Raw genomic sequence first — 144179 nt, 5'->3', positions numbered from 1 at the left:
TGGAGTCAGGTTGGGTACATCTATCTCAGCTATTGTGTCCACTGACCAGCATCAGATCCAGGGGTGGAGGAAGGGGTGTGTGGTGGATGCAGGCCACTCCGGGTGTCACCATTGAGGGCGGGTGACAAAATGCCAGGTGGCACTCTCTGCGGGGCCTGCAGCATGCAGGGAGAGATGTGGTGGCTTGGGCGCGTGCAGGCTCCACACTGCAGAAACGGTCTGCCCGCTGCTTCCCCCAGCTGTAGGGCAGCTGAGTGGGAGGAGGCAGGTAGACTCCAGAGGCCCCATGTTGCTCCTCACCCCTATGGGCGGCTCGCCCTGCCCTCGCCCGACCCCTCGCCCAACCCCTCGCCCGACACTGCCCCAGGCACCCGAGCAGCTTCCTCTGCCGCTGATCAGATCTCCAGAGTTTCAGGCAGGAGTCTCCTCTAGCATTACCTGGAGATATCAAGGACTGAACCTAGAAACTTTGGGATACAACGTGTGTGCTCTGCTATTGAGCTATGGACCTTCCCTAAAGCGGCCAATCAGGCTGCAGCTGGTTACTGAGCAACAGGTGTAGTTGAGGTACTTAAACAGAGATAGAAAGAGAGACCCAGACAGCTGAGCTCATGGAAGAGGCTGCACGAATCTCCTGTGTGCATATCAGGTTTAGTGCATAAATCTCGCACTTCATTTCTATCATGCAACTCCTTAGGCTAAGTTCCTTGACAGCATGCAAAATGGCTCAGGTTTTCAGTTTCACAGAGGAGAACTCAGCTGTCTTTCAGGAGGCAACTTCGGATTTGTCTCTTTGTTGAAGCGTAAGGCTGCAGAAAGATGAGCTTGCCTATAGGACCCATTTGGCAGAGTAATAGCAACCCTGAACCTAGTATTGCACAAGGCAGGAAAGAGGCAGAATCTTTGACCTTCAGCTGTCCAGAAGCAGGGAGAATCCTGTAGGAAACAGAAAGGGGAGCAGAAATTGTCGATGCTCACTTATTTCTCCCATGTCCAGAACGGAAATCAATCCAGCAAAACAATTGGTATTCACTGTTGTTGTAGCTTTTAGTCCACAAATGCAATTTGCGTGGCTATTCCCTCCCCCTCCCACAAATGGAGTAAATAAAGACACAGGACACCAGAATTTAGGTTAATGGGCGAAAAATGGCCACAACTTTATTGATTACAGGAAAGAGCGGTATTGGCTTAGGCATTGGCCCTAACAGACTATCCGGTTCTAACCGGGAAGGGTTAAACACCAGCAGGGGGAGCCCCCGAGATGCACATCCCTAGGCGCTCCCCGAGGGGTTACCGCTCGGGAGCGCGCTTTAGGCCCTAGCCTCCGTAGGTTTTGGACGAGGCGACGCCCCTCGGAGTCCTTTAACGAACTACCCTTCAAGAAGTGGGGGAGGTGATGGCGTTCCTCCCCCCCGATCTCATTTGCATAACAATACCCCGGCCAATGCCTAACCGCCAAGACCAAGAAGTTGTGACGTTTGCTACGAGGTAGGCGAAAAAACCAAGTGGCTTCAAAATTCCAGCCAATTAGCCAAATGGAAAAACTCCTACCAGGCCCCTTGCGGCGACCAGCCAAAGCCCATAGCAAAGTCTGAATGCTAACCTAAAGGGCGGGTGGGTGGGAAAACACAGCTGCTGCGAAGGAGGAAAAGGGGCGAGCCAAGGGCTGCCCCGACCTTAAGTGCCCCTAGGTCGGCCCGCCCCTGCTGCCAGCCGATTGGCTGAGGCTGCAGGAGATGAATAATAAGAGGGAATCCCTGGTTCCCGCGGGGCTGACACCAGCCCCGCGAGAGTGCATGTGGGCGGGGTCATGAGCCCGCAACACCCCCCCCCTCCTAAATTCGGGAGTGGCTTTATTTTGACACACACACCCTTTGCATTGCATTTCCTTTGCAATGAAAGAAATGGAGTAGAATAATGTAATGACAATGTAAGTTATAGAATTTCACTGCAGCGGACAGTGGGACAAATAATATAGTTTTTGGCAGAAGGCAAACTGCAGTGGAACAGAAACAGCACTGCATGCAATAAATACAGGGCAGACCCATTGGTCCATCTAGCTCACTATTGTCTACACTGACTGGCAGCAGTTCTCCTGGAGATGCCAAGGAATGAATTAGGGACTTTCTTCACGCAAAGCAGATGTTCTACCGCTGAGCTATGGCCCTTCCCCATTTGAAATAATCCTCAAATACCTCAAAAACAATCCTTCCTTTCCCTCCCACTGTCTTCACTTTAATCTTTGCTTCTTATAATCTTCTGCAAAAAAACAGTGTATTTTATTTCTTTTATTATTCTCTCTCCTAAAGGAAGTCCCGTGTCCTTCTCACCCCTGTCCTGCATGCAATATCGCATGCCTTTATTTACCTCGACCCCACCCCAAACAAAACTCAGATAATTTCTCCCAAATGAAAACCGGCATCTCGTCAGAGTCACAAAGATGAAAGGAAGGATTAAGTCTACTTTCAATATTACGGAATGGTTCGGAAATAGATATCAGGGTTTAAGAGTCCAGATGGTAATTCAACAGCCTCCTTGCTATAAAAATGATTTGATTTATGGGAGTCACTAATGGTATCACAGTTTAGATCTGGGCCGCTTGGCTTCCTCTCCTCTGCAAGCTTTTGAATTCATTGCCCCCCCCTTCCTCTTTCACTCCTACCATCAATCCTTCACTACAAAGAGATACTATTATCAAGAATTTGGGAGTTCTTTAAACGCCAGCAATTGATAAATGTTAACAATCCTAATCCATGCAAATTACTGCCAGTCTCATTTATAACACAAAGTGGCTGTGCTTATCCAACGCATTCTAAACAAACTTTGACAAGCTCCAGCTCATTCAGCGATATCTCCTTCTGGCTGGAAGCAGCATCCAGCCTTCTTTCCTCCAGGAGCTTTCTATTTTCATGCAAGTTTTGTTGGAATCATGGATTTTGGGTGAAATCAAAAACCCCTTTGCACCCAGTGTGTATGGAGGGGGGGCTGTTGTCAACTGAACATAGCAGTCATTCCACCTGAACAGGTCTGAACATTTTGCATACCCTCCAACATTTCTCCTATGAAAACAGGGACATCCCATTCCATAATTATAATTTTACTATTTATACCTCACACATATTACTGGGTTGCCCCAGCCACTCTGGGCAGCTTACATATGCTTCAGGTTACAGACTCCACTAACCCAGAAATAGTACCTCGGGTTAAGAATTTTGCTTCAGGATGAGAACAGAAATTGTGCTCTGGTGGCACGGCAGCAGGAGGCCCTATTAGCTAAAGTGGTGCTTCAGGTTAAGAACAGTTTCAGGTTAAGAACGGACCTCTGGAATGAATTAAGTACTTAACCCGAGGTACCACTATATATATGTGTGTGTGTGTGTGTGTGTGTGTGTATAAAGCAAAACATTAAATGAAAATAGGGACGTCCTAAGGAAAAGTGGGACACTCCAGGATCAAATCAGAAACCAGGACTGTTTCTCTGAATCAGGGACATCCCTGGAAAATAGGGACACTTGGAGGGTCTGATATTGCACCAGTTCTGGCCCTAATGCACTAGCTGTCGATTGTTTTCTGGGCTCAATTCAAAGTGCTGTTTTGACCTCTAAAACCATGCACAGTTCATTACCACAATGCCTCTACTGCTACCTCTCCCCATATGAGCCATCCCAGGCCCTGTATTCTTCATCAGAGGCCCTTCTTCATGCACCCCACCCAAGTGAGGTGAAGACAGTACACACAAAAGAACAGGCCTTTTCAGTGGTGGGCCCTGTCTGCAGAATGCCCTTGTCTGAAGTAAGACACACCTGGTGCCATCCTTGTCAGTCTTTAGTTACTGGGCTAAGACTTTTTTGTTACTGCTTTGGCAGCTAGGTGCCTCCATCTTTAAATGTGGTGGGTAGGTCTGGTCCTTATTAATATGTTACTAGATGAGCAATTCATGTATTCTGAACTATTCATTGTTTTACAGTTTGTCAGCTTTTAATTTGCTTTTATTTGTTGTGTTTTATCTTGTCAAGTTGCTTTGAGGCCTTTTCTTTTGTATAAAGTGACTGATGGATGCAATTAAGCTGGCACAGTGACCTGGCTGTCCTTCCACCTTCTGCCTCCCCACGCACAGTGTTAAGCCCACTGGTCATCAGCCAGGGTTAAAATCACACTTGAAATGGCATGAAACTGCAGTTATATTGAACAATAAATCAGGGTTGTGGTCCCAATTCTGTGGAAATCAGACCTCCCCTCTCCCATTGAATTTAATGAAGATCTTTCAGCTGGCATGCTCATCATCATCATCATCATCATCATCATCATCAAATACTTGCCTTTCATCCTAAGTGTCCCAGGGCAGGTTACAACAATGTTAAAAACAAAGAGGTTTGGCATTCAATACCTCTTCACAGGAAACTGGGAATTGTAGCTCTGAGGGTGGAATATGGGTCTCCTAGCAACTCTCAGCATCCTTGACATACTACAGCTCCCATGATCCTTTTGGTGAAGCCAAGACTGTTATAAGTGGTTACATGGGTACATGGCGTCAATGTGGCCTGAGTGATTCCAGCTAATCAGGGCTAATGTACTACATGTCATCCAGTGTTGGAGACAATTACGGAAAATGAAGTCTATTAGCATTTGGGTGAGGCTTTGTCTGCTGGTCACATGAGAGTTCCTAGCCAATCAGGGATCTCTCAAAGAATACCAGCCCTTTCATCATGAGCTCTGGAGATTGCTGTAAGTGGGAGGGCTCAGCATTAATTATTTGCTTTGTAAAATACATTGCAATTTTTTATCTCCAGAGGCAAAATGAACACCATCGTTATCACTTTCAGGTTGTGTGTTTTTAAAGCATCAGCACTGGAAATGAAAATGAATCTATATCAGGAAAGCATGAAAGAGTAGTACAGAATTCAAAAGCAATTCTGTGGTTTCTTCTTATCATCATTGTTTCAATTCAACATAAGTTATAGCTGATATGAATAGGCCCTGATTGCTTACCATATGATGCAAGCATTAATACTGGCATCCGCTGGAATGCAAAGGCAGAAACCCTCCTCCCCCAGCTCTTTTCTAAAGGAAGCAGTACTTGAAATGGGCAGACATGTTGGGCACTACCAGACATTTCTGTGAATGGCATTATTGCCACTATGTATGGAAACAGTATACCCACGGCTAAGAGTGAACTCCACTCTTCATTCTATAGGGTTGCTTATCGAGTACCAGTGCAATGCAGTGACAAGAGGGTCTGATGCAGAGTGGGAAGACCTAGGTTCAGATCCCCACCCTGACATTAAATTTACTAGGTAACCTTGGGATAGTTGTGGGATGTGATCCCTGAGAGGCAGTCAAGTACAACATTCCTTGTAATGCTAGAGAAGACATGCGAGGGAATGTTTGGTCCAGCCAGTCAAAACTTCCTGTTTCTCCTGGCTGGAGCATCCTTCCTTTTGCATGTGATAGAAGGTGGGCGTGAACCTAACCTGTCCAGGTAAGAAAAGGACAAATCACGCAGCACACCTCCCTCTTTTTTCACTTCCTTCTTCGTTTGACCAGCTTTTTAGTTAGGACTGCTCTGCTAGCTCTCAGCTAGCAGAAGCACTCGGATTATTCCCCCATATGGGGTAGATCCACATGTACATATTTGTAACTAAGTCTGCCTTCAGGGATCCAACTGTGAACTGATGTAAGTAAACTTCTTTTATTAATTTTGAATAAGATTGTGGTGTTTTTATTCTTTTAAGAGGGATTCAAGGGAACTTACCAGGAACATACAATTCAATCTGAGACAGACTGAATTGTGTAGTAGTGAGAATAGAATAGACTTTATTTGCATAGCCAACAGGCCATTGCATCGAAAGACAGACAGAAACAAAAATACATTACGGAAATAGTTATCATAAAATAATCTCAGTACTTAAAACTTGGCAGAGGTAATGATAATAATAAGATCCTAGGCGACAACACTGATGTCATTCAGACAGCAGCTCTCAGTCTCATTGCTCTCTCGACAAGCTCACATGGGCCTGCAACCAGCTATCTGCTGTGCATGTAAAAGGGGAATGTAAACTCTGCTAAGTAAAGAAACTTGCTAGCACAAGTTAGGAAGGATATCAATAAACAATATATCCTTTCCTGCTACCCTGAACATTCCCATACTAGTCACCATCTCTCAGCCTGCTCTACATCATAGGGTCGCTGTGTGGATAGAATGGGAGGGGAATACCTGACAGTGACGTTACAAAGTCACTTCACACTGTCTCGCTGATCACCCCCTATCGCAGACAACAGGGGGGATGGCCTGTCCTTGAACATGGCCTTCCACACCAGCTGAGACCTAGGACCAACCGGGTAAATGCCAGATGGCCCAAAATACCTCAAACAAACACCTATATGACTACATATAGGAAACTCCCTACAACTTACCCCCTACTCTTTAACCCAAATCTCACTCTAATCCCACTAGCCCCCCACCCACCACACCCTAGGTCAGCGCAACCCCACTGGTTCTTTAAACAACACGAAGAGAGAGACACAAGACAACCCGAACGGGTTGGCAGGGAATCGCCCCACATAATAGATAAGCAAGATGGCTAACCTAAAAACAATCACATTAAATGTGAGGGGGCTGGGAAACCCCATCAAAAGAAAACGCATCACCTCATACATAAACACCATGAAACCACACATCACCTTCCTACAAGAAATACACAACCCACCCAAAGGCAGCAAACTCCTGAGCGACCCCCGCTTCAGTCAACAGTGGGTCGCACAAGGCTCAGGGAAAGCTCGTGGTGTAGCCATAATACTCAGTAGAGACCTGAACTTCACTGCCACAACAGTCCTCAAGGACAAAAAAGGCAGATTCATTTTCGCTAAAGGGACACTAGATGGCAAAATCAAACTGACAATCGGCTCCATATATGCCCCAAACACGAAACAATTAGAATTCTTCCAGAAGACACTAAACAAATTCCTCTCCTTCTCTGAAGGGGAAGCAATCCTAGGAGGGGACCTCAATCTAAATATGAAAGGTTTATCCCTGAAAGATATCCACCCCACAACTCCATGGGCAACCTTCCTCCGAAGGAAACCCCCAACAACTAGGAACTCTTACAAGTTACTAAAAATGCTAAAAAACAGGGGTCTCTACGACATTTGGGGTGAGCAAAACCCGGGAGACATCAGCCATACATTCCAATCGGGACGCCATGATACAGTGTCCAGACTGGACAGCATTCTACTCACACAGGTTCTGATCCCCTCAGTAGAATCAACAAACATAGGTAACATTAAAATCACAGATCACGCCCCAGTAGAAGTCATTGTTAAAATAGGAGAAGGAACACAAACCACCCCATCATGGTCCTTCAGTCCCATCCTAACTACAAACAAACAAATTAGAGAGAGTCTCACAAAAACCCTTCAAAACTACTTCAAGGAAAACGATGTAAACAATATAACAACCCCCCTCCTATGGGACGCAATGAAAGTGGTCACCAGAGGAGCTTGCATAAAAGAGAAAACATTCCTTAAAAAACAAACCTCCTCAAAAATTAGCAAAATAGAACAAGACATCACAGCCCTCTCATCACGCTACAAACAAACAGGATCTAAAAAACTCCTCAAACTTATAGAACAAAAAAGGTGGGACTAGACTCCCTAGAAATTAACAAAACAATGATCAACATTCTATACTCTAAACAACGTTTCTACGAATATGGAGGGAAAAACTCCAGATTACTAGCAAATAGATGTAGGAAAAAAGCACTCAAAACAAGAATACACTGCATCACCAAAATAGACGGCAACATAACATTCTTCCCCGAAGAAATAACCTCAGAATTTGCAGAATTCTACTCCAAACTATACACCTCCCATAAACCACCAGAGAAGGAAATCAGAACATTTCTAGCAGGACTGACCATGCCTACCCTAACTGATGAGGAACAGGAATTCATGGACAGCCCTATCACCCCAGAGGAAATAGATGCAGTCCTCAAAACCTGAAACCACACAAAGCCCCAGGTCCAGATGGCTTCACAGCAGAATTCTATAGGAAATTCAAAGAACCCTTGATGCCCTACATGACCCACCTATTCAACGACATCATAAAAGGGGGCCCCATCCCCAAAACCTGGACCCACTCCAAAATAGTCTCCATCCCAAAACCACTAAAAGATAGCCTCAAAGTAGAATCATACCGCCGAATCTCATTAATAAACCAAGACTACAAGATATTCACATCAATCTTGGCCAACCACCTAAAAATCTTCCTACACAAGTTAATAGCCCCAGACCAGACTGGCTTTGTCCCTGGCCGCAATATAACAGACCCCATCAGGAAACTACTGAACCTGATTGAACACAGCAAGGCAACCAAACTCCCATTGACAATTATGTCCCTAGACATCCTCAAAGCCTTTGATTGCTTGGAGTGGAAATACATATTAGCAGTACTAACTAACATGAAATTTGGCGAACCAAAGGCTTATATCGCCTAATAGACTTTTATAAAAATAACAAACCCTTGTCAACACAAGAAATACAAGACAAACTAGAAGACACCCAAATGACCTGGTTAACACAACACCAACTACATGCCCTCTTAAACAACCCAACAGTAAAATCAGCAGCAACTAGGCCCCTGACAACCTTCGAAACCCTCCTCCTAACAACAAAGGGAAACGGTAAAGGGACGGTATCCGCAATATACAAAATACTACTCCAAAACCCCGCAAATCCCCTAGACGCAATCAAAAAACAATGGGAGAATGACATAGGCTATGAGATTAACCCCACTCAATGGACCAGAATGTGGTCTAAACCCCCCTTTAAATCCATATCAACGAAAAGAAAAGAACTCACACTGAAACTCACCTATAGGTGGTACCTAACACCAAGGAAACTAGCGCTAATACACCCAGGAACCTCACCAAAATGCTGGATAGGGTGCACCTCCACAGGCACATACCTCCACATGTGGTGGGAGTGTCCCAAAATTCAACTATTCTGGACAACAGCCATACAAGAAATATGTAAAATAACTAAGCAAGTAATAGACATCACCCCAGAATTGGCCCTACTAAACATCTTCCAAGACAACAATGCCCATTTACACCACAAAGAACTCATAACCCACCTGCTCTCAGCAGCCAGAAACACCATAACCAGACACTGGAGAGACCTGTCAGGAGTAAGCATGGACCAATGGTACCAAATAGTATGGGAAACAGCCCTACTAGAAAAATTAACTAATAAACTGAAACTGACACGGGGACAAACAGAAGAAGACGCCTTCACCCCGGCATGGCTCCCTTTTATCACATACACAGCCCAACAGGACAATGACAATAATCCACCAACAGCATACAAATCAATATGGCTAACCTGATCCAAAACACACACACACCTCACTCACACACGAAAACAAAGATCACCACAGCCAATCACAAGCAAACAATCACACCCTAGGCCAACCCCAACCTCTCTCACCACCAAAGGAAGACTAGTGAACAACACAAGCAACGCTGACACCAAACTCTACATACATTAAACATAATAGAAACACCGCCACCCGACCCCAACCCCATCCATCTTCCCTCTCTCCACCCCTCCTTTCTTTTTTCTTTCTTTTTTCTCCCCCCCCCAATGCCTCAACAAATGAAACGGATTTGTAAAAATGTTACATGGAAGAAGAAGAAAAATACGAGGCACTACACTTCTGTAAAACAAGAAAATCCTTAATAAAAAATATTTTAAAAAAAAAGAATGGGAGGGGAATGATCCCTGTATGCCATCTTGAGTTCAGGGTGTAATTTGAATTCATTATTAATATGGATCTCCTAATGATTTCTGTGAACACATGGATGGCTCCTGGTGACCACATCTCACAGCCACACCTTCTGGCAGCTGCATATTTGCAGTGACAAAGAGGGTTCAAAATGCATATGATTACATATAGTCTTTCTCGCAAGCAAGACCAGAATCCAGCTCTTCCTAAATCCCAGGCTGGACCTAGAACCATTTATAGTAGGGTTGGGACAGCTGTGACTATCCAGATGTGGCACAGTCAGCGGTCAGAGACAGGAGCGGTGTGTCTCGCTTTGCCCTGTCACTGCTGTGACACCACCAGCACTGGTGGAAAAGCAGCAATGGCACCGGCATTGAGTTCTGGTGAGATCTACCAAGATTTTGCACACTGTGAAATTTCATGAAATTTCAGCAAGAAGTGGCGGAGGCAGTGGGGTGGATGGGGTGCCTGAGGGGCACCACCACAGGGGTTTCTGCTGCCTGAGGCAGCTGCTTCACCCTGCCTTATGGGTGGGCTGGGCCTAGTCAGGGATGATGGGAGTCATAGCCCAACGACATCTGCATAGCCACAGTTTCCTTGTCCCTGATTTATAGCATAGGTCTATAAAGTGCTATCTGCATTCAGCCCAAGCATGGTTGCTGCGGGCATGGTCAGTCAGGAGGCATGCTCCTGCTCTCGCTTTTTGATGTTGTCAGAGGCTCAGGAGCAGAAGAGCAGGGGAGAGAGCAAATAGAGAGCGGAGGAGAGGAATCAGAGGGGAGCGTAGGGGAATATGACAGTGGCCCGAGAGATTCCATGAGCTTCTCCAGCGAATCAGAAGATTCCCAGGAGGGGGCGCCTATGGTAAGGGCGAGGGGAGTCCCAGGGGGGACGCTCCATAAACAAGGAACCAGAGGGGACTCCCAAGGGAGTAGCGGAGGATCAGGACCAGTTCCCCCACCAGAGCACAGTGGGGGGGAAGAGTCACATGAGTCAGGACCAGCTTCTCCTCCAGCGGGGAGAGAAGATGAGTCAGGGGTAACCACGCCCCCATCGGGAAGTGGGGAAACGGAGGGAAGGCCAGGTCCAGCTAGCCTCCCTGAAAGAGGGAGCAGTGACACAAGTGTAACGGTCAGAAGGAAAGTGGGAGGCTGCGCGTGCGCGCCAAGTTCAAATGTGGAGGAGCGCGGGACAGCAGAAAACCCGGATTGGGAGCCAGGTCCTAAAGCCCGAAGGAGGGGGGGAGAAGAGTCAGGGGACTCAGCGTCAGAGGAATCTAGGAGGGCTGAAACTCCGACTAGCAGGAGGACCCAGAGAAAGAAGGAACAGAGGAAGAGGTGGAGTAAGGCTAGAATCTTAAGCTGGTGTCAGGGGGGAGGAGATTCAGATGAGACTTCTACGGTCTAAGGTATAGACGTAGCGTTGCGCGCTGCGCGTCTGGAAATGAAACTGAACTTCAATAAAGACTTTTTTACTTGAGGAAGAAGCAGCGTTGGTCTCGTGTGAGCTGGGACCTTGGGCAGTGCTGACAGATGTATTCATTGAATACATGGGGGCGTTCATAGGAACACCCCTTGCATTGGTGGGGGACACCTGTCACAACAAGAGGTGCATTGCTACCTGCCAGCACTGGGCAGAGCCAAAGGAAAAAAATGTGGGGATTAACAAATCCTAATTTCCTCTTTGTACTCAGCGGTGGAGCAAGCCGATCATGTGCCTGGGGAGGCACGCATGCCCTGAGCCTGGGGGCGGGGCCAACCACCCACGTGGGCAGGGCGGGCTGGGGCAGGACGCTTCGCAGGGCCTCCGCGGAGTCTACCTGCCTCCTTCCACTCAGCCACCCTACAGCTGAGGGGGAGGCGGTGGGCAGACTGTTTGGGGCAGTGCAGAGCCTGTGGGCACCCAAGCCACTGTGTCACTCCCAGGAGAGACACATGACTTGGGCGCACTGCAGGCCCCACAGTGAGTGCCACCCGCCATTTTGTCACCCCCTCAGTAGTGACACCTGGGGCAGACCGCCCACACTCCACCCCCTTCCTCCGCCCCTGCTTGTAGTGTAGGTTAGCTTCTAGACACCCTCTCAAACCTCCATCAAGAGGTGTTATTATTCAAGCCTGCAAAAACATCCAAGGAGGTTATGAAGCCAAGTTGGTAATGGTGTGTGTGTTGCTTGGGTAGAATCCTGGGGAGCAGGTAGAGAAACAGCTAGGCTTTCCCCTGGCCCCTGCTTCTGGGGTTGCCCACCTCTGGTCTCCTGCTTAACCAGGCGGCTGGCATTCTCTGTTCCGTCCTTGCTTTTGCTTCTCACCCTGGTGCAATTTCCATCCTAACTCAATTATATTATTATTACAGCGTGTCACTTTGAGTCGCTTTCCCCCTTACTGGCATATGGCTCTTTTCAGTTTCATTGCTAATTCTTTTCCAGTGGACTTGTTTAAAACATACTCATTTTCTCCTTAGACTCGGCGCTGTTCACGCATCACATTTCAGTGATGCCTCGCTAGCTTCCTTGGGAGGAGGAGGAGGAGGGAGGGAGCCAGGGAATCGCCTGGTGCGGCGTTGCATTTGCTCGGGTTTAGATGCCAGATTGTCAAAATACAAACTAGATGGCAGGGAAAGGTGAGCTGTGCCCCCCATCTGTCAAGAATTTAGCATAGGAGGCGGGTCCCAGCTGAACCTCGTCCAAGGCTGTGGGCAGAAGCGGAGAGAAGGAGCTCGGCAATGCGCCGAAAACAGCCATCTATTAATAACTTCCTCGGTGTTTAAATGTCTTCCTTTTGACAGTGCGTGGTCCTTTTTAGCATTTGCTTTCTGGATGGAAGCTAAGAGGCTTCTGGCAAGATGGGTCTCTCTCCCCCCCCCGCTTCATTCTTTTCCTCATCCCAAGACTTCTCAGGCACCGAACATTTGGCGGCGATAGGTAGGGGTGTCTTACCCGTAGAGGCTAGTGGCGTGGGGCGCCAGGGCGCCAAGTTCTGGAGGGCGCCAGGGAAGAGGCGGAGGCTGGATGTGGAGCCTTGCCGCCCTCGCCCTCCTCCGCCATGCCCCGCAGAAGCAGCGCCACGCCCGGAGCCTCCATCTGCTGTGGCCACAATGGCATGAAGCGGTCAGCTGAGCCTGGAGGCGCCACAGTCAGCGTCCGCCTCTTCCCCTCTGGAGGAACCACCCTCCAGCTGCTGCCCGCCTCCTCCAGCCCCACCGGGCTCTGGGAAACAGGAGGGAGCTTTGCAACATGGTTGCAAGACAGCCCTGGGGATAGGAGGGTGCTCTGCATCATGGAGATGTGCTAGATTCAAGCTCTTTGGGGGCAAGACAGCTTCGGAGATTGCTCAGGGCTTGGAATCCAGATTTGATTGATTTTAGGGTCGGGAAGGAATGCAGGAAACTTCCTTTTACTCAGAGCATTGCTCCGTCTACCTTCTACCGTCTACTCAGTTTAACTAACTGACTTGCAGCAGCTTCTCTTTGCTGGAGACTAGACCAATAAGGCAAATTGAGCACTATCCCAGCCGGCCTTCAACCATCCCCCGCCTGGCTGCTTTCTTACCTAACAACCAGTCCAGAAAGTGGCCCTGCCTGTCAGCTTTCTCCTGCTCAGTCTCAGTGTTACCCTTGTAGGATTCAGCAGGGAGGAGGAAGGGGGCAGGACTAGAGTTAGTTGTCTCTGTCTCTCATTGGCTCTGGAGCCCCCTACTGTTGGCTTCCTTGACTTCTGCCATACTTGCCCCAATGCACATCGGTCAGCATTGCATCTCCAGGGGTTTCAGACAGTCTTTCCCAGTCCCACCAGAAGGGGGCTGGGATCTAACCTTCTGAGTGCTAAGCAGATGTTCTAATGCTGAGAGTTGGCCTTCCCCCTGAAGCTCCCATAGATTGAGTTGGACTAGGACTGAACCGGCCATGAGACAAGGTGAGGCAGCTGCCTCAGGCAAGTTGAGAGGGGCAGCAGGCTCATCCATTATGTATCGCTGCCGTCCACTCCCCTACAGAAAGAGGGCGATGCAGTGGCGGGAGAGGTGACTGAAGGGAAAAGGTTTCAACCCGTCAACTGCATCTCCCTATTCCCTGAGAGATGGAGACTCAGCTTCTGTGAACCAAGCAACCCTCACTGAAGAGGTTGGTTCATAGATGGTGTGTTTTTCCGATGCTGGTCCTCACTCCCACCATGACCTCCAATATTCCTCAAATGAAGATCAGTATTGGGAAGAAGGGAGGCATGATGATCATCGCTGGGATGGTGGAGGCATGAGGAACCTCAAGTGTACATTAAAAAGCACCCTTAACAAACTACAATTGGGGAGGCACCAATTTCTGATTCATTTCAGATGCCAAAATGTCTGTGGCTGGCCCAGTGTTGACCATTTAGTTCAGTATTTTGTACTAGCAGCAGCTCTCTGAACTTTCAATCAGGGGTCTCTCCTAGGAGATTGTGGGGATTGAACCTGTGACCTTCTGCATACAAAGCAGGTGCTCTACCATTGAACTACAGCCTTTCTTCCCTGCCTGATTGCTCTCCTTTCCCTGCAGTATGCAGTATGTCTAACTTGCTTGGCACACTTTCTTTTATTTTATTTTAGTGCCGCCGTCTCTTTCTCTCTCTGGCTCATGGTCGTCTGGATAGTGTGCACTGATCTCTGGAAAGCTAGATGAATGGTGCTCACCCATAACTGTCACTCTGCCACAATTCTGTGCCAAAAGCTGTCTTCTGATTTCTCAGTGTTTTGTTGTTGTTGTTTTTGTCCTCTGCAAAAAAAGGCTTCCCTTTCTCTGCTTCATTCTCTGGGCACTTTAGAATTTCAATGTGTGTGGGGTTTTGAGCTTAGCTTATCATTGTGAAATGGCTGAGTGTGTGTAAATGTGGTTCCCTCCCCTTTCTTTCCAGCAACCCTTCTTTAGCAACCTGCAGCCTCCCTGGCTGCTCACACTTGCTATTCTTTAGAAGCCCCATGAGAGGAATTAACTTCATGATGTCTTATGCAATGGGTGGGTAAAGTGGAAGATTTGGGACAGGTAAAATAAAGGGCTTCTTCATGCAGCACATGAACTCGCTCTCACAAGAAGAAGTGATGGTCACCTGGGCGGCTCCCAACAGAACATGAAAAACACAATAAAACATCAAACATTAAAAACCTCCCTAAACAGGGTTGCCTTCAGATGTCTTCTAAAAGTCAGATAGCTGTTTATTTCCTTGACACATGATGGGAGGGCGTTCCACAGGGCGGGCACCACTACTGAGAAGGCCCTCTGCCTGGTTCCCTGTAACCTCACTTCTCACAGGGAGGGAACCGCCAGAAGGCCCTCAGAGTTGGACTGAATGATGGGGGTGGAGACGCCCTTTCAGGTATATTTAGGGCTTTAAAGGTCAGCACCAACACTTTGAATTGTACTCAGAAATGCAGTGGGAGCCAATGTAGGTCTTTCAGAACAGGTGTTATGTGGTCTCGGCAGCCACTACTATTTTTGAAAGCAATTACCCCACCACCCTTCATCAGCTGACGGAGCATGTTTGCAGAATGAAAAATTTTCAGCACGTCATTAACTTAGCATCATGATGCATCCAGGGCCATGACTCCTGTACAAACTCTTAATTCCTCCTTTGCTGTGCCCTTTGATATCCATATGAGAAAAATGTTGATCTGCACTTAAAACCAAGATAAGCTTCCCTGTTTTTCCTGTCCTTTTTGCAGTGGTAATCTGGATGGAAAAGGACAGGAAGAGGAGCTTGGCGTGTGGGGATGGCACTGGGAGGGTAGGTGTAAAGCAAGAGTTATGGGGAAAGGGGGGTGTCACATTCCTAAGGACATAGATGAGATGATGTCAGGGAAATTACATTGGTCATGAATTATCAAAAAGAAGGGGGCATTTATTTATTACTATTTTTTTTTCAAACTCTGAAGTTTCACAGCTGTGTAAAACTATGAAAAGGAACAACAGCTAATATCCTGAATAGCTCAGGGGGGAAAGCCCCCTGGAAAAAAAAAATTGGCAAATAAACACTTCCTATAGCCCAGTCATTACTGGCACAGGAAGATCTTGTGAGCCACTTTTTTTTAAAAAAAGACAACCTTTGTCCTTTTGAAACATCATTATTTGGCACAATTTATTTTTATTTTATTTTTTTGACAAAAAAGATATTTGGGTAAAGAATCAGCATTTCAAACAAGAGAGATTGGGAGTGAGACAGAAGCATTTATGAATAATGGAACATTTCAAATCCATCTGGTTTCCGAGACACTTTCTTTTTTTAATTTTTGTTGTTGTTGCAGCCAATTATATCGCATGCTTGAGTGATAAGTGGTTGCATCCTCAGGCTTATTCCTCGGGCTTAATTTCTACAGCGATAGTTGTTTCCAACCTGAGAGGTTAGTGGCCATATGGAAGCCCAATATGGCAGTTAATATTACACTTGTAATACAGTGGGAAGTTGATTCCAGAAATCATAAATCCATAATGTACTAGACTAGACACTGAAACCTGGGGGGGGGTGGACAAGAGGGAGGTCGATTGTTTCAAGAAATTTCCCAGCGAAGGCTGATCCTTCTTCTTTTTTGTAGTTTTGAGGATATTCCAAAATAAAAATTAACTAAGAGGATTTTTTTTTTGACAGCTTTCCATTTTGAAGATGTACTCTGAAGTTCTTCAGCTATAAAAAGTCCCCCAGAGCAGATTACAAATCATTAAACTAAAACCTAGTCTTTGATCTCAGGATTGCAATAATCAAAAACACGACATAAAAGGAAAATTCCTGGGAGGGAGGAGGAAATAAGTAGGCTCAGGTTCACATGCTTAATTACAAGTTGTTGTAATGATCAGCTAGGATGAAAAATTTCAAGGAAGGGAGGCAGCAAATGTTGCTGGGCTCTCAGTGCACCATTGCAATTGCCCTGCCTCTCTTACTACAGCCTGATGTAACCACATAAAAATTGCTTTGGGGGGGCAATGTTTGGAAAATGCCCTCATGTCCAGAAATAATCTTAATGATAGCAATATAGAAATGGAGGTTTTCTAACATGGTGTTATTCTGGAAACATTGTCAGACCACTAACGAGTCCAAAATCTGGGGGGAAACACTGCAAAACCCTGGTGACTTTCTTAGTGGGAATAAAATTTGGAATATGACAATAATACATCTCTTGCATTAAACACAAAATAAGTTTTGTGAGTGAAAACACAGCATTGGGGTGGGCTATAGCATTTCAGGTTACAAGTGACTGGCTGCAGATTCAATGCCCCATACCCCAATATAAGAAACCCACTCTTTGATGTGGGGGGGGGGATGTGTATATTAGGATATAATATTCAATTCAAGGCATGTATTTTTGCAAACCTACAGTCTTGTTTTGTGCATCGCCAGCAATATCAATGTAGCGTAAAGCACTTATTTTATGGTGTACTGGCTATGCTGGAAAGTTGCATGAATCTAATAATTCCAGGCCAGTAAAACAGTTTAAAAGCTTCCGTGATCAACCTGAAGTTGACCTCTTAACTCTTGAACAAAATGTGCTTTTATCAACATGAGCTGCCACACAAATTTTGAAAGGAGGAAAAAAAATAACAAAAAGGAAAGCAAATAAAATGTGCCCATACCTTGAGAGGTAAAAAAAAAAAAAAGAGTTAGAGGAGAAAAATGATACATTAGATGGCATGCCTTAGGCAAAATCCAGAGTCAGGAGGGATATATATATATGGTACATACAACATGTGTACAATTTTTGTATCTGAGTATACAAATAGTTGATCTGTACACTCATACTGTCACCCATATGTAACCTCCAATAAGTGTGAACCTGTGTATACAATAACTGAGCTGTACGAATCAACAAGGGCACACAGTACTGCTTGCCCAGAGATGATTTGTACCTGTGTTCAGAGTAACGTGTGAACAAATCTAGGGCAACAAATTAATCAGTTGTGGGCTGAGAATGAAGATACATAAATGAGGTTGTGACCAACTCTAGAAGTTTGTTCCATCAAAATTCTTTGGATTGCCCTTGAAAATCTTCAGACATTTTGTCTCTGAAGGAACTTCCAAACCCATGTCAAATTTTACTTTAACACGAACGTACGAAGCTGCCTTTTACTGAGTTTGAGCTCACTGGTCATAATTTTTTGGGAGTGCAATCTGTGCTCTGGTCCATGGGGTCATGAAGAGTTGGACACAACTAAACAACAACAACAACCTGTGTACAAGAATAGTTGGCCAGTACAATCATTCCCACATGATGTTCAATAAGTGTACAGTCGACATACCCGAGAACACAATAATTGAGCTGTGTACACTGTTTTACACAAACAGTTGCACACATGTAGAGACAGCTTCTACTTGTGTTCAGTTGAACATGTGAGCAACCCTACTGAGTTCTGGCAGCAACATGAGGTGAACACAAGTCCACTTCAGAGGGGAACTTATTTGATTATGTACTTCTGGTTGTGGACATTAGATCTCCTTTTCTGGATCAGAGGGTTCACCATCAACCACACAAAATGGACTTTGGGTGCTAGTCAACTCATGTGTTTCCACTTGTGCAACAGGCCTTTCCCTTTCTTCTTTCCCCATGCATGCCTCACACCTTCACCAAATGTTTCCCGGAGGGTTGGAGGAACCCATAGAACAGATTTAGGGAGCATGTCGGGGAGGAGAGAGAAGTCTCATTGCACAAATCCTTGAACTGACTCAAGATGTGTTACTCAGCACTAGTTTGGATACAAACCATTGTGGCTATTGAAAAAACAAAACTGAACCTAAAAACTCCTCTGGGGAATTCTCTGAAGCAAGAACAGCCTGAAGTTCACATTGACCCTTGTCCAACCCTTGAGAGGGGTCATGGCCAAAATTGCGTGTGACCACTCAGCACTCTGCCAACCCCAGAACTGTGCCTCCTTTAACATTTATTTCTATTTCTCCTCCTCCTCCTCCTCCTCCTCCTCCTCCTCCTCCTCCTCCTCCTTCTTCATTGAATTTATATTACATCCTATACCCACAGGTCTCAGGGTGGTTATTTGGCATCACCAAAACTGGTGGGATCTTGGGCAGGGTGCAGAAAAATATGTGCAGAGGGGAGACTATGGAGCCTCTGAACGGAGGATTGAGTCAGTTCTTCATTGAATTTATATTACATCCTATACCCACAGGTCTCAGGGTGGTTATTTGGCATCACCAAAACTGGTGGGATCTTGGGCAGGGTGCAGAAAAATATGTGCAGAGGGGAGACTATGGAGCCTCTGAACGGAGGATTGAGTCAGTTCAGGGAACCATTGCTCTGTGAAAAGGAAAGTGCTACATTTTGGGACATGGTACAGTGAGAGGGAAAACTGTTGCCTTCTCTATGCCTGACCTCCTTGACTGGGATCCCCCTAGGAGCATGATAGGCAACTTATTTTAATATAGAATTTTAAAATCGTTCTAACCTGTCATGGTGGATAAGAAATTGGGGAATGACCATTGCTGAGTGGTAGAACACCTGCTTTGCATGCAGAAGGCTGCAGGTTCAATCTGTGGCAAGGGCGAACAAAGACTCCCTGTTTGAAACCTTGGAGAGCTGCTTCCAGACAGTGTGGACAAGACTGAGCCAGAGAGACTCAGTGTAAGGCAGATTCCTATGTTCCTATGCTGTCATTTTGCTAAAAGATAATTGATATTAGTCCTCTTTTAAGCTGGCATTCCCCGAATGTTGGATCCTCTTGCCCTTTAGTCCATGAACCGAAGATCTCAAACCAGCCTTTTAATTTAACGTTTGGCAGACTTTCAGTTGCTGAATAGGAGGGGGGGAAAGGGAGGAGGGAGGGAGTTTGCAACTACAAGGAAGGTGGGAGAAGGAAAACGGGGGGGGGGGGAGAGAGAATGGCATTCTTCGGGGGGGGGGAGGGAAAGGACAACCCTGTCAAAAAGCGACGAGTGATCCGCTGCCGGCTTTATGCTATTCATAGAAAATGCCAGATTCTTCAAATAGTAACCACATGTACGATGTGTTTGCAGTCTCAGTGTTCTCCTCCAAAACAAAACAAAACAAAAAACCAAACCCAAGACATTCTTCATCTTAACATGCCATCAAAAGCAGGGAAAATATCATCCAAGCCTTCTAGGCTTAACCCTCCGTCCCTTGATTGTTAAAAGTTTAATTCAACGATTGTGGTGGTGGTGGGGTCGGAATGGGAGGAGATGGAGAAAGAGGTAATAATACTCCGTTTTGCTTCTCAGGCTTTGCTAATGGAGCTGCCTAATGTTTGCCAATCATACATCCAGTCAATTAACGGATCTGTTTCCACGCCATTTTTATTCATAGCCGTGAAATCTTGAAAGCAGCAAGATGACAGCTGACATTTCTGATCTCATTTGCCTTGAGAGAGGGAGACAGGAGTGCACAACTCTGGGATGACTCAGGCATTGCTAAAGCAGGAATCGCTGGAATGTCTGCATTCAGGAGAATATGGGCTTTATTATCTGTGCATTGGTTTGGCTCTTGAGCTGAAAGCTGAATTCATTCTAAAGATTTTGCTCCTGTTCCCGTCTCTTCACTAACTTCCCACGTAGAGGCGTGAGAGGCCATTTCACACCATATGTTTAAAGCACTGTGCTACCACTTTAAACAGCCATGGCATTTCTCCAAAGGATCCCAGGAGCTGTAGTTGATTAAGTGTGCTGGGAGTTGTTAGGAAACCAATATTCACCTCTCTGAGCTACAATTCCCAGAGTTCCCCGAGAAGAGGTACTGATTGTTAAGCCACTGTGGTTATGTCTTCATTCCAGAGGGGGGCAATATCTGCCCCAGGCACCAAAATAGAAGGCTATTTTGGCATTAAGTAGTATATAAATATTGTCATAGATTTGAGGGGTCAGTCTGAATGATAACTGTGGGTCCCTTTCAGGCCTGTGGTTCTGTATCAAGGAGGCTTGGAATCTAGAAGAAGCTGCATAACCAGACAGACAAGTTGCTTTGGGAGATAATGGCCTTTGCTAGCCAGTTAAGTACTTCCATTTACATGTCCAAAGAAGTTGCCCAGTTGCCATGGAGACAAATGGCTGGGCCTTCTCCCACCTCACCTGGCTGGATGTGATGTCATCCCTGGAGGGAGAACAATAGGCTAAGGGGAGTTGTGTGGGAGGTTTTAGTTGATGCTGGAAGTTGGAGAAACAGAGGCTTGTGTTGCTGGACTGAAGGCTGTGGTCTGGGAATCTACCTAGGACAGCCAAGATCTGTAGAGTGTTACTGCTGTGAGACCTCCATCCTATGCTTAGGTTGTATATATGTGTGAGACTAAAACCATAGATCCTAAAGACACCACAGTCTCCACTGACCTTCATTCCAAGGAAACTGAGCCCTGGGTAAGCACTGGAACACCTGGAATTTCTAGCCACTTGGAAATTGGGGTACATGCAACAAAACAACAATAGTCTGACAGCTGAATGAAATGCCATTTGGGGCCCAGTTCTCACACTTTTTGAAACATCTCCTGCTCTTTTCAGGCATCAGAAATAGAGAAAAAGAGAGAGAGATAAAAGCATTGCCATCAAAATAAGCTACAAACCTCACCTTTGTTCAGTTTTGCTCAACCTTCCAGGGCCTGGGTTTTTGTTTTTTTTAATGAATATAGGGGAAGGTCTCTCATATACACAGGAAAGAACAAAATGAAGATGTTGCTTTCACTCAGAAGACCCCAGAGATCTGCCAGTGGTAGAGAGGTTTGGCAAGGCTTAGCCATGAGAGGGCCCAGACCCCCGCAGCCTGGCTTTCCTGCGATGAAAAGAGATTTACTGTAGCTGTTGTAAAGGCGATTTGTTTTAGAGGAAGAAAATGAAACAAGGGCTCTTATTCAGAGCTGGTGGCCACTGAGTTTCTGGAAGGATTCCTTGGCTGCCTCTCAGCCTCCGAAAGCTCCAACTGGGTTTTGCAGTGTGAGTCCAGCTCAAGACAAAAGCAGCAGGAGCTTTTCCCATCCCATAGACAGTATGGAATAAGTGCTCTTTTTAAAGACTGCTGAAAGGAAATATTGGCTGGACACCCACTCTGGAAAAGAAAGAATGAAAAGACAATCATTTTGTGAGGGTGTTGAAAGCAGAAAAGGCAACGGCTGTGAATGGGAAAGAAAGTCCAAAGGAAAACGAGTGTGTGTGAGAGAGATTTGAGGGCTGTGTGGTAGAAAACCTGACCTGCAACCAAGACTTAAAACCTTCTGACATTTACATATTTGGGGTTAACTCATGGAAAGCTTCTGATTGTGGTTAGGACTGGCACTCATCTGTTGCTGCCTAGTGGAAGGTCCAGGACAGACAAAAGGAAGGTCTTATCCTGTTGAACATGCAATAAACAAGCAGCATTCACTGCTGCACGGTGTCATAAGAGGTTCTGGCTTAGATGGATCTGAAGAAGGACCAGACAAATGCATGGAGGAGAGGTTTATTGGCGACTACTAGCCAGAAGAGTTGGACTGATGCTCTTTGAGAACCTAAGAGCCCTGTTGAATCAGGCCAATGGCAAATCTAGTTCAGAATCCTGTTCTCACAGTGGTCTCCTCAATGCCTATGAGAAACCCTCAAGCAGGATGTGAGCTCAAGAACACTCTCCCCTCCTGTGGTCTCCAGAAATTAGTATTCGGAAACTTTACCCTCTCGAATTCTGGAGGCAGAGCATAGCCATTGTAGCTAGTAGCCATCAACAGCCTTCTCCTCCATGAATTTGTTCAATCCTGTTTTAAATCCACCCAAGTTGGTGGCCATCACCACTTTGTGTGGGACAGAGTTCCATAGTTCAACTATACATACCATCATACATTCCAAGGTTGTTGCCGGAAGTTATGAAAGTGAACCTAGAGGCTCCTCCCTAGGAAAACAAAACAAAACAGGAAGCTTTCCCTAATCCAGTGCTCAGTTGTTTTGGACTACAACTTTCATCAACCAGAGGCAACAGCTGTGATCTTGAAGGAAGCCAAAACTCTTCCTATGAAGGAAAAATCTCACAGGGTACCTTGGTAGCATATCCCTACCCTCTTTGACAAAACCGAGCAATGGGACATTAAATGGGTGCATCAAAGACCTGGCATATCTTTTTATGAACCAATTACAGATCTGCTTCACTTCCTACAAACTGAAGAAGCATAAGAAGAAGCGCAAAAAGAACTTGCTGGATCTGACCCATGTCCCCTTTAGCCCAGCATCCTATTCTCACTGCAACTGGTATTCAGAAGCATCACTGCCTCTGGGAGCAGAGGGATAGCATAGCCATCATGGCTAGTAACCATTGATCACATTATCATCCATGAATTTGTCCAATCCTCTTTTAAATCCATGCACAGTGGTGACTGCCTCGCGTACAAGCAAGTTCTATAGTTTAACTAAGCACGCCTGTCTTTGTGACAGACAGACTGGACTTGAATCCAGAGAACCTTCATTTCCAGCATTCTAGTTTGCTGACATTGACCAACTCTGCTGCTTGATCAAATCCACTTCAGCCCAACTTCAGAAAAAAAAGATGCTAACTGGGTCTCGAGGAGGCTGATGTTGTTGCCAGGATTCTGCTCTACAGCAGTGGGTACAAACTATGGACAACTTCCCACTCCTCTGCAGATGGCAGGCACACTCTCTAAATCACAAGAAGACCTTGAACTTTTCACCCTAACTTGGCATGTCCCTGAACTTCCGTTCTTCCCCCCACAGCCCCCACCACCCCACCATCTATCCTGGAGCCATGGGGGGAAGAAGCAAAATTTATACTCACATGCCCTTAAATTGCTGACATTCCATGTTTACAGAAATTGTTTACACAGAAAATTAATCAGTTACGGTTTTAAATTTTAATTAAAGAATGCTTTCTGGGGTTATTGCAAAACAGACAAAAGCCCATAAAATGTATAGGCTGTGTTGTTCTTGGACCAGGGAACAGGCTGCTGATCAATCATCCATGAGATGGGTGTGTGTGTGCATCTCTCTCCCCCTCCACCTTTTCCGTTTAACATAACACTCTCCACTACAGCAGCATTATTTCAAGGGCCCCTTTCAGAATAAAAGCAAGAGTGACTAATATTTACCGACAGCGGGCCATAAAATGTGTATTTGACTGCCCAGGTTTATTGTCTTTAAATGGGAGAACGAGCAGGGAATCAATCATGTATAAGAACACCCCCCCTTAGAATATTTTCGTGTTTAATGTAACGCTTTCTACTTGAATGATGCTCACCATCCCCACCCCACCCCTCAAATGGGGGGGGGGATGTTGACAAATTTCACTTGAGCCGAGGCTTAGGGGTGAGTTGTGGGAGCTGATTAAAGCCAGGATCAAAGAAAGTCTAGCTTTGACAAACCTCCAGATTCTTCTCCGAATCAGATTTTGATCTGAGCTGGAGCAGAATATCTTCCTTGTCCCTGACATTCCACCACACCTCCCAAAGCTCTCACAAAACACTGGAAAGATTCACACCATACATCATACCTTTAAAGTACTATGATACCACAACAGTCATGGCTTTCCCCAAAAGAATTATGGGAGCTGTAGTTCATTAAGGGCTCTGAGATATGATTTCTAAACAACTTAGTAAGTAATTAAATTAGTCCAGCAAGTCCTAAATTTCCACTATATTCCGCTAGTGATGCAAAAGCTCAAATATAAATGTGGAAAATAACAGGGAAATGTCAGGGAAACAAGAAACTGTTATGCCCATTAGCTTCAATGGGTCTGCTATGAGGATAACTTGGTTGGATACAGCCCTTTATGTCCCCACCCCCGTGATGTGGGCGATTAACTTATTTGCAAAGCCCTCATAGCCCAGGCCAGATTTAAGGAGGTGAATTAGAGGATGACCTTCTGTCAACCATTTTCTTAACCTTCAGTTATTTTTTCCAGCCTCACATCAGTGAGTTGTTGAAGTTGTATCAGACTATTTCAGGAGGACACACACACATGCACAACTTCACCTGCTGAAGTGCTCCCGGTCGTCTTGCACATTAGCGCCGAATCACCGGGGGAGGGTGCTCTTAAAGTGGCCACTTTGCCCTGAGCAATTATGTACTTAATGATTCAACCATCAGGCAATAAACGGCAAAATCGTTCTCTGACCTGATGTTTAGAGAAGTCACCTTTCAGAATCGGGGACACCCAGGTTAACTTTCCTTAAAAACTTTTATTACGACGGTCCTGACTGTCAATTAATACCTGAAATATTGTCTGTTTCTTTTCTGAAATGACTTCTGTGATGGCTCGTGGGCACATAAAACCTCGCTATTATTTTGAGGAGTGTTCACAATGGAAACGGAGCTTCCCTGGCTGAGCACAATTTTGGTGCTAATTAAATATTCTGAATTTCTGTGAAGATTATTGTCACCTATGTAATGGTTCATTGAGTTTATGAGCCACATAGCTTCTTTTTATATATATATTCCCATCAGAATAGTTAATAGGCACTATTCCTTGATGCAGAACTGGGAAGAGGTTTTTTTGGTGCTATGGCCACATCTGCACCACACATTTAAAGCACTCTTATACCACTTTAAGAGTCATGGCTTCCCCCAAAGAATCCCACGAACTGTAATTTGTGAAGGGTGCTGAGAGTTCTTAGGAGGCCCATATTCTCCCCACAGAGCTACAATTTCTAGAGTCATTTAGCAGTCAATCCTTCCCCTCAAGTACTTTGAGAAGTACTTTTAAAATCCATGGATTCGTGCTCTAAAATGCCTCACATTGGAAGATTTATCAAGTACACAAAGTACTTGTAAGTGTGTAGGAAGAGGTTTTTAGTTCCTCTCTCATAATGCTAGAATTTGGAGACACACAATGAAGCTGAATGTTGGAAGAACCAGGACAGACAAAAGGAGGTACATCTCACAGCTAATTTTGGAATTCGCTCCCACAAGAATCAGCGATGACTGACCACTTGGATGGCTTTGAGAGAGAATCAGACAAATTCATGGAGGATAGGGCTGTGTTCTATCTCCACTGTCAGACAGAGCTCCAGTTCCTGGGAAAGAAAAGCGAGAAGAATGTTGTTGCACTCTGTTCCCACTTGCGGACTCCTATTGTCATCTGGTTGGCCCCTGTGTAAACAGAATGCTGGACTAAGGCCTTTCAGTCTGATCCAGCAAGTCTCTACTTATGCTAAAAGTGTCTAAGTTTGGTAGGACCATTGCTAACAATTTTCTGCCCTCTTGGGGTTGCCATATGTCCTCTATTTCCAGGACATGTCCTCTTTTTCTTTCTATTTTAAAGAGAGTCGTCACAGCAATCCATAGTTAAAAGAAGAAGTCTGCAAATGTGTCCTCTTTTTTGCTCTTCAAAATATGGCAACCCTACAAAATCTGCCACAGGAGGTGAGCTCCCTAATAATAATGCTGGATCTAGAGGGAGAAAGTTACATTTGTATTATGGGGACACCCAGTGATTTAGAACCTTTGCAACTTGTTTTCATTGCCTTTTAAAGAGATCTAAGGTCTGGGGGACATAGTGATTGCACGCTCGTTCTAATGTATCATTTGGATGGCTCAGTAGATAAATGAGATCTTTCCTTTTAGTGATGGTGTACAAGGGTGACACAAGTTTCTCGAATGTTTTGAAAAGGGCAGGCAGTACAGCAGTTATATCTGACATCAAGTAGATACTGTGAAGAATGGAAGATCATTGTCCATTACATGGGGAGTCACCCATTCATGAGAAACCGTAGTTGAAAGGCCAGGCAAAAGTGAGGAATCCCAAGCAAACTCTGCTGTGATAGCTAAATGATAAAACACATCTACCTTCACCACCTTGATTATCACCTCTGAGATTTAGAGAAGAACGGGAGAATTGATCTCCTGTTGTTATTCCTGGACCTCAGGAGTCAACAACAAAGCAAGGGAAAGGGAATGAATATTCCATTTCTTCAGTGCATTAAGATGTTCCTTAGCTTGGCTTTCTGCTTTTGTACACTGCTTCACCATTTATGTGTCACAAATGTTTTCTTCCCCTAAAAGAAAGGAAATCGTCCATGCCTACGAGCCATGGTGGCTGCATCCACAGCCAGAGATGGAAAATACTTCTGAATAACGTTTGCTGGAAGCCATAGGAGGGGCAAGTGCTATTATTCTTGGGTCCTGCTTGTGAGCTTCACAGAGGTATCTGGTTGACCTCTGTGAAAAGAAGATGCTGAACTTGATGAGCCATTGGCCAGATCCCGCAGGGTCTTCTCATGCTCTCATTTTTCTGCCTTCTTGCTCAAGGCACTTCAGAATTTCTCTAGAAATCCTTTATAATTTCTGTAGGTGCCAGGTTTCAAACTACAGTGGTACCTTGGGTTAAATACTTAATTCGTTCTGGAGGTCCGTTCTTAACCTGAAATTGTTCTTAACCTGAAGCACCACTTTAGCTAATGGGGCCTCCCACTGCTGCTGCGCCGCCACCACACAATTTCTGTTCTCATCCTGAAGCAAAGTTCTTAACCTGAAGAACTATTTCTGGGTTAGCAGAGTCTGTAACCTTAAGCGAGGTACCACTGTATTTCTTGTGAATTGGCCAAGGGTAGTGCATGTGCTCTTTTCCCCCCAGGACTTGGCAGCCTCCCAGCTGCCTTCACTTCCTGATCTGAAAAAGCTTTGTAGGAGGAGTTCCTTCTTCCCCTGAGCATTGACTGAAGAGAACTGGGAAGGCTGCAGAGTGTGGACCACCAGAGAGGTGATTTGCAGCTGGAAAGAAAGGACACAAGCAACCCTTGGCCACCACATAAGTAAGGTCACTACATCAAAAAGCACGCACCCCACCCATGGTAACTCACTGCAGTCTCAAGAAGGGATGGGGAGAAATTCAGTTCAATTTTACATGTTAATTTGCCCACCTACCTCATTTGCATTTCCTGGAACAATATGTAAAGTGAACACGGCTGCCCTTCAAAATGTGCATTTCTCCTGATTTTGCGATTCAGTTCTCCAACAACAAAACTGTACCAAAATGTGTAAATTAGTAAAAGTGTCCATAAAATTGCATATATTAATGAAAATAACAGGCAAATGTACATTATACTATGAGAAGTCACATACAAAAATGTGTATGTTATGAGAAATTGTCACTTAAATGCTGACCTATGTACTTGAGGAATTTTTTTTTTAATTGCACTGATGAAGAACTGTGATGAATGGAGTTTAAGACTGAGGAAAAGAGAAAAACTGGGGGGAACTGAAATTGACTGATTTGTCCACTAGTCTCAAGCAAGGATTGAGCTTCAAAAATGAATAAACCTGAGATGGTAGGAATTGAACCTGAGGCATTCACATACAAGGCGTCTGCTGTGCCAGGGTGCTATCGCCATTCCCCATACTTGGTCAGTAGTCACTGGGTAGATTGGAGAGGTCTTTTTAGATTATTTTTGCCTTGTGGCTGTCTGGCAAATCCCAGTGTTTATTCATGGATGCGTCTCACTCGTGCAGTTGTCTCGACGCAATTTGCATCCCATAAGAAGACGGTGACAGCAAGAGGCTCAACAAAGAAAGAATCTCAGCACAACAACACCGGCATTCTCGAAAGCTGTAAGAGCAACAAATAGACTGGGTTTTGTTCTCTTTCTCGGGGATTTTCTATGCATATTTTACTGTCAGCTTCATGACATTTTTGTCAGCTCGGATTCAGAGGCCAGAGGTGCCCCTGGCAGGTCCACAACATTTTTTTTTTATTCTCCACTGTATTTTCAGAGGAATAAATAAAAACAGAGCAAGAGAGACAGAGAGAGAGAGAAACAATACAGACATGGGCAGAAGTTGAGAGGTTATTGGGAGAGCTTATAAGCAGCCTGTGTGTATATCTGTTGAAAAATATCCACCGAGTGCAAAACATCCCATCAAAGAGAACATATTGGTGTGCTAAATGTATTTGCTCAAGAAATTTCATAAAATTTAAATTTAAACACACACAGGCATAAACATAAAAGGAGGTTTTGACCAAGAGCAATTGCCTTTCCCCCCAATTATATGATGCATTTACCACATACGTTTGCATAAGATTTCTCTTTCACACTTGGAAGCGAATCAGTGCCGAGTAAAATTGTGGAATTAAAATGTTAGTTTGAGGAGTGAGTATAGAGGGATGCTATTGAAAGTTTTTCTCATTCTGTGCTATTAGCTTTGTTTTAATTATGAGTGTGTGAGAGAATACACACACACACATTTGATTGATTGATTGATTGATTGATTGATTATTAATACATTGCAAAATGAGAAGGGCCCTGCTAGTTCACGCCAATGGTCCATCTAGTCCAGCATCCCATTCTCTCAGTGGCCCATCAGATGCCTCTGGGAAGCAAACAAACAGGACCTAAGGGCAAGAGCACTCTCCCATCCTGCAATTCTCAGAAACTGGTATTCAGTGATAGTAGAAGAACTAGCACTGATCTTTAAACAACCACCACCACCACATTTGGTGGGGCAGGGTAGTGCCCCTTGGCTCCATCATTGGTTCTGCTGGTGCACCCATGCAGCCTCAATCTCACTTCTGGTCTGCTGCACCCCAGCTCTGTCTCACTAACCTGCAGTGGTGTGTGTGTCAGGAAGACATATCCATAGTGGTACCCCATCCTATGAGATACTACTGAATCTCCCCTCACTCATTCCTCGTTTCTAAAATAAGTTTACGGTTTAAATTCTTCATTTCAGGTGAAATGTGTATAGGGTGTCTCTCTCACTCATCTCAGCACCTCAAATGAGTCGAAACTGGATAAGCATGTCAATGATTAAGTCAATATTAAAACAGAACAGAACAAAAACCCACCTCATTTGAAGTCTAAGTATTGCATCCCGTGCTTGAAACAGAGAGATTTTTGTAGCTTCCCATTAAGCTACCCTCATGAACTTGGAATGAGACATTATAGGAAGAAAAGAAAGACGTTTCTGTCTGGAGTTTTAGAAACCTCTCAAAAACACAGTGTGGGAGGTTCAACTTTTCTGTTGACCTCAAAGCTGCTTTGAAACGAGCGTTTTGTGTATGAAAGAGTGGGATTCCTTACAACAACCTCTGAACTTGTTGCTAATTTATAGATGGGTAGAGAGTAAAGCTGTGATCCTTCAACACATATGGGATGAAACCCTACTGGATCTAACAGGGCTTACATCTAAGGAGGTATGCATACAATTGTGATGCATGTTATGAAAATGGCTAACATTTAGAAATGTACTCAGTGACAGTAATATTGATTGCCTGATAACATTCAATTAATTTATGTTGCATAAAACTGTATTCAGCCTCCCAAGTCTAAATTTATTTTTATGAAAACAATCAACATGGTGTTAATACTTCTGAAGAATATACATGCCTTGCTTAGAGACTCAGTGTTGTTGCTCCTGTACCTTGCTTTAAGGACAGAATTTGCAATTGGGCTGGTTCCTTCATTGATTACTTTCACCTGCTCAGGTTGTAATCATAGTGAGATGACGAACAGACATTAGGATTCCTTACTGGTGAGTAGAAGCAGTAGCTGCTCTGATGTCACAGAAGGTTTGTGATGCTTTCGCAAGTAGGCTGGAATGCAAAAGAGGTTAGCTGCCAATTTGATGGGGTCAGGGAATTCTGACATAAATGGAATCGGGAGCAGAAATTACCAAAGTTCACTTATTTGTCCCAAGTCTAGAATGAAAATCAGTGTCCTGAATATGACCAGTATTCACTGTTGTTGCTGCTTTCAGTCCAGAAATGATACATAATTGAGTTCAGTTCTCTTCCTATGTGCATTGTATTTCCTTTACATTGAAATGAATGGGGTGGGATAATGTACCAACAACATAATCTATGTAAATAATTGCATAGATGTAATTTCACCACAGCAGACAGTGAGATGAGTAACGTAGCTGTTGGCGAAGAACGGACTGCAGCAGAACAGAAACAATACTGCATGTGACAAATACAGGGCAGAATTGAAAACAATGTTTTCTATACCCCTAGTCAGAATCGTATTGTCTAAGGCAGGAGAGAGTGCCATTCTACAGCAGCAGTGGAAGTGCCATGTCCAGATCAAAAGAAATAATAGTTCAAATTCTATTATGAACTGGTTAGGCCAGGCCTGGAGTGCCAGGCTCAGATCAGGGTGCCACATTTTAAGGACTTTTCAAAAATCTAGAGCATGACCAGAAGAGAATAACAGGGATAATGAGGTTTTGGAAACCAAGCTCTATGAGAAATGGTTGAAAGTACTAGGCATGTTTAGCTTGGAGAAGATTAAAGGAGGGAGATGGCACCTGCCTTCAAATATCTGAAGGGCTGTCATGCAGAAGATGGACTATAACCTATAGGTGGAAATTGCAAGGAAGCAGAGTTTGGCTAAACGTTCAGAGCAGGAGCAGCTAGCATCTTCGGAGGAGATGGAGTGCATTGTGCAGGAGGGCGATCACTGCAATATTTCATATCTGCACTGAACAACGTCATAAAAGTGTGTGTGGATGAAAACACTAAACCAGTTGCAAGGCCGTAATTCATGTTTGTGTTTTTTTATGACATTGGCTGTTTCAGATATGCTGGAGCTCTTGAAGCAAGAACGCAGCCCCGGATTCTACCAAGGGTCCACTCTGGCTTTACAATGGCATACAAAAAGAAAGGCTTCTTCATTTTTTTCCCCTTCTTCTTTTGCCAGAGTCCAATAACTTTGCTGTCTACATCTGTGAGAACTACAGCTATCTGGGAAAGTAATGATGGTCAGGGGCTGATGCCCTGAGGACCGATGTCTCTTCACAGCCATGTCTTGTGTGTGTGATTTCAGACTGTTCTGGAAATTTCTTGTGGGGGGAAACAGAGAGAGAAAAAGAGAGCTCCTTCTTTGGAGAGAAGAATAATTTCTTATAGGTAGGACTAGTGTTGGAAAGAAATGAAGATTAAAGATGTTTACCTGTAACATTAATTTCCAAAATGGAGAAGGAGGGGAGTTTTAGAAATCTTACATTATATATATATATATATATATATATATATATATATATATATATATAATTTACAGAAACGCCAAACTTAGGTCCATTAATTTCATTGGGGCTACTCTGAGTATAACGTGCTCATACTCAGAGTAGACTCAGTGAAACTAACAGACTTGATTAACGTAAGTTCATTGATTTAAATAGTTTTTCTTCAGGGGTGGGGAATATTTTCAACTCAAAGGCCACATTCCCTTTTGTGCAAGCTTTCAGGGGCCAGAAGTGGATGGAGCCAGAGACAAATATGGGTGAAGCAATGAATTAAACTAAAAGCATGCTCTGCCAGGGTATATCATCTTGTCTGGCTTTCTGACAAGTTGGGCAAACTTTGGCTGTTATCAATAGAAAGAATACAAGTTCCAGGATGATCCTTATGACATCTTTCCCCATGGACTGCTTATTCTTTCCGACTACTTTATCGTTCATCATCATAGGATTTCAACACTGGTGACATGTATTGAAGGGTTTTCAATGGTTTATGGTGGGGTACCAGCAAGTTCTATTGCTACTAGATTATCTGTAAATTTCTCATTTTTTTTGAACTTAAAATTCATTTCTCCACATATCTACATCAGTTTGCTGCTTTGACTATTATTGCAATTAAAAAGCTCCCATTAAAATTAATCAGCATTATTGTGTGAGTCATTCCTCCTGCGTACATTTATGCGAGCAATTCCCACATTTTTGTATGTGATTTTCACTAGTGCATGCATTTTTATGCACACTTTCTCATGAAATAGACATTTTTCAACATCTTACTTGGGTGGATAGTGGGGTGTATGGTGTGTTAGGGAAGTGGTAGTATGTTTGGTGGGGAAACATCATGTTCCTTCTGGGGTATTTGTTCACCTTTGGTCCCCACTCTGCACTCAGCTCTCACCTGTGGCTCCTAGAAGCTGTTAGCATGCGACAGTGACCACACCCCAGGAATGGCTTCAACTAGCCAGCTAAACCAGGTGAGGATAGGCAATGAGCCTCAACCCCTTCAGTGGGTTAGATACAGGCTCTGGTGGATAGAGGGGATATGAACAATAGTGGGTCTAACAGTCAAGAAGGTGGTTTCTGCACATGATGTAGAGGGAAGTGAGGAGCAGATGGGACATGTCAACATGGGAAGGTGGCCCATCTAGGAGAAGGAAAACTCTGATCCTAAACCTCTGCTGCCCTGTGGGAGACGAAAAGGCTAAGGAGTAAATCCTACACAAATCTGGAGTGGAGTCCCTAAGATGGTTGGAAGGGACAACTCCTGGTGGCAACTTCTGCAGTCAAGCTACTGCCAAACATATCTCTGCTTTCCTTTGGACAACATCAGTGAGGTGGGCAGTCATCTGAGCAGTGCAGGACCTCCATACGCACACTGCCCAGGCTTGCGCCCCAGAGAGGTCACAATGGCGCTCTTAATGCAGCCATTTGACTTCACCCCCAGAGGCACACTCCATTGTCTCTCGAGACAAATGAATGTCAACAAAAATTTGGATGGAGATGCGCACCGCAAAATTCAGAGACATGTGAATTGCAACAGGTAATTGTGTTTGGGTTGGTAATTGTTTCAGGAAGCCCCAACTAAGGAGTTTGGTACTAAAATGCAACCTGGACCAAATCTCTCTCCCCTCTCTGGTTGCTACTGAACCCCAAGTCATTTGCCTCTATGGAGGCAACTGGAAGTCAAGCACTATCATGTGTGTGTGTGTGTTTTTTTTAAATAAAAATTAAGAGGTCCTCCATTGTAAACTGTCAGTTTGTAGCGGAAGCTACAGGGGAGGAAATTTAAACTTCTATGTGGAAAGTGGTTCACTGGAATTAGCAAACAACATGAGTGAAACACCATGTTGAATGAGCTTTTGATGATAACGATCTTCCGTTTATATCAAACATTGTTTAGCCAGATGGACGCCAAACTGCTTCAATGTGCTTTGCTGCCAGTGCAAAGCACCTCTAAAAAGCCACTTTTCTCCTGATGAAGTGCAGCTGTCTTGTGGAGGGGGGAGCAAGGCACCATGGGATGGCTGTGAGCAATTCTGGCCCCAGCACCTGGCAGCCTCAGGCAGCTGCTGGGGCCCACCAGTGCCCCAGTGGGACCCACCAGCCCCAACATTTGCTCCAGGTCCTCCAGATCAGGAAACTGGGTCTGTGTGCATCCCTATTAATTCTCTGAATTCCATGCCATGACACCATGTCAGGCACTCTGGGGTATCATAGGAAATTGTAATGGCAGCTCCCAGCCCCCTTGGAGTGGTGCTTACCCTGACAGGCTATATCCGAGGGCCACCACCAATCCTTACAATTAACCTGCAGGCAGGTTCTTCCACGGTCCATATATTCATGGGCAAAGGCTCAAGAGCAGCTTTCAGAAAAGCAGTATTGCCCCTGCCCTTAGGCTTGCGATCTGAAAAGACATGGCACACAAGGAAAAGGGAATGGGAGGAAGGAGGAAAAAGCCAAGCTCAAGCACAGGTTACAGTTCTTCTAACACAGTTAAGAACAACAACTCCATATTTCCACATCATTTTGCTTTAAAAAAAAAAATCATGGGATTTAAATACAAATTTATCCCATTGTATCCATTTTTGTATACAATTTCACCTAGCATATATATTTTTCCACAGCATTTTTTTGTATGTTGTTTTTACTAATATATTCATTTGCACCCATACTCTACCCTAGCATATACACTTTTTGTGCACATTACCTGACTGGGAAACTCCCTTACGAAATTCTAAGAAGTGAAAATTTCAAGAGATGGCTGTGTTTTGGTTCCTGCAATGTTTCGGAAAGTATTTTGGTAGGTTCGCCTTTAAAATGCATACAGAATCGAATTTCTCTCCCATCTCTAGGGAGAACTCATTCTTCTTGTGCATGTGATCACCTGTGATGGCTGGGATGCCACCTAATTGCAATGAGCATCTGATTTGTCTGCAAACATTTGCAGTACATTTGAAAGATTGCCTTCCCACCAAGAGTGAATCCAGTCAGTGCTCATAACTGAGAAGCTTCTGAAAACTTTGTTTCACTTCTGACTTCACAGGGAGAATTCCCCCTGCTTCCCCCTCTTCACTCTTACGTTCTGCTTCTTGGGCTTCCATTGTTCTATCCGCATCCTGACCCTCCCTGACCCTGCCTTGTGACTGGTCCTGATGGGAGCCCAGCTAGAAGCTGTTACAGCTTCATCGACTGCATGTTTCAGGACAAATCACACGCCAGCCCTGACAATCTTGGCAGACAACCCCATGCTGACATGGTGAGCTAAGAGCAGTGCAACATGCAAAGGGAGTTTTCTGTCCACTGACCACGCTCCGTCTTGTACATTTGCTTTCACTTGCATTAGCCGAAAATGGACTTTGATAGCTCCCGATAAGGCAATGTATACATGCAGCGCTAGATGCAGTTCTTTGCTCTGTTGCTTTCATTGCTTTTCCCATGCTCCCCCCCCGCCCCAAAAAACCCAAGCAGAAGCAGCATCAGACATTATGTTTTTGGTGTATGATTGTGTTACCTTCAGAAATATGTAGACTAGGTGGGGGAGTAAAACTCAGGAAGGTGGTGCCCCTCTACACACGCAATGAGAAAGAGAAAGAATATATGAAGCCACTGCTATCAATATATCTGCTCTCAATTACCATATTTCTCTGTGTATAAGACGATGTTTTTGGGGGTCTTCTTATACACAGATGGTGAATGCACAGGGGTTCGGGTTCAGGCTCTGGTCTGGGAGGTCTGGGCTCGGGTTTGGGCTCTGGCACGGGCAACCAGGGTTGAGGTTCAAACTCTGGCTCTAGCCCGATTTCTTAACCTTGGGTTCAAAAAAATAGGGGTCATCTTATACATTGGGGTGTCTAATACACAGAAAAATACAGTATATAGCCAATTGATTACTGTGTTCTGCAGGAGATTGCCCCCCACGGACACAATGTTATCAGGAGGTCTATTCCATACAATAGACCATGGTTTCCCAAACTTTGGTCTTCAGCTGTTTTGGGACTACAACTCCCACCATCCCTAGCTGGCACGACCAGTGGTTAGGGATGATGGGAATTGTAGTCCAAAAACAGCTGGAAACCCAAGTTTGGAAAACCCTGTGATAGATGGATCAGACCTTAAGTGTGGTGACTGATCCTCTGGATATTGCTGAACTACAGGCCCCATCAATCCCAACAAGAATGGCCAATGGCCAGGGATGATGGGAGTTGTAGTCCAGCAATACCTGGAAGGAAGGCCTAGGGTTCCCCACACCTGATTACAATGCAAACATTTTGTGAATTCTTTAAAAAAAAACCTTTACAAAATGAACCTATTATTGAGTGCCAAAAACCCTTAAATGTGGCAGTATTAGGCTGCTCAGTTCATCTGTCCTGCCGGAGCAATGGATTCTGAATAATTCCATGCCCTAGAAGAACACAAACTGTCTTTTTCCTTCCTCCAAAGCCTTTATTATATTATAAACTCAATATAATAGTATCACATGTAATATTTCTTCTACCCTGAAGCACTTGGCATAGCACAGACTAATTTCTGAAAGCCAACAGCAACCCAAAATTCACAATTGCAAATCCTCCAGTGGTTAATATCATGCAGAAGTGGAAATGTTTCTCTCCATTTAGGAACATTCCCATGTAACATTTGGCAAAGGTTTCTGCATCGTTAGTGAGAACTGGGTGGTATTTATAGGATACGAGGGTGGTCCCAACATAGCCAGTGGACCAGCAAAATATTTTATGCTTTTGTGTGCTCTTGTCTCTCCCTCCTGTCTTGCCACAGAAACACACACACACATTTAACTAAATTTGCTAGGCCAATGAGGAAGCCAGCCCACTTGACTGGACAGGAGGAATGACACACGGGTGTTGAATATACAGGTCACAAAAATATGGTTTAATATATTACTTCCAGTCTCTCTTCCTGTGCAATTGGGAAATTTGTGTAGCCTATGCAGAGGTCTCTCTTTTAACGCTGTACTGTTTTTAACACTGATTGGGAGCCGCCCAGAGTGGCTGGGGAAACTCAGCCAGATGGGCGGGGTATAAATAATAAATTATTATTATTATTATTATTATTATTATTATTATTATTATTATTATTATTATTATTATTATTATTGGAGAAAGCATTGTAGATTTGTATGGTGTCTTTAAAAAACATACAAAAATGGTTCTTTTACTAGCTGTGATGGCTATGCTCTGTCTCCATGGTTAGAGGCAGTATACTATAATTCTTGCATTGCACAGAGTTAGACTAGATGACCCTTAAGGTCTCTTACAACTCTACAATTCATTCATTCATTCATTCACTTGCTACCCACAATTCACCCTAAGGTGATTTGATGAATCTATGAATACCAATTGCTGGGAATTGCAGAGCACTTGTGTCTGGCATGTAGACTTCCCGTGGGCATTTGGTTGGCCACTGAGAGAACAGGATGGTGGACTACATGGGCCATTGGCTTGATCCAGCCAGCTCTTCTTATGTACTTATGCTTTGCAAGTCACTCCCATCATCATCACTGCCCAACAATGACATGGTCCGAATCAAATGATTTATTTTAATCACTGCTACTCTTTTAGTGATGCCAAGATAGGGACTTGAACTCAAGATTCTCCACTGCAAAGGAAATACTCTAGGTTCAACATCACATCAGTGGTATATACAGCAAATGTCATGAATAAATGAATGACAGAATGATAGAATTGTAGAGTTGGAAAACACCCAGAGTGTCAACAAGTCCAACCCACTAAATGAAATAAATCAGTTTTGTTTGCATTTGAATGAGAAACTGTCTAATATAAACCTTTATCTAATATGCACAGCTAGCCTTTAAAATCTGCACTTCTCCAAATCTTGCAATGCAGTTCTCCAATCAACATATATGCAGATTTAAGTTAGAATTATCAGATTGGGTTACTGCAAAAAAAGTGAACCGAATTGTTCAGGAAAAGACAACCAAAATGACAAAGGGGGTGGAGCAACTCCCCTATGAAGAGCAGTTGCAGCATTTGGGACTTTTTAGTTGTTGAAAAGATGACCAAGAGGTGATATGGTGGAACTTGATAGAATTATGCATGGCACGTAGAAACTGGATAGTTAAAAGCTTTTTTCTCCCTCTCTCATAACACTAGAACTTTTTTGGGGGGGGCATCCCTTGACAGTGAACATTTGAAGATTCAGGACAAATAAAAGGAAGCGCTTCTTCATCACAGTACATAGTTAAACTATGGAACTCATTTCCACAGGAGGCAGTGATGGCCACCAACCTGGGTGAATCTGAAAGAGAGCTAAGACAAATTCATGGAGCAGAGGGCTATTGAAGGCTACTAGCCATGATGGCTATGTTCTGCCTCCACAACTGAGAGAAGCAATGTTTCTGAATATCAGCTGCTTGAAATCACAGGAGGGGAGAGTGCTCTTGTGCCCAAATCCTGCATCTGGATGGCATCTTGAGAGCAGAATGCTGGGCTAGCTGGACCCATGCATTCCTTCCCCTGCCCTCATTTTCCTAGAGAATACCAAAAGCTGCCATTCCCACCTTGAAAAGCCTCCCACTTCTTCGTTTTCCTTCCAGAGCCCGGAGCCTTCAAGGTACAATGAAACGGGCTTGAAATGGTTAACGGCAATGATATATTTGGACTGGTGAGCCTTGTCTCAGTCTGCTTTCTTAGCCTTATGACCTGTAGGCATACACCTGGCATAGGGGGTCAGGTAACAGCCCAGTTCGTTGATCTGCGGGTCAGGACCTGGCGGGCAATAAGAGACCCCCTAACCCTCCCTTGGTACGAGTGATCACTTAAGGAAACAAGAGAACTTTAGAGGATATTAAATGTCAGTCAGTCTTTCTTTCAGACTTTATTTCCCTCCTTTAATTATCACGTAAGGTAAACATGAAACAGCCCCAAGAGTCACGAGCCAGGGATAAGCAGGAGCTGTGTTCAGGAACACGCTCACTAAGCCTCAGCGCAGATTCATGGCTCGTGGAGAGGGGTGGAGGGAAATTAGACGTTTGTAACCTGCCCTATTAAACTTCACTGAGCTGCTGTTAATTATAATCCTGGCTCGAAATTGCATTGCTCTGGATTATACATCTGGGCACATTGCTACTGCAAGCTCATTTGCAAAACTGTAAAGAAATGTCAGCGCCTGAGAACCATCTGTTTTCCAAATGGAGACACCCAGAAAGAACAGGGAGAGGCTGTGCGTTACGATCCTTTTTGCCACTTCTGACATGCCTGCCTTTCTTCCTTTTGGAGCATCTCTTATTATGGGAAAGGGAACGTCAAAAGGAGGAACAGGAGGGACACCCACAGAACTGAATCAGCATCGCTCATTAGGGCCAGTTAAGATGGGAGGACAGCAGCGCAGGTAAACAAAAGCTGAAACAACATTTCTCCAGATTTATCTCACAGTCTATTTAATTTATTTATTTCATAAAAATTATATACCACTTGACTGCAAACCTTAATGTGGAGTTACAACAAGGATGGAAAAAAAACACACAATAAATTAAAGCAATTGTTATCATTGCTTTAAAAATTTATCAATTAAAGCCACTGTTCGAAGCATTCAAAAAATAATTAAAACCAATGATAAACAAGAATAAAATACATTAAAACTGTCGGAGATTCTCTACCTCTGCTTGAAAAATGCAGAACCACTATACAGTAGTACCTTGGGTTAAGTACTTAATTCATTCCAGAGGTCCATACTTAACATGAAACTGTTCTTAACCTGAAGCACCACTTTAGCTAATGGGGCCTCCTGCTGCTGCCGCGCCACCGCAGCACGATTTCTGTTTTCATCCCGAAGCAAAGTTCTTAACCTGAAGCACTATTTCTGGGTTAGTGGAGTCTGTAACCTGAAGCGTATGTAACCTGAAGCATATGTAACCCGAGGTACCACTGTACAGACCTGGCTGTTTCTTCTTTTCAATGGGACCTCTTTCACATGCCCCACACCTCGAACTGGACTGCTAACCAGAGATGTGGTGGAGGACAATATCCCATTAGTGAAATAAGATGTCAGACCAACTGGCTTCTGTACATGAAATGATGAAGACACAATCTTGTCCTTTGTCTCAGGTAGCAAAAGTTCTTAAGCTGCTCTTGCATATAGCTACAGAAATTCAAGCTGACATTTTCAAACTTCTCCAGCTTAAACCTAAAATTGCCCTATCACATAGAAATGATGTGTGTAGGGGGAATCCATTCTTCTTTCAGTGGGGGAAAGTATGCACAGGTGAAAGGTGGAGACTACTTCCAATGGCTTGTGCACATCCTCTGGTGTTTTTACAAATGAAAATCGGGAAATATTTTGGGACATATAAATATTTCAGAACATAGCTTACCACTCCATCCTCGCAGTGACCAACACACCACCCGGGCACCATGTTCTCTGGTGGGCAGCCATCCAGGAGTCACAGCAATGGGAGGCAGGAGCAGAGGCTAAAAAAGAAGGTGGACCATAGGACCTAGTGGGCAGAGGAACATTCCAGCCATACAAAAGTCAGAGTGTTTCATGCATCTCCATCCAGGTAAGAATAGCATAAGAAAAGCCTTGATGGATCAGACCAACGTCACATCAAGTCCAGCACCCTGTTCTCACAGTGGTCAACCAGGTACCCTTAAGACGTCCAGAAGCGGGATCTGAACACCACAGATCTCTCCCCACCTGCAATTCCCAACAAATAGTATTCAGGGACATCCAACCTGAACCTCCTATTAACCCTGCCTCTTCTGAGAAGGTGCCTGTTCTTCTAAAGAACCATTGCCCTATTCTCTTACAGCTTGACGGCGGTGAGGGATGGATTGGAAGGGTGGTCCTCTGAGCTGGAGGAAGCGGGAGGGACAATGACACCCCAGGTTTATGCCTTCTGAGTCTGCCTCTGTGCCAGACATAGGATGGTGATCAGAGTACGTGTCAGAGGGTGCCTCAAGTGATACAACCAAATAATAGTTTCACCATGTAATCTGGGCAGAAAAGCTCTGTTGTGGCAAGTTCATGGTGAAGGGCAGTTATCCAATAGTACTCCATCTGTTTTGCATGAGGAAGATCCCAGGTTTGACCTGCCATCATCTTGTTTTCTCTTGCTCCAGAGGGTAGAACCTGGACTAGTGGATTCAAGTTACAAGAAAGGAGATTCTGACTAAACATCAGGAAGAACTTTCTGAGTTAAGAGCTTTTCTAAAGTGGAACAGATTCCCTTGGAAAATGGAACCTTCCTTGGAGGTTCCTGTTTTTAAGCAGAAGTTGGATGACCATCTGTCATGGATGCTTTAGTCGGGATTCCTGCAAAGCAGGGGGTTGGACTAGATGACCCTTGTGATTCCTTCCAAATTCTCAATTCTATGAAGTAGGGCTGGGAATGTCTCCTACCTGAAGATCTTGGAGATCTGCTGCCAGTGTGTGTTGACAGTCCTGGGTAAGGTAGGCCTGACTCAATGACATAGCCATTGATTGTGTTTATTCTTTTCAACCTGTGTAGTGACTAAGTTTTTTGCCTAGAGAGGCATTTTAAGGACTCTACACTGAAACAGAAACTGTGATCTCGGGTGCAAGAGAACGACAAGGAAGCATAAAATACCGGAAACAAAAACACAGTTAACAACTGAGAGAATAAAGCTAATATAACCAACTGCCAAATGACTTGGAAAATGAACAAGATTTTCAAGGATGTGGGCTACAGAAATTAATGCAATCAAACCAAATATGCCTGCATCGTCAAGGTTAATGCGACTTTAAATCCTTCCGAGCCCTTTATATAGTACCTTCTAGAGTTTCACAAAACAGGTTCTTTCCATTAAAACTATAAACTTCATTGGCGTAATTAAAACTGATTTAAAGTAAAATTAAGCTTGACATGCATTGGGAGAAGTTACACCATTAATTTTCCTTTTGCTCTGGATCTGGCTGAGTTAGGTGGGAGATGAATGGGGAAATGATCAGCTAGTAGTCATTCCCCCCCCACACACACACTTCTATACTGCCTTGAAATGTAGTCACGACCAAAATCTCACCACAGGTATCATTCCATCTGGAGGCAAGACGGGAGAAATTTTGAGGGCAGTCTTCAATAAGGTGACCAGGTTGTCTCATGGGCAACACCCCAAGGTTCTCACTAGGGCTTGGCAGTAGTAGGGGATGGTGGCGCCTTTTCATCCCCTATAGTTGGTGCCCCTATACTAGTCCCAATGGGTTTGTGCCATTTCCGAATCAGTTTGCATTTTTAAAAATCCTGCATGAAACATGCACACATTTCTCCTAATGTATGCCTTGTTTTATACGTAATTTTGCTTAATATACCTGTTTTAGCAACTTCCCCTAATACAATGCAAATATGTATGTTCTTTTCATTATTATATACATTTTGTTGTATCCTTTTTGGTTGGAATACAGCATCGCAAAAAAAATGGAGAAGTGTTGATTTTGAGGGATGACTGCGTTTCGTTTCACAAAGTATAAATTAGGTAGGTTTGCATTAAGATGTGAAGCACACATATCTCCCCCATCCAGTGTATGGATTGGAACTAAGCTATGTGCCATATTTTGCATGGCTGCAAATGTTGTGACACCATTCTCAGCAGCTAAGCATATAAAAATAAACATTTTAATATGCACTTTGACAGAAAATACACATTTTTATTTTATTTTAAAGTCAGATTAATGCTTCAGTGGAATGGCATCATGGGTAAAACATGCAAAAGTGTTGCGGATCAGAAACAGGCAGAGCCATTGCTAAAGTGTGACATTTTCACCATTCCACTCTTTTCTGTGGGCCATTTCCCCCCCCCAGTACACCTGCCCCTTTAATACACACCTTGAAACAGTAAAGCCTGTCCTCCTTGAAGAACCATTGCAGCTATCATTCTAAATTTTTGCAGGATTCACCCGCTCAGAAGTCATAGTAGTGAGTGCATTTTTTTTTTATCCAGTTGTGGCAGAAAATGCTTTAAAAAGTTCTAAACTTTTATTTAAAAACACAAGTTTCAAAGGTGGCCTTCATGGAACTCTTCACATACCTGCAAAATAAAAATGGAAGGCTTAGTCCACTTTAGAAGGGCTCATGTGCTGTCAGTTCCAGCCACTTTGGCCCAAAGGGGGGAAAGTTGAAAGTGCTTTCAGACTCCCCATTATAGTGAATGGGAAAGCCAGAGCTTTGTATTCTGCAGAGCAGTTTGGAATATGGAACACAGGTCAAAACAGAGAGAGCACAAAGTGATCCAGAAGCAGACTTGAATTTATTTATTTTTAATTGTACAGCCACAGATACTGGGTGGGTCTTGGGCCCCATACACACACTGACAACTTGGATTTGTATGAGTGGGGGTAACTGTATGCCCGCAGCTAAAACATTCAGTTACAAGTTGTGGCTGTGCAGGACCGTTCCTCTGCCATTCTCCCATTGAATTTTGCTAATCGTTGTACAGAAATTTACAAAGATTGGGCTCTTCAGGCATGCAGTCACATAAAGTGGAAGCTGCTGGAACCTAGTGGAACCAGAAGCCAGGATGCCTTAGGAACATGAAGACCATACACCAAACCACAAATCAGATGGTGCTTGCAGGAGAATGGGTGAGCAGGCAACAGTTGCATGGAACATCCCTCTGAGGTGAAAAAGTTCTGCAAAGAACAGCCAGGCTAGCTTCAAAGAAATGTATGTGTGTATGTGTGTGCTTATGTATGTATTTCTAGAATTGACCTCACTCAGGCTCTTTTCTCCTGTTATGGTGAGGGGGAAGGCATAAAAATGTGCAGCCACGGCCGGGCAAAACCTTGCCATCTTTAAAAGTTTGAATGCTAATCGCGAACATATTCATTTTGCCTTGCTTATTAATCACAGCCACGTCTCCACCTGAAAGTGAAGTAAGAACCCAATTAGAATAAAGGATTGCAAGCACTCTCTCCCTGTGTGTGTGTGTTTTAAAGGCTGCGGAACAATGGAACCAGATGTTCCCCAGTGCTTATAAGAAGCCTCGTGAAGCAGCTGGGAGAGATTTTGTTTCCATCAGCCGCTGGTAAAAAGCAAGGCATTAGCGGCACGCAAGCTCGCTTCCATTTTTAATACTCATATAAAAGCTGTACTCCTTTAACCCAAGGAATATTAGCCTTAAAAAGGTGCATGTGTGTAGGAACACCACCGAAAGGTCCATTGAATTTGTTGGCAGAAGGAGGAGGGCACACATTTTGTAAAGGAGGAGGAGGAGGTGGTGAAAGAAGAAGCTTTTCTCTTTTGCCTATCAAATTTCCAATTTGCCCTAAGAGTTTGTGGCTTGGGGTGGGTACTGAGAATTGGAAGAGGGAAATTGTTTATAGCCGGAAGAGAGAAGAACCTAACTTGCTTCTATTTTCAGCTCTGGAGAGATTCTAGGACAAAGGAGCATAAATGGAAATTAAAGCAGATTTAAATCAGACATCTGGAAATCCCCCCTTTCCCACACACTGAAGGTAATAAAAGAGTGGGGCACAGCCTATCCTGCAAAGTTGTAAAAGGCAAATTTCCTTGGATCGTTCACATGCCAGTTGTTGTCACTACTGATGGTAAATGGGCATTTACTGTTCCTAGAGATGATTAAGGAATTGTATATAGATTCCTATATGCAATTAACTGATCTACAACTCTCGCTCTAATGTGGAGATCGGACCTTAGCTATTGATTGGATTTCACAGTCCTCCCAATATGCTGGTGCAGTTTTCAGTAGGTGAAATGTACCAAGATGCACTTTTAGATGCACATTTTGAGCGAAATCAAAAATTTAAACACACACACGTGATTTAAATATGAATATTGAGAGGGGTTTTTTTAAAGGCAGGATAATGTGGAAATTCATAACTAGAATATAGATAAAAACATGGGAAATGATATTAGCCAGAAGTAGATTTGTCCATCCACAATCCTACTTCATCAAAGGTGCAGAGGTAGGAGAGAATTTTGATTCGCTTTGCCTTTCAATGCAAACATAATGCATACTTTCCAAAACATAGAGTATTGTTTCCACATCTCAAAATCTTGTGGTGAGGTTCTTCAACCCAAAATATGTTATATTATGAAAAGATAAAAATACATATATTAGTGACCAAAACATACAAGCATGCATTATTTTAGGGGAAACCTACTTGCAAAAACTGTATATTAGGAGCAATGTACAATAAAATGTTCATGAGATTTTTAAAAATATCAAATGGATGCTGAAATATGGAAAACTGAACCTAAAATTGGAAAACAAATAGGAAACTGAGAGAAACTGAAATAGACAGACCTGAAATTGCAACCTACATGCAACTTAAATGGCAATTTGGTGGCATCTGATCCTTCAACTGTACCTCCAGGTTGTTTAATTGATGAGAAGAATTTGTTCACAAGATCAGTTGATGTCAAACATTAGAAGCAACATGCTTTAGCAGGTGGGTTGAGTTGTAAGAGTTTGGAAGGAGTCAATCCCTTAGCTTAGGGGAATAATTTCTGAAGGTGAAACCCAGTTTGTTGGTTTCCATGATTTACTCATTCCACTTGCATTCACCACTTAAGGTAAGGCCAGAGATCTTGCATAAAGCTGGTGGCACCTTAATGAATATTGCAATTGTGGAATCGGTGACAGCTCAATTGATTCCCACTGGAATCCAATGTAGCTTTAGAATTTGTAAAGTAAAGCAGTCAATGAAAAAGAGAGAGGGGGTCAAAGAACAGCCTTATAGGGAGTGGGATGGGGGAGAGATCCCCTGGGAGTTCAGTTTTTTCCCATTGACTAGTCAGAAATCAATTGATACGGATTTCAGATCATGGCAGTAGATTATCTAGTATTGAGCTCAAACAAAGAGGCATGGCTAGGTCTTGAATAAATGGTGACAACTAAATTAGCAAGTGGGAAATTAACACAAGACGAGGCTGGCTGGATCAGGTCCATAGTCCATTGAGCCCAACACCTTGTCTTTGAGAGCATCCAATCAGATATTTCTGGGGAGATCACAAGCATGCCATGACGGCAAGTGCTCTCTTCCTGTTTGTTTCTGGCATCTGGTACTGAAAGGCATACTCTCTCTACAACTGGACGTTCTATTTAGCTGTTGTGGCCAATAGCCACTGATGAACATATATGCCTCTATGTGTTTGTGTGACCTCTTCCTAAGGCAGTAGGCATCACCCACACCTTCTGCCAGAAAACTCCAAGCTGGCCCCTTCACTTCAACCTCCTGCTTCAAGCCCTGGGGGTGCCAACTATAGAGAGCAGAAGCGTCTTCAGCCCCCTCAATATTTCTAGGCAGGGGGCTGTGGCCTCCCAATATTGAGGGAACTGCCATCCCCCTGCTGGACTGCTAGGTGAGGGCAGGAGACACCGATGGTGATTTTCCCTCTCCAAGCCCCCCGCCTCCGATGGGCGAGCACTGGCCTGACAGCTGAGGGCATGGAGGGTGGTTTTTGTCACAACTGCCAGAGCACCTCTGGGAATCCTCAAAGGGACGTTTGTGCGTCCTGGCAGGCCTGGGGGAGGGGCATTGTGCATGTGATGTCATGCATGCATGGCACCCCCCCAAAAATTGGGCCCAACTCAGCACCCCTGCCAAGCCCTGAAGACCCCTGCCAGCCCAGCCCAGTATCTTCCAGTCTTCTCCCTAACACTCCCACAAAGATCAGTGTTAACCTGTTGGAACACTTTGCATGCTCAGTCCTCACTGGGCCATTTGGGGATTCTCCCCCATCTAGGGTCTTTCCTCCTTAAGCTTTTTTGTATTCCTGCAAATCTTGGAGTTCCCCAGGCATATTTATCCCTCTCTGTTGTCTGTGGAAGGCAGCAGAAACAGCAGCAGTGTTACGGCGTAAGCAACGACACTCGCGCTTGAACATCAGAAATAGAAGGAGTGATGGAATCTCAAAGATGACATTCAAATGACTCAACATGTGAGTTCATATCGAGTCCATTGCCATCTCAGGTTTTATGCCTCAGATAGATCTCAGCGCCATCGAAAGTATACTTTTAGTTTAATATTTCTGTTACCACAGAAGGAGAAGTTAGATGAATGACTTCCTGCCAAGTGCATTTTATTGAGGAACATGAGAGGCTATTATAGTACAAAGTCATTTTCTCCTCTGTGTATCTGTCCCACTGAGTGGAAGTCCCTTTTTATCATCAGGGAGAAAAGAGGTATTACTTAGTGTGTAGAGGAATGCAAAATAAGAAGCAGTTGGCAGTTCCCTGCCTAGAGAGGCAGCAATGGGGGAAGCTTTGCTAGTTGAATTTTGGTGTGCCTTGTAATCCTTAAAGGAACACAAGCCCCATTTCCACCAGAAAAAGTAGAAATCTGAACTTCACGGCATATCAGTTCTGCACAATCTATATTAGAGAGAAGAAAATTCCCCCTTGTGTGTGTTGAGATATAAGCAAATGCTGTTTTTACAAAAAACACTTTTTGCTCTGGAAGCAGCTAACTACCCAACCAACCCCTAACTAGCCCAAATCGGCTAAAATCTAAATCCATTTCAGTCTTGTTCCAGGCCTTGGTGGATGACTTACAGCGGGTATTGGGCAGGGGGAGTGTGTCCCTATTGGTTGTGTTGGACCCTTCAGCCTCTTTCAATACCATCAACTATGGTACCCCTCTGGGCCACCTTGCTGGGATGGTACTTGGAAGTCATGTTTTATCGTGGCTCTGTTCCTTCCTAGAGAGGCAAACCCAGAAGTTGGTTCTGGGATACTCCTTTTGGATGCCTTGGCCATTGACCTGTGGGGTCCCTCAGGGTTCTGTCCTGTCCCCAATGCTATCTGGCATTTCCATGAAACCACTGCTTTTAAAATAAAATAAAATAAAAAATAAACACCAGATTTTATTTATTTTTTAAACCAGTTGACTTGTAGGCTGCAAACGCCTTAGCCTGCACATAATGGTCCCCTCTCAAGGAATTTTGGACAGTTCTTGATTCAACAGTGGCACACTTTTATTAAAGTGCAAATGACTTTGTCTTCTGTGAGCAACAACAACACAAGGTCTGATTTAAAGTGCTTCCATTCCACCAACTTCTGAGGAGTCTCCTATTTAAGTGTGAGTACTACAGATAGGTGCAGATGCTATCTAAATTCACTGCTGGGTTCTTTCCAATAGGCTTTGCCTTCCACGTGGCTGTAAATGAATACAAATCCCATTGATAGGTTCAGGAGCTCGGCATGTACCCTGTTGATGATGCAGTCCGGGCATCCAGCTACCTGGGTCCTTACCACTGCTGAGGTAGTCAAAATGCACTGACTTCACTGCTGCTGTTCCTGGGTGACATGGACGAACCTGGCATACATTGAGATCTCTTCTTGAAAGCTCAAAGAGAAATGTAGAAATGGAATGGAAATCAGGGAGGAGAGTTTGGGATTGTGACTGACTGGAGACACATTTGCGGGGCGGGGGGGGGGGGCTGCCAAAAGACGCCAGTCTAAAATCATGGATAAATGCTGCCAGTCTGTGTAGACAGAAGTGGGTAGCCTCCCACAGGTCTAATTAAGCACCTACCAGGCCTCCTCCTTTGATCTGCAACATGGTTTGACCCAAGCCACACCCACCCACTCTTCATCACTTGACATAATATGTTATCAGATGTGGAACAGGTAAGCCTGCAAGCTCAAATTGAAAAGAAAGACTCAGGAATGCACCCTCCATTCTTCCTTTCCATCCACTGGTTGAATTCAGCAGTTTTTGAACTTTGTTCCCAGGAAGGACAAATTAGGAAGATTCACCTTAAAGTGCAAATGGAACCAAAATTCTTAGTACCTAGCAGATCCATTTCAAATATTCATTTGCCTTAACGAAGAGAGCTTCATTAAGGGTCATGTGCAATCTAGTGTGGAAGGAGGAAAGATGGCCTTGAGCAATTGCTTCTTATTTATTCCTCATCAGAGTTATACTTCACCATGGCCCTCAGAGGAATAAAGTGATATTTCTCTCTCGATCATTGAGAGAATGGATGGTAGTAATCTGCTGTCTAGAAAGAGCCGGAACCCAAGAGTGTTATTTGCAATATGCCTCATTAAATAAATATTTATAATACTTCAGTTACTGCCCTTCTAAGTTCACTGGACTGAAGTGACCCAGTGGGTGATCCCTGATCATTCCAAAGGGTTACTGAAGATTAATCCATGGAATCTATACTGCTGTGCTAAAAATGGCCTGGACCATTCCCAGTTGCCAAGTCTATCTCCTGCCAGCCTTGGGAATGCAAGCTGTGGTGTTCTCCCTCCCGGCTTAAGCATAAAATCCCTTCAATGTAGCAACAATACCGGTCCAATGTTTTGCAGTCAGCTACAGTCTCATTTGTACTATACATTTAAAGCTGTATCATACCACTTAAAACAGTCCCTCAAAGGATCCTGGGAATTGTAGTTTAAGTGTGCTGAGAGTTGTTAGGAGACCACCAATTCCCCTCGAAGATACAAGAGAGTGGTTTAATAATCAATCCCTCTTTCTGCTCTGGAAATTGTAGCTCTGTGAGAGGAAATGGGAGCACCTGACAGCTCTCAACAATTGGTGTAGACCAGGGAAAGTGCCATCACCCTCCAAAAATCTGACATATGTGGTGTGGTGTGGTTTGGATGGGCTGCTACAATTCCAGTCGAAAAAACATTGGAACAAATAGCAGCTATAGGGCTACAAAAAGTATGTCCGCAAGGGCCCTACAGGGAATGTTTGAAACACCTAGGCATTCTTTTCCTAGAGAAAATGGGGCTGATTGGTTTTCCGCTTGCCCTATAAGTTCTAGGTACAGGTCTAAGTGTCAAGGCGCTGGGCTGTGCAGAGAAGTCTAAACCTCTCTGCTTACCCCAGTGCTGTGTGTACTTGTGTTTTCTATTTGTCTCCACTGGCAAAATTGCTGGGATCTTTGGGGTGGCAGAAACAAAATTGCTTTGTCAGAGAGGGATTAGGCTCCCCTCGACTGAAGCTTAACCCCCACAACTTTATAGGAAGCAGAATATTTGTGGTATATAGCCTTAATTAGAGAGGGGTGAAACTCTTGGTTTTGGTTTTCCCAATCTTAAATTCAGTTCCTCACATAAAGTTTGTTTGTTCTTTTTCTTAAAAAAATTCCCCAGCAAAATTTTCCTAATATATGCATGGTTGAATGCAAATTTGTGTAATATAGACTTTTTTTTTTGCAAAGTGATTTTGCAAAGTAATGCAATGCATTTGTGCATGTTATTTTCACTAATATATGCAGTTTGTGCACACTTTACACCAGCATGTGCAATTTTGTACACATTACTCGGCTAGCGAACTACTTTGCAAAATTCAGAGATGTGCAAATTGCAAAGGATGGTTGTGTTTCGGACTGCAGTTTGTTTCAGGAAATGTACATTTGATAGGTATGTTCATCTCTAAATGTGAACTGAATTGAATTCCTCTTAAATGAACATTTGATTGGAATCATTCCTCTACTGTCTTCTGCCCTGTTTCCTTCTAAAAATCTTCAGCTGATTGAGATGGTATGGAGAGAGAAACAGAGTAAGCCCCAACTGGGGGTACAGGTGAAAGAAACTTTCACCTGTAGGAGGGAGCTCTCATCCTGTTGTTCTGTGGTTAGAAAACTTGCTCACATGTTATCCTGAAACAGAGATACAAGCTATATCTATACATGTAGAGCTCAGCTATTGCGTACACAGGTGCATAAACAGTAAACTTGCTCAACATTACATGTTAATATCTTTATGAGTGTACAGCTGAAATACGGTGTACACAGATTTGCACCCTTGTTAAATGCAATGTGGGAACAATCCTATTCGTAGGCACCAGCTCCATAGGGCTGAGGTATCTTCAGGCCCTCAAAATCTGTTGGAATGGGGCTGAGCCCCCCCAATCTTGAAGGGCCAGGCCTTGGGGCAGTAGCATGCCTCACAGGGCTTCACTGCAGCAGCAGGCCTCCCTGGGCCTTGCCACAACGGCAGGGGCCTCCCTGGGCCTTGCGACAGCACTGGACCTTGCCAGGCCTCACCAAAGTTCTCCAGGCTTCATCCACAACAATCATGATGTCACACATCTATGTTGCATGTGTGATGTCACATGCTCATGATGAAGCCCCCCAATTTGAGCAGAACTTGGTACCTCTAACCCAATTTTGTTAATGCATACATCTTAGCTGTGACCCTTCAGGTGTGAGAAGCCGACCCTTGGGTCTTACAGATTTGATTTGGGGCGAAGGCAGATGCAACTCTGTCACAATTCAAATTTCTCGTGCACATATATGTAGCTCCTTGTGCAAGGGCATCAAGGCACTCTCTAGTGCAATTGCCTTGCTGCTTGGGGCATGTCAAGGAGAAACACAAGAAGCTGCCTTGTTGCAAGTTAGGCCATAGGCCCATCTAGCTGAATGCACTGACTGGCAGCTGCTGTTGGGGGTATTTCAGACAAAGTTCTCTCCCAGCCCTACCTGGAGATGCCAAGGCATGAAACTGTGTGTTTCTTAATGCAAAGCAAATACTCTGCCATGGAGCACACCTATTCCTATCTTAACCAGTTTAAAACTCAGAAGCTATACAGTGGATGAGGTTGTAGAGACACTGCAAAGAAGCAGCTTTCCTCCCACCCCACCCCCCAACAAAAACAAAATAGGGGAGAAGCATCAGCTGAAACCCTCCTTCAGCCAGATCAACAGCAGGGGGAGCACCTTCCTTGCACAAAACCATCCCCAGTTCAAGGCATTTGCTTGGAGCTCTCAATTTGCACAGCTGACAGCAACCCTGATTTTTATCAGTTCGACTCGATTTGAGAATCATATACCATTACTGATTCTTTTCTCCCTCTCTCCCTCTCTCTCTCATTCTCTTGTCATGCCGAAAGTCACGCTGGTTTGCGTGGCGGATTCTGTGTGTGTACGCCTGGGCAGGCGCTGAAACCGTCACTCCAGCATTTCAAGGAAACAATTCCTTTTAATAAACAGAAACATTCCAGTGCCCAGACTTACAGCAGCTGCTAATCTAATTATAAGCATGCAAACATGATGGATTTATCAAGGCGATCAAGTGAAGCCTTGTTCTCTTGGCACCTAGAGGGAGTAAAAGAGTGAGGCAGGATCTGTATTTTTCTAAACAGGTAGCCCTGATATATATATTTTTATCTCCTTCACATAAATATATTAATCATGCACATAAATATCTCTCTTTCTAACACACACATGGAGAGAATTGTTATTTATTTATTTTGCATTTTTGCAACTAACTGGCTGATAGTCAACTCTCTCTCTCTCGCTCCTCTTCTTTTCTCTCTCCCTCTCCCTTCTGTTCCCAGGAAGAGAAGCACAGCCAGCTGTCAAAGACAGTCCAATGCTATTGATAAGTCTTTTGTGTCAACTGAAGCCCCCTTCATGGGCGAATCCAAACACAACATCGCTAAATCTGCATATCGGCAGGAAAACATGTTGGGCTGCCCATGGAACAAAGCAGGGGGAAAGTGAACAAAACAATCACAACTGACTGTGCAATCCAGCACAGAAAAAAACCTCCGGAGAGTTGAAGATTCAGTGCTTACTGCAACATTCCTTGACCAACCCACCCCCCTCATCTTTCTCTATACATTTAAGTGGGGCTAAGGTGAAAGGATGGGCATTTTCTGAACCATTTCTCTGCCTTCCCTCCCCACAAAATCCCAGTACAAAATGCTGCCCCCCCTTTCCCCAATCTTTTGGAGTTTTGTTATGGGAGACACAGCAGAGAGAAGACATGTCCCAATATTGTACAATCAAGTGATGTCATCCCCCCAACGGGCACACCTGGCAGGCAGGTGAGGTGGAAGCATCTTATTTGGGTGGCCTCCTGCAAGGTTGTGACTTTAGAGAAGGGCTGAGGTAGTAAAGCACCTGCTTTGCATGCAGAAGGTCCAAGGTTCAATCCCTAGCATCTCCATGCAGGGCTGGAGAAACCTCCCTGCCTGCAGCCCTAGAGAGCTGCTGTCAGTCTGCACTGGCAATACAGAGCTCGATGGACTAATGACTCAGGCTGGATCTACACTGGGCTGTAAGAACATTATTAAACATAACGTCATATAACTCTCAATGCAGTTCTCCAGCTCGCTGCTCTACAGCACCCTCTAGTGTCACATTTTAATTACCCATTTTTAACATTATAAATGACCAGTGTAGATCCGTCCTCAGTATACGTCTGCTTCCTACGTTGTTGCTTTTTTGTTGTTCTTCCTGGTAACAGCAACAGTGTTGTGACACCATTACGTAGCCAAATCTGACTAGCTGCATAACAACATCATTGTTACTAAGAAAGACTGTACTACAATTAAAAGATGGCTATTCCTTGGGTAAGGGATCCTGTTTTCACTTAGGAGCGGGAAATCCCAACAACATGAGAAGGTGCCTTATTCCATGTTGGAACCATGTTCCTTATTGCTCAGTACTGTCTACAGGGACAAGATGAACATAAGAACATATGAATAGCCCCGCTGAATCAGACCAGTGGTCCATCTAATCCAGCTTTTTGTTCTCACAGTGAAACACATAAGCAGCACCTGAGCTCAAGAGCACTCTTCCCTTCAGCAGGCAACTGGTATTCAGAGGCATTATTGCCTCTGACTGGATTCAGAGGCATTATTGCCTCTGACTGGATTCAGAGGCATTATTGCCTCTGACCATTGAGGCATGGCAAAGCCATGATGGCTAGTAGCCACTGCTAGCCTTATTCTCTATGAAAAGCATCTTCATCCTGTACACTTCAGGATTTCAGACAGTAGCCCCTCCTACTCCTGTCTCACAATGCTCCGTTACAAAGGCCTGGCTGACTTCAACTAAAAGTTGGGTATTTGGTGTCACTAGTCCCATGCTATGGAACACTCTCCCAACAGAGATTCAGAAGGCACCCTCACTACTGACTTTCAGGCATCTGTTGAGGACCTTCTTACACTGACAGGCCCATGCAGCTGCTTACAGACCCTCAATTAGCCCGTCATTATAACGATTCTGTCAGGTGTTAAGAGCAACGGAGGGGCTCTTCTTGGTTGTTCCACCTCTCAGAAGTTTCGGGAGGGAGGTGGTGGCCCAGTAGAGGGCAGCCCATAAGTTGTAGAATTCCCTCCCCACAAAGCTACGTCTGGCATCTTCACTACAGACTTTCATCGCACCTTTTTACCCTGACCTTCGACACCTGAGATGTGTGTTTTCAGGGCCCACTGTATTCCCATGACTGTAATTTGCTTTAACTGCTTTTAATTCTGAACATTAAATTGTTGCAACTTTTTATGGGACCCGCTAGTGAAGGGTGACTAATAAATTCAACAACAACAATTTCCTTTTTATGGTGTTTGATGTTTTAATAGCATATACTGCCCAATATTTTATATGAGTTGGCAGTGTACAAATATTTTTATAAATAAAACTAAACCAAGGCCAGGGATTGAACCTTGTCTTTGGCACGGGTTTAGCACCAATCTCTGGCCCTTCCCTGTGGATCCCTGTGGCCTGCTTACTGCTTATATATCTAGAATGATTTGTGGTAATATGCACTACTTACACAAGGGGGGCAGGAAGCAACAAAAGGTTATATGAGCTAATAACAGCGAGACGGATAAGGAAACTGAAAGGCACTTACTGAAATGCATCTCCCTCTGTCTCAGTGCTTCGAGGCCAGGGGCTTAGCTCGGTGTTATGTTTGAGGTGTGATGTAACAGAAAGGTAGCAAAAGTTGAGGATGGAATGTCAGCCTTTACTTTAAACATCCTTTTATTTGTGGGGCTGTATAACATAACACTAATGTTACTTACACATTGTGTTGGGCGTGTTACATTATATGCCTCCACATAAAAGGAGGTAACAGAGTAGCATTCAATCAGCCAGCCGAACAAAGGCGACATTCTTACGTCCCCTGAAAGAGCTTTGGGAGAGATCTTTGTTGCACAACAGTAGGCAGGTCTCAGGATTGTGCTACCTGTATTAATTAATTCCGAGCTCCGCGACCTTTGTGCGGCCCGTCCGATTGGGTTGCCGATAAGTGGCCCGGCCTTCCAAAGCTTGCCCTCTTCCCAGCCATTCCCTCTGAACCCTCCCCAAAGTTATGAACCCAAGAAAGTCTCTGCTTAATAACATTTACAAAACAAAGACTCCCTTGAATCCTAACAAGAAATAAGGCGGCGGGGGGGGGGGCTCCCATCAGCTTGTTGCTCTTGTTGCTAATTTACATAATGGCAAAGTCCGCTTGAGTTCCACGAGGGTTATCTCTTGTGGACAGGTGCTGAAGCAACATTTCCAAATGGGGGGAAATGGTGTGTGTAGTTGATAATATATTCTGCAGCCACAGCCCAACATTGTCTTGAGGAGGTCTCTGATTCAGAGGAAGAGCCCTGCTGAACCAGACCTCAAGATATATTCATCACATTTTGCACGATGACTCCAGTGATCAAAGAGCAGGTTTTCATCTATGTTGGGTAACAATTGTATGCCATTTTGAATCAAGATGGTGGATTGAACCTTTCAAATTGCCCCAATTTTCCCCAAAACTGCATTGTTTGGGTTCTTCCGAGTGGTATTTTTCTAGAAAAAGAAGTGCTGGAACTCACCTCCCTCAGTCACTTAGAATGGCAATGGCGCCCACCTGAGAGGTGCCAGAACTGAGTTCTGGCAAGTTCCACATGAAAAATAAAACCCTGATTGTTCCACAGAATTCCTGAGCAATGCTGGGTATGATTCACTTTGTGTGTGTATGTACACACACTCAGCTATATCACTTTAAAATCCCATCCATTCCAGCTTGTTTTTTCCTTGGTGGTTTTATGAAGCTTCCGTTGAAAATATCTTAAATCTTTTAAAGCTGAGCTATAACTATATTATTCTATCTGCCATCAATTTGTTGGGTTTAAAATGGTTGTCTTGATTTGTTTTTTTCTGTTTTTGCTTGTTGTTTATTTACTGTAAGCTGTCTTGGGAAACTTGGGAACCTGCTTACCCCGAAAGACCCACTTTACATACTTTAATAAATAAATAAAAATCACATAATGAAAAATAAGCTCCTTAAAAATCTCCCCCCCAAAAAAAAAATATAGTTTCCTGAATGCAGAGTGGCTGACTCACTCAGGCAGAGGAATCCAAAGGGTTTGTATTTAAAAAGGATTGAAGGTTATATAGGAACATGTGGTGTGTAATGATCATAGTCATGCTTTTCAAGTGTTGACTGAACCGACAGTGGACCAAATTATGTAATGTTTTGTAAGTATTCCTCTTAAATTTAATGGACCTTCTTAATGAGCAATTTCTCGTTCTCCCTTTAGAATATGCTCAGACTCCTGCCAAGATTTACACTTTTTTTTTTTTACAAATGTATTCATGAAGTTACATGGGACTGTTAATATTGAGTTAATGCTTATTTTAAAATGTAGCATATCTTCTATTTGCTTGACAATGTATTCATTGATCTGGCTCTCTTCCTGAAATGTCTGCTTTGACTGTACCTCTTCAACCTGCTGTTAGAGGGTTGCCATATTTCAAAAAGTAAACACGAGGACACCCCAAAATTGTTCAGCCCCAAAACACGATTTTTCTATTGACTTGCCTGAGCTAAGATCCAGGACGAAGCACCGCCTTTCAGATATTCCCCCTGGACCTCAATTCCACCTTTGAAATCCAGGTAATGTATGGCAATCCTATGCATGTCGACTCAGAAGTAAGTTCTACTTACTGCAAGTGGGAATTGCTGCAAGGTGGGATTGCAGCCTAAATATCAAGGAGAATTATTTTCCCTTTCTAGCTTTCCCCTGATATGCTAGATTTCTGTATTCAGGGGGGAAACTGAACAGAGGACTATTCACTCATGTCAGTCTCCACCTGAAACAGAAGCTGTGGCCTGATCTTCTTCATTAGGCCTTTGGTAAATAAATTATGGGTTACACCCCACCAGCCAATTTTGGTGGGGGCAAGGGCAGGGGGAAAGCCCCACTGCACAAGTGAGAGTCCTTGTGCAGGGTTTCCATAGATGGGGCTTGGTAGGTGAATAATGTGTTAATTCCTGTGCGTTATTTCATAGAAGACAAGTTTTACTGGAGGAGGAAGGAAATGGACCTTTAGTGATTTCTCAGTGACTCTGACTGCAGCCATGTGTTCCAGGCTCCTTGTTTACTTGTTTTCCAGACTGTCCTTTACTGGAATTTTTTCTCTTTGTTTTGGGGGTGTGTTCTTTTTCTTAAAGACAAACTAGAACAGCTGGAAGTGTTCTAAAACTTGGCCACCCTGCCGAAATGGAATTCATTTTCCATTTGCTTGATATATTTCGTTTCCTGAAAAGGTCAAAATTAATTGGCAATACATTGTTTGTAGAAGCCCTGGGACTGATAAATGTGGAGAAAAGATTCACACAGTAGTTCTGTTTTGCTGCTAAAAGAAATGTGAAGGCTTTTGGATCCTTCCCCACCTACTTCTACTGATCGCCCACATTGAATTTGTCTGGTTTGCAAAGAATTATCCATGAAATGCACACATAGTCTTAAGCTTTCCAGTCCTCTCAGCCTCCTGAGCAGGTAGAAGATACAGAAGATAGAACATTGACACTATCAGTGTCCAAAAGTACCCTCAAAAAGTTTTGATTGCCCAATCCAAACATCTTTTTGGTTTCCAGGTTTGTTATCCCAAGTTGTTATGTGTGTGGGGGAGTGCTACTGGCTAGGTTTTTATACTTTCTCTTCTTCGGAATTGGTCCCTGCCTGAAAATACCTAGCTTTGTCCATATTTCCTTCAGTCCTTTCCCTTGTTCTTGCTGTCACCACTATGGTCAAGACCAATGGTTCTCAACCTTTTTTTGAATCATAGAATCATAGAATCATAGAGTTGGAAGAGACCACAAGGGCCATCGAGTCCAACCCCCTGCCAAGCAGGAAACACCATCAGAGCACTCCTGACATATGGTTGTCAAGCCTCTGCTTAAAGACCTCCAAAGAAGGAGACTCCACCACACTCCTTGGCAGCAAATTCCACTGTCGAACAGCTCTTACTGTCAGGACGTTCTTCCTAATGTTTAGGTGGAATCTTCTTTCTTGTAGTTTGGAACCATTGCTCTGTGTCCGCTTCTCTGGAGCAGCAGAAAACAACCTTTCTCCCTCCTCTATGTGACATCCTTTTATATATTTGAACATGGCTATCATATCACCCCTTAACCTCCTCTTCTCCAGGCTAAACATGCCCAGCTCCCTTAGCCGTTCCTCATAAGGCATCGTTTCCAGGCCTTTGACCATTTCGATTGCCCTCCTCTGGACACGTTCCAGTTTGTCAGTGTCCTTCTTGAACTGTGGTGCCCAGAACTGGACACAGTACTCCAGGTGAGGTCTGACCAGAGCAGAATACAGTGGCACTATTACTTCCCTTGATCTAGATGCTATACTCCTATTGATGCAGCCCAGAATTGCATTGGCTTTTTTAGCTGCCGCGTCACACTGTTGGCTCATGTCAAGTTTGTGGTCGACCAAGACTCCTAGATCCTTTTCACATGTACTGCTCTCAAGCCAGGTGTCACCCATCTTGTATTTGTGCCTCTCATTTTTTTTGCCCAAGTGCAATACTTTACATTTCTCCCTGTTAAAATTCATCTTGTTTGTTTTGGCCCAGTTCTCTAATCTGTCAAGGTCGTTTTGAAGTGTGATCCTGTCCTCTGGGGTGTTAGCCACCCCTCCCAGTTTGGTGTCATCTGCAAATTTGATCAGGATGCCCTTGAGTCCATAAAGATGTTGAATAAGACCGGGCCCAAGACAGAACCCTGTGGCACCCCACTAGTCACTCTTCTCCAGGATGAAGAGGAACCATTGATGAGCACCCTTTGGGTTCGGTCAGTCAGCCAGTTACAAATCCACTGAGTGGTAGCATAGTCAAGACCGCATTTTACCAGCTTCTTTACAAGAATATCATGGGGCACCTTGTCAAATGCCTAGCTGAAATCAAGGTAGGCTACATCCACTGCGTTCCCTTCATCTACCAGGCTTGTAATTCTGTCAAAAAACGAGATCAGGTTAATCTGACATGACTTATTTTTCAGGAATCCATGCTGACTATTGGTGATCACAGCATTCCTTTCTAGGTGCTCACGGACTGTTTGCTTAATGATCTGCTCCAGAATCTTCCCTGGTATTGATGTCAGACTGACTGGGCGGTAATTATTTGGGTCCTCTCTTTTCCCCTTTTTGAAAATAGGGACAACATTTGCCCTCCTCCAGTCTGCCGGGACTTTGCCTGTTCTCCAGGAATTCTCAAAGATGACTGCCAGTGGTTCTGAAATCACATCTGCCAGTTCTTTTAATACTCTTGGATGCAGTTCATCTGGCCCTGGAGACTTGAATACATCTAAACTAGCCAAGTATTCTTGTACTATCTCCTTAGTTATTCTGGGCTGTGTTTCCTCTGCTGAATCATTTGCTCCTAATTCTTCAGGTTGGGCATTGTTTTCTTTATCGGAGAAGACTGAGGCAAAGAAGGCATTGAGGAGTTCAGCCCTTTCTGTGTCCCCTGTTTGCATTTCACCATCTTCTCCTCTGAGTGACCCCACTGTTTCTTTGTTCTTCCTTTTGCTACGAACATACCCATAAAAGCCTTTTTTGTTGCTTTTAACCTCTCTAGCAAGCCTGAGTTCATTCTGTGCTTTAGCTTTTCTGACTTTGTGTCTACACGTGCTGGCTATTTGTTTGAATTCCTCTTTGGTGGTTTCCCCCCTTTTCCATTTTTTGTACACATCCTTTTTTAATCTTAACTCAGTTAAAAGTTCTTTAGATAGGCACCCTGGCTTCTTTAGGCACCTTCCATGTTTCCGTCTCATTGGTATTGCCTGAAGTTGTGCTTTTACTATCTCCCTCTTAACAAACTCCCAGCCATCATGAACTCCCTTTCCTTTTAGTATTACTGTCCATGGGATCTCGCCCAGCACTTCCCTAAGTTTTATGAAGTCGGCTTTCTTAAAGTCAAGAAATTGAGTCCTAGTATGCTTGGCTGCTCCTTTCCGCTGTATGGTAAACTTCAGAAGAGCATGATCACTCGCGCCTAATGATCCTTCCACTTCTACCCCACTAACCAGGTCATCAACATTGGTTAGGACCAGATCTAAAATGGCTGTTCCTCTTGTTGCTTCTCCCACTTTCTGGACAATGAAGTTGTCTGCAAGGCCAGTGAGGAATCTGTTTGACCTTATGCTCTTGTCTGAGTTTGACATCCAACAAATATCCGGGTAATTGAAGTCCCCCATTATTACTATCTCCCTTCCTTTTGCATGCTTGGCCATCTGTTCCAGGAAGGCATCATCTATGTCCTCCGTTTGGCTTGGGGATCTATAGTAAACTCCCACAATGAGGTCACTGTTATTCTTCTCTCCCTTAATTTTGACCCAAATGCTCTCACTTTGGCTTTGAGGTTCTAAATCTTGGATCTCTTCACAGGTATACACATCCCTGACATATAACGCCACTCCTCCTCCTTTCTTGTCTGGTCTGTTTCTCTGAAATAGATTGTATCCCTCCATTATTACATTCCAATCGTGGGTCTTATCCCACCAGGTTTCAGTGATGCCTATTATGTCATATTTAGTTTGCTGTACCAAGAGCTCAAGCTCATCTTGTTTATTTCCCATGCTGTATGCATTAGTGTATTTCCCATGCTTTGCGCATTTGGCCATGCCCCACCTAAGCACCTCTAAAATCCTGATGCCCCCCCATGCCATATAATTCTTATTATTCAAAAAGTGAACTCCTATTCACATGGAGGAAGCCTAAAAGGTCTAAACAAGCTTCCAAATTGCCCCCCTTAAAAATCAAATTGCCCCCCATGGGGTGTGTACCCCACACTGGGAACCATGGGTCTAGACTCTAGAGGGTGGATTAATTCCTCTGCCTTAATTGTGGTCTTCATCCTTTGTCATTATTTCTAGTTATGCTCATCCAGTGCTTTGCGTCTTAAATATTCATCAGCCGTTCCTTATCTTTTCTCTCATTTAAAGTGGTCTTTACTTCCTAAATTGCTACAGGTTGCAGCCCATGTTAGTCATACTCAAGAGTGGACCCACTGAAATGAATGGACATGACTAACTTAGATCTAGTAATTTCAGCCGGTCTAGTCTGATTAGAACGTGGAATGGAATGGAATGTATCCAATCAAGTTCTACTTAGAGTAGACACACTGAGACTAATATACATGATTAGCTGGGGTACATCAATTTCAATGGGTCTACTCTGAGTAAATCTTATTTGGCTACAGCCTAATGTTTTCAATAGAAGTAACAGCTCAAATTTCTCATTTAACCCTTCCTAGGTTGCAGTCTCATGAGATTTAATTTCAGTAGCTAGGAACTCTTCACACTTAATTTATACATAATTGTTCATTATCAGATGTATTCACACTTCTTAGAGTGTCTTGATTCCCTGCTTTGAGTTGCTTTTAGCATTTCCTGTTATCTTTTCCTAAATGGTGAGGGTACGTGTTCTAAAATTATTTTAAGATTGTAATGCCTTGCTGTGGTACTCCCGCACTTAAAGCAGTTGCTAGGTCAATGTGCCAGGCACCTTGGCATTTTTTGGATAATGTAACAAGAATCATACTTTCAGAGTTTCGTCCTAAGTGGAGTTTTCATGAACAGAGTGGTACACAACATTGTCAGTGTCTAGGCTGAACGATGGGGATGGAGACCCTCCTTCAGGTATACAGGGCTGAGGCTGTTTAGGGCTTTAAAGGTCAGCACCAGCACTTTGAATTTTGCTCAGAAATGTACTTACCGGGAGCCAGTGTACATCCTTTAGGACCAGTGTTATATGGTCTCTTCGGCCACTCCCAGTCTAGCTGCCTCATTCTGGATTAGCTGTAGTTTCCAAGTCACCTTCAAATGTAGCCTCACGAAGAGCACAAAGGATGAGAAGACTCAGTGGCTAAAAAAGTTCCTCTTTCATGTTGATTGGGCAGCTCTAGGATGCTGGAGGCAGGGACCCTTCAGGGGCCTTGATGTAGAACGAAGAATGGGTTTTGGACTCCCTGCAACCCCAGACCACTACATTACCATTGCTGGGCACCACATGCAAAAATGGCTTAATTGCACAGAGGAAGTATGCATCAATTCATATTTGAGTCATTGGGAACATGTGCAACTGGTTTATTCTGTAAAGCCCCCCCCCCATCAACCAATCAGCTTCTGGTCCAGGAACATATTCAGCGTGAAGCTGAAGAATCACTGCTATTTGCACCGTGTCTGGGTTACAACGATGCAGAGAGCCCTGGAAAATACACCGCGATGCATAATTACAAGTATCTCCCTTTGACTATAAAGACATCTGACTGCAGCGACAGCTCCCATCATGTGCTTACAGGGCTTTGCCATTTGCATGTCTACACCCAGCTGTGCATTAGGAGCTGTGTCATCATGGGGGTGGGGGTGGGGAGTCAGCTTCAAGAATAAAGCAGAAATGTTTTGTACATGTCACCCAAACCAAAGATGAAAGTATAGTCTTAATAAATAAGCATACTTCTTTGAGGTGTTTATTGTATTTTTCATGATGCGACAATGTAAACAGAGGCCCACAAACACCCACCGCCGTGTCAATGGGAACATTTGTCTGCGGCAATTTCCCTAATTTGCTTTCAGAAGGTGTTTGTATTAGTATTTGTTTGATGTTTTGCAAATCTCTCGATCTGTTCTGCTGATGAAATATTAAATCTGGCTTCTTTTTGAAGGCTTTTTTTCCTCTTTTAACAGCAGGCTGGTGCCTCTGACATATCTCTCCTGAACATTTTGCAATGTGGAGCTTGTTGGCACCGACTGACTGCCAGAACTGATGAGCTTCTGAGGCTCATAGCAAGGCAGGGGAGGGGTGAGTTAGGATATGTCAGTGTTAGCATAACATACGGCAAGCACTTTGCTGGGATCAATTCCCAGACCCTGTTAAGGCTCAGCTCCACCGCAGATTTTTGATCTGGTGACCAGAGGGATGTCAGACAAGGAGTCAACCTATGAGCCAGTGGTCCACTCTGGTCAAAGGACAAAACTGCATGTAGACTAGCAAAATCACAGCTGACCAGGTTATCAAAGTTTCTAGAAATGTTATGTGCTTTCTATACTGATATTCCTCAGGATTCTATAAAAAAAGATGCTGAATAAGGTTGTCTAAGGCTCTCAGCTTGCTTTTCTTGGTGTAGTGGTTAAGAGGGGTGGACTCGTAATCTGGTCAACCGGGTTTGCTTACTCGCTCCTCCACATGCAGCTGCTGGGTGACCTTGGGCTGAAGTCTCTCAGCCTCACTCAACTCACAGAGTGTTTGTTGTGGGGGAGGAAGGGAAAGGAGATTGTTAGCCGCTTTGAGACTCTTTAAAGGTAAAGGTAATGAGACGCCTGACAATTAGGTCCAGTCATGGCCGACTCTGGGGTTGCAGCGCTCATCTCGCTTTATTGGCTGAGGGAGCCAGCGTTTATCCTCAGACAGCTTCCGGGTCATGTGGCCGGCATGACTAAGCTGCTTCTAGTGAACCAGAGCAGCGCACGGAAATGCCATTTACCTTACCATCGGAGCGGTACCTATTTATCTACTTGCACTTTGACATGCTTTCAAACTGCTAGGTTGGCAGGAGCAGGGACCGAGCACCGGGAGCTCACCCCATTGTGGGGATTCGAACCACCAACCTTCTGATCGGCAAGTCCTAGGCACTGTGGTTTAACCCACAGCACCACCCTCGTCCCTTTTTTGAGACTCCTTAGGGTAGTGATAAAGCAGGATATCAAATCCAAACTCTTCCTTCCTTCCTTCTTTCTTTCTTTCTTTCTTTCTTTCTTTCTTTCTTTCTTTTTAAAACAAGCAATATTCTAGTCCATATGGATGGGGGGGGGAGTACTTTGAAGTATGTAGGACAGACTCATAATGACTGTTGAAATCTCAAGAAGCCCAGAAGGTGGCTGGTTCAGATTTCCAATTGGGTGGATGTGTAGTGGTCAACATTCCCTCTTACTCCTTACCTGTTCCTTGTTATTAGCAGGAGAGCATAGTATTATTGAAAAAAGCATGTGTACAAAATATGAGAAGCCACACACGTTTGCTTAGCATGCCATGGTTGAGGAATTAAACTATCCTCGATAAATGGTTTTGGCTACATTGTTGCATCATTTTGATTTTAGGTATTTAGGTATGGCGTGCCTGCTCCAGAGCTTGGTGAAGCTGGGAATTTGCCAGGGTCTCAAGGCCAGCAGAGTGTCCCCTCACCCCCCCAGCAGTGCTACCAGTTCCAGTTTGCACACAGCACCCCTCAAGATCAGATGAAGCCCAAGAGAATTCTCCATTTGCCTCACCTGTCGGAGGTAGGTTAGGGCACCTACTGTGCCTGCCATGCCCAAGTGCCCCCCAAATCTTGGAGCCAGCACTTAATGCAGGCATGTAATGGTTTAGCACAGAGTGGGTGGCGCTGTGGGTTAAACCACAGAGGCTAGGACTTGCCGATCAGAAGGTCGGCGGTTCGAATCCCCGCGACGGGCTGAGCTCCCGTTGTTCGGTCCCTGCTCCTGCCAACCTAGCAGTTCAAAAGCATGTCAAAGTGCAAGTAGATAAATAGGTACCGCTCCGGCGGGAAGGTAAACAGCGTTTCCGTGCGCTGCTCTGGTTCGCCAGAACCAGAAGCTGCACGCCGGCTCCCTCGGCCAATAAAGTGAGATGAGCGCCGCAACCCCAGAGTCGGCCACGACTGAACCTAATGGTCAGGGGTCCCGTTACCTTTACCTGTGCCCTGCCTATGTATAGAGGCCTCCATCTTCCTCATCAAAACACCTCTCATTTTATTACCCCTCTGGTGGATCGATGTCCTGGTCCTTGTCTGTGGCCACCTTTTATCACACAAACTTAAATATCGACAAAGAATGGATTGCCTTTCTATCACCCTTGGTACCTTCCTCTCTTCCCCATGCTCAAGCTCTTAGCCATAATGGAATTATCCCAGGACCTGTCCAGCCTAGGGGTGGGCAGGGCATGTTATTCCTCATTCATGTCCGTTTCACATGTGCCAATTTCCCATTCACAGGATAGCTGAAACAATTGGGAGGATGAAACCATTCTATCCCATTTCTTCCTTAATCTGTTTTTTTTATGAGATGGAAATGCATACTGAAATATTAGCACATAAATGTTTTTAAATTGAATTTTTACCTCAGTGTACACTTTTATAAATGTATTTTATCCTAAAGCAGGCAACCTGTTATGCAGCTTTGATACTTAAAAAAAAACCAACCCAAAAACCACCAATAACTTCATCACAAAATTTGGAGAAGTGTGAAATCTGAAAGATAATTGCATTCTGCTCTGAATGCTAGTCCAAGAGGTGCAAATTAGCTCAGTTCGTTTAGTAAAACAGACCCAATGAAATCCTCCGCCATCCCTAGATTCCAGTCTTAAAGCCTTCTCAGTGTCTCTTTCACATAGTCTATTTCTCTTCCCTTCTCTCATAGTCCACCTGGGGCTCCTGTTCTTGGGAGATCAGCTCCCATTTCCTCCAGACTCCTTGCCCCATGATTGCACCTGTCCCACTGGTGTGGCACTGGGGGTGGAGAACTGTCAGCCTTCTGGTCTTTAGATGAAGGGCTGTGGCTCAGTGGTAGAGAAAATGCTTTGCATGCAGAAGGTCCCAGGTTCAACCTATGGCATCCCTAAATGGGGCCAAGAATGTCCCCCATCTGAAACCATAGAGAACCACTGTCAGTCAGTGTAAATAGTATTGAGCTGGATGCTTGGCATGCAGAAGGTCCAGGGTCAATCCCCAGCATCTATAGGGATGTTTTGAAAAGACACTGCCAACCAGTGTAGGTGGCTCTTGTGTTTCTGTTCTATGAGGAAGGCCCATTGCATGCCAAAGGTCTCAGGTTTAATTCCTGGCATCTCCAAGTTGGGCTGGGAAAGTTTTTCATCCGAAACAGTGGAGAGTTGCTGCCAGTCAGTGCTGACAATATTAAGCTAGTTTGATCAATGGACCAGTGTTATGATGTTGGTCAGGTCAGACTTCTTCCTCCACTCTCACTGCCAGTTCTTCCTTGCTAGGAAGCTCCACTATGTTCAATTCCCTCAAGCTGCCCCTAGACCCTCCCTCCTAAAAGCCATGCTCAGTGAGATTGGTAGACAGGGTCCTGCTCTGGTTTCCAGTGAGGTACTTCCTAGCATTAACGCCAGGCATGCATTCAGCCATTCCAGAATCATCCAGAGGACAACCCAAAGCACACTCAAAGGCTCCTAATGCAATTTTCAGACACACTGGATACCATATACCATGGATAATCTTATACTCTGGCAAGTTGCTTGAGACACACCAACGTGTAATTTTGAGTGTGCTGAATATTCTGTTAATGATTCATGGTGATTACAATGTTTGGTTGTTTTTGTCAAGAACTTACTAAAAGGGAATAAATTCTGCCACATATTCCTTGCGATGAAATTTCACTCCCCACAGGATTTTGTACAAACTAGGCGAAGAGCTTGTTTGAAAGAAACAAAAAAAAAAGCATAACTACAGAAGTGTGAAATAATGCTTTCCGTGAAACTTTGTCAATCCTGTCAGAATTTGTTCAACTTATCTGTATTCCCCCAGGCTTTCCTTTGACGTTTCCTCTTTTGGCTTCGGATGAACCTCGGGATCCACTTTGAATTTTGCTCCAGGTGCAAATTATAGTGACAAACTAAGACAAATCCAGGCGTTCATCCCCCTCGTTTGATGAGAATCACAAGAGGGTGAGCAGGGATGCATTTCTGAGCCAAACCACCTCCATTATCTTTCCATGCACAGCCATGCCATTCCTCATGCGCGGTACGGAGGGAGGGGCATTGAACATCCACAGCTGGGGCCTTTATGCACCCTGTGCAATTTAGAACGCTGCACAATCAGGACTCTAAACCTTGTCAGGAGTTTCCAGGAGGATAGCAGGCTCCCCACTGCAGATGTTCATCCAATAGTGCATGGAAGGTAGTGAATGCAAACACAGGGGGTGATGGTAGGGGCAGCCAGCTCATCTTCACTCGTGTGAGTCTAATCATATGGGGGAACTGAGGGCCCAAACAGGCCTCTAGTGTTGTACGAATACCCGCTCTGGGAATTGTAACCAGTCTTATCGAAACCCTTTGGGCTGCCCTTGCAATTCCTCCGAGGTGGGGTTTTTTTTTCCTTCCACCCAAGGGGAAATAATCTACACATCGCTGTGATTTTCACTTGAGATGAAATGTCTTTGGCAGCTCTTAAGCGCAATGCTCTCTTCTGTCAAGTAGCAAGTGATCCTGATGACTTCTCTATAGGGATCTCTCCTTCTTAAGTGAGCACACTTGTTTTCTTCGGCTTGTTTTTTAATTGTTGTTCCTCCTTCTTGCCTGAGAGCTGCAGTATCTCCCTGTTTATTGTTACCGCTTTGCTCAAACCCGGTCCAAAATTGACTCTGTTCCTTGTGCAGCTGCCTTATAGACCAGCTGCTCCTAAAGTGTAAAAGGGGAGGGGGAGAGGTTACAAAACAAACTATGCATGTATGTATGTATGTATGTATAGATATAGATATAGATATTCCTCATCCAGTAAAATACTTAATCGTGCAGCACATTTTGAGTTTGAGATCCTAAGTGCACTGACTATGCATATATATAATGTCCATAGCTGCAAGATTATTTAGGAAGCAAAAGTGTTGGTGGAACCAGTTCTTTTCTAAAGGAAAAGAACAACTCAAAATACATTTTATAGACTTCCTTACCTCTCTCTCTGCATCTTCTTTGCATTAAGGAATCATCAAGCAACTTTCCAGAAAGTTTACTGGGGATGCTATTCACATTTCAGGGGAACAATTTAATATTCCAGTATAGGGAGGGATTAAAAATGTTCATTTCTTGTAATATTAAAAATTAACTTGCAGAAAATAGCAAAGCAAAAAACAAACATTTGTTGATTGCTTTAAACAACAGGTAAACTTTTACACACCTATAGCCAAGTTATCAACAAGTTTCTGACTTACCTGTTTCAAAGCAGTGTGTTCTGTGCATTTAACACCATACGGTACACAAACCCATTCAACTGTTTTAAATCAGTGGTTCGCAAACTTCCCCTGCCTCCCATGGACCACTGGAAAACTGCTGAAGGTCTTGGCAGACCACTTTTTCTGCCTGTGTTGTAGCAATTCTAATGCACTGTACTAGTATGGTTTATAACTGTATTTTTACAGACATGCTGAAGACCACATGAATGAACTCTGTGGATGTGTGGGAAATAACAATCACACATATATAGAACCACTGCACTATCAAGTGATTTTAAGTAGTGGAAAACAACTGAATGCTGGGACAGTGCCCCAAAGTCCATCACACGAAAAGTGGTAGCATGTTTATGAAAATTACAATCCCAAACTTAAGCCATCTTCTGATTTAATGGAAATTGATTGCAAATGGGTTTTTTTGTTTTTGTTTTCTGGAATAAATTAACCCAGAAATGATCTCTAAACTTTCATTAGATTCCATTAGATTTTCAAAAAGTGGCATTTTTGCATCATGTGAAAGATGTCATGAAACATGAAAATTGTCAGGTAAGGAAACATCGAGGAAAGGGAATAAAGTGCTGTCTGAATGCAGCTGAAGCATTTCCACTAGCGCAATTCTTGCATTGGAGAATTTATTGAGGAGAAGGCTTTCAATGGCTTCTAGCCATGATGGCTTTGCTCTGCCTCCATAGCCAGATGCAGGAATGCTTCTGAATGCCAATTGCTGGAAAATACAAGAGGGGACAGTGCTCAGATTCTGCTTGTGGGCTTCCCATAGTCAGTGGTGGAGCAAGCCAATCAGGGAGGCGTGTGTGCCCTGCACCCAGGGGCAGGGCCAGCCAGGGCAGGATGCTCTGCAGGGCCTCCATGGAGTCTGCTTGCCTCCTCCCACTCAGCCTCCCTACAGCTGAGGGGGAAGCAGTGGGCAGACCATTTGGGGCAGCATGGAGCCTGCGGGCGCCCAAGCCACCATGTCACTACCAGGAGAGATGCATGGCTCGGGTGCGCTGCAGGCCCCATGGTGATTTTGTTACCTCCCCTCAGTGGTGACACCCGGGTCAACCCGCCCCCACCACACTCCCCCTTCCTCTGCCCCTGCCCATAGTCCTCTGACCTTAAACCCTGGAAAGCTGGTGCCAGTCAGATCACATTAGGTTGAGCTAGACTGACCAACCTCTTGACTCGGTATAAGGAACCTTCTTGTGGCAAGAAGTTATTCTATAACAAAAATGTAACACATTTTATTCATAGTTTCCCCTGTCTTTATTTTCATATACCTTCCTTTTAAAAAAAGTATATTCATAGGCCTTTGAACCTTCCATGCAGAAGCAGGAATGTGAGGGTTAAATGAAGTTTTGAGAAAACAAACCATTTAGAAGTGATTTTCCGTAACCCCTGGGCAGTTGGGACATAAATTCATTATGGTTACTTCCAGTGATTCCCTCCCCCCCTTCTCCCTCTCCACATGGAATGATTACTGGAATTTTACAGTATTTTTTTAAAACTGTAAAAACAGAGTGGGGAATACAGCTGGTTCATCTCAGAGTTGCTTTTCATGAAGGTTTATTAAGATGTAGCTATTTGACACCTGAAGCACACAGCATTATTAAGGGGGGGGAGAGAAGCAGGGAAAGAGAGAAACTGAAAAGTCAATAAAACCCAATACTTGAGCTGATCAGTCTCATGTTACATTGTTTTCAACTCAAATTAACTGTAGCCATCAATAAAACTACAGGAAGAGGGGAAATTGCTGTTATAAATTAATGATTATTTGCTGTGAGCCTGGACATAACGTGTGGGCCGCATTTTTACTGTGATGTTTTATTCCTATTTGGGACAACAGTAATTGGGTCTTAAACATGATAAAGGCATCTTAAAGGCCGTCTCTGTCACAGGAGCTGTCTGCAGTAGGTTTTTAAAGTCTACTTTAAAAGAGGTTAATCAAAGCTAATGAATCTATTTTATCCATTGCCAGAAGTGTGTGTCTGTGTATGTGTGTGTACACACATGCACGAGAGCATTTGTAAAAACGGACCACCAGGCGAAACAGCATAAAATGTGCAGGGCAGAGCTGTGATGGTTGTCTATGCTGTGGCTAGACCGGAAACAAGGCACATTTATTTATTTATGACATCTATATGCTGCGCCATAAACTTCAAGCACTTGGGGTTGTTTATAATATGTAAGTGAAAAAGAAAGGAGTGGTATACATTTCTAATCTTAGTCTGAGTAGACCCATTGAAGTTAATGAACATGAACAACTTAGGTTCACTGATTAACATGGGTCTACTCTGAGTAGATGTAGGCAACCATATATTCACCATATATTTAAAGCACTGTGATAGCACTTTAAACAATCAGGGATTTGCCCAAAGAGTTTCAGGAAGCGTAGCTTGATGAGAGTTGTTAGCAAATCACTGTTTCCCTTAAAGAACTACAGTACCCAGAATTCCTCTTGAAGAGGATTTACAATTCAGCTGCTCTGGGACTGAGACAGGGAACAGGGGGTCTCCTAACAACTCTCAGCACCTTTTACAAACTACACTTCCCACAAACCTTTAGGGGAAGCCATGGCTGTTTAAAGTGATATCCTAGTAAATGCATGGTGTGAATGTGGTCTTAAAGGTAAAGGGATCCCTGACCATTAAGTCCAGGTGTGGACGACTCTGGGGTTGCGGCGTTCATCTCGCTTTACTGGCCGAGGGAGCCGGCATTTGTCCGCAGACAGCTTCCAGTCATGTGGCCAGCATGACTAAGCCGCTTCTGGCGAACCAGAGCAGTGCACGGAAATGCCATTTACCTTCCCACCGGAGAGGTACCTATTTATCTACTTGCACTTTGGCATGCTTTCGAACTGCTAGGTTGGCAAGAGCAGGGACCAAGCAATGGGAGTTCACTCCGTCGCAGGGATTCGAACTGCTGACCTTCTGATCGGCAAGTCCAAGGCTCTGTGGTTTAGACCACAGTGCCACCCATGTACCGAATGTGGTCTTAGTTTGTGACAAATCCCTCAAAAACCAGAATACAGCATAAAACACATTGTCATGAAAAATTAAAAAATCAAACTGCATTAATACATTCAAAAGAGAATGTGCTGCACCTCCAAATCTGAAATCAGTTTTCCTAAGCTGTTTACAAGGCCTGGATGAACAGAAAGGTTTTTACCCGGCACCTCAAAAAGTGAAGAAGAGGGTGCTGGGCGTGCCTTCCTGAGATGGCCATAAGATCTCCCCCTCCTTGACCTTTCAGCCTATGTGGATGCTGCTGTAAATTCCCAAGCCAGCAGAGCTGGAAGAGAGAGTCTTCCCACCCCCCAGTTCCCCTACTCCAGGTTCACAGATACAAACTGGGCAACACAAAATATTGCAGTGTGGAGTCCATCTATTTGGGGTTCCAGCAAACCAGCCCTGCACTCCCCCAGGATATTCCATTCCATTAGGAACATAGGAAGCCTGCCAAAGGGCTGTCAGGAATGCAGGTTCATCCACAGGTCAGGAAGAGGACTCAAGATGCAAAGGGCAACCAGCTTTTATTCACAAGAGTAAAAACACAACAGCGTTTATCTAGGCTTATCTGCCCTAGTTGAAGACATTGCTGGGACTGGCGTCTGGCCCCTCCTTCCCTCTCCTTCCCTCTCCCTAAGGACTCCTCCCAAGCAGCTGTAAACTATGGTGAGGGGGAGAGATCCCCTCTGGGCCTGTCTGGCCCATTGCTCAGCAACATGCAAGGCCCTTCATGATCTGGGTGTCAGCAGAGGAGGAGAGCTAGCTGAAGAGGTACTGTCCAGCTTCTGAGCAACTGAAGCAGCATCTGGCTCCTCTCTGTCAGTGTCTGCGCTCACAATGAGACCCCCGGCTCCCAGCCCTGTCCTTGAATGGCTTTCTTCTTCTGACCTCCTGTGTTCATTCAAACCTCCTGCTTGTACCACATCCCAGCTTGTCCCTTCCACAGACTGGTCCTCAGTATCCCACCACCACTGTCCTGGGTCTAAGTCTTCTTCCTCCGTGTCATCCCTGCAGGGTTCTTCCTGGGGGCTGGCATCTCCCACCACTCTTCACCATCCAGCCAGTCCTTGACACTGCCTTATATGAAGTCAGACCGGTAGTCCATCCACATCCAGATTGTCTGCATGGATTGGAAGAGGCTCTTGGGGGTTTCAGGTGTGGGGCATTTCCAGCCCTACTTGGAGATGCGGCAGATTGATGCCTGGGAGCTTCTGCATGCAAAGCAGCTGCCCTTCTGCCACATTATGCTCCTTCAGTTCACCCTCCAGTTTTTCATACTTTCCCCATTGCTTTTTATGACATTTTACTGCATTTGGTGGAGAGTCAAAATATAAAGTGAATGGCTATGTAAAGATCCATGCCATCATGATTTAAAATCTACATGCCCTGTTCTTCATTATCAAAGCAGCTCCCAATAAAATACTCTGAAAGTTAAATATGGGGTGGAATCCGAAGGTGCCCTTTATGGAACAGTAAACTTGGGCACAAATAAAGATGCCTTATACCAGGTCAGACCATTGATCCACCTAACTCAGCACTGTCTTCACACTGACTAGCAGCAGCTCTCCAGGATTTTAGATTGGTTTCTCTTCCAGCCCTAACTGGAGATGCCAAAGATTAAATCTGGGGCCTCATGTATGCCAGTGTGGTGTAGTGGTTAAGAGTGGTAGACTCGTAATCTGCAGAACCGGGTTCGTGTCTCCGCTCCTCCACATGCAGCTGCTGGGTGACCTTGGGCTAGTCACACTTCTTTGAAGTCTCTCAGCCCCACTCACCTCACAGAGTGTTTGTTGTGGGGGAGGAAGGGAAAGGAGATTGTTAGCCGCTTTGAGACTCCTCCGGGTAGTGATAATGCGGGATATCAAGTCCAAATTCCTCCTCCTCCTCCTCCTCCTCCTCCTCCTCCTCCTCCTCCTCCTCCTCCTCCTCCTCCTCTTCTTCTTCTTCTTCTTCTTCTTCTTCTTCAGAGCAAATGCTTTACCACTGAGCTGTGGTCCTTCCTCAACAGTTTCCCAATAGAGTAGAAAAGTGCTACATGTGTTAAGTCTTTGCAGAAACTCTTTCTTAATACATTTTTGTCAATGGCCTAAGAAAGTTTGTATGCTACATATTTTGCATTTTTCTTCTGCTGTTATACAACTATGGATGCATAAACTATTCTGTTTGGCAATATTTTCTTGCAAACTTACCTAATTTGCAATTCCTGAAACGATATGTGAACCAAGATGCAGCTATTCTTTGAAATTTGCAGTTCTACGAATGTTGCACTGCAATTCTCCAACTAAATGTGTACAAAAATGTGTGCGCTGGGGGAAAGTGAACATTAAAATGTATGTTTCAGTGAAAATTGTGCACAAAAATGCATTCTTTAAGGAGAAATTCCCTGCAAGAATATGTATAGTAGGAGATATACACCATCAATTGCTGATGGATTTTGTATGTGAGAGAAATCTCAACTTATGTGTAAATATGGCAAACTGAGCTTAAGACTGAAGAAATGAGAAACTGAAAGGAACCAAAACTGTCAGATTCAACCACACCTAAATGAGATTCCTACGACAGTGTAGTAAGTCTTTCCAATGCACGGAGCAGCAACAATGCATCTTTTTCTCCTTTGGCTCATGGTTCTAAGGATCTAAGCTGTATTATTTTGCATGGAAATCTTTATCTTGTTACTGACAAAAGTTCTGTACACTTTCAGGTTAATACCCAAGTAGATCTCTAGTTGAAACAGAAGCCAGAAAGAATGGAGCACAGGAGAGAGCAATCTTGCAGGGCAATGAAGGCATGGACTAGGAAATCCTCCTGCCCACTGCCTGGTGATTTCTGCCTGTCATGCAGCTTGAAAAGACATGAAGCTTCTATCTGTTAAAAGGGGGGGGGGAGGCAGATCTATTCACAACAGTGACCTGAATAATTATTTTGCAGGAACACACAGAGCATCTCAGTAGTGACACAATAGGAAATTAGGAACACCTGATGCAGCATACTAAATGCGAAGAGGCATTTCCATTTCCACTGTTTTACGGGCAAGGTTGCCATGCAGTAAAGGACTCGCAGAAGGTTCATTGCAGCAGCCAAGATGAGCACTTTGAAACAGGAAGGGTGATTGGCATGGAAGCAAGCTTTGGCATGGTAATTGCCCTGGATTGCATCTAGAACAGAAAGCGAGGGCCAGCCAATCTAAACACCAACCTCTAGCGCAAGGCTCATACACCACACCAATGCTGTGCCAAAATCTGCCATCCAATTTCTCAGATGACTCCCTCACCTGGAAAAGAGGTCTCCATGCTTCTGCCTCCTTTTCAAGGCAACTGAGGATTTATTTAGCATTTTGGCATTTAGAGTTCTGAGTTTACCTTATTGTTGAAAGTTGGCTAAGGGTGGTGGATAGTTTCCTCCATATTTTTTTATTCAATTATTTCTCCAGCACTCTGCAGCCTTCCCAGACTTCTTGATCTGAAAAGGAGACACCTCATGGTGTCTTTCCTCGTGGTGTCTTTAATTGGAACAATGGCATCTGGGAAGGCTGCAGAATGCAGTCCTGGGAGATTATTTGTAGAACAAAAATTATCCACAAACACCCCCTTGGCCACTTTAAAAGCAAAGTATGCATGCCTAAAATCTTGCATTCCACATGAGACTTTCCCTAAAGCTTTCTCTCTTCCCATGCTGTTTATTTTCTCATCAATTGATGGAGTATGATCCAAACAACAACAACAACAAAAAACCTATGGGATAATTTTCTGCCCAGCAGGACTACACCACACACATTGCCAGCAAAGAGATGGTCCTCACTGGGAGCACCAACCACTTTAGTTGTTTATTGGTTTTCTGAGAGTGTGTTTTTGCAGTGTAGGGTGTCACCTGATTCAAACCAAGCCCTCAACAGATGACCTGTGCTAACAGTCAGCATCATCTCCCTGTGGGAGCATTCACACAACTAGGTGTTCTACACAAGGGATATTAATGCATATTGGATATATTGAACACTGGATATATATATCAGCTAGATCCCATGGAAAAAGAGATGGGATATAAAGTTGTAAATTGAGTGCAGTGTTGGATGGCAGGCTGAGAGGAGTTCCCTACCAGGACAGACTTTGCTTGTGTTCTCAAGACATTGATTCTATAAAACATATTTTGCTGCACTGCACGAAATATGAGCAAGCCAGGGCTGAACTAATATTACCCTTGCTGGTACCTTTCCTGGGAAAATCAGATGGCTCACTATGTCAGGTTCCTATTGGAAGACCGGACAAATGCTAGAACATAAGCAGTGGTGGAGTTTTTATCAGTGGTTGCAAGAACCAGTGATCCCTATCTTTAAGTCTGAACAAAATGCTTGTTTAACCTGGAGGTAGGCTGTCTGAATTGTGCATTGCTTTGTAATGATTTGTTGGGTCTCTGGACCGTAATAAAGATTGATTAAGAATTGATTAATTAAAGGAAGGGGTTGTTACATCCATTTTCTATGACATATTCTGCATTAGAAGAACCAGCATCTAGTCCAGCATCCTGTTCTCACAAGAGCCACCCAGAAAATGGTGGGGAACTTGTAAGCAGGACCCAAACACAAGAGCATTCTCCTCTCCTGTGGCTCCTAGCAACTGGCATTCAGAAGAATTACCGCCTCTGACTGCTTGGACAGAGCATTGCCAACATGCCTAGTAGCCATTCATAGCCTTAACCTCCATGAATTTGTCCACTCTCTTTAAAAGCCATCTTAAGTTGGTGGCCGTCACTGCCTCCTGTTTGAGTGAGTTTCATAGTTTAACTGTGTGCTGTGTGAAGAATTGCTTCCTCTTATCTGTCCTAAATCACCCGACATTCAGCTTCATGTTTTTAGTATTATATGAGAGAGGGAGGAAAACTTTTCTCTTTCCGCTCTTTCCATGCACTTCTATCCTGTCACTGCCTCCTTGCCTTAGCTCCAAACTAGAGGTTCCAAATGCTGCAACCTTTCCACACAGGAGAGTTTACCTGTGGGTAGTTCTTAAACAGGAAAAAGACAAGCCTCTTATAAAGAACAGGCTGATATATTAAGCATTAATCGTTCATGAGGGAAATCTGAAGCCATGAAGAGAGGAAAAAAAAAACCCCCACTAAAGGCCACAATTCCATCCGCAATCCATCGGGATTTGGAGTATGAGTTTCACAGAAGATTTGGCCCCAAATTTCCAAAACCTTCTTGAGGTTTTTCACTCCAGATATTTGAGGTGGGTTTTTTTTTCTCCCTTTCCTTTCCTTCTTAGGCCTCAGCTAATTAGAAAAAATGAACGTCTCTCTCTCTCTCTCTCTCTCTCTCTCTCTCTCTCTCTCACACACACACACACACACACATTTGCTCTCAACCCCCTTTTCTTTCTTTAGCACCTTTTCTCTCAAACATTTTCGTCTCAGGAGGGGTAGTCAGCCTCTTGGCTCGGCTGTTTTGAAAACACGCTTTTGAATGCTGCTCCCTAATTCATCTCTTTTGTTTTTGGGCCTTTGTGTTTGCCAGTTTGAGCATATAACGTTCTACATCTGGTGTATAGTTTGTTGGGGGCTTTTCTCTCCTGCTCCCTCTCTCCCTCTCCCCCCTTACCAAAGCATCCTATGCATTCCCTAAAGGAACCTCTCTGGGTTTCAATTTGAAGCCACAGTGCGACATAAAGAAGGTAAAGTGAGGCTGAGTAGCTGGAGAGAAGGAGGGAGAAGAGAGCCCCACATAAAGAGCAGGGTGGTGGTGGTCGAGGAGCGTTGAAAAGAATTCTTTCCCACTTTTCTTTTGCTTCTGCCCCCCCCTCCCCAGCTCCATTTCCCGCACTTTACACTGGACTCTGCATCAGGCCCCGACAGCTCTCTGTGGGAAAATGACACAAGGAGAGAATAGATCACTCATTTGGATTCCGGCAACATATTCGTAAATAAAACAAAAGCGTTGAAAGAGAGAGGGGTGGGTGGCTTGGCAGGGCAGGGCAGGGAAGAGAAGAGAAGAGAAGAGGAGTTTTCAGAGAGGCTGATGGGGAGAAAGAAGAGCAAGGAGGTGAAGAGAGCCACACACGAGAGGAATCGCCAGGGATCTGCAATCCTAAGGCTGGATCTTGAAGGCACTTACAATGTCAGTGGCTTGGCCTGGCCTGCGTTCAGATGGCTTACAGCTAGGAACGGAGGAGAGATTTGATTTTGTTTGCATTCTATTTATTTCTAGAAGTATTTCTATATAGTTCCGTATCATAAAATAGCAGGCCAGCATTCAACCATAAAACACCATTAAAACAATACAAATAATCGTTAAAGCGACCAGCTAATTAAACAGCTGCAAGGCCCATCAGCAAAGAAAGGTCTTCAAGAGACACTTGAAAGTCAAAAGCAAGGATGCCTGTTGAATCTCTGGTGGAAGTGTGTTCCACAGAATAGGAGCCGTGATACCAAGTGCTTGAAACCATCTTTAGAAGAAACTACCCCATCTGAACTTCTCAAACCCATACACAAACAGAAACACAGCTCGCTTTTGAAATTTGCGCTTTCCTGAATTTTGTAATGGTGTAAGAATATCATTTATTACGGCCATAGGCCCATACAGGTAAAAACAACACATAAATAACAGCTTGTGCCGTAAGGAGAAAAAAAACAATCGCTAAAACACCACTATAACAATAAAATACTATAAAATGGAAAGGCATGCTACGCCTTAATTAGCTTGTAGAGCTCCTTGGCGTCGCTTTTGGGAAAGGACAGCAACTAGGAACCTAGCCACCTTCAGGGTCGTGTGGGTATCCTTGTCCTGCAAGATTTGGGCAAGGTGGAATTTTGGTGGGGTACCCTCTAGTTTCTGTATGATTGATCCCAACAAATTTGCCCGTGGCACATTAAACAAGGGGCAAGTGAACATAATGTGCTGGAGCGACTCCGGCGTCACCTTATCACATTCGCACACGGCGGGGGCTTGGCCCTTTGAGAACCTATGTCTCAGGACATTAGAGGGAAAAACGTTAAACCTCGCTTTGGTGAAGGCCAGTCTATGTGCAACAGTCGAAAGGGAGGAGAGGTATGATGGAACGCAGTAAGTTAAAGTGATACCAATGTTCTGGGGCGAACAAACACCTCCCCCCAGCGTATAATTTCGCTGTAAATCGATGTCATCCAGTCTTTGGCGGATCAGTCACTGAGCAGTGATTTGGTCTAGTTTTAGGGAATCTGAGGGAGAGATTCCAAAACTCAGGAGTTTGGCATGAATTCTACTAGTCCAAAGGCTAGAGAATTCATCTCGCCATAAGCATTGGGCAAGGTAATGGTTTGGTAATCTATGCCACAATGATAACCAGTAATTGAAGACTTGCTTCCACAGGCAAGTTTCTAAGGATGCGACCTTCAATTCTAGTCGCATGGCTGCGTTGCTTACGCACAGGGGGAGCATTAGGAGCCGACGTAGGAATTGGCTTTGCAGAGTCTCAAGGGGAGCAAGATCTGTCATCACGGCCCAGAGCGGGGCAGCATAAGCAACCACGGCAACCACTTTTGCCTTGAACACCTTTAGGGCCGAGGGAACATGCAAAGCTCCGTCCGAAAAGAAGAATCGGAGGAGCGCATATGACAAGGTTTTGGCCTTATTAAGTAGGTGTTGAATGTGAGCTTTCCACCCCAAATTGTGTTGAAAAATAACTCCTAGGTATTGAAATTTTAGGACTTGCTCTATTTTTGCCCCACCAAGCTTCCATTTGTATAATCTCCGGCTTCTGGAGAAGATCAGGATCTTGGACTTGGCATGGTTGATGGTTAATTGATTGAGTTGACAATACGTGGCAAAGATCTTCAGAGCTCTGTTTAGTCCAACACGTGTATAAGATAGAATTACCGTGTCGTCCGCATATAAAAGGAGTGGGCAGCGGTAATCCGCTAGTCTAGGCGCGTGTGTACTTGGAGATGAGTTGACTAGGGGTGCTCGCATGTCACTGATGAATAGGTTGAATAGGCAGGGAGCCAATATACATCCTTGGTGCACTCCCTTGTTTATTGGTATCGAATTTGTAAGGTCGCCCGCTGGAGTGAATCTCACTCTGGCAAGGGTACCTTCGTGGAGCTGGCTTATGAGCCATAAGAGTCTTCTATCAATGCCCTGTTTCGCAAGTTTCTCCCAAAGAATATTTCTAGGAACGCTGTCAAAGGCTGCCTTTAGATCTAAGAAGGCAGCACAGAGGTAGCCCCGGGGGGGGGAGGAGTACTTCCGAGCCAGATGATAAAGAACTATCGCATGATCGGTTGTAGAGCGTTTAGTTCTGAACCCTGCTTGTTCATGGCCAATCTGGTTAGTCTCATCTACCCATCGCAATAATTTAGTCATCAAAAAGCTGGCATAAATTTTCCCTATGATCGAAAGGAGGCTGATGTTACGGTAGTTTTCCGGCTCCGTTGGAGAACCTTTTTTATGAATTGGTACAATAATGGCCTCCTTCCATGTTTTGGGGATGAGACCGGAAGCGTTGATTGCATCGAAGGTTTTGGCCAAGATGCCGGCCCACCATTGTGGGTGTAGTTTGATGGCTTCAGCAGGGATCAGGTCGGGCCCAGGGGCTTTGCCCGGTTTCAGCTGAGCTATTAACTTGGCTATTTCGTCAGGATCGGTGGGAGGCCGAATTTTGTAATGGTGTCCTCCAACCATACAATGTGTACAGAGACGTGTATTTTTAGGGTTAATTGTACATACTTGTGCACAGCTTCCCAAGAAAACATAGAAAAAATTCTTACATTAAAGAAAATTGCTTTCAAAATACATTTACTAGGAGAAATTTTCACTAAAACGTTGACCAATTTTCATGAAGATCTTTTCTTTTTTAGAAAAAAAAATCATAAATTTCTGCAGAAATGTGAAGAACAGAATTTAAGATTCAAAGATAAGAAAAGAAACCAAATTTGATCTCAATCATAGAACTTCTTCATTGGTATGGGAAGACTTGCTCAATTTTTGATACCAGAGGCACGAGTTCGTCATTGATATCTCCAGAACAAACAGACATAGGCTTAGTTTTGTTCAATTTATACACTTCCCACTAAAATTTGCAACTAAAGTTTTGCAAGCATGGCACGTCTGCAAACATAACTTGAAGGCTGGCAACATCACCCCTGCAAAGCAGATGTCTTAGGATGATCTATCTTTGGCGTAGTGGGGAAAAGTTCCATTAAAATCACTTCCCTGCAAGCTGGTCTTTCTTTTGACTAGCAATAGGACCAGGATTTCTGGGCAAGGGTGACACTCAGATTCCCTTGTGTAGTTCAGGCCTGTGTCAAGGAATCTCAGCACATTCTTACTCCACCCCTTGAGATAATGCTGCTCTCCTTATATTGGACATGAGAGGCAGGATTAGGTTGAACACCTCCCAACTCCAAGAGGCAGAGAAAGGCAATGGCACCCTCAACTTAAGTGTCATTTCATAAGTTGCAGTTCAGTGTCTCCTGTGCTGGAGATGACTGAAAAAAGTCTGTCTACATGCCCAAAGGCATGGACTCCTTTACATTTCCTAGTGGAAGAAGAAATTTCAGCAAAGACAGCTTTTCTCATCTCTGCATGATGAGCTTCTGCTCTGCATGACGAGCTTCCATCCTGTTTTGAATCTGCTCACCCTAACCACCAGGGCTGCCGACATTTTCTGGCAGGGTTCCTATCTAAATTCCCTAAATTCCCCTGTCTAAATTTCTACTTTGAATTGCAGCATCCTTCTGCTGCTCAACCATTAAAAGCACAGGAGCACTCTTGAAATAAAAAGTGGCAGCTGGCAAGGTCTGAAAACAGAAGGAGGAAAAACATATGGGGAACATGAGATATTGTGTCATATTGGGCAGTGGGTAGGATTGCCAGCTGATCAGGAGTCAACATACTGGCCTGCTCCTGTGCTTTTAACACCAACTTGATCTTGGGTAGCTTGGGGAGAGAATCAACTCATCATAGCAAGTGAGAAGATCAGCATGATGAGTTGCTTCTGTCCACAGATCAAGCTGCAGCTAAAAGGCCCAGGAGTGCTGGGAATGTATAGAGACTTCCATGGGCCTTATGCATTAGGTCTTGTATTTCCCGTGTATTCAGAAACCTATAGGCAAAGGCCCAATACATCCAAAACTTCTCCTGTTCTCCACCTTAGATCCTGAGCTTGGAACAACAGCAAAAATAGGAAGGTCCCTGAAGGGAAATTAAACAACACCAGCCCCACAACCCTCTAGAATCACTGACTCACAAACTCCATTGCCTTTGGAGTTTTGCTGCTCTCTCGGGTCCTAATAGCAGGTGAGAACACAGCAATGCCTGTGGAAAAATAACATTTTGCCAGTCGAACGACACCTTTAAATTTCAGCTATTAACAAGTCTTTTACAGAAACAGGAACTGCCAATAAGAAATTTGGTTCCTACAGTACCCTTGGTAATAATAACCCACTAATTTGACCAGGTCCCAGTTGGTTGAGCATAACTTTTATTGCTTAAAGGGTCCTTTTCTTCTTCTCTTTCTCTTCACACTCTCTGTCACCTCTCTGCCCCCCCCCCCGTACCAGTCTTTGTTTTGGTTGATTTTGCAGCTGGGAACTCTTATCTCATTTGGGGGAAAGAGAGGTTGGAGGAGGGAGAGCAGTGCAGGGGGACAGAGAATATATGCAGAGATCTGCTGCCAGCTAAGAATTCCTTTTTGGGATAAAGATGTTAGATGTGGCATGAGGGTGATGATTGTCTTATGTGGGCCTTTGACATGACTCAGGCTTTTCAGAGCTGAGCTGAAGGATTAGATTGTTAACCTGCCATCTCCCTCAGAAGAAGAGAAAAGCAGAGAGGACGGAGTTAATTAAGACATAGACCAATAATAGCACAGAGTGATTCCTCACCGTTTGCTATTCCCACCACTATCTCAAGTGGTACCAGTTCCACGATGGGTGTTATGCACATTTAATGGTGAAGGAAATCAAAATGTCTACAACAGCACCTATTGATGGAATCTGTAGGGGAATACATATCGGGATGCACAGAATTTTTTTCCAGGGTTGCCAAATGAGTTGAAGAAAATGAAATGGCCGGGCCACAGATATCTTTCTGAGCAAATGTACTGAGTCATGTTTAGTAACGGGGTAAAAGGAAAAAGAGGTTCCAGTGAGATTTCTCAAAGGGAGGAGGGAATCCACTAAGCCTGTCAACTTTTTCACTGACCCCTCTTGAGCATTCAGCCACAAACCCACCTGTGTGTAGTAGACTGAGCAGCTACTCTGATTTTGTGCTGATACTGAAATACACTAAAAGCTGAAATATAAAGTGGTTTTGCCTCAGGTGATGCAATTTGCAGTTTGCAAACCTTTCTTTCTTTCTTTCTTTCTTTCTTTCTTTCTTTCTTTCTTCCTTTCCCTATTCAAGGTCTTATACAACCACATGCCAAATGAGATGATTTCCACTCCTTTTTCTGTAAAGAAAATTATTCCCAGTTTATACAAGGGTATCTAAGGCCTCCTGCTTCTCATAAAAGTGGCATCCATGCGGCCTTTGAAATTTGTAACTGCTGCATGTTTTGCTTGGAGGTAGATTTAACACTTTATAGCAGTTTTCATGGCAAGTGATTTGCTTTCTAAATTTCTTCCTCTTCTTCTTTTTGGCCTGAAGCCCAATCTCAATGTATGATCACTAGTGCTATAGTTAAACATCTGAGTTGTTTTGAAGTGTCCTCAGCAGTACAGGGATAAGACACTTGATTCCCCAAGCAGCTGCATCAAGGAGGGCAGTTTTCCTGCCCCCTAGTGGGGAAGATGGGAGGCTAGAAGTGTGTGCGTGTGTACACGCACGCACACACACACACACACACACCATGTGGTTGGGTATGCGTGGATATTTATCAATTGCTAATTTTAAAAACAGTTGAGATTTGCTGGCGTAGTATGTCTAGTAATTAGCCAAATTAATTGCATATTGCCAAATTCACTGCAGAAACCAACAATGACGTATCTAGGGTTGCCAACTGATCAGAGCATAATCCACAATAGTCCGCTCTTGTGCCTTTCATGGGGTCTGCTTGGATAAAAGTTTTAAAACTCAGCTGTTTTAGCAAAGTGTCAGCTACGGTGAGAGACTTCTTCTGAATTTTGTAACTGAAAGTAAAGGTAAAGGTAAAGGGACCCCTAACCATTAGGTCCAGTTGTGACTGACTCTGGGGTTGCGGCACTCATCTGGCTTTATTGGCCGAGGGAGCCGGCGTACAGCTTCCGGGTCATGTGGCCAGCATGACTAAGCCACTTCTGGCGAACCAGAGCAGTGCACGGAAACGCCGTTTACCTTCCCGCCAGAGCGGTACCTATCTATCGACTTGCACTTCATGCTTTCGAACTGCTAGGTTGGCAGGAGCAGGGAACGAGCAATGGGAGCTCACCCCGTCGCAGGGATTCAAACCGCCGACCTTCTGATCGGCAAGTCCTAGGCTCTGTGTTTTAACCCACAGCGCCACCCAAACTGCTGGAGAAATCTCCCAATTCTGGGTTTCTCTTAGTTTCTCATTTTTCCAGCCTAGTTCAATTCTCCACATTTCCACATATATTTGTGTGTCTGTGTGTGTTTGTGTGTGTGCAATTCTGTGTGCATTTCTCATAACATTTATCCAGAATTCTGGAGTTAAGTCACTTTTCTCAGGTGCAATTTTCATCCAACGTTATGGACACAAATATTATCTTGAGTCTACATTATATCCCCTTCCCCAAACAATGGAAATCTCATTGGGATAGATAAACACACCCTAACTATTAATGTCTTTTCAGGAAAAAAAACCTCAAGGTGATGTACAAAACAACTTTTTTAAAAATACAGAAACAAGAATAAATGCAGTTTGCATGCAGTTTTGACGTGTTCGTGGCTGTATGCCTTTTGCAAGCAACTTCCCTCTATTAGTTTTCATTTTGTATGTTGATTTTCACTTATTAATGCACTTTTGTTTTGTTTTATTGGTTGAGAAATTGCATCGCAGAATTTGGAGAAGTGTGAATTTCTAAGGAAAGCTGTGTTTCAGTCCGTGCACCAGTTTGGCAAGCGCAAATTCAATGGGCCCAATGCGAATCAAATGAATTTATCCCGTATCCTCAATGGTATTGAGTGCATTCTTGGGAGACCCAGCAGACCTGAAGATATTGATCCACCAGCTGCTTCCCCTTGCCCACAATCTTCAGCATCAGGGAGAGATTCTTCAGCAGATATGTTGATGCAGAAACAGTTCCCTGAAGGTGGAGCAACAACACTCTGCCTTAAAAAGTGGGAGAGATCCCACTTGAGAGAAGCGGATGACAATAAATGCAAGGGGCGGCTGGCTTGTGTTGACAGGTGTCAATCTGTTTCTCTGCCACTATTGTGTTGCTGATGTCGGAATGTGGCCAGAGATGGTCTCCCCTTTAAGGAAGGAGCCATGTAAATTCCAACTGTCAACATGGACAAGGGATAAAAGGGCAAAGTTTTTCCATATTAAATTTGTAGGTTTTAGCTACTCATTCACTGCATCCCCTTTTGTTTTGGAAGGTGTGGGCACTGGGCTGGGGGGGGGATAGAAATAACTTTCTATCTCTCCCTTAGCAAGCTGTGAAACTAACCAGGAATAAATGATACAAGTTATTTTCGTCTGCCTCTGGTCCCCCACCCATTTAAATTCCAGCCCCAAAGGAAACTGCTAGTAACAAAATATCTCTGTTTTATTTTATTTCATTTTATATTTTTGCAAAGGAGGTTCCCCCCCCATCAAATAGATTGAATTAGAATAGAGCTGACATCCACAATGTGCCCAATGAACAACCATTGGGGGAAATTAATTCACAGGCTGTTATAAATGAAATTTCCTTGACTGCCTTTCTTTATATGCTGCATGTGTCAGCTCTATTGCGATAAAACCTTTTAAAAAGGAAAACTCATTTAGGAGGTGGGTGGGATACACCATATGTACATTTCCCCAGCAAATACTTGCATTTAAAAGGACATATAGGGCCCCTGGCCACCCACCCCACCCCACTTGGTTTATCTGTACATCGAATATATGAACCCATCTTATACTCTGTGACCATTGGTCCTTCTGCATAGAAAGTTGTCAGGCCACTCACCCATCTCACTCAGTATTGTCAACACTGACTGGCAGCAGCTCCACAGTATTTCAGGGAGGAATTATTCCTGGCCCTTAACTGGACAAGTCAGAGTTTGAACCTGTGATCTTTTACATGCAAAGAGTAGTTTCTGCCATTGAGCTGGAGTCCTTCCCTGAGATTTCCAGGCTGCTTATGTCTACTCTCACTGAAAGTTAGTCTCCAAGGATTTAGACAGTCCTTCCTCCACTGATCTGAGATCCGTGAAGTCTAAATCTCAGGGACAATCGGTGCACATATTCACATTTGCACCATGCATTTAAAGCACTTAAACCATGGGTAGGCAAACTAAGGCCCAGGGGCCAGATCTGGCCCAATCACCTTCTAAATCTGGCCCGTGGATGGTCTGGGAATCAGCGTGTTTTTACATGAGTAGAATGTGTCCTTTTATTTAAAATGCATCTCTGGGTTATTTGTGGGGCATAGGAATTCGTTCATTTCTTTTTTCCCCAAAATATAGTCCAGCCCCCCACAAGGTCTGAAGGACAGTGGACCAGCCCCCTGCTGAAAAAGTTTGCTGACCCCTGACTTAAACAGTCATGGCTCCCCCCAAAAAAAATAATAATTCTGGGATCTGTAATTTGTTTAGGGCACTGAGAGTTGTTAGAAGGCCCACCTATCCCCCTCACAAAGTTACAATACCCAGAGTTCCTCAGGGAGATGGATTGACTGTTAAACCCCTCAGAGAATTATAACTACAACTCTTGAAGCAGTTTCACAGTCAATCCCACTTGCCAGGAAACTCTGGGAAGTGCATTTCTGTGAAGGAATTAGGTGGTCTCCTGACATCTCTCTCCCTTTAACAAACTACAGTTCCCAGAATACCTTGGGGAAAGCCTGTTTAAAGTCATATGATACTACTTTAAATGAAGATGGGACCTAAGTCTGCAAATCCCTGCTAGGCTGCCACCAGATTTCAATCCGGGATTGTCTGTTGTGTGCATATGTTCCCAGGGTCATGAATGGGAAAATCTGCTTCCATCCCTTTGGGTCACTTACTTTCAACCAAAGCCTGATATTTTGGAACCCCCAAAAGAGGGGGGCAAAAAGAGTTGGGTGCTGTGTGTTTATATATATATCTCAATTTGTCCCCTATGGAAGACGGGTTGCAGAAAGCACCTTTTCAAGCCAGGAGAATACTCCAGCCAGCCAGGGTGTTATAAATTAAGGGTTGTCAGTATTACAATGTATATTAATAGTCACACCTCTTTTTAATGAGTTTGGCATTGGCAGCTGAGAGGAAATACAAGTCATCTCAGCTCTGCTCATGCACACCCCGACAAAGGAATCCGTAATAAATCTTCCTCGAACAGCACTCACCATAAATATGTATCACATAAGGCGTCTGTTTTACATTCTGCATATAAATCAGCCCAGCGCTGAATAGCAATGAATCAGCTTTCAATGCCTGATTTGATAACAAATCGACTCGGATCTGAGGAGAGAGAATTTACAGCCCTCACCCTCAAGACAGATCGTCAATACTTAAGGCGGGTGCCAAGTTAACTTTCCTTTGCCCAGCGAGTTTACACAATGAGACATTTTGGATTAAGGAAACACAGGGGGGGGGGGGACGACTGCAAGCAAGAACTAAGCCACTTGCCAAAGGTTTTATTTTTATTCTCGCCTCAAAGGACGCCTCAAGTTGCCTCAGTGCCTTTTCTCCATGCTACCTGCAGTCACAGGCAAAGTTTTTGACACAAGTGAAAATTGAATCATATGGGATGTATCCAAGACTAGTCCTAGGGTGAATATTGCATTAGCTTCCGTGATTATGATGATGGTGTTTCTGTCACGGTTTCTAACATTCCTTTCACAATGCAGTACCTGTTGCATTATGGAACTTCCGTTGCCACTAATGTCCCACCAACATGTCACTCTAAATTTCCTCCACACCAGTGGGTGTGGTATGGCACAACAACAAACCACACTGGATAATGTTGCTACTCAACAACCCTTTCCAAACATTGCTTATGTTCCCCCATGATTCGCCCATGAAAATGGGGGGGGGGCTGTATGCCAGTATACTGCCTGAAATTTCCTCATTTTACTCCCATGATTTTCTAGGTTAATGGGATTGCAAATGGATTCCCCCCCCCCCCGCCAGAAGCAGTTAACATGGAAATGAGAGCTAAACTTTCACTGTATTCTGCTAGATTTCCAGAATTGGCCTTTACATCACGTGGAAACTCAAATATGATGTGGAAATTAACGGTTAGGGAAACTGAGTAAACGGTTGTGTGATTGCAACCCTACTTGGAGTAGGCCCATTGAAATTAATGGATCTAAGTTAATCATAGCCATTAACTTCAATGGGTCTGTTCTGATTAGGACTGGCATTGGATCCAACCCTCTTCATGTGTGGGTGCAAATGTCTCTTCAGGTGATACATCTGAGGAATTTTGAGGGAAGGCAAAAGTTGGTGCTGTGTTCTTGTGATGTGTGAAACATAATGGCTCTACCCATCCCCGCTGGACCGCCATCAGATTTTGTCCCCTGGTATTTCAGATCTGAAGTTGTTATTCCTCAAGATGGCCTATATTCTGTCATTCAGAAGCATCATTGCCCGACTGAGGAGGCACAGCATAGCATCATGGCTAGTAGCCATTGATAGCTTTATCCTTCATGAACTTCGAGAGCCAGTGTGGTGTAGTGGTTAAGAGCAATGGACTCGTAATCTGGTGAACCGGGTTCGCATCTCCGCTCCTCCACATGCAGCTGTTGGGTGACCTTGGGCTAGTCACACTTCTTTGAAGTCTCTCAGCCCCACTCACCTCACAGAGTGTTTGTTGTGGGGGAGGAAGGGAAAGGAGAATGTTAGCCGTTTTGAGACTCCTTTGGGTAGTGATAAAGCGGGATATCAAATCCAAACTCCTCCTCCTCCTCCTCCTCCTCCTCCTCCTCCTCCTCCTCCTCCTCCTCCTCCTCTTCTTCTTCTTCTTCTTCTTCTTCTTCTTCAATCCTCTCTGAAAATCATCCAAGTGGGTGTCCGTCACTGCCACCTTTGGGAGCAACTTCCATAGTCCAACTATGTATTGTGTGAAGAAATACTTTTTTTATATGTGTCTTTAATCTTCCAAACATTCAGCTGAACTGGATGTGCACAAGTTCTAATTTTATGAAAGAGGGGTAAAAACTTTTCCCCATCCACTTGAAATCTAAGTCTTATTTTGTGGGGACAGAGGCGAAACATATATTCCCATTGGTTTTTTTATTATTTATTTATTCCATTCCATTCCATTTATGAACCACTTTCCAAGAAATGTCCCCAAACGATTTAACAATAAAGGCATCCGCAATTACAACTGATAAGCAATATCTGCAGAAATCAAGGGTCCACGTTGTCACAAAAATCGCCGCTTCCTGCTCTTTGTGGTTGAGGGAGTCCTTCAAAATCCTAATTGGGTTTGTTTGTTTTTTTGTTTCTTTTCTAAGGGCCAGGGGGAGAATGCACGGGAATGAAAGTAGACAAATATAGCATTATTTAGCTTTAAGTCGGTATTTCTTTTTTCTTTTTTTTAAGAAAAAGAATGAAAACAGCAAGGGCAATAATAATAATGGTCAATCATATGCTGATATAGTGACAGCCGTCCTTCCCTTTTCACTGCTGCACAGGATATCCTGTCTAGCAGCAGGAACAAAATGTGGAAATGAATCAGTTAGTAGCAGACTCTCTCCCACTAAAGCTGCTGGCAGCTCGCATCCCTGCAACGGAAGTTGCACACACACACAATCCGAGGAGGCATTTACTCCTGGCATGGGACAAAACTTTCATCTTTTCTCCCATCCTCTCCATAATTTGTATATTTATCTGGCCATATCCACACCATGCATTTAAGTAGGGTTACCATATTTCAAAAAGTGAAAATCCATACACAAAAGTTATTGAGCTGCTCCTTCTCCTTCTCCTTCTTTGCCCAAGTCGTTCAGCTTTTATTTATTTTTTTTGGCAAAATCTCCTCCAAAAAGAGAGAACTTAAAAATCTATTTTTTAAAGAAATTCGCCAAAAAATCAACACTTCCGATATGGGCTGCCATATTGCCTGGGTTTTCCTGGACATTTTAACTGATTTTTAAAATTCCGGATGCTATTTTCAACGGGTGAATTCTGGCTATGTCCAGGAAATTCCAGACGTATGGCAGCCCTAATTTAAAATTCCATGATACTACTTTAAACAATCATGTCTTTCCCTTAAGAATTCTGAGCTGCAGTTTGTTCAGGGTGCTAAGTTGTTAGCAGACCCATAATCCCCTCCCAGAGCTACAATACTCAGTGTTTAACTCCAGTCCCTCTTCCCAAGCGATTCTGGGAATTGCTGATCAGGAAGGGGGAACAGGGGTCTCTTCACAACTCTTAGCACCCTGAACAAACTACAGCTCCCGGAATTCTTTGAGAGAAGCCACGACTGTTTAAAATGGTGTCACAGTGCTTTATACAAATGAATGTGAATGTGGCCTCCCTCGTTCTTTCACATGTGCTGTTGTATGTGCACCACAGCTGCTCATAAAGAGCATAAAAGAGCCATTCTGGATCAGGCCAAAGGCCTATCCAGTGCAACACCCTGTTTTCACAGCGGCCAAACAGGTGACCACTGAAAGCCCACTAGCAGAAATTGAGTGCAATAGAAACTTGTGTTCCCCAGCAACTTATTTCTAGTGTTATTCAAGAGCTGGGTGACTGACTAAGGAAATTTCATAGAATTGTAGAGTTGGAAGGTTCACCTAGTCCAACCCCCTGCAGTGCAGAAATCTTTTTCCCAGCGTGGGACTTGAACCAATAGGCAAGGTTAAAATGAGCTGCAACTTAACTGTTGCTGAATCCTACTCCGCTGCCCTCGAGTATTTGCTGCTTGAGGCAGCTTGCTTGAAGCACACATGGTAGGACATGGGAGAGGGCCTTCTTGGTGGCTACTCCCAGACTTTAGAGCACCCTTCCTAGAGAAATTAGCCTGGCATCCTTCTTCTTGTCCTCCTGCTGGTAGGTGATTGTTTTCTTCTTCCAACAGGCTTTTGGGAACCGGCTGTTTTTAAGAAAAGCTGCTGGTGTTGTGATGTTTTTATTGCATTGTTCTGTATGTTTTCATAGATCTCAGATTATTAGATAGATGATAGATAGATAGATGATAGATGCTATTAATGTTTAATTGTTTTTTAGTGATTGCTTCCCCATCCATATTTTTAATTCTTTATATTTTAGCTGCAAGCAGCCTTAACAAGGCTGCTGATTGGTTTACAGGAGGGGCTGTCTTATGCATGCACCTGCAGCAGATAATAAGGGTTTAGGGTTAGCAGACTTCCTCCTTGGGCATGCACCAATTGTTACCACAAGGGGGCACAATCACGAGACGCATTTATGGCGGAGGTGTCATAAACTGACACTGAAGTATTCCTTTCCTCCCACATCAAGTGTGATATTTCTTTCCAGCCTTAAATCCAAACTCCTGAAGACAGAGTGAAATAAAACATCACATCCTTGCTGCTTTCATTAATCTCTCCCATATGTGTCCATCTTTTTCCAACTCTAGTTTATCATGTCAAAAAATAATAATAATTAGAACAATAATCCAGCAGAGCTTAAGCATGTTTTTGTTTTGCTTGATTCCATGCATGCACCGGTCTTCTAGCTGTTCTCGGGCCACCCAATGGATTGACATCTTCCCTTGACCTCACTGGGAGCCATTGCGGGGTTAACGAGTTTGTTTTTGCGTTTCAGAAATGAAATTTACGGAGGCCGATCATCTCCGGGGTGGGGCTGGTGCCGCTGCAGAACTCCACTTCATAGCTCACCAAGATCTTGGCTGAGACCACCGGAATAGCTTTTTCATGTGTGGGCTCATCTGACCATAATTATTTCACAAGCCTCAGGAGGAGACAGCACCCTGGGTCTTTCTGCTGGAAACAGAGAATCGGAGTCAAAGGGGTATGGGTTGGACCACACAATCCCTCTGCATTTCACAGGAGCCCTGCTCTCCTTTTGCAGATGATGATGAAATGAAAACATCACTTCTCTCTACTACACAGTTAAGAGAAAATCCCTCTTACTTCCTCACTTTCTTTTTTAAAAAGCTCTGACTTCCTCCCTCCCTCTCTGTATATATTTACAGAGGAAGGGGCCAAATGGGATCTCCTCTCCCCTCTTCAAAACACACAAATGATCTGATGTTAGCAGTTGGGGGGAAACACACACACAAACATCTGGCTCCTACTTATGTGATCATAACAGATGTTTTGCGTGACTGTTTCCTGCAAGCTTTGCTTAGGGGCTATTATTGTCTTTACCACACATTAGGTTGAATTGAACTGAAGGGCTAGGATTGTTTATGTGAGTGTGCAGTTGTGTGTGTGTGTGTTTAATCCTTCTGTGCAGCAGAACTAGCTCCATCAATGGCATTAAATTGTGGAGAAGAGTGAGGGGTGGGCCAGAAGGGGATGATAACCTCCTGATGTCATCCATAAAGCAATATTGTGAAGCGGTTATGAAACCTCGGCCCAGTGGAGGGCTTGACAACCTGGTCTGTGGCTGTTGTTATAACCACTCTGTTTCCTCTCTCTTTCTTTCTCTCTCCCACCCCCCCAGCCTCCAAACCTTGTTCCAAGTAGAGCAGGCAGATGGAATGAAAATAAATTGTCAATGCATTTCTGAAAGCATACCGAATGGTGGTCTTAAATGCTTGCACTCACTTTCCCCATTTATTCAGAAAGAAAACAGATTTGTGCCATACCAAAAAAAGGATGGTTCTTTCCTGTCTGCCCAGATCCCTGTGGCACTATATGAGTGTATGTGTGTTTGTGAGCCCATCTCATTCTTTGAGGTACGTCATCTTCTCACATCCCCATCATGGCCAACTCCAAACCTGGCTGCTCTAACATTGAGTGGACCACTTCTCCTGACACCTTTGAAGGGGAGGAGGAGATAAGCACTACACCGTCCATGGATCTATAGAAAGGAGAAGAGGATGGTAAGATGAACCTTAATATGTGATGTTCATGCAACTGAATTACTCCATTAAGTGGTACAGTAATCTGGGGTCATGGGAGTTTGAAGATCTGGTACTATTTCTGCAACAGGGTCCCACCAGGGTGCAGGGCACCCAGGCACTGGGTCCGGGGAGTCCGGGGCCCAAGAGTTGAGTCTGGGGAAGAGCCCATCCGTCAGCTGGAGTGCTTCTGCTGCAGGAGGCTCTGCACCGCGAGTTCAGGTGCGACCAAGCCAGCGGGATGCTGAGGCAGCTGGCTCGCTCCACCCTCCTGTGTAACTGGGACTGGACAACCAGGGGGGACGCTGGCCGGATCTTTGCACCCCAGCGCTGCATATGCTTAAGACAGCCCTGGATGGGACACATATGAATTTGCCACTACACTGCTGGTTGCAGTTATTTCTGTCAGCAAAGCTATTCTGAGAAGTCTAGCTCGGAAGTGAACTGCTGAGTTCTCAAAAGGTTGCCTTCAAAGAGAAGGGACATTTTTAGACCTCCCCAAATCATCCATTTCTCAAGTGCTATGTTGAAGGTAAAATGTGTGAGTGGTGAGAATGGGGGTGAGCATGGTAACTCCACCCCCCCCTTTAACATCCTTGTTGGGTGGTAACCATTCTGTGCCAGGAGATTCCAGTACTTATGAAGCCTCTCCACATATTCCAGATCCCTGATTTTCCAGGATTCAAGGACACTCCTATTTTTATCAGAGATATGTTGAAGGGTATAAAATAGGATATTCCTATTTTCATTGGAGAAATGTTGGAGGGTATGAATTCAGTACTTTGGGAGAAATCTGCCAAGCAGTGGGCATCACCAGATTTAGCATGGCCACTATTCTGCAGCATTGATAGACTGCTATTTAATCTGGACCTGGCCTGATGCTTATTCTGTGTATCAAGTGGGGAGGGAACCAATGCTATAAAATGGCATGCTGACTTGTTTAATATACTAAGGCTGCCATATGAGTAATTCCTTACAATAACCAGGACTCTTCTGCTTCTCTGAAGTTGGGTACTAGCCGTGCTGCATTTCCTGTGAAATGATTCCCAGTTTTGGCATCCACTAATTCTGTAACCCTGATCCTATAAATCCCAGATAATAGATATTAATACTGCCATGTTTCAAAACATGCCCACAACATTTCTACCTCTGAGAAAAGAGCATGCATCGTAAGATCTCCCCTGATTAAATAATAAAACACATTTTCATCTAAGGGGGAAGGGAAAGGGGAAAAAAGAATCATTATAGCAGGATGGTAATTTACTTTATATGACCTTCAATTGATTATCCCACGCCTGCTACACAAATATCACCGGTGCTATTGATCGTAAAACCAACCAAATAGATCTCTAATAGCTTTTACGGAGAGGTGGGGAGAAATAATTATTCTAGCGCTGTGGTCAAACACACATAAACCAATGTGGAGGTATTAATATATAGTATTATTACCTATCTGTCTGAAGGCCTGTGGCAGAGATCTGAAGGTGCAATAGCTGGTCTAACAATCACAGGGGGTTGTGCCCAAGGATTCATTGCAAGCGGCAACTGAAGGGTTGCTTAATAAACGAAAAGGTGTTCAGAGCCACCTCCCTAATTGCATCACAGTCGTGCCTTTTTGGCCTTCAACTGATTTTGAGGCCTCCCTGCTGACCTACGGGTTGGCACCTTCATTGTATGGCTGCTGTCATCTGTTGAAGATGCACCTCTGTCTCTCTATATACACACTCTATATACACTCACATATATATCTCACCCTATTCTTAAAGCACATTGCTTTATTTATAAAGAGGATGTTTAGCCTAGAGAGAATCCAAAGGGCCATTTAGAGAGGCTTGAAGGGCTGTATTATTATTATTATTATTATTATTATTATTATTATTATTATTATTAATACCCCACCCATCTGGCTGGGTTGCCCCTGCCAATCTGAGCAGTTTCCAACATGTATAAAACATAATAAAACATCAGCCTCCTGATACACTCCTGCCTTCAGATGTCTAGGCCTCAGGTTCCCTCTCCCTGGGTTATTTATTATGTATTTTGTTTTTTCTGTATTGTGATTTTATGTTGTAACCACCCTGAGACTTGTGGGTATAGGGTGGTATACAAATTGTAATAATAATAATAATAATAATAATAATAATAATAATAATAATAATAATAATATTTTAAATTGACATCTATACATGTAGACGGTCTAGGGCAGGTATAGCCAAACTCTGGCCCTCCAAATGTTTGGGACTACAATTCCCATCATCCCTGACCACTGGTTCTGTTAGCTAGGGATGATGGGAATTGTAGTCCCAAACATCTGGAGGGCCAGAGTTTGCCTATGCCTGGTCTAGGATGAGTTGAACTGCATTTCTTTCTATTTAAATGATAGCCATAATTTCCAAATGTGCAGTGATCATGTATAAATTTGCACAAGCAAATTCGATGGGACTCTTGGGGGGGGGGAGTCCAGTGATGCACAACTGGCCTACCCTACAGCAGCATAATATGCTCATCAATAGCCATTGTATTAAAGATGTAAAATCCCATGATCCATGTGAAGGGGAGAATTAGAAAGCCGGAGGAAGATTTCTCATCCCCAATTTGCTCCCAAAGAGCCAGGCTGTGTCACAGACTCCTAGAGAAGAATGGAGCCCAATAATGAGAAGCAAAGCATGATGCTCCTTTGAACCTAGTTGAGGAGTCGCATGAGACAGAGACAGGGGAGGCCAACACCTCCTATACTTCTCCCAGCCTCTCAGGAACAATAGGGTTCAAATGTTAATTTTCCCTTTCCTCTTTTGGTCTTAGCAGTTTTGGTTGCCAACCGCAGAGCACTCAAAAGTTGGAGTCACTACTATCTTAGAGAATGATTTATGATTTGCAGGCAAGAGATAAGAACTTTTCTTGCCAAAGAAAGGGGGTGTCCCCCCCCGCACCTACAACTTTCTTAAAGAAACAGATCCACGACTGTTCTCTCAAAATGTGCAGATTGAGGACTGCTGAATCTCCACTGCTCAAAACCTTTTTGAGACCCATAGCACCCCATAGTCCCCTTTCTAACTTCAGTGGACTGAGCAGAATAGACATTTGTCAGCTGCCATCAACCTTTATGGGCCATTGGACCCATTTGGAATTTGGATAAAATGTTGCGGGTACCAGTCACAAAATGGCTAGAAATTGTGAGGGGAAGAGAAGTCTCCTAAACCGCAATTGGCACCCTTCACAAACTAGTTTCTGGAATTTTGTGGGGGAAGCCATGGCTCTTCAAAGTACTATGCTTTAAATCCGGGGTAGGCAAACTAAGGCCCGGGGGCCAGATCCAGCCCTATCACCTTCTCAATCCGGCCCATGGATGGTCCGGGAATCAGCATGTTTTTACATGAGTAGAATGTGTCCTTTTATTTAAAATGCCTCTCTGGGTTATTTGTGGGGCCTGCCTGGTGTTTTTACATGACTAGAATGTGTGCTTTTATTTAAAATGCACCTCCGGGTTATTTGTGGGGCATAGGAATTCGTTCATTTTTTCCCCTTCAAAATATAGTCCGGTCCACCACAAGGTCTGAGGGACGGTGGACCAGCCCACAGCTGAAAAAGGTTGCTGACGCCTGCTTTAAATGTAGAATACAGATGGAGCAATTTTATTGTTCCCTACTATGGGGAGATGTGTATTGCTATTAAAGTTCCAGTCATTATTTCTAAATTTGCATCTAAAATAGCAGATTCAAATCTTTTCCTTCTTTTTTGACAACGTGTAAGCAATCATCCTATGACTGATCTATCCAGGGCCTCATTGGAAGAATGGCTCAGGGAGGTCCATGTGGGGTAGCACCCTTTCCCTTAAGCCCATACAGGGTTTTTTTTGGGGGGGGGACTTCACTTTCAATTGCATCCAGAAAGTAACTGGCATCCAATAGCAATAGATGTAGAGGAAGGCTGCATTTTTGCCCGGCAGTTTATTCAGTTTCCCTGACATTTCCTTAACTGTTGATTTCTGCATTATATTTGAGCTTCCACGTGATGTAAAAGCCACTTCCAGAAAATGGAATATAATAATAATAATAATAATAATAATAATAATAATAATAATAATAATAATTTATACTACATGTTTAGCGCTCTTTCTTTTTCTTTTCTTTTTTTGATTCCACAAAAAAAAAAATAGTTTTCAGGCTCCTTAATATGGAAAACCATGGTAGTAAAAAATGATGAAATTTGGATACTGCATGCCAGCATAATGGAGAAATCACAGGGAAACAGAAGCATGCATGTGCGGAAAGGGTGAGGTAATAGTGATGTTGTTGTGTCACACCATGCCCATTGGTGTGAATGAATTTTAGTGTGACACACCGGTATATCGGTCAAAAAGCCACAGTTCCATAATGCAACAGGTACTGCAGTGTGAATGCTAGGAAATGGGACAGAAGCACCAGAACTATTATCAGGAAAACAAGCGAAACATTCCCTGCGTCTCAATGCACCCCAAATGTAATATGCTCTATGTTAGTTGCACAGATTAGCAAGCACTGCCCGTACAAATCCATTTTCGGTCTCTGCTATGTTTAGAATCCAAACCTCTACTCATGTCGGGCCAAGCAGGATTGTCGGAGGATACGTGGAATGCTGGCAGCACAGCCGCCGCGTCTGCTTGCAAGGGCATCGTGACATAAATGGTGTTATTCTTCCAGTGCTACGCAATTGGAAAAGGAAGGGAGCACACTGGTATTGGGGTCAAGGGGCAGGGCTTGTCAGCAGGTTGGAATCCCACCTGTGCTCGCTGATTGGCTGAGCCAGCTGTCAAAGTCGTTGAGCGCTCGGCAGGAGGATGCAGGGATGATTAATTGCCCTGTCTTGTGAGTGGAGAGTCCTGAGCTGCGGGGTTCTCGGCATATGTAAATACAAGTGGTCTCAGCGCTGTAATGGGGACCAAATGAAATGAATAAAAAGACTTGACAAAAGGACTTGACTTGGAATGTTTAGATTTTGAAGATTAGTTTCCATTACGTCCCAGTGGGGGGAAGAATATGCAATGTGGGAAAGAGGCGAGGCTTAGTGTTCCACAAAGTGGAATTATCCCACTTCAAAAGGGGGGAAAAACCAGAGTTTCATTGCGGGGACGGGGGGGAAGGAAAGAAAGCTTTTCACAGCCACGGGGCGTGTGGCGGGAGAAGCAAAGCTCAAATCAGGTGCTTAAATTGGTTTTAAAACATAACTGAACTGGGTCTTAATGGCTATTTGGGAATTATTATGCAAGATCATCCAGGAGGGGATGAGAAATAAGCTATGGATTGAAAGGAGCTATTATCCTAAAAGAAGAATCCTTGGCTGCTTTGGGGCTTACTGTTCCAAGTGCCGAATGCTCTTTCAGAATCTGTGATGAAACAAACAGTTTTAGAGAAGTGAGAATTGAGAAGCCCCATTAACTACAGTCTCAAAATCTGGTTTCCACACAAAAACCTATGCCAACGTTTTGCACCGTGTTGCATATTTCTGTGTTGACATCAAGATTCCCCCCAACAACAATATTCTTTCCCAAATCTTTCCCAAATCTTAGGGTGTTGGTGAAAAGTTCATAAACAGTGGGTGGTATCTTTCAGTTTAACACTTTTAGCCCTTCTATTTAGGGATGGGCAAATCTGTCTTATTTCCAGTAAATGAGCTACATTCAGTGTTTCGTCTGCTGAGGCCACATTCAAACTTTATCATACCTCTTTAAACAGTCATGGCTTCCCCGAAATAATCCTGAGATATGTAGTTTATGAAGGGCTCTGAGAGTTGTCAGGAGACTGCTATTCTTCTCCCAGAGCTCCAGTTCCCAGGGTGGTTTAACAAAAATCCCACTTCCCAGGGAACTCTGGGAACTGTAGCTATGGGAGGGAAAGAGAAGTGCCTAACACCTCTCAACACCCATTACAAACCACAGCTTCCATCATTCTTTTGGGGAAGCCACGACTGTTTAAAGTGGTATCATCATGCTTTAAACACAGGATGTGAATGTGGACTTAAAACAGATCCATTGAAATTAATGGACACAACAAACTTAGGTTCATTAGTTTCAGTGGGTCTGCTCTAAGTATGACTAATTTTTGGCTACAACCCAATATTCCTTTCACATGTTTTCATGTACCATTCTGTTCCATTTCCCTATTAATCTGCATTTATTATATATTTTTTAAAAATATAAATCTCCTTCTCAAAATATGGTAGGTGCATTACGTGGCCCAGACAAGCAACAAATAAGCAGACAGGACGCCAGGTGTTGGGATGAAAAACAGGCCAGATCTTTATTGATATCAGCAGGCAGGGTTAGGGTGGGCATGGCAGTAGGGTCTGGATCAGTTCCCCATTCCACCTGCCCGGTGCTGGTGGAATGGAATCAGCTGAGGCTGAACCATGCTGAACTCATTCCTTGGGAGTTGGTTGACCAGCATTGAACCTTGTCATGGTGGAAATCAAACTGGCACGGTCTCATTGGGTGACTGGGGCAAGAATCCCAGATAGGCAGGGACCCCAACCCAAGTTTGGGAGTGCTGTGGCCAATCCCCCAGTTGATCCTGTCCAATGCCATTACAGTGGTACCTTGGTTTTCAAATGTATCCATTGATGAACATTTTGGTTTTCGAACGCCGTAAATGCTTCAGTTTTCGAACATGTCTCGGAAGTAAAACATGCCACATGGCTTCCGTATTGTGTTTTCTGTATTGAGGCTTCCATTTTGAGGCTTCTGTATTGAGATTTTTGTTTTTGAACATTTTGGAACTCAAACGCTCTTCCAGAATGGGTTATGTTCGAAAACCGAGGTACTGCAGTACTGCCCTTATACAAAACATTCTTCCACCTAACAAAAGAAAGCCATTATTTTCACTGTGAGAAAGGCAAAAAAACAAAACAAAAGCAACCAAGTGCCAATCAGGTTGGGAAAAAATATTCCTTTCTGGCCCCATCAACCAGTGATCCAAAAAAGCACTAACTGGAGGGAGGGAAGAAGAAAGTTTGTGGGGCAAAAAACTCCTGAGCTCTGTAGGGGGGAGCCTTATAACGGTTTCTACCCCCTCGTTCTCTCGTGGTGATGCACGGAAGAGTTTCTTTCTGTGGGATCCCATTGAAACATTATGTGGGCAGACTTCTGCCCTCAGTTGTCGCTCTCCTAGGTCCTGCACCTCTGGGCAAAAGCATCCCAATCTGATTTTGGCCCAGAACGAGGCTTATATATTTATTTTTAGTTTATAAATATGCATTTTATTTCAAAACATGGGTAGTTATGGCTGAACCTGCACCAGGAATTTAATACAATATCATACCACTTTTAAACTATTGTGCCTTTCCTCAAAGTATCCTGAAAAGTGGAGTTTGTTAATGGTTCTGAGAGTGGTTAGGAGACCCCTATTCCTCTCACAGACCTACAGTGCTTAGTGTGGTTTAACGGTCAATCCCTCTTCTCAGGGAGCTCTTGGATTTGTATCTCTTTGAGGGGAATTGGCGTCATCTAACAACTCTGGGAAAATGCTAGATGCTGACTAATGTGTTCATTCTAGGAATATATTAAACCTTTCCCTTTGGTTTTGCATATATGTCTGACCTTTCAGCAATTGCCTTTACATTTTCAGAACACTTCTCTGTGAAGGCAGATTTTAACATGAATGCTCCTTTCTGTTTTAAAACTTATTATTATTATTATTATTATTATTATTATTATTATTATTAGTTACCTGCCCTTCACCTTAAGGTCCCAGAGTTTAAAACAATTTAATTACAAATATAACAGAATGAAGGGGAAGAAGAAACTATGTCGAGCCACATTAAGAAGCATAATCCATCACTCCTAATTTAAACACACACACGTTTAAACGGATATACTAATTTTAAGTATCCCGTACCCTTGGCATCGCTGTTGCTCTCTGGGCTTTCCTATACATCCCACCCGCATGTATCCATCCATGTTCCAAAGCACTTCATGTGTGTTTTTTTATGAAAGGGGAAAATTCACTCTTTTATTTTCCCCATCTCTTTTCACCTGGCACTTTGCCCTGTTTTCCTAAGCAGCAGTGGAGCGGGTTAAAAATACCTTCATGTTTTCTCACACCTTTGGCAAGCGTTCCAGTGCCTAGTAAATAAAGCAGCTGCCCGCGTCCCTCTTAGCAAAAGCCATATATCTGCTCAGACTTGTGATTTGCACTGTTTATATCCTTTGCCCTTGAACTCTGCTTATTAATGCAATGTTTCTCCAAATGATGCCATATAAGTCTGCTCCAAGCACATTCAGCGAGACGTTCGTGCACACAAAACTGCTCTGGAAGGCCGGTGCTAAGAGGAGAAATGGAGCAGAGGGGTGGCTGTGGGGGTGGAGAGATGAAAAGAAAGGGGGGGGAGCTAGTTTCTGAATTGCACAAGATGTGCTGTCCTTTATATTATGCAACACAGAGCACTCTTTAAAAGGCAACTTAGACGGTGGCAGCAATTCTTAATCTATGGCTCAAACTGTATCTAACAGTTGTAAGTGTACGCTCCACCCCGGTTTTATTTTAATATTTTGCAAAAGCAAACCTGGAGGTTGCAAGGGTGGGGTTAGGAAAGGAAGGGGCTGTTTAACCCCTTGACCTCTGACTGTTTTCTAGCTCAAAATGAATTAACCCTCCCCAAGCAGCTCTCTTCACACCACAGGAAAAATGAGAGGTATAACAGTATATTTCCTCCCAATGGGTGGAAGCACAGCTGAGTCCTTGATTCTGAGTGAATAAATGACCACAGGTGAAAGGGTTAAGCAGCGCCCACCCCCCTGTTTTCCACAAGTCCCCTGCTTAAAATCTTAGTCTTCATGGAAGACTTTGGTGAGTGAAATAACATACAAGCTGAAACAAACAAAAGTTGAATACTTAGTGATCTTATAGAGACTCCTGTATAGAATGTTATTACATAGGATAGTCACTAGATGGCACTTGGTGGAGTAAGGAGGTTCCTGTGTCCATTTCCTGTGTTGGAGACAGACAATAAAGTTGTTGTCTCGTTTCTTGACAGGGTGACTGCTCAGCCTTCCATGAAAATTATTATTTCCATTTTGCAGACCCTGGGTATGGAAGGGGATGAGAGGAGTTGAGATCTGAGGACAGCTCACCCATGGCCACTCAGCATGGAAGAGGGGAGCTCAGAATGAAAGACTTCCTGATTCATACTCTTCCCAACTATTGTTGAGAGAGAGATTTGGGGACAAAAATCATCGGATCCCTTTTTCTCCCTTTTTGCAGTGCTGCACATTGGCTGGTTGCCCCCAAGAGTTTTAAACCTGGGCAGAGAGGCCTGAATCGTATCCACCTTTTAACTTGTGTTCTGCACAAAAAAAGCTTGGGCTAAAAAGAATCACATGCACGATGCTGGATAAAGAAATAAAATGCTTTACACACGAAACCTCAGAAGTCACAAAAACGAGGCGTTAAACGTGTTTCTCCCTCCGGTAAGGAGAAAGAGCATAAAAAGGAGGTTCCAAAGTGGTTTTCAAGAGAAAAGAATTAGTTTCATTTCAGGAACAAAACATGCAATCATTGTGTTAATGTAAAAAACAGGTTGTGTGGCTCTTTCAGCTGGGAAGATTCACCACATGGAGTTTGGGGAGCTGGAAGCCAGGGATTGCCCTTGGTCTTATATCACCATTCTTCCAAAAGAAGAAGAAGTGGAGCAACCTGGGAGAGAACTGAGATTGCAAAGTGCTTCTAAGACCTTCACAGGAGAATGAAGTCATAACCAGGGAACTTGCTGAAGCTGATAGTTCAACTTGGCCCTTTCATGCACACAAAGTGCGGGCCAGATACTACCCCACAACTCTTACTAAACCAACCATGAAAAGGAAGCTATCTCTTCTTCCCTCATGATCAAGGACCCTACTATGAAATGACAATTTGTTACACTGGAAACCTACAGGTCATTCAGTATATGAGAGCTAAGAAGCAAGGCTTCTTCCTTCTCTATCAACTTTTCAACAGGTAGAAGCCATTTCATTAGGCTGTAGTAGAGGAGACAGCAGATGGGAGGAAGGGCCATTCCACCGATGCAGCTGAGAGACCAGCAACCTCTGTAGCCTCCTCTGCTTGAGCTTTCCCACCTAGCTGATCTAAAGATCTTGTAACTAATAACTTGCCCCTGAGCTTTCATATTTCCTCCTCCCTCCCGAACCATTTCCCTTTTGTGCCATGTCTTTTTAGACTGTAAGTCAGAGGGCAAGGACCGTCCCTGTTAAAGTGATCTGTAAGCCACTCTGAGATAAGAGCAGGGAATTTTAAAAACCTTCAAATAAAAAAAAATCCCATTTTCTTTGAAGCTGCTGTGCTCCTCCCATATCTGTTCTTACTAATTGAATTGTTCAAGATCCTCTTACTGTGACTTGAAGCATCCGTCAGTTCCATCATGTCAGGTCTATATTTCATGTGTCTTCCAGAGGACCATATGGAATCTATGAGGTCATCAGCTCTCTCAAATTGAGACATTAGTATTGACCGCCACCCTCCTTTCAATAGGAAATCAATAAATCCTCCACATAGACAAAGGAAAACAGGGTTCTTTCCAAGTGCAACAGAGCCAAATGCTTTGTATTTTGAGAGTTGTTGTGTCATAGGGGCTTGAGTGTGGTTGACACAGGGACGCAGACTGTACATGCATACTGTGCATGTGAGTAATTGTACATCTGAACTGTGAAGCAGAGGTATGTGGATTGTACATTCATTGAATGTAAGGTGTGAATAGCTCTACTGTGTACTTGTGTATGCAATAATGGAGCTGTATCAATCAAGAAGCATTAGGGTTACCATATTTTGGAAAATCTGGACAAAGAAAGTTGTTGACCTTTTGGGGGGAGGGGTCAAAGTTGCTGAGCATTTGGGGGGCCAAAGTTTTTGAGCTTTTTTTTTTTGCAAAACCGCCAGAAAAAAAATAAGTTTTTCAGCTACTTTTAAGATAATTGGCACACAAAAAACCTCCACCATCATACAATTTTTCAGATGCATGGCAGCCCTAAAAAGTGTACACATTTTGAACAAATACTTGCACATATGAAGAAAGTCAGTGTGGTGTGGTGGTTAGAGTCCTGGACGAGGACCTGGTAGACCCAGGTTGAAATTGGCTATGAAGCTGGCTGAGTGACTGTAGGCCAGTCACTATTTCTCAGTCAAAGCTACTTCTCAGGGTTGGTGCAAGGATAAAATGGAGAGGGGGAGAAATGTGTGAGCCAGCTTAGCTCCTTGGATAAAAGGTAGAGTTATAAATGTAAGTATAAAATAAAAACAACAGGTACAATAGCAGTGTAAAATGTGAACTGACCACTTGTCATCACTACAGATAGGCCAGAAATTCAATTCAGTTTGCATTTAAATGTGAACCAAAGCTGAAACACGGCCATCCTTCAAAAGTCTCTGAATTTTGCAATGTTCTTCTCCAATTGCACACCGTGTATAAAAATGCATATACTGAGGTAAAGTTGGCATAAATATACCTGCATTAGTGAAAATAATAACATAACAAAAGAGCTTTAAATTTGGAGAAATTCCTCTGTAGAAATTGAGTATTTGGCAAAATTGCATGCAGACTTGGACATTAGAAGAAATTTGCACTAAAATGCTGGCGAGTTTCCATGAGGGATTTCTTTAAAATAATAATAAAAAATAAACCAATGTGGAATAGTTCCTTAATTCTCTAAAGTTGCAATCCTAAAGGGGATGTCTGTAAAAAATTACCCAAGTCTACGACTCTATCCAATACTCTGAACTGAGAGCAGAGGAATCTCCTCCATCAAAATTCCCTTCCAAAGGAGTGTGAGAGTTCAGGAAGCTTTAGATCAGTGGTTCCTAAATGTCTCCGCCAACCCTCATGGACCATGTGAAAATTGCTTATGGCCTTGATGGACCACTTCAGGATTTTCTTCCCTTCGTAGCAGTTGTTACATGCTGTGCTAGATGCTGCTTGATTTTTAATTGTATTTTTATTTCTTCTTTTATATTGCATTTCTTCTCCAATACAGCTTGCCTTCCATAGAATTCAAATTGCAAGACAATAAAATGGAATATAAGAAATAAAAGACGCAATAAAAATACAATTAAAAATCAATTATGAATATTCAAATATAGACACAGACCACCTGAACAAAGCACACTGCCTGCTTGTGATTCACAGGCTGCAGTTTGGGAACTCCTGCTTCAGATCCAAGCCACTTCCTGGTAACTTGCACCTGGAATGTCTTCTTTTCCTCCTCCATCCAACATTGGTGCTCCAACATCAATTGGGCCAGCATTTGGAGACATATGACATCAGAGAGGTAGGTTCCACCATTGTATCTCTCTTTCTGGTGTCTCTGAGAATTCTCCTAGGAACCAAAATTCCTATATCCCAAATTCCTTGTACATCCACCCAAGACTCAAGGGGGGGGGGAGAATCTGGACAAGAAATCTAAGCACTTAAGTAGTCTGCTGGAGATGATGGATTGGACAGACATGCTGGACTCAGTGAAAACAGATTTGGCAATCTTAGGATCAGATTAAATTAAATGTTGTTTTCCTTCAAGTGAAGGTGATGCTTGCCATTCCTGTTGCCCCCCCACCTCCCATCCCAATATTGTGGTCTTGTTTTCAGAAGAATATCACTTTTATCTTTACTTTCCAAGTTGATGATACACTGTGGATAATGATTGAGGGGAGTGACAAATACTTATTCACGGGAGAGCAATTTTCCTGCCCAAATAAAAATGAAGTGAGTTGGGTGGGGGGACAAGACTCCCCATACCCTTGAAAGAGCTGGTTGTTCTACCTAGGTCATAATTTATTTATTTATTTGGCCATGGTTTGTCCATTTCTCCTTTTATTCCCTTCCTGACTAGAAGCTTGCTCAGTATCAGAAATGTAGCTCTTTTCTTTGCAGCAACAACACCAGGTTTCGAAAGGGCCGCTTTCTGTGCTCATCAGAACTTTTTCAAAGGGAAGTCTGTTGCCAGTCATCTCAGGTATTTGTCATTGTCAGGTATCTTTTCTGGGCATGAGGGATTCTTTTCAAATTCTCTTTATTCACATTTCTCCCTGGAGTTGGAGTTCTGAATTACTGCTCTGGTTTCCAAAGGGGAATTAAGGCATAAACATTTTCCCGCCCATATTCCATATCTGTAAAATGCCCAGATGTTTTACTGAGCATTATGCACACATTGTTTTCCATAGCTTTTGGTAGTTTCAGTCCATTTGCAACTCCCATCTATATTATCAATGTGCAGGTACAAGTTTCTTTGTTTTTTTAAGAAAATGTCCCTACACTGTGCTGGAAATTTATTCCACTTTTTGCTTTTATCTATTCTTCAGCAATTAATGAGAATATAAATTGCCTTCCAAACTACATTATGAAAGGGGAGAAATCTTTTTTGGTGAAATTCTCATGGGTAGGGTGGAGGGTTTTTGCTTGTTTATTCAGAAGCAGTTTGACTCTAAATTCAAGACACTGAGAAACAGGTGAGGCATTCAGCTCCTGCTTCTGGGCTTCCCAAACACACGTGGTTGGTCAATATGAAAACAGGATGCTTGGCCTGTTGGACCTTTGGCCTAGTCCAATTAGTTCTTATGTACTGTTTCCATGAGGGAAGGGGAGAGTGAAAATTGAGAAGAAAGAGAAAGAAACAGAAGATAAAGTAAAACTCTGCATGCTGCAGATCCAGAATTAATCTTAGGGATTATTCCAGCTAAACTGTAACCCAGTAGAAATGGGATGAAAGGCCTAGAAGAAGGAACAAGAGGAACAGTAAAGGAGAGGAACAGAAGGGATATTCCTTCATGGCTACGGGATTCCATCTAACATGCTAGTGACTTTGTGGAATCAAGAACACAAAGCCACACAGAGGAGCTTTACAACGCATTTTCCTGAAACTTCTTTTGATGCATCTAGATCCAGCCCGTGCATAATTTCATAAACTTCCACAATGTTGCAACTTACTCGATTTGTCCCAAAAGTAAAAAATGCTATATTAGCTCAGGATTGTTTACCCTGGCTAGCAATAGTCCTCCCAAGTTTGAGCCAGGTGTCTCTCCCAGCCCTGCCTGGAGATGCTGCCTGGAGATGCTGAGTATTGAACCTAGGACCTTCTGCCTGAAAAGCAGATGCTTTACCACTAGCTATGGTCCTCTTCCTCCAAACTCTATCTTCCATAGCACCAAAGGAATCCTGTTTATCCATGGTCTAAAAGATTGAAACACACACACACACACACACACACACACACACATATGGTGATGCCCTCACAAGACTTCAGTACATCAGAAATTACAGAACCTAGAGGGCTCCTCAGGCTCCTCGTTTGCCTGTTACATAGCTTGAAGATGTACAGTTCGAATGACAAATAGAATAACAGCAGTTGACAACAAGCACATGGAGACTAATGGGGCACAATCAAAACAACATGTCAAAAGAGGGGGAGAAATGCAAACATAAGAGTCATAGAGATATTAGGGAAATATGGACATATAGATGTTTAGATGTGAATGCTCAGAAAGGTTGAGACTGGCTTATAGTAGGGCTGAAACTTAAATGGGGTTTGTATTCTGGGGGCTCCATGAGCAAAGGCAAAATCGTGCAAAGCCAGGAAGAACCCTGGAACTGCCCCCATGTAGCCACCCCTACCTGTCCAATGCTGGTGCTCTGAGCTGGTAGGATCACAGGAGCTTCACAGAACCATCTGGAGCCCTTTGCCTTGCTTACTGGGTTCTGGGAATGTTGTGGGAGAGCACTGGAGGATCTTGAGAGATCTCACATGGCCCCTTCTGATGGCTTTTTTCACCTCCTGCTCTCCTGCCCTTGATTGATTGGCAAAGCATGCAAGGCTGCAATCACATAAAGTAAATTGCATGTAATTTTCTGGACTACGGTCCTGCAGAGTGGACAGAAGAGAAACTGGAGGAACAGTGACTATCAAAGGGATGTATATCATGTATATGAAAAAGCCAAGAGAAGCTTGTAGTGAAGGCGGCTTGTAAGAGTTGAGCTGTAATGTTGGGCTGCATTCACTCACTCACAACATACACCCAGCTTCCTATTTCAGTTTGTTTCCCCCCAGGTGTAAGGTCTGTTAAATGGGGCAAGCAAAGTTTATCTGGAGTGAGGGCAGGCAGCGTTGCTCTCGCTCTGGTTTGGCTTCGTGACATCGTCACTGGCTGTGTGGAATCATCAAGATGCTGATTCGGAGCCAGGGCAATGATTGGCTCTGTGATGATGACACGATGCCATCACATTGACAGTGTGTCAGGAAGATGCACACCTTTGTAGGTTATTCACTTTAAAGGTCACCAAAGGAGCTAAAGAAGCAAAAAAAGGTAAACAAGATGAGATTCCTGAAACTTTACTTTCTACCTACAGCTGACTTCCATTTTTTTTCTTTCCTTCATTGATCCCCAAAGTGACCAACAACCTCTGAAACTACAGTGGCTTCTTTCTTCCCCTGCCCCCATATTCAGACATTTTTTTACTGAACCTGAAATTTCTGGAACTTTGTCAGTCCACCCTTCTTCTTGCTTTATCTCATATACTGTCTCCCCAGGACACTGAACTAAATGCATAATTTAAAGAGCCCTTAATCTGCAATGTCATTTCCATTTGGTGAAATGTGTTAACTTCCCCAGAAAATGGCATTTTCCTTTTATTTATTTTCCCGAGGATGCACTGCAGAGCAGCTTCTCATGTAAACCATTTATTCAAGATGTCCCTGACAACCTCGTGTAACACTGGGAGCAGAGGTGATGACAATGGATAACCTTCAGTCCCCTACTCTCTCTGGGAGGGACATGGTCATGGTGTTCAGAAGACCTCTTTAATTTGTATTGGCCATAGTCCTGCACACTAAAGGGTTGTCAATGATACAGACAAGTTCAAATCTGTGTGATGGGGTGAGCCCCTGTTGCTGTGTCCCAGCCAACCTAGCAGTTCAAAAGCATACCAGTTCAAGTAGATAAATAGGTACTACAGCAGCGGGAAGGTAAATGGTGTTTCCATGTGCTCTGGCACTTGTCACAGTCCTCCGTGCACCAATAGTGGTTTAGTCACATGACCCGGAAAGCTGTCTGTGGATAAACACCAGCTCCCTCGGCCTGAAAAGTGAGATGAACACTGCATCCAATAGTTGCCTTTGACTGGACTTAACCCTCCAGCGGTCCTTTACCTTTACCTACAGACAAGTCATTCACTCATTCATTCATTCATTCATTCAGCCTTTATTGGCATAAATAACTATTTCATCTTAGGCCACATTCACAGCATACATTGGAAGCATTATAATACTATTTTAAACAGTCCTAGCTTCCACCAAAGAATTCTGGGAGCTGCAGTTTGTTAAGAGTGCTGAGACCTTTACACAAAACTACCGTTCCCAGAGTTCCCTGGGATGAGGGATCCCCCTCTGGGCATTTTAGCTCTGTGAGGGGAATAGGGGGTTTCCTAGCAACTCTCAGAACCCTTAACAAACTACAATACACAGGATTATTTGAGGTGGCCTCTTTGATCTCAGGTGGGAAGGAGTTCCACAAAATTGGACCTCTAAAACTGAATAGAGAGTGCACAGCTCTATTAATGGGGGACCATTAACAATGACTCACTGGAAGACATCCCCTGAAATTTGAACCCAAGTAATTATGTAGCCATCCTGGAGTCATACATATAAAGTCATATTTTTTCCAGAGAAGGCTATGTGTGTGTGTGTGTTTTAGACAGGGAAGCACCCCAAACATAAAACATCATAAACTGTGCAGTCTAAAGTGTCACTGTACAGAGTACTAACACCTTGAGTTCAGCCCTTTTTCTGTGAGCTTTGAATGAAGGTCATGAAATAGACATTGTTTTAAGCTGGCTTTCCAGCTTTCCTTTGCCATCAGTGAAGACAATGGGAAGTCAGCATGTTGAGGCTGACAAATAATATTTAGATAATTGTGAGACCCTTCATCCAGGATTCAGAAAAGTTCAACAAGATTGAACTTGGGCTCAGTAGGAAGTTCAAACTTTTCTTTGAAGAGGCCCCTATTCCCTTCGAAGCTTCTTCTTCTTCTTTTTCCTTTTGCTGGCGAGAAAAACCACAAAGCTGAGCGATGCATAAAGCATCTCCCCGACCTTGGTTCTGGGGAAAAATCTATAGAGGGAACCAAACAATAAATAACCCAAATTATATTCATAATGGCTGTGGCAACTCAAACACATATTGCGGGTGATTGTTCCCACATTGGTAACGACTTGAGGCTATTTAATTCCAATCTTTGCCCAAACCTACTTAAGCAACGTCTGTCTCAAACGCACTCCATGGCTTGCATTTAATCGGTTACTATAATAAACATATATAAAAAAGATTCTCTCCCACCCACCCCATGAGAGGACAGAGCAGTGGCTATATAAAAGGACATCAAATGACACATTCTCCATCTCCCAGCAAATAAAAAAGCCATCAGCTCATAACAAGACGGTGATAAAAGGTGCTGAGGCCAGTAAGATTAAGACTTTGTAATAAGGTTCGGGCGCCAAAACTGACAGCCATTTTCTTTTATATTTATCATGTCTTCACATAGGGGTGAGAAGCCATGGCTCTGTCCCATTGCCAGGCGGAATTTATGGTGGCACCATTATTAGGAGATTGCACCGAAATGGGGTAAAGGTTTTTTTTCTCCCTTTTCTTTTCCCCGAGAACGCCAACGATAGCCTCCTACATTATGCAGCTGACAGGTTTGTCAGCGCTTCATAACAAGCCTTGTAAAGTACTTTAATATCATTAGCACTATTTTCTTAATGTGTCTGCTGTTCTTGCAGACTGGAAGTATCATAGATCATCCAAAGAGGAGAGAAGGATATTGTTATCTCCCCTCACACTGCCCCCCCCCGCCCTGACAGCCCTCCACCCACACGGCTCTGTTTTGTCCCTCTTGGATTTTATGGCCGTATATGGGGAGCTTGATATTTTAATCAAAATAATGTAGCCATTTCCCTTTATTGATTAACAAGTAAATATGTATAAATATGTAGTTAGGGTGGGCAACCCTTTTAGGGGATATTGGAAACAACATAATTAATAGCTTCTCGGCGTAATTATGGGGTGTGTGTGTGTGTGTGTGTGTGTTATCAATGCATCTCCCCCGGTCTCCTTTCCGCTGTTGCCAGGGTATTTGTACATTACATGCAGAGGGTCAAAGGTTGCGGAGAATAAACCCCACACCTCCTTGCCTGATGCCATGTCTGCTCAACCTTATTGCCTGGGATGGAGCGACTCTGTCATTCACAGGACTGAAATGGAATGGTGCAAAAAGCAGATTGCAATAATGATAGGCAATGATATTAAAGGATTATATGGATTCCAAAACAATAGCAGGCGATCCATTCTGATACATTTAGTTCTGGATTATATAATAGCATAATCCATCATTGTTACAGTCTACTTTTAGCACGATTACTTCTGCTGCATCTTACTGTTATTATAACAAAAGGTTTATAATTTTTTTTTGTGGGGAGGGGGGGAGAAGTGACAAACAGAAAAGGGTATATGAAGTCACTGATTATTCCTTATATATTTATTTAGGGCATTTCTAGCCCACTCTTTATTAAAAGTATTCAAAGGCTGGAGCACATGATATCAACAACAAAGCACAATGCAGAATTAAACCAATACATAAGAAACATGGTCCTGGAGGAGACTCTTGAGAGTCCCGTGGACTGCAAGAAGATCAAACCTATCCATTCTGAAGGAAATCAGCCCTGAGTGCTCACTGGAAGGACAGATCCTGAAGCTAAGACTCCAATACTTTGGCCACCTCACGAGAAGAGAAGACTCCCTGGAAAAGACCCTGATGTTGGGAAAGATGGAGGGCACAAGGAGAAGGGGACGACAGAGGACGAGGTGGTTGGATAGTGTTTTCGAAGCTACCAGCATGAGTTTGACTAAACTGCAGGAGGCAGTGGAAGACAGGAGTGCCTGGCGTGCTCTGGTCCGCGGGGTCACGAAGAGTCAGACACGACTAAACGACTAAACAACAACATAAGAAACATGCACAGCTGAGGTCCAGATTATCTGAAGGACCTTATTCTGCCATACAAACCCGCCCCAGTTCTAAGACGATCAGGGACAGACCCTTCTCTCAGTCCTGCCACCTTCACAGAGACATCTGGTGAGGACCAGGGAAAGGGCCTTCTTGGTAGTTGTTCCCAGGCTTTGCAGCCCCTTTCCTAAAGAAGCTAAACTGGTTCCCTACTTGTTGTCCTTCTGCTGGCAGGTGATGACTTCTTTTATTCCAGCAGGCTTGTGGGAACTGATTGCTTTTCAGGAAAGGGATCTTTATAGTGTGCTGCACTAGGTTTGTTTTCGCTTTTGTTTTTTTGTTTTTGCAGCTTTTTAGTACGTACGTCTTTTACATCTCTTTAATTCCAAAGGTGGTTTAATTTCTTTTTAATGATAACTTTTTATAAGATTTTGGCTGCTGCATGTGTTTGTTTTTTAATTTTTTTGTGAGCCATCTCAAGTCCCGCTCCTGGGGGGCAAAGTGGGAAATAAGTAAGTAGAATAAAATAAGAACATAATGCAAGCCTGCTGAATCAGGCCAATGGCCTATCTAGTCCAGCATCCTGTTCTCACAGGGGCCGATCAGATACCCATGGAAAACCTGCAAGCAGGACCTGAGCACAGGAATATAGACCTGATACTTTCAGCAGTGATCCACAATAAATTCTGAAATTCTTTGGACTCAAGAAAAATGGGGTTAAATAACTGGAACACAGGAAACTAGCCTCTGTGTGCCTGAGATTGTTGTGGTCACTGATTTAGTTTTTAAGGGAATTGCTTCCTTTTACCATTAAAAAAATCTGAGCCCATATATATGTATATATATAGAGAGAGTGGTACCTCGGGTTAAGTACTTAATTCGTTCCGGAGGTCCATTCTTAACCTGAAACTGTTCTTAACCTGAAGCACCACTTTAGCTAATGGGGCCTCCCGCTGCCACTGCACTGCCGGAGGATGATTTCTGTACTCATCCTGAAGCAAAGTTCTTAACCCGAGGTACTATTTCTGGGTTAGCAGAGTCTGTAACCTGAAGCGTATGTAACCTGAGGTACCACTGTGTATATCTATATCTATCTATATCTATCTATCTATCTATCTATATATATATATTAAGACAGGGTTGCAGTCAGTGCTGGTCCTACTCAGAGTAGACCTACCAGAATTAATGAATATTACTAACTTAGATCCATTTATTTCAATGGGTCCACTTTGAGTAAAAATTTAAACAAAACAAAGCTGTCAAGCACGCAGTAGACAGCTTCCTTATCCTTACAAGAAAGCCTAGCTGAGGATGTCAAAATTCCCCCCACAGCATGTGTGAGCACCCAGGAAGGCTGCAGGGGGTATTCCAGTGGAGAGGTGATTTGAATAATGAAATAAAGGACACTCAGAAAGCATTCCTTGGACACCTCAGAAGGAAGGTAAGCACTAAGGAAATTAGAGAATGGCTTTTGTTTAACATTTTCCCTCATACTTTTTTAAAAATACAATGTCTTTTCTCATTAGCTGATGGAGAATGGTCTTCAGAGAAGGCGGAGTAATGCAGAAGGAATTTTCAGCACAGCGCTACCATTGGCTTGCTTTCCAGAGAACAGACATTTCCTTTTAAAAAAAAGAAAAGTTGCTTTTCTCAAACGATACAAACTTTCTCAAGGTTATGGCTTTAATAGTTGCCCTCACTGCATTCTTGCCTATGAAAATAATCTCTTGTATCCGCCACTCTTCTCACCTTCGCTTTGGAGGCAGGCAAGCAGCGATGGAAGACGATAATACTTGGAATCCATCCCAGTGTGTGTTTTGATTGCATAGGCCGGTTAATGGACATTCCTCAGGCAATTTCTTTTGTTTGTGCTACTGCGTTCAAATGTTTGGTAGAGATGGAGATCTGTCGATAAATTGACCTGCATTTTGGGGGAAAGATTTATTTTTTAAAGGGATTTGCATCCGGGTGAGAAAAAGAGTGTACATTTCAGGTGCAGTTCAACGAATACTAGATAGATAAACTATGAAAGTGACTAGGGATGGGTGAATCTGAATCTCTCAGTTTCACATTTTTCCATTCTTAAATTCAGCTCTCCATATTTCCATGCCAGTTTGCAATTCTTTAAAAATGAAGTCCTCGTGAAAATTAATCAGTATTTTTGTGCAAATTTCTCTGAAAATACACATTTGTGAAAGTAATTTCGCCTAAAGCACACAATATTGCAAAACCATTTTCCTTCATATAAAGCTTTTTTATATGTTACTTTCATAGATAGATAGATAGAAATGCACATCATTAGTCACACTTTACAGCAATATATGCATTTTTGTACACATTACGTAGATGCTGGACAGTATAGAGAAATCCAGAGAATTGCAGCATTCGAAAGATGGCTGTGTTTCATTTCACATATTGTTTCTGGAAGTGCGAATTAGGTAAGTTTGCCTTTAAGTGACCAAATCAGATTTCTGCTCCATCAGCACCTTTTCTGATACAAGTATACATGTATACAAATTATATCTGAATACAATTACCTTTGTGTACAAATGGATAATGCATCTGTTGGGTCCTTTTCACCACTGAAGCCAAGACTGAAGTTGGGAATTGACTTCCTTGCATTTCCTTTGCATTCAAAACGCCTAGCATGGGAAAGACGTGGCTTTTTCTTTTTTCTTTTTTTGGCCATTAACTATGATGCTGAGCTTTATTGCACTGCCCAGATTTTCTGGCTGTCATGCAACTCTTACAGAGAAAAGTAAGTCGTCTGTAAAACGAGCACCCGGTGCTGCAGTTGTATTGACTTTTCTGTCATGTTTGTTTCAGCGTCCCAGTCAAAACAACTTTCAGAGCTCTTCCCGCTGTCCAGCAGGTTCAATCTGCCTTATGAAAATGAAGCTGTCTTGTTTTCTGCTTCATAAATCATTGTCAAGCCCACAGAGAGAAGGAAGAAAGGAGTGCCGATTCTGGGGATGATTATTTGCGGAGACGATTCTATTAAATATACAGAATGCAACTTTGATTTTCATAAACTGTGTTGACTTAGCAAAAGTGAGACTTGGGTGGGGTGGGTGAGATATTAACTAGTAAGTGGAAATCTGAATTCTAATGTCCATACCTTTGCAGTTCTCCCACAGTCATAAAAACATAAGAAGGCCCTTCTGGATCAGGGCAATGGCCGACCTAGCTCAGAATCTTGTTCTCATTGCGGCAACCCAGGTGCCTGTGAGAAAACTGCAAGCAGGAACTGAGTGCAAGAACACTTTCCCCTCCTACAGTTTCTAGCAAATGGTGTTCAGAAGAATGCTGCCTCTGACCACAGAAGAAGAGCAAAGCCATAGTGGTTAGTAGTTTTGACTCCTTCTTAGTCTTCTGCTCGCATAGCCCAAGAGATCTGCTTTATGAACTTCAGCCTTCCAATAACTCCACCCTCAAATATACAAAGTCTCCTGCTGTTGCAAATTGCTCCACCGATTTTCCCTTAGGGATAGGAGGTCCTTCTCTCCTTCTCTATTTATATAGTCAAACCTCGGTTCTCAAATGGCTCCGTTTTTGAACATTTTGGCTCCTGAATTCCAAAAACCTGGAAGTAAACTGTCAGGGAACTGCCATCTGAGACGCAGGAGGTGAAAGGGCTCACGGAGGGTGAGAGAGACCAGTCAGCTGAGGAGGGGACCAGCAGGGGGAGAAGTGGAGTTCCAAGGGAAAGTGAGTCGGAGGGAGGGCTCAGAGACACTTCCAGCGAAAATAGTGGGGAGGTTTCAGGACCTCCTGTAGGGACACCCACTCCTCGCCGGAAACTGTCACGCCGAGAGTCCAGAAGACGCGTTTCCGTTAAGGAGCTTTTATGCTGGAAGAAGTTCCGCAAACGCCCACTGTCCGATTCAACGAGTGACTGATGGAGCCATGCTTAAGCAGCTCCGTCACAGACAGAGGTTTGTGGACTTAGCCAAACTCTGAGGGACTAGGATTTTACGCACAAGCAGCTCACCATCCCATCACATAAACGCTCTGGTTTTTGAACGTTTTTTGGAAGCCGAACGTCCGACGCAGCTTCCGCTTGAGAGCAAGAAGCTTTTGCAACCAGTCGGAAGCTGCGCCTCGGTTGTCAAATGTTTCAGAAGTCGAGCAGTCTTCCAGAACGGATTATGTTCGACAACCAAGGTTGGACTGTACTTCAAATCAAAACCCATGTCATCAGTGAAGCAAACTAAGTCATCTCAACACAATGTGGTTGTGGCTATATAGCTGCTTGGGGAACATATTGGCTGCACTGGCAAATGTTTACCTGTATTTTTTATTTTATTTTTAAACCCTCTGGGAATGGTAGCTCTCTGAGGAGAATTTTGTTCTCCCAACAACAGCTCCAAGAATTCTTTGGGGGAAAGCCATTCCTGTTTAAAGTGGTATCATTGTGCTCTAAATGTCTGGTGTGAATGTGGCCATGGTATAAGATAACCTGCTAGGTCAACCATGGACTTAACTCAGATTGATAGCCATCATGGTATAGCACCCATTTGTTCCATTGGGGCTTGCTTAAGAGAATTTTCCAGTGCATGGTGTCCCTTGTCTTTAGAACTCCATCAGATGCAACCCCCCCCCTTTTTAAACCCCAAATGGCTTTAACAATGTGAACAATAGATTTTAACCTTTTGCCACTTTCCTTTTCGGTTGCTGTTGTTTTATTATCCGTCTGTGCTTCCACTACCAACTTAGCACAGGGGGCTTTGAGCTAATTACATTCTCTGTGCTCCAGCCAAGTCTCACTTGCTTCACGCTGACATTCGGATACATCTGGGCCTGCTAACAATTACAAATACTCTGAGCAAACATTTTTTTTTAAAAAAAGCGCTTACGTTTCAATGTGAAACAGCATGTTTTACAGCTCTCATAATGGTCAGATAAATACAATAGCCTCAAATCTCTCTTTGCTTCCCCCCAAAAAACATTTGGCAATAATTCATTTTGCTCAAGAGATCGCCAACAAAGTGAAGCCAGAAACTTTGTGTTGCTTTTGCTTTAAAGGTGTCAAATTTATACAGAATGTTTCAGTCATGGCACAAGGACAGGGAAAAAGGCGTTTAAACACAGTTTGGTCTTTTTCATTTACGTGTTTTTGTTTTGATGGGTAAAAATCTTCTGCAACTGTTGCCAATGGGGGGGGGGAATAAAAATGCTTCTTGGCGTATCTAGGACAAACTTATGACCATTATATATGGCTTCAACTGCCATTGTGTTTCTCCAGGAATCCCAGGAATTATAGTTTTGAAGAAGGTGGATGAGAAGTCTGGGTCTGAGACCTGTGGACCTTCATGGAGAATGGTGAAGTGGCCTTAGAACAAGTCACCTCAAATTCAATAGTACTTAAGAACATAAGAGCCTATGGGCTCAGTCCAATGGCCCATCTAGTCCAGCATCGTGTACTCACAGTGGCCAATCAGGTGCTTGTGGGAAGGCTGAAAGCTGGACATGAGCAAAAGTTCCCTCTCCCCTCATGCAATTTCCAGTAACAAGTCATTATGAAAATCCCGCCGCATGTTCGTGTGAATTTTCCCCTATTTTGGAATAGCCAGTTGTTTTAATGATTGGCCTGGAATTATTTTAAAGCTCTCTGATGTTGCTGAACATTGCTCTTATGATTTGCAAAAAGATGGTATATAAATTCTTTTTATAATTAAAAACAATTTTTTTGTAAAGTAATGTTTCCCTATATACACATTTTTACAAAGCAATGCAATACATGCTTGAATATTATTTGCACCAATATATGCAGTGCTCTTTTCTTTAAAAAAATGTTTAGGGGTATTCACATTTTGACTCAAGAAAACCACCATTTTATAGTTCGAATCGAGGAAAAGAAATACAGTAAATGTAAAAAAGTACAAAGATTCACAAAATGTTTAGGGGTATGCGTCCCCCCAGAAAAAAACCCTGAATATATGCATTTATACCCATACTGTACCCTAGTAATACTTCTGTATACATTTACTGGCTGGAGATCTGTACTTCAAAATCTGGAGAGGTGTGAATTTTCAAGGATGGCTGTGCTTCGGTTCACATATTGTTTTGGAAGGTGCAAACCTTTAAATTCAGGCTTAACTGGATTTCTTTTGCCTCCCTAGAACTCGCTGCTGATGAATTTCACTGGACAATTCCAAGCTGATATTATGGGACACACACACACACAGAACTGTTTCCATACCATTCATAATTTTACAAATGTCTCTCATAGTTATCTTTTTCTCAGGCATGATAGCTCCTCTTCATAAGCAGGGAGCCTCCAATCACCTAATGATTTCAAAACCCACAAAACAGTGAGCAAGCTTTTGAGTTCCCCAGAACTCTCCAGGCAAGATGTTACCCAAAGCAGGGATGGTGATAATTTTGCTATTTCCTCCCTGCAAAAAAGTACAAAAATATCCATTGGCAACCAGAATTGTGCTCAGTATTTCAGATCCGACTGCAACAAGTCAATTTATATAAAGACATTGTGACATTGACATATTTATTGTTAACTACATTTCTAATCATTCACCGCACTGAGTTTTGCCATTTTCACTTCTGCTATACACTGTGTTGGCTTTTTCACTGAGATGTCCATCACAACTAGTGCAGTGCCAAAAATGTTTCCCTTGGATTTTTGTTTTTAAATATTATTTTACCCTTCTCCATCAAAAATTGAGAAAGGAAATGGCATTCAAAAAAATTGGTGAAGTTCTCATGAGCATTTTGAGTGTCTCAAAATAGGATAACAGGAGCTAAATATAGGTATCTTTTCATAAACCTGTGCCATAGTTCTATGTTGCTTCTTGCTTTTTCTATCCTATTTGCTGGCAAAAAAAAAAAAATCTTTTTTGGGCGGTCACCTAATTTTTCAAGGAATAGAACAATTCTTCAGTAATTTTGGGGGGCTGAGTAGCAGTAGCACATCACCCCATGACTGCAAGTGGCAACACTAAGTGTGGGGCCAGTCTGGTCACCATTTTGCAGCACCCACAATGCTTTAGCATCATTCTGAGGCACTGTGGGAAGAATCACGGCTTTCACCACCACCACCTCAAATGTGGGAAATAGAGAAAATTCTGCCGTGGCCTTCTATTTCTGGAAGGAGTGAGAAAACAAGGGAAACTTGGGATTTTTCTCTTGGGGGGGGAAATCCATTTGGGGAGACATTTCAGCTCAACCCCAAGTTTACATCTAGGAAGTTCTGACATCTAAATGCATTTATTTACAGCATTTGTAAAAGGTAAAGGGCAGTTAAGTCAAAAGTGACTATGGGGTGCGGCACTCGTCTCTCTTTCAGGCCAAGGGAGCCAGTGTTAGTCTGCAGACAGCTTTCCGGAACATGTGGCCAGCATGACCAAACCGCTTCTGGCACAATGGAACACTGTGACGGAAGCCAGGGCGCATGGAAACACCATTTACCTTCCCACTGCAGTGGTACCTATTTATCTACTTGCACTAGTGTGCTTTAGAACTGCTAGGTTGGCAGGAGCTGGGACAGAGTAATGGGAGCTCACTCCATTGCCGGGATTCAAACCACCAACCTTCTGATCGGCAAGCCCAAGAGGCTCAGTGATTTAGACCACGGTGCCACCTCCAGCCAAGAAACATTCCTCAAACCACTTCCATATAGTCACTTGAATGTAATGGGGTTAGTAGAATTTGTCCTCTTTATGCTTATTGTTAGGTGAGCATTTTTACGATTCCTCCCCCCCCCCCCCGTGAATTTGGTTTTTCTATGAATCCTTTCTATGTATTTGTGTGTTTTTTTAAAAAAAATGATTGCCAAGCTGTTTTGCATTGAATAGACTTGTTACTCACTTTGAGGCATTTTCTTAGGGAAAACAATAAATAAATGCAAATAGTCATAAAATAATTATGCAGGAGAAGGAGAAGAATTTAACACTGAAGCTTTCCCACACATTAGGGTTCCAATTTTAGTAGCCCCTGACTCAATAGTGTGGTGATAGACAGCACAGTGGGTCCTCCTGAGAAACCCAAAATTTAGGGAAAGAAAACAAAGTAGATTTTATTCCTAAATTGCTTTGAGTGAATGAAAGTTCTTTAGTGAGTTTCTTCCGTTGTGCCACACTTCTTAAGTACTGTTTTCAACAGGGAGAAATAAATTGCATGTGTAGCAGAGGGAAGGGGGGAAAGAGGTGAGCTAGATGGAGAGGAATTAAAGAAACTCAGTTTACGTTGGGCCGTAACAATAATCAGCTGCCAACCAAACAGCGTACTGGGTGTGTGTTACCACATCAGCAGCCATCCATCTTTTCTCAGTAAACAGTTGGGCAGTCATAAAACTGAGCAGCACGGCTGACTTTAACCTGGCAGATTTCCCTGCTCTTCATGTTTACGTCTCCTTAAGTATATCTTTGTCATATGGCTGCGAGGCTATTTTACAATCTCCGGTTTAATTCTCTGGCAAAACAACAGACACTTTCGCTATCGGCGTTTGCAAATGTGGAACTCACTTGTGGCCAGTCATCTTGCTCCCATTCCAACGAAAGAGTCCTCGACGCAACTTACGGTTGGAGTTTGTTCCCCGTCCCACCCCTGAAAACAACTTTTGGCCCCCTTCTGCTTGGAAATTTTCCTAGGGAGAGATGTTCTTGACACAAGCTTGTGAGTGGAGTTAATCCCCTAGTGAAACAAGATGTTTTGGTCCCCTTCTCCTCAGAAATATTCCTAGGGACAGAAGTTTTAAGAATGAAGCTTGCTTTCTGATAACTTCTGTAGACTTGTTTTATTACCGACTATGCTGTTTTTTTCCTTGCATGTATTTTTTGCAGGCTAGGAGGGGGTTACTGGCACAAATTGGGGCAGAAGCCCATCAGAATTTTTATTACCACATCTTTGCAAGGGAGGCAGAGAAAGAAAACTGGAAAAAGTTGACCCAAACTCTGGTAACCTCTTGGCCACCCCTCCCAATTTCAGTGGTCACCAGCCATCATTGTGTGTGTGTGTTTAATGTGTGTGTGTGCACGCACACGGGGGGGGGACGAGACTTTTTCTTTCTTTCTGGAAAGCCAGCTTCCTGCATTCTCAGGGGTTATAAAAATGGGAATCATTTTTATTGGCAATCCACTGGAATTGTGCTGAGACAAATGGAAACGTGAAGATAAGGATCCTCAGAGGTGAAAACATACAGCTGTTGGGAATTGCTAGAGATTCTGACCAATAAAGGAAGTCACTGTTTTTCCAGGCCTGAAGTGAATTATTGGCCGAGACGGGTGTTGTATATTTATGTAAGGCTACAGCAGGGGAGTTTAAGCGCCCGTATATTGCTGAAAGAGCATCATTCACATTCAGGCTAAGACAAAAGGTGGAAATGAAGTAACATCCTGAGAGGAGAAAGGCTCACGACAGTATAATAACATTTCAAAGAGGAGGGCTGTGTGCTAGGCTGTGGGTAGGCCTCAGAATGAGGAAATGATCAAGATGCCTTGTCAGGCTTTCAAAAAAGAAAAGAAAAAGCCCAGATATACACACATTCTCGTTCGCAAAGGTGGCCTGGCTGGGCGTCCTTGGGAAGGATGTCCATTTATCTTTCAGAGAAATGCGTACACAATTACTTGCAAATTTCATCAGTGGAGTAGTGAGCAATGGGTAGGTTTGGCAGAAATCCTGAGAAATACATACAGTATATCACAGCATATATTACAGTTTTGCCAGGAGTCAGTTATACGTATCAGTCTAATGTAGTCTTTCCACGCTTCGGCATTAACAGGGGTAAGGGCAATAAAGTTGAAGGAATATCTTGAGCCCCAGAATGTTCTTGGTTTCAAGAGGATATCCTCTTGCAAATAATAATAATAAAAGCTTAACTTATCTTCCCGCCCCCTTTTTCAGGTTAAATTTGTTCTCCTCGATATCGTTTTGAATGCAGATTGGTAGTTCTCCAAGTAAGCGAAGAAGTGAGTATAAGAAAGAGAATGGCTGAGAGGACTTCGAAGTTTTGAACATTTTCTCGTGCAAAAAGGTTGCAGGGGGAAATCATCTAGATATTCTCTTACACATGGCGCTTAGCAAAGCTAATTGTGCACAAAGTCCATGTATGTGTGAATGCTTGTGCAAGATTCTTTGCAATTTCATACTGAACTGTGCAAGCAGTATCCAGCAGTATACTCTCTGCATTTATTTACAAATATAAAAATGGGAAATGTTCATGCTCAGCACAGTTGTATGTAACATATGTGAGTGTATATATGATAGACACCCACTATCTGCACTTTCTGGAAACAATTGAAGATATTTTTGTTCTCACAAGCCTATCTATCTGGATGAATAAGGTCTTTGCTATGGGTGTCTATTTTACATTGTTGTTTAAAATTCATATTCTGTCATTTTAATTTTCAATGTTATTTTTATTATGCTTTTATTATATTTATTAATATATTTATTAATATATTTATTTTATTATATTCTATATTTACATTGCCTCGAGATATGTAATATAATTCACAAACATATCAGAATTTCCCACTGATATTTGAATGATTGGGAACTTTAAGTAATTTGAAAAGTTTCTACAATATTCGTATTTTAGAACATCTTGTTTGGCTTACAGGATGAAAATACACACATTTACCTATTATAGCCCATTGAACACATGACGCTTACTTCTGAGTAAACATGGCTAGTATTGCATGCAAGAATGTCAGAAATAATATTTTTTCATTAATCCATTATTATGATTATTGTTTCCAAAAATAGCTAACATCTCAAATATTTCATGTTACTCCTTATTGGAGACTCCTATTTTTTCTGTTGCTGATTCTAGTCGTCTAGTTTTGGCACAGCAATCTATTTGACGGGTTGGGAGAAAAAGCTCTCTTTAATAACCCAAACTACCTTTATGCAGCTGATTGATGGATCAGCTTTCTTTTTTACTTAGCTTTCCAAAATTACCATCCTTTATACATTAAAAAGGTGGCTATGGGAGAGAAAAAACGAAGGTAAGAGATCTGGCATTAGTCCTCTCAGTTGCAAGGAAATTGCAAAATGTGCCCACTTGCCGACTAAGCAATTTTTGCAGTCTGCTGGGACATCCATCTTATTAATGAGCCTTGTTTATAACCCGATGCCACATTCCAGTCACCTACCCTGTTTACATCTTTGGCCCCTTTAATTAAGAGAAGAACCAGTTAAAAGAAACTAAGAAGAAATATTAATACGATCTGATTAATTCAGCTAGCAGGAGGTTATGGGGGACCAAGGTTATTATAACTTATAAAGGCAGCACAAGCAAAGCTGTGTTCATTTGTAATTTTATTAGGCGGAGCAAATTAGCGGGTTTGCGTGGCAGTGACAAAAGACCCCTTCCTATTCACACTTACCCCCTGCTGAAAGGGCCAGGAGCTGAGAGTTAGGCCCAATATTAGGCAAATGGGAGCTGATAAATCTCAGACAGGCATCTAATGAGGCTCTCCAGATTCAGAGCTGCGCTAATTTGAAAAGATTAGCTGGACTCCCCCTATCTCCCTTCCAGTATATCTGAGAAGTCCAATGAACTCGAAACAGAAATTCCAAGATGACGAGAAGAGAGAGAAAGAAAACAAGATTCAGAGATAAAACTGCAGGAATATGTGAAGGGGAAAATTCAAGAACATATGGGAAATTAAAAGCTGAATTGCAAGCAAATAGAACACAGAGAATACAGTGATTCTGTGTATGCCAAGAGGATTGTGCTTCTTTAAATGTGCATACCAAAGGAATTATAATTATTATTACTTTTCATTAATTTATCTAGAAAGATAAACTGCTTAATCAGAGAGCTCTGTAAGAGGCATACGTAAAAAACTGCAGATAAAACATAAGTATTTTAGATAATTTTTATTTTATTTTAGAAAAATAAATATACGTAAAGTAATGACTAAATTAAATGTTTATTGATAAATGCTTATTGACAATGGTCAACCAACTATTACAGAAAGTACAGCCAACAATCCTGTATGATATGTATTTATTATTTATCCCACTATTGCAAGTTAATGAGATTGAGGACAATGTCCAAGGAGTGACTTCATGATACAGGCCAGAAGTTAATGCGTTTACTTCCATCTCCCCAAACAAACTGGTCTGTTAAGAACCCTTCCAGAATCTATGTGAACTGTGTAGATGTTAATGACCCTTGCCTCTATGAGTAATGCCGGATGGCAACTATGCCGGAATAATGCTAGTTTGCACCCATGGTGCATCACTATGGTCAGTGGCTACAATCCATGATGGCTATGTTCTGACATCATGGTCAGAGATAATAATTCTTCTTAATACTGCTGGAAGCCACAAGAAGGGAGAGTGCTATTGTGCTCATGTTCTGCTTGCCCATTTCCCAGAAGCACCTGGCTGGCAACTGTGAGAACATGGTGTTGGACTATATGTGCCAATCCAGCAGGCTCTTCTCATGTTCTTATGTTCTTACAGACATTTGTGCAACATCCTGGTGAGCACATAAATTATTTTGCTCCCTTGCTGTCCCATTCCAGTTCCCAAAGATCTCTGTTCTTAAATTCTATCTGTGGAGAGATTATAGGGTCAGTCATATGCTACCCCTGACTCCCCCCTGTACTGCCACCAGAACTGACTCAAGGTATTTTGGCACCTGAGGCAAACCCCAAAATGCCCTCTCCTGCAGGGAGGGTGAGTGAAGATCGACATCAGGAATAAGGGAGGAATAAAAATCTATATCAGGAACAAGGGTGGAAGGAGACAGTGGCGTAGCTAGACGCTTGGGTGCCCGGTGCAGCATGGGCGTCCTGCAGCTGGGGGCGGGGCAAGCTGCCCATGGGGGCAGAGTAAGCTAAGGCAGGGTGCGCTGCGTGGAGCCTCTCCGCAGCCTCCTCCTCAGCTGTAGGGTGGCTGAGAGCCAGTGTGGTGTAGTGGTTAAGAGCGGTGGACTCATAATCTGGTGAACCGGGTTCATGTCTCCGCTCCTCCACATGCAGCTGCTGGGTGACCTTGGGCTAGTCACACTTCTCTGAAGTCTCTCAGCCCCACTCACCTCACAGAATATTTGTTGTGGGGGAGGAAGGGAAAGGAGATTGCTAGCCACTTTGAGACTCCTTCGGGTAGTGATAAAGCGGGATATCAAATCCAAACTCTTCTTCTGAGGCAGATGCAAGCCCCGCATTGCTAGAAAAAGCAGCATGGAGCTTGCAGGCAGTCTGCCCGCCGCCTCCCCCTCAGGAGAGACGCGTGGCTCAGGCACGCTGCAGGCCCCGTGGTGTGGCGCCCAGTGCCCCCCATCTCACCTAGCTACCATTGGCATAGGAAGGGGGTGCGGGGGTGGGGTGCTGGAGTTATTTTTCAAAACAAAGTGTCATGAGCCCAATTTTTAAAAATTTATTTTGAAAATGTATTTTTGCCATTTTGTCACCCCCCTCAGTGATGACACCCGAGGCGGCCCACACCCACTGCACCCCGCTTCCTATGCCACTGGACCAGTAGTGTTTCCTATTCACCAAGAGGACACTGTAAAGGCAACATTGGGGAGGGGTGGGATCTGCAGAGGAGATGGCAGATCCAGTGCAGGAAGCTCCTGCAGCTAATCAGAAGCCACGCCTCAGTTGTAGAACATTTCGGAAGCCAAACAGGCTCCTGGAACAGAATACAGTGGTACCTCGGGTTACATACGCTTCAGGTTACAGACTCCGCTAACCCAGAAATAGTACCTTGGGTTAAGAACTTTGCTTTAGTATGAGAACAGAAATTGTGCTCCGGCAGCGCGGCAGCAGCAGGTGGTCCATTAGCTAAAGTGGTGCTTCAGGTTAAGAACAGTTTCAGGTTAAGAATGGATCTCCGGAATGAATTAAGTACCGGTACTTAACCCGAGGTACCACTGTAATGTTTGACAACTGAGGTTTGATTGTATCAGCAAAAAGCATGACAACATTCAGCGGTTTAAAAGAGATGAAAAATAAAACTTTGTTTTGTTTTGTTTTTGGGAACAGTTTGTTGAATAGACTTAAAATGCAAGGTTGTGCGGGAAACTATTGAAAGGGAGGAAGTTAGCTCTGGGAGGCCGTCGAAATGGGGAGCGCAAAATCAATTTTAAGGCTGTTATATTTTGAACTATGTCACCTAAGTTTAGATAGGAAATGTAGTCCTAAATGTGATGAAGAATTACAAGCATGACAAAACCATTTGACACACATGTCGTGATCATTCTTAAAACTGTGGACAGCTTCCTAGTATTGGGGGGGGGAGCACCTGATGATCAACCTTTGTGTAAGGTAAGATAGCTGATGTTGGATAACATCTCACTTAGAATGCAATAGGATAAATGAGTGAGGAATGGATGAATGCAGGCTCTCAGCCTGTCAGAAATGGCAATTTTGTCACTTTCTTCCCATCAGCAAAGCCTTATTAGGGATGGGGGAAACATCCGTTTCAGTTCACATTTAAAGGCGAACTTGCCTAATTCGTACTTTCCCAAACAATATGCAGAGCAAAACACAGCCATCCTTTGAAAATTGCAGTTCTTCAAATTGTTCAATGCAATTTTCCAGCCAAGTTAATGTGGAATAAAATGCATAGCGTGAAAGTATATACAGTACTGCTACCCCAGGCAGGATATCAATTTAATATAAGAAACAAATAAAGCACACAGGCAACAAATAATTTAGGCATGTCCAAATGACACACAACCGTGCATGCCTGCATGGTGCCAAACCCAGAAGTAGCCCCAAAATATATTAAAGATATTAGGAAAAAGGGCAGGGCGAATGGGTGAATTGGCTCCACCAATGCACATGGGGATCCAGAACGTAACACCTGTACAAAACAAGGATTGCCTTTACATTGAAATGCATATAGTACTGAAAATCCTACAAAAGTGCAATATGTTAGATATATATATATATCATATTATAATTAGCATATTACAATAACATAGATTAATTAAATGCATAGTTATACAGCTATATAAGTATCCTGTGTTTGTAAAATGAATAAAAGTTTTTTTGTGTTTCTTTTAAAGTCATTTGGACATAAGAGCATTGTTGACAGTGCAAAAGTGTGAAGGTTGACTTGGCAGTAAGTTCCCCCTTGTTCAATGGGTTTATTGCTTTAATTGCTTGGATTTAAAGGACAGCCAGTTTGAAGCACATCTAAGTTGCATCCTAGTTCTGCTCTAAAACACATGTTTTGCAAGAGAAAATAAAACAACATTTGTTTATACTATAAGTGATTTTCAGGAAGAAAGAAAAAATCCCCCTTTCCCAGATTGTATCTCAAAGTCAGTCATTAAGAAAAAAACAAAACAAAAATAAGAATAGCTCTGTATGAACTCTACTATATACCGATCAACTGGTGGCCTTGGCTCTTCATTACCTGTTTATATTTACAAGGCTAAAAAGTTTAATTGATTGTTCAATAAATTATCACTTAACAGATCAGTTTGGTCTGCGGAACAACCCACCTCTCATGATGTTAACACACAGGATATAAATGAGTCTTCCTCAATAGGATAGAAATACGTTCCCAACGTACAGTAGGTGTGGCAATTAGTTTATTGATTTTAGGTAAATGTCTTGTTAATTATGCAGTAGGCTTAACTTCTGTCGCTAATTAACTGTTTCATTAGATCAATTGCCAAAGAGAAGGGGGGAAACAGCCCACAGGAAGAAATGACCCTCTCCCAATGGACATGGGGGCAGAGCAGTTCCATGTTTCTGCCTCAATATGTCTGCAGGTGTGAGGTTAAATTGAGATTAGCATATTGGTATGAGCTGGCTGAGGGTGGCGTGTGTTTGTGTGTATACGTTTCTCCAGCCTACCTGCAGCCAACCCTGCTGTCCAGGCTTCCTGATCTGAGAGAGCCTTATGGCAGGAGTTAACACACAAGGCCATGAGTAGGCAAACTAGGGCCCGGGGGCTGGATCCAGCCCAATCGCCTTCTAAATCTGGACCATGGAATCAGCGTGTTTTTACATGAGTAGAATGTGTCCTTTTATTTAAAATGCATCTCTGGGTTATTTGTGGGGCATAGGAATTTGTTCATCCCCCCAAAAAAATATAGTCTGGCCCCCCACAAGGTCTGAGGGACAGTGGACTGGCCCCCGGCTAAAAAAGTTTGCTGACCCCTTCACAAGGCCTTCCTCTGAGCTTTAATGGATATGTGGGGAGGGAACCCGGGGAGACTGTAGAGGACAGGCCACTGGTGAGATGATAGAATAAAAGAGAAAACACTCACAGAAGCCCCACAGATACTTCAAAAGTAATGTAAACCCAACAAACAAAAAACCAGGCAAACTACCCCTGAGAATTCCACAAAAACCCTTTCCTCCTCCCTTGATAATTTGGAATGCAATTTTGTTTCTCATCAATGGATGGAGGACGGTCAAAAAAAAAAGAAAGAAAAAAACGAAAAGGAAAAAAGAGGAATTTTTGGCACAGCAGTAAAGATGATAGCGAAGGGGGACACATTCTCAGTGGAGGAAAGGGATTTCCCCCCCATTATTTTAAACTGATTTTTTAAAAAAAGAAAAGAAAAGACAGCCTCCTGTAATAAAACAGTACAAGTTTGTGAGCAGTTCACATTGATGTTTACATGAAAGCCTGTTATACATAATTTTCCAAAGCTGTTTTCAATCATGCAAATGATTTTTTCCTTTTGCAATATGCTAATGCAATCTGATTTATTTCAGTTGTAAAAGTTAATTACAATGTGTTTGTGAGTCCCTAAAGATGATGTATTAAATGTTTATAACCAGGATTATTAAAATGTCCTGTCTCGATTACAGTGCTTCTCTTTCAAACACTAGAACTAATTGTAGCCTTAAATCACAACAACCTCGCCATTAAAATTAACACAAGGGCAACATTGCATAATTTTAATTAATTTTAATTTGGCCAAAGCAAATTAATTTTTGTTTTCTGGAAGGACAGCTAAACTATTCTGCAAGCCATTTCTGGCGAGCGTAGAGTTCACAAAGGTCCTCCCCCTCCCCCCACATGCAACAGCACTTTTATCTCTTTAATTTGTTCCACTGTTGCATATTTATTATTCGGCTTCCAACACAGCATCTAGCCTTGCTGCAGTTATTATATTCATATTAGCAACCATCTTGCTTTGTACCCAAGTAAAGAGGGTGAAAAAGATAAAAGAATGTTGCATACCCATATGGGCTCACAACCAAGTTATTGGAAGGACAATCTGTACCTGTGGAACCAGCAAAGATTAGATGAGCTTCAGGGGAAGTTTAGGGTAGTGGTCCACACCCAACTTTTTTATTTTTGGCCCCACAGATGTGGAATGATAGGTAGATAGTTAGTAGGTAGGTGATAGATCTTCTTTTCTCACTTCATCTCCTATTATCCCTTTTTATTAGGGATAATAGGAGATAAAGTGAGAAAAGAAGATCGGAAACTATTTCTGTATGCCACGACTGTCGCTAGGATTCTCGTGGCCCAAAAATGGAAATCCCAGGAGATACCAACTTTAATGGAGTGGCAGACAAAATTATTTGAGTATGTAGAATTGGTGAAAATGACCTATAAAATTCGAGACCAAAAAGTGACAAAGTTTGAAAAGGAGTAGAGTAAATTTGTTGCGTACATATGAATTAACTGCAGAAGTTTAAAAACTGTAGCAGGGCTAACATAAATCCTGTGATGTGAATAGAGGGTAAATAAGCATCTGTAAGAGAGGATGTAAATTAGGAAAACTGAAGCAGGGAAGGAGGGAAGTCCGGGCGAGAAACTGTGCAGGGTAAATAAGATGATACAAAATGTTGAATGTAAAAGTTTAAGTTTTATTTATGTTTGTGAAAATCAATAAAAAGCATTTTTTAAAAAAGTAGGTAGGTGATAGAGTTTTGTTCATGATTTTTTGGGGTGTTTTTTGTTTGTTTGTTTTATTGCTTCAAGGTACAGTATTTCATACAAAGCTATTTTTATGTGTTATATCCAGTGCTACTCAGAGTAGACCTCTTGCAGTTAATAGCATTTCAGTGTGTCTTCTCTGAATCTGACTCAGTTGGATATACAGTATATTCATTTGCATTGCATGTGTGTCTATCTATATGCCATATCATTTTTGAAATTTTATCACTTAAAGGTAATGTCAACTGCCTTGGAAAAGCATTCATTCTAAAGACGAGGCACACATAAATAAATGAAAATGAGCAAAATATGAGTAAACAAACAAACTAGGGGTAATATACAACTTGTCTTCATCCAAATTCCGGATAGAGAGAACCCACCCTGAGTTTTCAGTGTTAGGTGTGGGAGATGATCCTGTAAATGTGCAAACTGTGTTGCTGCACATCTCCTCATGTGACATCATCAAAACTTTGCTGTTTGCCTGCATTATACTACTGACATTTTTCCACCAAATGGTTAGACTATTTGTGATTGTTCCATATGCTTACAGCAGCCTATCCAATGCCCAAGCTATTTTATAACTTTCTCAACAAATGCTATTACTCAACACAGTCTGTGTTATTGTAGGTTGCAGGGGTATACTAACCAAATACCAATTAATCAACTAGTGTTTGAGTTGATTAATCTACTCGTTGAATCTATTTCAGGTTGCAGCCCCATTATAAGTACATAGTTATAAAAAAAATAATAATATTATAGCAAATGGAAGGATTTGCCATAGAGGCATCATCATCATCATCATCATCATCTCTCTCTCTCTCTCTCTCTCTCTCTCTCTCTCTCTCTCTCTGTGTGTGTGTGTGTGTGTGTGCAGCCTTAATCGGCACCATTGATTCTGAAAGTGACCTGAGACTATACACTTCCCCATCGACAGTGTCCTCATTCAAAGGGAAGTGGAAAAGATTAATGAAGGTGCAGCCTGGTGTGGACTCTCAATGACTGGGGTGATAAATCTCACTTGGAACAAACATGCCAATAAGGAGACTGGCATCTTCCCGGCCTGTTTGCTTGCTGCCTCCAAACTCAGCCATTGAGTGGATGAATGCTTCTGGCTACATCACTATTGTTGGGGAGGCAATGGGAAGGAGGGAGAAAGAAGGAAAATTATATGGACCCAAGTCCATTTATCCTCCCCCTTGGCTCACTGAGAATGGGTTCATTTATATTTTACAGATATTATGGCCTAGCAGGACTGAATCTATATGTCACAAGGGCTGACCGGTCTGTTTCAAGCTTCTGAATTGGGAGGGCAAGCTTTTCCTTGTCAAATATCATTCTTTGGGTGGGCGGGGGATTCTTGCTCCAAATAAATGAGCACCCTGGAACATGAGAGCAAGTTCAAGATGGGCTAAAGCAGGAGTGGAAACCAGGACTTGGAGGCTTCCCATAGGAATCTGCTTCCTTGGAGGTTTTCAAGCAAAGGTTGGATGATCATCTGTCACACATGCTTTAGCCAAGAAGGTGGATTTAATTATACCAGGGGTGAGGAACTCTGGGCCTAGGGGTAAAAGGAAGCCTTCTAGGGCTCTCTATCTGACCTCCAGAACTCTCTCCCCCCCTTCCAAATCGCATACGCTCCAACATTTGTCCAATGAAATTAGGGGCATCCTAAGAAAAAGTGGGACATTCCAGGATCAACTCAGAAACTGGGACGGCTTCTGTAAATCCGTAAAATTGGGACACTTGGAGGGCCTGTATTGAATGTCTCCTCCACCCTCTGCCTCTGATCTATGAACTATGAGCAGCCCAGTTCCATCCAGGTGGTAAATATATGAAGCCTGTAACATCAAGAGTTTGGTGCATGAGTTTGCCTCAGGGCAGAGACTGCATTTTTATTTATTTTTAGTGATTTTTTGAAGATGCTCTAGGAGCTTTTTCCAGCTGAAGTGTGGGGTATAATTGCTTTAAGCACGCAAACAGTGGCAGAGACCACTATGTTGATACCCCTCACTGTTTTCTATGAGGCTCTGTGACAATGCTAAGCATTTCCTTCCCCTCCCCATGTCACACAGTGCCCTCCAATTTATAATTTAATCTTAAAATGATGTTTTCCTTGATGGGAAGATATTTCCTTTTACTTTCCTTGTGACTATAACAATGCCTGGGTTTGCCTGGCAAGCCTACAGATAAGTTCATAACATTTTGCACAATGAGTTCTTCAGCCCCGTGTTAACCCATTTGTGTGTATGGAGGTGGGAGGGGAAGTCAGAGCATAATTAAAATTTGCATTGTTCTCTGATACGCACTCACGTTAAAGAAAAACATATAGGCAATCAACGACCTTCCTTTTTTTAGCCAAAGGTGCGTGTGACCAGGGAGACCTTTCCAACTGGGGTTGTAAAAAGTCCTGTGATATTAGATAAGACCTATTCTCCATAGAAGGAGATAAGCAAATGAAGGAGATGATAGATATCTTGCCAGCGAGACTAGAGTTCCTAGACAAACATATCTGGTGGTAGCTTTGATTGTGGCTCACATATCTGTTTTTCCTGCATTTCTCTGATTATATGTAATATTATTGTAGTCACCCAAACTAAAATTGGAACCTATACTTCAAGGGCGATCCTTTTCCCCCCCCTCCTTATTGGTGTCTGACCTTAAAAGGTTATCAAGGATTTAAATGCAATTTCCCCCCTCTTCCTGACACCTTCATTGTGGTGGTAATCTCAGCTTCTGCCATGAATTGTGAGAAGGAACTTTAGAAAATAATAATAAGAAGAAAGATGGTCTGAAAATCCTACAATTGTTCTGTTGTAAATTGCAAAAAAATTCTCATAGGAAAAACATCTCTTTTGGAGGAGTGGGTGTGTGAATATTGCCATGGTGTATGGATAAAATTGACTTTCTCTCTCTCTCTCTCTTTCTCATGTTCTGCAAAGTGACTGTTTGGCAGGGAAGGAGAAGTGGACTGTCATGTCGAGATGAATCACACCCTTGGAATTTACCCACGACATGGGTTGAGGACGGGGGGCCAGGCACTGCAAGAAGCCAAATGTGTATTCTCAAAACTAGAGCAAGCTGCTTCCAAAGATCCCCACTCATGGCCACATTGACATCCCCGCTTCCCTTCTTTCTCTCCGCAGTTTGCATTTCTGCTTTGTGTCTTGTCACCCAAAATGTAAACAAATCTGGGGAGTTCAGAAAGAGTGATGAGGGGGGCATCTGAATCAGGCGGAGGATGAGATGCCATTTCCTGATGTTTCTTTCCACTGTCCACAATGAATGGGAATGTTCCAAGCACACAGACTTTCATGGGGATGGATTCCAGGTCCCTTGGCATTGCCCTTTTTTGGGGTGGGGTGCGGGAATAGTCGTGCAAAAGCATTATGGGATGCTGCATTTCCTTCTCCCTACCTAGGAATGGGGGAGAAATTCAGTTCAGTTTGATCTGCATCATAGAATTATAGAATTGCAGAGTGGGAAGAGACCCCAAAAGTCATATAGTCCAAACCCCTGTAATGCAGAAATCTCAACTAGTTCATATATGGCAGGTGGCTATCCAACCTCTGCTTAAAAACCTCCAAGGAAGGAGAGTCAACCAGCTCTTATTGCCAGAAAGTTCTTCCTGATGTTTAGTCGGAATCTCCTTTCTTGTAACTTGAATCCATTGGTTTGGATCCTAGCCTCCAGAACAGAAAACAAGCTTGCTTCATCTTCCATGTGGCAGTCCTTTAGATATTTGAAGATGGTCATCATATCTCCTCTCGAGGCTTCAGGTTCTCAAAACTCTTCTCCAGGCTAAACATACCCAGCTCCCTCAACCATTCCTCATAAAGCTTAGTTTCCAGATCCTTTATCATCTTGGTTGCCTTCTTCTGCACATGTTCCAGCTTTTCAATATCCTTAGACTGTGGTGCCCAGAGATGGACACTACTCCAGGTGTAGTCTGATGAAGGCAGAATAGAGTGGTACTATTATTTCCCTGATTGAGACACTATACTTCTGTTGATGCAGCCTAGAACAGCATTTTTTGAGAAACCGATGCTGGGTCTTAGTAATCACAGCATCTTTTTCTAAGTGCTCAGCTAAGTCTATCCAATTCTCACTTTCTGAAACAACATGAGAACCAAAATAGAGTCATCCGTTGAAATCTGCACTTATTCAAAAGTTGTGATGCAGTTCTCTTGTCAAACATTGTTCACAGATATGCATGTATTAAGGGAAAGTGTGAATAAAAATATATACTAATAAAATAAAATACTAAAATACATTATATTAAGAGAAATTGCTTCCAAAGATGTATGCATTTGTCAAAAGTCAATACAAAAATGTGCTAATTGGTAGAAATTTGCTCTAAAATGCTACAGAATTTTCATGACATGGTTTAAAAAGCAAATAAATAAATGTGGAGGACTGAATTTGAAACTGGAAAAAAGAGAAAGTAAAAATAATAATAATGAAATTGACAGATTCTTCAGTCCCTGTTTCTACTCCCATCAAATGATTGGCTTGTATGTTGTATTCCCTGACCTGCCTATTCTAGAGTGGAAATGTATTTTGTATCAAGTGAACACAAAGGCAAGCAAAATGCAATTAACTTTTTTTGTTAATTATAGGGATTGAGGGGAAATTCATTTGGTTCACACTGGAATGTGGACTTACTTAATTTACACTCTGAAACAATTGGCAGGTTTTGTCTTCCTTGTAGCAGTTCGTCACAACTTTGGCGGTTATGGCTTGGGTAGAATCCTTTAGTCTTTTCTTCCCTACAATGGGGTGTGTGTGTGAAGTGGTGATTCACCCCCCTGTGGCGCCGATTCCAGGGTCCACTCTTAAAGGGGTTATATATATGGGTGTCACTGGCCATACACTGAGAGGTCGTCAGTGAACTACCCTGCGTGCGGGGATATGGGCTTGGCTGCCTGCTACACTTGCAGAGCACCCCCACATCCCATTTACCCTGATGTGCCCCAGTTCCCCCAGCTGGGGGGCTGGGAGGGATACATCCCAAGACCTAAGCCAAGGTGGAGGAACGGGGGTGCGGAGGGAGCGGACTGCCCCCGGACCACTATTCCAGAAGGGTGCCATCGCGGTGGCCCCCCTGGACACGTGCTGCGCACCCCCGCACGCACCAGGTGCCACACCCCCACAGGCGGTCTGCCACGCCCTCATAATGTGTGCCACGGCCCTGGCAGCACGCCCCCGTGGGTGGCGTGCCATGCCCCTGAGATGCACATCATGCCCCATGGGGGGTGCCAGCCAAGCCCCCGCCTTCTCTCCGCCCCCGGTAGCGGATCATGCAGCTTCGTCACTGGTGCTGTGAGAAGAAGAACTTTCTGCTGTCTGCCCCAAATCTTCCAACATTCAGTTGAGGAGTCAAAAGGCCCCCAGCCATAAAACAAAACTGTAAAACACACCCAACCATTCCTCGAAGGAGGGTTTTCATTAACTGCCTAAGTAGGCCCCAATTCCTGGTCACCAACTTGTTGATAAGGTTGCCTGGGGGAGTTCTAACTCATGCTTAAATATTAAAAGGGTAGCCTTCTTTAAATTATAGAAGCAACCATATGGTCCAATTCATGTTTTTTTAAAAAAATGTTATTAATGATGAAAAGTAAAGACTTAAAGTCTTGCTATGCTAAGTCTCTCTCAGCATTAACTTTACATCCGTTTCTTTTTTTAAAAAAAAAGCAGGAAAGAATGAAATCATATGGTTTTAATAATATTTTACAGAACATATAACTACAGGTTGTAACCATATGTTTCCTCATTGCCTGTTCAGAAATATCTGCGCCAGATGTATAAAACAGCCAGCTTACCCCAAGTCCTCTTAACAAAGTATTTAAGCTAACGGGTATTATATATTGGAGGGAAGCATTATGTTTGGATCCCGTGAGCAACGGTGCACACCTTTGTTGGCTTATCTAAATAGCATAGTCATTCTTTAATTTGAGAGGAGCCAAAATATCTACTTTCCTGTCTATTAATCATTGAAAAATGTGTGTGTGTGTGTGTGTGTGTGTGTGTGTGTTAGGGATGGGGATAACTTAGATTCAGTTCACACTTAAAGCCAAATCTATCAAATTCTGAAACAACATGAGAACCTAAACATAGCTATACTTCAAAATTCTTATCCAAATTTTGGGACACAGTTCTCTAACCAAACAGTGTTTACAAACATGCATACATTAGGGCAGGCATAGGCAAACTCGGATCTCCAGATGTTTTGGGACTACAACTCCCATCATCCCTAGCTAACAGGACCAGTGGTCAGGGATGATGGGAGTTGTAGTCCCAAAACATCTGGAGGGCTGAGTTTGCCTATGCCTGCATTAGGGGGAAGCGTGCATTACAAAAAGGAATGTATCAATGAATAACATACCAAAATGCACTGTATCAGGAGAAATGGCTTGCAAAAATGTGTATGTAAGTCAAAACTGGATATGAAAATGTGTTCATTAGGAGAACTTTGGACAAATAGAATTCACATTAATAATAATAATAATAATTCCTGGTGGGAGAACTGTTATACTCAGGGCCTGCTTGCTGGTTTCCCATAGGCATCTGTCTAGCTGGCCACAGGGAGAACAGGATGCTGAACCAGCAGGGCTTTTCTTAACTTGTGGCTTACACACAGGAAGCTGTCTTATATTACATCAAACCACTGGACCATGTAGCTCAGTACTGGCAACACTGACTAGCAATGGCTCTTCGGGATTTCAGAGAGCGGTCTCTTCCAGTGCTACCTGGAGATGCCATCAGGGACTGGATATGGGTCCTTCTTCAGGCAAGGCAGAGGTTCTGCGACGGATCAATGGTGTTTCCCTCACGGTACTCCACAGCGTATTTTACCACACTTAAGAAGAGTTTAACTCACTCCTCATTTTAACTCAGGTCCTGCTTTTTCCCCTTGTTCAGTCACTTCATCTTAAGATTCCCCGGAACTTACATATTTACATATCAGTGATCCAAGAATCCCTCTTTTCTTCCTGAGAGGCAAAAAACAAGGAAACAATCAACCCCAAATTAGCAAGGCAATCAGCATGCAAAAGGCTCCTCATTTAATAAGTGCTAACTTTTATTTTGCTAATAGGCTTGGAAAACAATAACACCATGTCCATGATACAATTTGATTAAATTGGCTTGGATGGCTTGGGGAGCTGTAATATGATTAAATGTCTGAGAGCTTGCTTTTTCTGTGGCTGATGGACAGATTCCTTCCTTCCATATTCCCTTCAGGGACCAAGTTTTGTGATGGTGTTAACCATTTCGAGGAACAAATCCTCTCGCCCCCGCCACCCACATCTCACTGCGGGGACCATTAATCTAAAGGAATAGGACTGACTTTCTTTCTTCTTTTTGAAAGAGCTGCACACTCTCCTCCCTGCTTTCTCTTGCAGGAAGCTTTTGATTTTCAAATGTGAAATAATAACAATGCTTAATGTCTGTGCAGTGCTATGGCTTGCCCAAATCACTTAGCATCCACTCATTGATCAGCACAGTGCGCTCAACGTGGGGCTGCCCTTGGGCCTGATCCAAAGGCTCCAGATGGTGCAAAACACTGTGGATAGACTGCGGATTGGGAAAGCCTATAGCCAGGACATAACTCTGGTGCTCAGAAGCTTGCGCTGACTGCCCATATGCTACCAGGTGAGGTTCAAGGCTCTTGCATTACTTTACAAGGCCCTTAATAACTTGAGTCCAAGTTATCGTTCCAATAGCAAAAAAACCTAACCCGGAAGATCTGAATGACTTTCGTCCAGTAGCACTCACACCTATAATCATGAAGTGCTTTGAAAAGCTGGTACGAAATCATGTCATTGCCTGCCTACCAGAGGGACTGGACACATTCCAGTTTGCTTATAAAACGAAAAGATCGACAGAGGACGCTGTGGCGATTGCCCTCCATGCCGTCCTTGCACATTTGGAGCAGCGGGGGGGTTATGCCAGACTGCTTTTTTTAGATTTCAGCTCGGCATTTAATACCATTCTACCACAGCGTCTGATGTCTAAACTGGAAGATCTGGGGCTTCCGTTATCACTTTGTGGGTGGATATTGGACTTTTTGTCAGACCGCTCCCAGAGGGTTCGGTTGGGCCCTTATACCTCTAAAATGCTTAAGACTAACATAGGAACACCACAGGGATGCGTACTCAGTCCGCTCCTTTATATTCTCTACACGTACGATTGTGTCGCTGCTCACCCTAGTAATAGGGTTGTCAAATTTGCAGATGACACAACCGTGATTGGGCTCATCCCTGAAAGGGAGGGTGAAACGGACTATAGAGATGAGGTGGAGCAGCTGACAGAGTGGTGCAGAGCTAACAACTTGTTCATAAATACAAGGAAGACAAAGGAGCTTGTGGTGGACTTCAGGAGACAGAAGAGCAATATCCAGCCACTTTTGATTGATGGGGTCTGTGTGGAGAGGGTAACAACGTTCAGATTTTTGGGCATTGAATTACAAGAGGATCTGTCCTGGAGTGTCAACACAAGGGGGCTTGTGAAGAAGGCGCAGCAGAGACTGTACTTTTTGAGAATTCTAAGGAAAAACCATCTTCCGCAGAAACTGCTGCTTGCCTTCTATCACTGTGCCATTGAGAGTGTGCTCACTTATGGCTTATGTGTGTGGTACGGAAGCTGTACTACCCAGGACAGGATGGGGTTGTGCAGAGTTGTTAAAGCAGCAGAGAGCATTGTTGGCTGCCCACTCTCCACCTTAGAGCAGATTTATGCCACAAGGTGCCATAGGAAGGCACTGGACATAGTAAAAGATCCATCGCATCCTGGTCACTGTCTCTTCGAGCTCCTGCCGTCGGGACGGAGATACAGGACGATGAAGACAAGAACGAGCCGTCTTAAGAACAGCTTCTTCTCCAGAGCGATCTCAGCCCTGAATGGGAAGCCTGGACTTTGAAAGTCATCTAATCTTCCTTGCTGTATTATACTGTATTGTTTTAATTAGTGTTTTTATGGAGCAGTCAAGTAATTTCGTTGTCCCTGAGAGGGGGCAATGACAATAAAGATATTTCTATTCTATTCTATTTCTATACCTCAGGGACTGCCTGACCCCTTAGACTTCTGCCTTTGCACTAAGGTCTTTTGGGGGAGGGTCACTGTCAGTGGTCCCCCATGGCTTGGATGCAGGAGCTACACATTCTATATTGTGGACCCTATTTTATGGAACTCCCACATGAAGTCAAACAGTCCCTTTGCTCAGTAGCGAAGAAAGCGGGTGCGGTGGGGGTGAATCGCCCCAGGTGTCATCCTGAGGGGGGTGACATTCGGCGTGCCACCCACCCGCCCGCGACTCCCAAGCCTCCCCTGACGGGGGAAGGGAGGAGCTACAGTTAAAATATCCATCTCTCTCACGCAACCTGATCTGAAAATGGATTTAAACTTGGCAGACCAAGTTTGTGCTAACCTCAGGATACTTCCCCCTCCCTCTGCATGTGACTTCATACTTCAGGCCTGGTGATATCAAGTAGGCATGTCTCTTCTGGTAAACTTCGGAGGTCTTGCCATTCTCGCAGCACAAAGCAAAACTCACGTTTCCAGACATGCAAATTCTCTTGTGCAGATGAGGCGACAAAAGATGGTGTTGAAACATTGGTGTGACTCCAAGTTAGGCATTGCAAGTTTCACTCTGTCCCCTTGCAGCTTTGAACCCCTGACTCTATTGAGCATTCGCAAAATGTTCGGGTGAGATGAGCAATTGTTTGACTGGAAAGGCTGCCCTGGTGGCAGGGGCAGCTGTAGAGCCACCACTGTACAAATCTTTGGTGTGGTTTCAATTGGAACACTGTGTACCATTCTGGTTGCCTCGCCTCAGAAAAGATATGGCAGAGTTGGAAAAGTTCCAGAAAAGGGCAATCAAAATGATCAAGGGAGAGGAGCGACTCTCCTATGGGGAAAGGCTGTAGCATTTGGGACTGTTTGGGTCAAAGGGAGATTAGGGGTGACTTGATAGAAGATGTAAAAATGATGGAGAAAGTGGATAGAGGAAAGCTTTTCTCCTTCTCTCATAACACTAGAACTCATTGGCTTCCAATGAAGCAGAACGTTGGAAAATTCAACATAGATAAATGAAAGAGCTTCTACACATGCGAGACACCTCATTCATCAAGGATAAAGCTATCCATGGCTACTAGCCATGATGGTTATGCTTGCCCTTCATGGTCAAAGGCAGTAAAGCTTCTGAACACCTGTTGCTGGAAAGTTCAGGAGGAGAGAGTACTCTTATGCTTGGGTCCTGCCTGGTTTTCCACTGAGACATCTGGTTGGCCACTGTGTGAGCAGGATGCTGGTGTAGATGGGCCATTGGCCTGATCCAGGAAGCTCTTCTTACATTCTTATGTTCTGAGATTGACCATAGTGTTTTAAATGCAACAGGTTAAAGCTCATTTTCCTCTGCTAACTCAGCACTGGCAATTCTGTCACTTTTGAGGGTGCTATAGAGTTGTTAGGAGACACATTTTCCCCTCCCAGTGCTACAATTCCCATAGTTCCCCATGAAAAGGGATTGTTAAAGCACTCTGGGTATTGGAGTTTTGTGAGGGGAGGAGCAGGAATCTCCTAACAATCCTCAGCACCCTTAACAAACTACAGCTCCCATCATTCTTTTGGGGAAGCTATGACTGTTTACATTGGCATCACAGCACTTTACATGTGTTGTGGGAACATGGCTGGTGTTAACTATTTGATGACAAGAACAAAGTGTGGTGTGTGTGCGCGCGCGCGCCTGCATGCATGCATGCATGAACCAGAGGCATTTGTCATACACTAGTCTCCCCAGACCTAATAAATGGCTTGCATCAAGTTAACGGCACAATTTGCTAATAATAGTTGTTGATGTGATCCATGAAAATCATTCTGGCAGTCTAATTTTTTTGGCAAGCGTACAAATGTTTTATGAAGCACATGTGGCCTGTGAAAAGTGGCCAATGCAAAGGTAATCCTTCTCCCTCTCCATCTTGCTCCCCCTGGCCAAAAATGAGAGAGGTGAACATATGAATTGTTATTCTTCTTTCTTTCTTCATAACATTGGAGGCCGATTTTCATGGCATGAGAAGCAAAGGGTTCCTGATGGGCATGTGATATTAGGAATCATCAGCATCGCAAAAACAAAAGGTCACCTGCCTGCTCAGAACTCTTTTACCTTCCCTTCATATTTCCAGATATTTTGCCCAAACCTGTGCTGAAATCTGCCCTCCGCTTTCTCAGAATTTTTATTCCCCAGCAAAAGAAGCTTCCCCTTTACTGTCTCATTCTCATAGCACTAAAAAATAAAAATCAGTGGGAGCTGGGTTTTGAGCTTAATGTTGTGGGATGGCTGAGGGTGGCACAGGGTTTTTTAAATCTTTCTTTCCAGTAAAATTCACTAAACATTCATCTCCCCTTTGATATTTTCAAATTAAAGTATTTATTTTCTTATTACAGTTGTACCTTGGTTTTCGAACAGCTTAGTTCTCAAACGTTTTGGCTCCCGAACACCACAAACCTGGAAATGACTGTTCCGGTTTGCAAACTAATTTTGGAAGCTGAACGTATGATGGGGCTTCCACGGCTTCAGTTGGCTACAGGAGCTTTGGTTTCCAAACATTTTGGAAGTTGAACGGACTTCCAGAATGGATTCCATTCGACTTCCAAGGTACCACTGTACTTGACAAAGAATGGTTAGAAAAAACAATTTAGGTAAAAATTTCAGTTTCCACTTCAAGTGCAAAATTCATTGGTAGCCAAAGACGTGAATACACTCCTATTTTTTGTAGGGTATTTGGTTAACTTTAAGGGGATTCTGTTAGCACCTGTCTGGACATTTATCAAGGAATTAAATCTTCACATTCACCTCAAAGTCTGAGGCAAAAAATGGTGTCAGATTTGGTGGTATCCAAAGGCTGGTGAATGAGATAGAATGATAGTTTAGCACGCACAGACACACTCCCAGTGTTGGACTGCCCAATAGGTAGATTAAGCACCATCAAAGCAGGGGTACCAGAGACAGCACAAGAGAGAATATATATATATATATATATATATATATATATATATATATATATATATATATATATATATATATATAATATTTGATATTTCAAAAAACATAGAAGTAAGGGATGTCCAACTAAAATAGATCAAAATAATGTGAGGAAATCAGATCCTCTCATGTGTCACAATAAATATTTGGTTTATTATTTATATCTTCTCCTGAATTATATGTACTTGCTTCATTGTTGTTTTTCATATACATACATAAAAATAGTGGCTTGCACTCTTTATAAAGATTTGAGGAGTGAGTTTATTAAAGGTAAAGGTACCCCTGCCCGTACGGGCCAGTCGTGACTGACTCTAGGGTTGTGTGCTCATCTCACTTAAGAGGCTGGGAGCCGGCGCCGTCCGAAGACACTTTTGGGTCACGTGGCCAGCGTGACAAAGCTGCACTGGTGAACCAGCACCCGTGCTGCACACGGAAACGCCGTTTACCTTCCCGCTATAAAGCGGTACCTATTTATCTACTTGCACTTAGGGGTGCTTTTGAACTGCTAGGTGGGCAGGAGCTGGGACCGAACGGCGGGAGCTCACCCCGCTGCGGGGATTCGAACCGCCGACCTTACAATCAAGAAGTCCTAGGCACTGAGGTTTTACCCACAGCGCCACCCACGTCCCAGTGAGTTTATTACTCCTCTATTATTGTGCATGCCGAGTCACTCAACCATTGCTACTGTGTCCTCTCTTCTAGCAGATCAAGGTGATCAGGTGACAGCAAAAACTGCAATGTTTTTAGTGGGGAAAATTAGAATAGAATCTATTATTTGATTATTGATGTAACCCCCCCCCAACTATAATTCTATAGTTAAGTTTTTACCTTTATCTTCAGTACATTTTATTTTATTTTATTTTATTGCTATGGCTAGTGGCTGATGCAAATAAAGATTCTCCGGATTCTACATATACATAAAAAATAGTGTATGGTGTATAATTTTATTTCACTTTTAATTCCACGTGACTAAGATAAGTGGCAGAATGAACATAACCAAAAACATATTTAATTTTATGGTTTAGTATTGTTCTTAGTTTGGATTATGTATGGGGCACCACAATCTTTTCGCTGTTTAGGGCCTCTCAGAGTCTTAATCTGGCCCTGTTACCATCCATGCTTAACTACAGCCTGATATCAAAACTACAGACTGTGCCCTGCCATCAGCAGACGTCTTACGTAATGATGAGGAGGCTAAAGATTTTCCTGCTAAGAGTGAATGAGCTGATAATGACTATAACCTGGAAGGTATAGTCAGACGAGGTGTTTTGGGGTATACTGCTCTTCATGCCCATTATTTCCCCCCAGAAGAACCTGCCATTACGCACTATGCAATCACTGACACTCCGAAGGGGTGTAGTTCAACGGCAAGATTGAGCAACGTGCTAATGATAGGCCTCGTGGTGATAAAACCAGAGGTTAGTGGTCATGAGAAATGTCAATACATCATCACCACCACCTAGGAAATTGAAGACTATCTTAACTGGTATTCAGCACAAGTAACTATACTGTCTACTCAGATGGAATGGATGACGGGAGATCACATCCTTGCAGTCCAAAGACAAAAACGGGTTGTGCTGGGGGGAAAAGAGGTCCTGTGCTGTTCATGCTGTTTCACTTAAATGATGTTTCTAAAGAACAGAGTGAGGAGTAAATGCATCAAGAGGAGGGATGGATGGAACCATCTATTCCTGGTCCATTCCAACTTCACATCAGTTTAATCCCTTCTGTCCCATTCCCACACCCATACAAATAGAGCCGTACCTTGGTTTTTGAACAGCTTAGCTCCCTAACGTTTTGGCTTCTGAACGTCGCAAACCTGGAAGCATCTGAACATGGTTTGCGAACTATTTTTGGAAGCCGAACATCCGATGGGGCTTCCACAGCTTCTGATTGGCTGCAGGAGATTCTTGTAGCCAATCAGAAGCTGTGATTTGGTTTTCAAACATTTTGGAAGTTGAAGGGACTTCCAGAACGGATTCTGTTCAACTTCCAAGATATGACTATTATTTATGTATTTATTTATTTTCCCAACTTTTTCTCCAAGTAGCTCGAGATGGCTTGCTTGGCTCTTACTCTTATTTAATTCCCACAAGAACCCTGTGAGGTAGCTTAGACTGAGAAGTAGATACTGGCCCAAGGTCAACCAATGAGCTCCATGGCTGAGTGGAAAGTTGAACCCTGGTCTTCCAGGTCCTAGTCTGCTACTATTAGCACTACATAACACTTCAAAATGGGGGAGGGGAGAGTATTAATTTCGTATACTTGTTGAGGGAGGGGGATATAACCCTTCTTCCTCTGCTACTTTTCTCTATTTCTCTATTTTTTGCTCCTCGGCTGAAAAACAATCCTGCAAATATAGCAAAACATCTGAACACATTTCGCAGCATGAAACCCTCAGCAGGACACCAAAACACCATGCTAGCTTCATGGGGAAATTATTTTCCTCGTTTCACTTTTTACTTTTACAGCTTTTCCATAATGCTGGGGATCCACCTCCCCATCTCCCATGAGTTGCTCTCTCCTTTTGCCTAACACTTTGCACACGGACTAAACATTTCAACAGAGAAGCATGTTAAGAGTGCTTTTTTGTCTGTGTGCGCATGAAAGAATGGAAAATCCAAGGCGTTAGCACTGCAGTAACAATTGCACAGAGAAAGCCAGAGCCTGTGATTCTTGGAAGGGTTTTCATGGCACAGCTATTGCTCATTTCTCTCCAGCTGTCTGTGATAAAGGTTCATAGGCAGTTTTGTGTGTAATTATATGAGGTTCTGCAAGCAAACCCAGGCAGCCAGGAGGATGGGAGCATGCCGTTCTCCTCACACTTGTTATGGTCCCAGGCTTTCAAAAAATTTTGTAGACAAAATAAGGTTCCTTTCATTAAAATGGGATTTATTTGTGGTTCAATAGCCTGGGGGTTGTCGAAAGGAGGGTATTCCACCGTTGGGTCAAACACAGCCTTGAGCTCATGCCATTTAATTATATGGTTTCTGACACCTAAGCAGACTTTTCTTTTCTGTTTTTTTTTTAAAAAAAAACCCAGAAAAATGATGCAATGGCCACAAGAAATTCCTATCCCAGATGGAGAAAGTATAAACATTCAGATACAAACGGATCTGGATTAGTGTTCTGGCTGAATAAGGGTGATTCAAACCACACTTTTGTAGGATTTTATTGGCACCTGAATTAGAAATTATTAATCCAAATGGAGATTTGGTCATGCACGTATTTCTTGTGTTGAAAGCAGATGGATCATAAATATGAAGCACATTCCTCCCCCCCCCACCTCTCCTATGAATGATGGAGCTAGAGGTGGTCCCCCCGCCTTCTCTTCCTCATCCAGAAAAAATAAATATAACTCCTTCTGTTTGTTAAAACAGGAAGCATATCAACGTACATGAAACTTGTGTTCAACTGTAGGGACTGCTCATAAATTTGTGATGGTTCTAGAGGCTCAAATAGCACATAAGAGATGGTAAGTCAGAAAATGATCCTTAATTTTTTTTTTTAAATTCATTTTCACTTTTAACATTTCTCATCATACACAAATCATAATCTTTTTACAAATAGGATTCTCAGAATCCCCGAACTTCCCTCCACAGTTTCACCAGATATACTTTT

This window comes from Podarcis raffonei, chromosome 14, assembly GCF_027172205.1.
Source record: "Podarcis raffonei isolate rPodRaf1 chromosome 14, rPodRaf1.pri, whole genome shotgun sequence".
Taxonomy (NCBI): domain Eukaryota; kingdom Metazoa; phylum Chordata; class Lepidosauria; order Squamata; family Lacertidae; genus Podarcis; species Podarcis raffonei.
Note: the sequence above shows the minus strand (reverse complement) of the source record.